Source organism: Gambusia affinis, linkage group LG05 (assembly GCF_019740435.1).
Source record: "Gambusia affinis linkage group LG05, SWU_Gaff_1.0, whole genome shotgun sequence".
Lineage (NCBI taxonomy): Eukaryota > Metazoa > Chordata > Actinopteri > Cyprinodontiformes > Poeciliidae > Gambusia > Gambusia affinis.
The window spans coordinates 16,001,332-16,145,510 of record NC_057872.1 but is presented as its reverse complement, the minus strand read 5'-3'; the positions used below and the strand labels follow the sequence as shown (position 1 = coordinate 16,145,510).

General features: G+C 37.6%; 7 protein-coding genes across 12 annotated transcripts; 6 read left to right on the top strand and 1 right to left on the bottom strand.

The window, feature by feature from the left end:
• The first annotated feature begins 53,491 nt into the window (after positions 1–53,491).
• On the top strand, positions 53,492–69,765 carry LOC122831501 (diacylglycerol O-acyltransferase 1-like). The gene is made up of 17 exons (XM_044117724.1): positions 53,492–54,314; positions 55,684–55,771; positions 56,449–56,489; positions 56,993–57,078; positions 60,108–60,160; positions 60,631–60,736; positions 63,615–63,743; positions 64,856–64,924; positions 65,020–65,123; positions 65,403–65,441; positions 65,680–65,721; positions 65,803–65,847; positions 66,001–66,113; positions 67,085–67,150; positions 67,380–67,467; positions 67,607–67,669; positions 68,878–69,765. The coding sequence occupies exons 1-17, from the start codon at positions 54,079–54,081 to the stop codon at positions 69,025–69,027; spliced, it is 1,518 nt and encodes a 505-aa protein (XP_043973659.1). The 5' UTR covers positions 53,492–54,078; the 3' UTR covers positions 69,028–69,765.
• Positions 69,766–73,970: 4,205 nt separating this feature from the next.
• Positions 73,971–79,636, top strand: gpr20 (G protein-coupled receptor 20). Its single transcript, XM_044117723.1, has 6 exons — positions 73,971–77,139; positions 77,384–77,650; positions 77,762–78,006; positions 78,164–78,248; positions 78,863–78,988; positions 79,158–79,636. The coding sequence occupies exons 1-6, from the start codon at positions 76,807–76,809 to the stop codon at positions 79,341–79,343; spliced, it is 1,242 nt and encodes a 413-aa protein (XP_043973658.1). The 5' UTR covers positions 73,971–76,806; the 3' UTR covers positions 79,344–79,636.
• Positions 79,637–81,482: 1,846 nt separating this feature from the next.
• On the top strand, positions 81,483–93,835 carry LOC122831499 (solute carrier family 45 member 4-like). Its single transcript, XM_044117722.1, has 13 exons — positions 81,483–81,638; positions 83,512–84,276; positions 85,239–85,427; positions 85,534–85,719; positions 87,409–88,076; positions 88,287–88,427; positions 88,553–88,801; positions 89,267–89,386; positions 89,529–89,628; positions 89,778–89,858; positions 90,304–90,434; positions 90,551–90,619; positions 90,729–93,835. Exons 2-13 carry the CDS (start codon positions 84,036–84,038, stop codon positions 90,900–90,902), a joined length of 2,349 nt encoding a protein of 782 aa, XP_043973657.1. The 5' UTR covers positions 81,483–81,638; positions 83,512–84,035; the 3' UTR covers positions 90,903–93,835.
• A 258-nt stretch (positions 93,836–94,093) lies between these two features.
• Positions 94,094–110,313, top strand: LOC122831498 (DENN domain-containing protein 3-like). Of its 3 annotated transcripts, none has more exons than XM_044117721.1 (28): positions 94,094–94,347; positions 96,379–96,464; positions 96,846–97,011; positions 97,198–97,290; positions 98,230–98,345; positions 98,602–98,726; positions 98,926–99,037; positions 99,340–99,459; positions 99,543–99,641; positions 100,129–100,248; positions 100,420–100,535; positions 100,623–100,778; positions 100,866–100,962; positions 101,085–101,188; positions 101,701–101,885; positions 102,519–102,678; positions 102,755–102,950; positions 103,046–103,214; positions 104,417–104,676; positions 104,757–104,927; positions 105,033–105,162; positions 105,379–105,489; positions 106,469–106,608; positions 107,908–108,068; positions 108,183–108,325; positions 108,939–109,057; positions 109,283–109,366; positions 109,800–110,313. In XM_044117721.1, the coding sequence occupies exons 2-28, from the start codon at positions 96,381–96,383 to the stop codon at positions 110,016–110,018; spliced, it is 3,756 nt and encodes a 1,251-aa protein (XP_043973656.1). In that variant the 5' UTR covers positions 94,094–94,347; positions 96,379–96,380; the 3' UTR covers positions 110,019–110,313. The 3 variants fall into 3 exon arrangements, with proteins under 3 accessions (XP_043973656.1, XP_043973655.1, XP_043973654.1); XM_044117720.1 differs by having other exon boundaries at positions 94,099–94,347; positions 108,189–108,325; positions 109,229–109,366; XM_044117719.1 differs by having other exon boundaries at positions 94,099–94,347; positions 109,229–109,366.
• A 113-nt stretch (positions 110,314–110,426) lies between these two features.
• tbrg4 (transforming growth factor beta regulator 4) lies at positions 110,427–117,716 on the top strand. Of its 2 annotated transcripts, none has more exons than XM_044117717.1 (11): positions 110,427–110,522; positions 111,222–111,712; positions 111,793–112,113; positions 112,614–112,788; positions 112,938–113,095; positions 113,200–113,310; positions 113,392–113,536; positions 114,933–115,175; positions 115,261–115,372; positions 115,469–115,583; positions 117,214–117,716. In XM_044117717.1, the coding sequence occupies exons 2-11, from the start codon at positions 111,290–111,292 to the stop codon at positions 117,313–117,315; spliced, it is 1,905 nt and encodes a 634-aa protein (XP_043973652.1). In that variant the 5' UTR covers positions 110,427–110,522; positions 111,222–111,289; the 3' UTR covers positions 117,316–117,716. The 2 variants fall into 2 exon arrangements, with proteins under 2 accessions (XP_043973652.1, XP_043973651.1); XM_044117716.1 differs by lacking the exon at positions 110,427–110,522 and adding an exon at positions 110,552–110,875.
• Positions 117,717–119,682: 1,966 nt separating this feature from the next.
• nacad (NAC alpha domain containing) lies at positions 119,683–132,877 on the top strand. 2 transcript variants are annotated; one of them, XM_044117715.1, is made up of 10 exons: positions 119,683–120,106; positions 122,594–122,877; positions 122,969–128,150; positions 128,304–128,552; positions 128,783–128,874; positions 129,445–129,513; positions 130,314–130,460; positions 130,543–130,677; positions 130,768–130,890; positions 131,172–132,877. In XM_044117715.1, exons 1-10 carry the CDS (start codon positions 120,022–120,024, stop codon positions 131,184–131,186), a joined length of 6,381 nt encoding a protein of 2,126 aa, XP_043973650.1. In that variant the 5' UTR covers positions 119,683–120,021; the 3' UTR covers positions 131,187–132,877. The 2 variants fall into 2 exon arrangements, 1 of the variants encoding a protein (XP_043973650.1); XR_006370705.1 differs by lacking the exons at positions 130,314–130,460; positions 130,543–130,677; positions 130,768–130,890; positions 131,172–132,877 and adding an exon at positions 129,746–130,302 and having other exon boundaries at positions 129,445–129,606.
• A 278-nt stretch (positions 132,878–133,155) lies between these two features.
• glipr2l (GLI pathogenesis-related 2, like) lies at positions 133,156–140,533 on the bottom strand. 2 transcript variants are annotated; one of them, XM_044117714.1, is made up of 7 exons: positions 140,180–140,533; positions 137,925–138,034; positions 137,635–137,757; positions 136,970–137,078; positions 134,884–134,987; positions 134,396–134,473; positions 133,156–133,832 (listed from the first exon to the last, which is right to left on the bottom strand). In XM_044117714.1, exons 3-7 carry the CDS (start codon positions 137,645–137,647, stop codon positions 133,666–133,668), a joined length of 471 nt encoding a protein of 156 aa, XP_043973649.1. In that variant the 5' UTR covers positions 137,648–137,757; positions 137,925–138,034; positions 140,180–140,533; the 3' UTR covers positions 133,156–133,665. The 2 variants fall into 2 exon arrangements, with proteins under 2 accessions (XP_043973649.1, XP_043973648.1); XM_044117713.1 differs by lacking the exon at positions 137,925–138,034 and having other exon boundaries at positions 140,180–140,478.
• Between the last annotated feature and the right edge of the window lie 3,646 nt (positions 140,534–144,179).

Here is a 144,179-nt window from a genome sequence, read left to right as displayed (position 1 = left end):
TGAATGCTTCTAAAAATTTTAGAAATATATTTTAAGGAACCCAACAGAAACTGAATCTCCACTAATTGTTCATATACATGTTAGCAAAATACTGCAGCAACAGCACACCTGCCTGCTGCAGAAAGTTAGAAAAGTAGCCTGTTAAAAAGTCCAAAAACAGTTTCTTCATAAGCTCTGAAACTCTTGATGTTCTTCATACTGTGTTTTGCAAAGATTATTGAAGCCAAATAATTATTGGCTTCAATAATTATTGAATTCAAATAATTATTGGCTTCAATAATTATTGAATTATTGAAGTCACTGTGATCAGATAATTGTGGCATCAGAGCCGATGCTTTATTATTATTGATTTGTTTTAATAAATCTACACTACCAAGGATGGTGATTAAAGCAATATCACTATATGAAACACTGTACAAGTACAAACAAAAATGAAGTATATATTTAATCCTATCTTGACGTTTACTACGGGGAACATGTTGACATGTCCAATCATTTAATTAAAGAAACTCAACATGTGTTCACAAACAGCAACATGTTACTGTATTCTTAATGGCAAATTTTACAGTAAAGTTTGTATTGATGGTTAATTTTGCTTTTATAAAGTATTGCACCAACTGTATGTACATGTTGAAATCATAACTAGATTAAAATCTGTATTAGGTTAATCCTGCAGCATCATAGCATCACAACACTTCCAAATGATTAGCCAGAGGTCTTTAAGACTGATCTAACTTTGAAGCAAGAAAAACAAAGAACCTATACAAACATCACAAACGCCCTCGCCAACATCATAATATCATAGAAATACGACTGATGTCGTGATGGGGTGGAAAATGATAAATTACAAGAATCAAAAACCCACCCTACTTTCCCTGATAAAACATGTCTTTGCTTTGTTTTGCTTTGACTTTTCTGTCCTTAAATTTTCGATCAGAGGCTTTCAGAAGAACTACCTCTTCAGGCAAAAGCCCACGTGGGTTTTAACATTTGCTTGATTATTTTTACTCTGAGGCAGCTCTGATCTTTAGCACTCCAATTCCAAAAAGAAAAAAAGAAAAATCTCTCCACAGTTTGAATGTGTCCTCTCTGACACTGTTCCTATTTGCTCTTTGTGTTTCTGGTCTTTTCCTTCTCTTATCGTCTTTGATCTGGAGCAATCAGTGAGTTGAAAGGTTAGAACATCCTGTGGACAAGACTCCACTGAAATCTCTAGTAGAAACATTAACATTGGTACAAACTAAAGAGAACAGCCGTGTGTGTGTGCGTGTGTGTGTGTATGCGTGTTCTCCCAGGTGACGGAGCATGGACGGCAGAGATACTCGTTTGATCCCTGGAACAAAGAGATAGGGGAGTGCAAAGGAGAGAACAGCAGAGGCAGACAGCTTAAAGGGAAAAGATGGAAAGGCAGCGAGGAAGAAGAGGAGTACGAGAGAAAGAAAGCTTAAGGGTGGAGGAGAGAGACGGGAAACTGAAAGAAATGGAGACACGGGGTTAGGAGGGATCAAGCCACACGAGAACAGAGCTTTGTTGAAGGGAGTTTGAACATCATGAGCGGCTTTGTCACACAGTGAGTGGGGAAGGAGAAATATGTCCAAAAACTGCTTGGTCCACTCCAACAGTAGCAGCAGGCCTGACTATTTTATGTTGCACGCTGCATGGAGGGAAATCCTATCAATTTTATGTCGAGCTGACATTTCGCATGATGAGCCTGAGGTTTCAACTGCAAGAAGAATCCATTCATTCATTTCCTGTACCATCGTAATAAAGCAAAACAAAAAGAAGAAGAAGAAAAAAAAACAGTTGACAACCTTTCACACATGCACTTATACTAAAGGGCAACTTAAAGTCCTCAATCAACTTAAGGTGCATGTCTTTGGGAGGAGGTCAGACAAACTGGAGAGAAAAAAACCCATCACAGACCTTTCAGCACTCCAAGAGGCATGTTGATCCACAATATGATTAACGATAGATTTACTAATGTTCCCAGCTATTTCTCCATTACCAGATATAGTACAAAACACATATGAAAGTTATTAGGAGGTGAAGAAAAGGGAGCATTAAACACACAGTGTAGGGATGTTTTAAATGACATAACAAAGCAATGCAGAGATAATAAAACAAACCAGTTTTTATTCAGTGAAATACTTCCTCATTTAAGCAATGTGACCAACTTGGTATAAGTCGCTCCAAAAGGCCTTTTTTCCAAGTCTCCCAACATTGCTTTGTGCACAAGAAGCAACAAAAGAAAATAAATTGTTTTGACATTATTGTAAACGGTGGCAAGATTTGAATCGGCAAACCTTATTGTAGTTGTACGACAAATTTAGATCGGTGTCTTCCTTACACATCAATAAGAAATCTCAAAAAGTATAAAAAATGTTTGATCAAATAAATAACTATGCAAGTGGATACATGCGGACACTGGCAATTGAAAGAGTAAACATGCAAGTAAGCGATGTCAGTCTGGGGAGATGTTATTGGCTCATGTTATAATGGCTTGCTTTTTTGGAGTTGGGGTGAAAGCTGTGCCTCAGCCTGCTAACTTTGACTTTTTTGCTAACAAACTTTGATGTTGTGTAGGAAAGTTTTTTTTAAAAATGACAAGAACTCATAGACCACAGAAATAATCTAAAGAAAATACCAAATCTTGGGAAAATACAGCACTCATGAATCTGTTGCACATTACAAACTACATGCAATTTCTTCTGTTTTAGATCAATCCAGAATTATTCTTCAGTAATCAGCTTTAGTACTTTCTCATGCTTACCTGACATACTTTGTTAAATAAACTTACTAAACGAGAGGTAATTTCTCCATCCGGAAACAGGCATGACCAGGTAAAATTAAACAAAAAGTTTAAACATTGAGCCAATTTGAGTGATCAATACTGAAATTCAACATTGGATTGAACTGGAGTTATATCCTACCAAAGAAATGTAATTTTTCACATTTCCTTCTATGTTTTCTAAGATGCTTTAAAAAAAGGCAAAAGCAGTCAAGGAGAAAACTGTCTTGAAAGAAATAAAGAAATGTGTCTTTTTATAATATAGATGAAAAAGCAACCCAATTTCCTGAACAACAAAAGTAACAAACTCAACATTTATTGCATTTATATCACACCATTATTGTTTTCTGCAGCTGTGCAAGTTAATCAATTATGTCGTGTGCACAGTGCGTTGATTTCTGTGCCGGAAAACAGCTTACGCCACCATCATGCAATATTTCTGATGTCGGGGGGGAAAAAAACTGCAAAGGAAATCATTTCACATCCAGTGCGGTCATCAAAGCTCCCGATCAGCAGGTACTGTGCTGAAGTGTTACAACATGCTGAAATTACTAAAAAGTGGCAGACAGATGAGAAGAAACAGGCAAAAGAGAAGAGCAAGCGGAAAACAGATGCCTGCACAGACATCAAGGGATATTTCAACTTTACAAATTAGTTAAACTGTCCATCTACAATGACTGAAAAATAGAGACGTAACTTGGCATAAAAGTGAAGTTGCACATTTAACGATGGTGTTCTCTGATCTTTTATCTCAAAATAAAAGAACATTATTTGCATCTCTGCAAAGTTCACTTCCAGTGCTACCCTTCAATCCCTTTCCTTCACCCATATCACAACTCAGTGTTAACCTGCACAGTGTTAAAATTTACATGCAATTAGTCAAAAACATTTCTTGACATATTAAAAAGAATATTTTTATTTGCTCCAAAGAGAAAACAATTTTTTTGTTTTATCTCATCCATTTAATCCGCTGAAGCCAGCTGTTAATATTTGCCTGTGAGCAATTGAGTTCACTTTAGTTGAGATTATATGACATTGTTAACTAAAAAAAACACACACACACTTCACTACTCACAAGGAGCAGGACGTAAAAAACACTGTTAAATGTTTTGACAAACAACGCTAATGCTACTGCTACTGCTACTGCTACTGCTAGTGCTACTGCTAGTGCTACTGCTAGTGCTAGTGCTAGTGCTACTGCTAGAGCTAGTGCTACTGCTAATGCTGTATAATTTTGTAATTCTCAATACATTTATGTTTGGCGCTTGTGAAAGAGCTCCAGTTTCTAACTCAAGTTGTTGACGGTAAGTGTAACCCAGGTTAACATAGCCCTCACTAAATATAAGCTAAAAATATAAAAATAAAAATAGCTATAAAATGCATAAAAAGGAAATAAATAAATAAACATTTCTCTACTCCCGTAGCCGAACCTGGCACTGGTCTATTGTCTGTTCTATTATCTGTAAACACATCGTGAGTGTTACATAAGCATCAGGATTAGAATATTTTTCTCAAATATGTTACAATGATGTGTTACAAAGAGTTAAAAATGCTTCATTCTCACCTTAAACATCTATACATGCTTATGGAGTTAATGCTAGTTAGCATAGTAAATAGCACACCACAAACCAACTCTGGTGCATTTCGCTTCAGACAGGCCTCAATTCAAACCAACTGCAGGAAAAATGCGTCTTTTTCAACTTCGCAGGCTGTCGCTGGGCATTATGGTAAAAATGAGTCCTTCAGTGTTGCTAATGCTACTACTGCATGTATTGATTAAACCAGAGTCGTACCTGGTCTGCTGTTTTCTGTTTAGCAATGCTCCTGTTAGCATGTTGTGGGTCAACAGCATCTCATCTCACTGAGCCTGCAGCACACACTTGTTGATGTTGTTCCAAAATTAGAAGCATCACATTGCAAAACCTGCATTGAATGAGCTGCTCTTTACATTGCAACTGGTATTATGTGCAATAGAAATGCCCCACACAGGACTTCCACGTTTGTTTTCTTCCTGATTCTGTGCCCCGCCCCCGTCATGTCTGTCCTCTGACAGCAACAATCATGGTATTGTTTACAAATCATAGTCAGCTTGCAAAAAGCACAACGTGAAAGCAAACCACACCAAACAAAATCGGCTTTTGGTTTGGACCAAACAACCAGACCAGCTGACTTTTCTGGTGTTAATTGTGCAAACAGTACTTCAAAAATATCTGGATGATTTCTTTCATATCTTTGTTATTTTTCTTATCATATTAAAAGAAAAAAGTGACAAACTGCCAGCATTTCAACACTACTTTTTCCCAAATAACTCTTGTTACTTTGTTCATGTGGCAGAATAGGAGGCAGTTCTGTAATTTGCTGCTTCTGTTTTCATCCCTCTTATTGCTGAACTAAACTGTGTTGATTCTAAGCTGCTACTTTTCCTCTCTCGCTCTGTCTTTCTGTCAGACAAGAGCAGTGGAGAGTGCTGAATAAGAGCTGGTAGTGTGGTGAGTCAGCCAGCAGCTTTACATTTACCACATGCCAACGGTAGCAGGACTGAAAAGGAACGCAGTGGGGGTGCTTTCCCTCCCTCTGTCTTCTTCTCAAGTCTGTAACTCTCATCCCATCCCTCCCACTTCCTCTTTGGCTACTTCTCCCCTCACTTTCCCTCCATCATTTCTTGCTTTCCATCCTCTCCTCCCTCTCATCACTCATTAGCCATCGTTTTCCATGGTTTCTCTATTTTAGCCCTCCCTCTCTTAACTCTCACTCCTTCTCCATCTCCCTCCCCTATGTTCTCTCTCTCTGTAGCCTCCCAGTGGTCTTGCTGAGGGGCATATGCTGTTGCAGGGAGAAGGGGATGTCAGCTTGGATTTCAACACTGTCACAACGGGGGGATCACACACATTCACACATGCAGACACACACACACACACAGGCAAGTACTGCTTGCAAACATAGGAAGCCAATGGTCAAAAAGATGCTGCTTTCCTGTCTCACACATGCACATTCATGCGCCATCAGATATGACTGTGAGCACTAATCAAACAGCAACTTGTAGGACGCGCGTGCACGCAAGCACACACACAACATGAAGACTCTCATCAGTGTGGAAAACAGAGCTTGTCTGCAAACTGCCTGACAGGCAGAAAATAGCTCTGTCAGAGAAGGTGTGAGAAGTGAGCAGAACAGTGCAGGACAGAACAGGAAATGAAGAGGGAGAAGAAGGGAAAGTGAGGAATGAAAGGAGAAGCAATATGTGCATCTGGACTGCATAAACCTTCTAAGGCTTCTATCATTAGAGCTACAGGCGTTTCCCTATTGTTGTTCCTCTACTGCAGGAGCTGTGACTGTTCTTACATGGTATTTCTGACTCCTGATCAGATCAACAAACCATGAATGATATAAGGTAAAGTTATTGGCTCTGTCAGAAGCATTTGCTGATTGTTCACCTGGTGCTCATCCAATTAAAAATTCATTATTTCTGCTTACTTTATCCAACATGGAACAAAATGCAAAGAATTGGTGCAACTTTGTCTGCTTATGCTGACACACAGCATAAGCAGAATATCACTTTGTTTTAAAACCTCTATACAGAAAGAGCACAAACTTTCTGAACATAATCCTAAGGTAATTAGAGCTAGCAATGTTCATTCTTCAAAAATCCTTTAGAGAGGCAACTATATAGACAGAACTGTTTAGTGCAGGGGTGTCAAAGTCAAATGGACGGAGGGCCAAATAAAAAATTTAGCTACAAGCCGAGGGCCGGACTGATCGAATGTTCATTGAGATTTTTTTAAATGACGCATTTGGTCTAGTGCAGCGGACCGGCCCAAGCCTTCGTAAATTTCCTGCGGGGGGCGCGTTGTGAGGATCGAACGGGGCATCTCGCATTTTTTCAGACGGGGTGCCGGCTTGCTGCGGGCCGGTTCTAATAATAAATCAAGATCATCCCAGGGGCCGTAGAAAATCTTCTCGCGGGCCGGATGTGGCCCGCGGGCCTTGACTCTGACATATGTGGTTTAGTGCATTGATATGATCCAAAAGCTGAAAACTTGGATCAGTTTAGATCAGGTACATCCCCCACATATTTCCACTTGAATATCTAAGACACTCAGAAGCAAAAAATACTTGATTCAGGTAAGCTGGCACTTTTGAGCTTTTAATTTCACCTTACTATTCAAATAATGGTGTGTGCCAACTAGTGCTGCTGACCTTTGCGGTTTGCACCTGCAAGCTTAGTTTAGATGTATCATCATATGCAAATTACTAGGACACTTTTACAACTACTTTAGTAATTACCCATCCATCCATGGTTTACTCCTGCTTGTCCTTGGGGCGGCTCAGTGTTCATTGGACAAGAGGGAGGCATGGACAGGTCGCCAGTCCACCACAGGGCAACATAAAGACACACAGGGACACTACTCATACTTGAGGGCAATTTAGAGTAATCAGGAAACCTAATAGTCAATTTTTGGACTGTGGGAGGAAGTCAGAGCACTCAGAGTGAACCCATGCAACAACAAACGTCATCCAGAAACACCAGATGATTTCCAAGTCTACGACCTTCTTGCTCCCAGGCAATAATTGTGCCTTGCAATCCCAAATTTAACAGTGTACTTAAAATTAAAATATTCAGCTAAATACAATGAGTCCATCAGAAGACAATAGGATTGCCCATTGTCTCTATTTAGCCACACTCAATTTATTCTTCATTGATCAAAGCCGAATTGTGCTACATCTACATGAGAGACATTTCTGAAACTATCAGTGAAACAGTAGCTAGTTTAACATAAAAACATGGTAATAATTTCCCTATTGAAAATAGCAGAAATGTAAATAAATAACCTGATTCAACGCACACACACATCCCCGCCAAAACATACGCAGCACTCAAATATGCTGTAATTTCCAGTGTAATAGTCAGAAATCCTATGCTAGAAGCCCTGTATGACGAAATGATAATGAAATATGAACATCATTTCCCTGAGAGACCCACCTGTTCGCATCGATGGATAAGTGAGAGGTTGGTCTCCATTTTCATGTATTTATTTTAATGGATGGAAAAAAAAGTTCCTATGCGACTTAAAGGAAGTCATGCCCCATTTGACAGTGATGAGCTGTTTTCCATCCTATGTAATTTTGCCAAAAGTTCATCTCCCGACACTACTGGTACATTGTAAAAACATTACAAACATCACCAAATAAGTGCATGGAAGAACTTGTGTCACTTTTTCCATGATTGCAGTAGAGAAGAAATCGGTTCTTAGGAACTTGCTTCTGCCTTGTGTGTCAGGAAAAAAAGCCTCATAACTTTGGGAAAGTTAGTATCTAAGAAATGTATTTATAGTCATGTTAATATTTGAAATCAGACTCAGAGTGTTTCCAATGTATAGTGGATTCACCAGCTTCTTAACAGTCACATGATTCTTCTTGTGAATGCAAACAAACAAAATGTTTTATTCTTTTCAGTGATTCTTATTTCAAAAACATCAACTGTAGGCTGAAAACATCGAGAAAACAGGCTCGAAGAGATGATCTAAGGAGCGTGCTGCGGTGGCGTAGGGGATAGTGTGACCCACGCTTGGAGGCCTTGAGTCCTCGTCGCTGGTTCGATTCCTGGACCTGTCGACATTTACCGCATGTCTTCCCCCTCTCCTTTCCTGTCAGCCTACTTTCAAATAAGGGACACTAGAGTCCACAAAAGACCCCCTGGAGGGGATTTAAAAAAACAAAAAAGAGATGATCTAAGTAACCAGTTATACTTTACGGTTTCCACGGAGTGCAGATTTTGCTATGAAAACAAACAGTCTCCTAACAAACTGTCATTTCTTTTCATGTCCATCTTTTTCTGCTTGACTTCTTTGTTTTCTCTCCACCCCATTCAGTTGTGCACCCTCCATCCCACTCCCTCGGTCTCCTGATTCGGTATCCATGACCTTAGCTCAGTACAACATGGTCACACTGGCCTGACCACAATCCTATTACTGACACCCTTCATGTGTAACATTACTGTGCTTGCGTGGGAGTGTGTGTATGTGCCTGTAAACAGACATGCGTGACATTGCCCTTTTCACAGCAACAACAAAATTAGGGCTGGCGCATAGAAGGCAGACTTGCAGGGACACACACCAGGGCACAAATGCATGCACAAAACACAACGATGGATTCTCCTAGTGAGAAAACACCCAGCAGAACACACACACTAACCCACACGGAGTCACTTTGTAGAACTATTTCATCCTTATTATTGCTGTTGCCTCTCTACGGTTATTAATCCCCCACATCAGGGGTCTTTGAAACATTTCCGTCTGGGAACCAAGCTCATTAAAACTGCACTCATGTGGGCACCGACCAGAAAAAAAGCCTTCTGAAACAATCTGTGACTTGATGCGTAGTTAAAGGCAGCAGAAAAGTTTTGAAACTTTTGTTTTTCCACCTCGAACCAAACGCACAAAATCTCAACACACAACACAGTTCAACCTCCCTCTTCTTCTGTTAACTTCTTGTCGCTTATAGTATATTTGATTAAGGTATTTTGGGCATACCTTCCATAGCACAATCAAGTGACTATATAAGGTTCAGTTGCTATAAAAATAATGTATATGTCAAACATAATTTAAAGGAAATTTGATTTCATGATTTAATGCTCTAAAATTAGACCTCTGTCTCTTTAAGAAGCTCCTGCTCTTTTTGACAGGCCACTACCTTCACGTCATCATAACAATACTCTTCCATTATGTTGTTTACAATGATTCTTAGGAGCGTTTTACTGGTTCGAATGATAAGCTCAGCAGACCCATCAGTTCCATCAGATGTTTGGTAGTTGCTGCTGCCACTAGTCTGCAGGAGTCAAGAGGTGAATGGGTGGGCGAGGAGTGCTTGTGAGAGGCGGAAGCTTGTCTGTGGACTTCGGCTCCAGAGCAGCTTAGTGGAAATAGCCGGTGCTTTGCATGAGCAAGTGATTAGTCTCCCCTGAATGGCTGCTGTGGGAGATTTAAGGATTTCTAAAATATGCATGAAATAATCAAAGTAAGGCTCTAGGTATGTTTTGGATGAGGGAATAATGTTATGACATAAAGTTCAAAAAATGTTTTTCTATAATAAAAAAAATCCCAATAAATTACAGCAAAGTTTGTAGCTGTATTAGGAAAATATTTGAAAAGGTTTCCCAGCCTATGAAGGTTTCTGTATAATACCGAGGTCTGAGATACTTATGTTTTCCTTTATCTGAATAACTTTGCATTTAAATAGCAAGAAAATAGTGCTAAACTCCGCTTAAAGTGTTCCAGTATACAAATGAAGTGAGTACACCTCTGTGCAATGTCGCTGAAATGTCATCAATTGCATCACATGCTGTAATTGCATAATTTCCCAGTTGACAATAAACAAAAACAAAAACTCAAAAAGTTCAGTTGAACAAAAGCCAGTAGTGCATCTTGTCCCTGACACAAACATTAAATATATATACAATAGATATGTATATGTATATACAGCTCTGGAAAAAATGAAGAGACCATTTAAAATGATCAGTTTCTCAGATTTTACTTTCTGTCGGTATATCTTTGAGTCAAATGAACATTTTTCTTTTATTCTATAAACTGCTGACAGCATTTCTCTGAAATTCCAAAAGGAGAAATTGTCAGAACAATACAAATGATGCAGTGCTTTTATACCTCAAACAATGCAATGAAAACAAATTCATCCTCATCTGGGCTTTTCTAAATTGCTTAAAAGCATATTATCCTTTGTATGTAAAATTCAAAGTATTTATTTGTTTATATACTTATAAACACTTTAATTATTCTGGTATTTAGTAATAGAACTGAGCTAAATCAGGAAAGGTGTAGTTTGACGCCAGACAGTGAGAAAAACAGAGTATGTATTTTTTCACAATATAAATGACTGTAAATATCTGGTTTCACCTGCATGCTGCATGACTAGAATCCATTCTCGTAGCTCCTACGACATTTTATTGAGGGAGGCAGACAGATACAAAAATAAAGCAAAGAGAGTCCAAATATGGAAGAAGATATCTCCAGAAATGTTAGTAAGTTAGCCTAGAAATGTGCAAGTCTTCAAAAATAACTGTGAATATCAAAATAACGCAAAGTCAATTTCAGAAAAATTTTATTTATTGGACTGAGTTTTTGCTATGGGATTTTGCAAGGCCATATCCTGTGAAATGAGAATAATTTTACACGTTTGTGTTGTCTAATGTCAACTGTATGGATCGCAAGCAAAAGAAAAGTATTGATTTTCTTTCTTTATATGAAATCTACAATTTTCCAAAGTATGGAGTCTAATTAAATTCTACACAACACACTAAATGCCCTTTATGACGTGAGATAACAGATGATAATACATATTACAAGCCATCAGTACTAATCAAGGTTGACTTTAACAGGAAAAACGCTGCAATAGATGTTGCTTCAGGCCTAACACGAGTGCACAATTTAGGTTGTAGGATGGAATGGGCAGCAATAATAACCTAAATAAATTGGGTTATACTGTAAGAGTTTAAGAGGATCACTAACATTTTTGAAAGAGCAATCCTTGAAATGATTGTAAATAAATGTTCAACATTCCCCAAAGTCCAAACAGTGAGATAATATGAATTCAGTGCAACTGCAGTCAAATTCAACAAGGTTGGTTGGTTAAAAACGTTAACCTGAATGATTAATGGTCTTGTTATTTTAGGTTCCCCACCCCCTCCTAGAGAGTGGTATATGAGAAGGTGGAAAGGGAAAAAGGAGCAGAAAATCGAAAAAGACAGAAAATGAGGGAAGTGTGAAACAATTTCAAAGCCAACAAGACAAAAAGTGGAATGCATAAAAATGGATGAGAACAAAGCAAACCTGGAGGCAGCTCTGTGATTCTGAGTTCTGGTTTCTCAATTCAGAGGTACATTAGATGCACCATCTGAGAAAATTGTAGACACTGAACCAGTGAACCAGTGATGAGGAGGGTAAATTATTTTCTCACTTTGAGCTTCTGACACCTCTCCGTATGTTTTTCAGTCTTTTCTTTCTAAGTCGCTAATAAGCCCATAAATTGACATCAAAACTAATCCTAGTAAGCGCGACCCATATTTGGAGGCCTTGAGTCCTCGACGCGGCCGGCGCGGGTTTGACTCCCGGACCTGGCGACATTTGCCGCATCTCTTCTTCCCCCGTCCTGTCAGCCTACCTTTGTATAAGGGACACTAGAGCCCACAAAAGACCCCCTGGAGGGAAAAAAAAAACAACAACTACCGGTATATATTTTTATAGAAAAAAACAAACTAACTAATCATAGTTGAAGTTTGAACTCTTTTTATGACCTGCTCCATGGTAACAGTATAAACACTAATAATGCCTAAATATCATATATGCAGCAGCTTGCATGTGACTATCCCACTGTTTTTCTCTTCAAAAATAAAAAGAACACAGCTGTTACATGATAAGGCTAATGAGCGATGGGCTTTTCCCATGTATTTCTTTAGCTGTCCAGAGAGGTAACAGATACCATTCATAACTTATGTAAAATCAAGCAAAATGTTAAAAAATGTCTCAAGACAAAATGTATTTTGTCTTTATTCCTCTAGAAATCACAACAATTTTAATATTACTAATGTTTATGTTTTGTTCTGTTGCAATTGTTGTTGCAAAAAATGTTCATTCACTATCTCCTGCTTAATCCAGGACCTGGCAGCCTAAGGAGAGAAGTCTAGTCTTCTCTCTCCCCAGCCACCAGATCCTCCAGGAAAATCCCAAGGTGTTCCCAGGCCAGCAGACTCTCTCCGGTCTGTACTGGGCCTTCCTCTGGGTCTCCTCCCACACTGGGAAGTGTCCTGAACATCTGACCAGGGATTTATCGTCCTAACAAGACACCTGAGCCAACTGAGTTGGCTCCTTCGAATGTGGAGGAACAAGAACTTCACTCCCAGGTAAATGTCAAAAGTAACACTTAATTACTCAGAAACTTAACAATAAGCAATAAATGGACCTCAGTAATTTATTCCTTCCTTTTTTGTGTTTTGTATTGCGAAAAACGTAATGTTTTTCGTTGGCAAAGCATCAAAATTGGATTTGAACATAATTGAGTAGTTTTCAATTGGTTCTCCCTTAGTTTTTGTCAGTAAAATATGCTCAGTTGTTTTACAACAGCAGCCTTTGAATTTTAGCCGCAGTCATAACACAGTTAAGTTCGTATTTACTTACCGTCTGTGTGAGTGGATACAGATTTGCATGTTTGTGTTTTTTGAATTATGCTTTACTGTCAGCATTTTAGCGTCATGCAGTTTGGAAACGCTCACACAATGTTGCCAGACTCCAACGCAGTCCTTTTAACTAGTGTAACAGAGATTCCCACGGCTATAGGTTTGTTAAAATGCTATTTTCTGTCACCATGTTTATCCTGGAAAATTGGAGCGACTCAAAAAACGTTCAAAAGTCGTAATTCATCTGTGCTAAAACAGCATCTGTTTGTTCTGTTTGCATGATATGATATGGCATTTTCATGGTTTGCTGAGCACAAATTTCCTTGTAATTGGTTTATTTTGCTTCTAGCGAGTGCAGTGACCCTTGTTGTTGGTGACTGTATGTACACGCAAGTGAGCAGATGCATGTATTGTTAAAGCAACAAGTAACTGTAACTTTAGTAATTTGTAATTTTTTTAATGATCTCACAGTATTTATGTTGAATTTTTGTTCTTACTGTATGTTGATATTTGTCCTGTTTTTATGTATGGCATATTTCTATCTTGGTGTGAATTTACTTGTTTTGATTGCTTGTCAGTTTGCTGCATTTGCCCAAAACTTTCCTCATTGTAGGACAATAAAGGAATAATATTCTACTCTATTCTAATACCACCTCATTGTTAAAAAAAAGTCTAACATTTATTGCAAAATGTTTGATATTCATACCATATTTCTGGCAGCTGTAGAATTTTACCATATAATCACGGATCTTGCCATATTTACAAGGTAAAAGTCTGGCAACCACTGGAATATTTTACCGTATTTTACTATTAATTAGAAACTTTTCTTTTTTTTTAACCTTTTTTTTTTTACAGTGCACTACATTTATGAAATGAATACGTCTTGTATTTTTATAACATTACCTCTACTGAGTTTATTCTATTTTGGTAATGTTTATCAAAACTAAAACCATTGCAAAACAACTGTTAATTATTTATTCTGCTGTCCTAAGATGAAATCAGTGGTTTATATGCAGCTTGCTTTTACATCAACATCTTGTGTAATTAAAATTACGTTAATGCATTTTGTGCAATAAATGCAGAGTAATTATACACTGCAGGGAATTAGAAACAAAAAGCTTCTCATGAAGTTTGTACTTAAACTGATGCTTCAAACATTTATGCGAGTAATGTTTCTGTGAAAGAGTGGAACCATTAGCACATTAGCGCTGTACACAACAGATGCTCAGAGAGGCATCAAAAGAGGAGACAAATGTACAGTACAAGGAAGAGCGTAGAACTGGATTCACTTTTTGCTGAACTGAAATCAGCAAAAAGTGTAGCAAGAAAGAACTTTGCTTCTGCTTAAGTGCAGAACTGAGAATCAAAATAAAACTCTTGCCTTTTGTCCTTAGACATAATTCATATGAACCATTTAATGCATCAGGTTGACGCCTTGAAACTGTCCTGTCATATTAACAGCTCTCAAGAGATACGTTTTTCTTTCCCAGAGTGCATTACTGCTGAAAGCTGCTTGATTGGAGAATTAAAAAGACAAATTTTAACACTGAAAAACTAGTCATGTGGACGTCAGAAGAAAAAAAAAATCAAGAAAGAACAAAATGATACAACAGGATGAAATTAAGTAAGAGTACAAGAGTGGAATTAGAATGAAATGCCTAGTTACAACTCATCCATGCAACAAGGATAATCACTCTTCTGGTTAGAATTATTATTTTTTTCTCTTCACAGTAGTATAGATGCTGTAAGACTGTTTCCCATCAGCTGTGTTTCTTAATGTTTTGATTGAAAACAATGTGCTTTGCGGTTTTAAATGTGATGAAAAGAAGGGCTGTTTGTACATCAAGTTATGTGTTGCTTCAGACTAGCTCCCATTTTTGATAGTGTATGTATGCTGGGATCGATAATATGGAATTCACAGTGTTCTGCTAAATCGTGAACCGGTACTATACTTTTACATGACACCTTTTTTTTTTTTAAAAAAAGGGTTTTCTTAATAAAAGATTAACTGACCATGTTTGACCACACTGGAAATGGGCAGACACGTCCAAGTGCATAACAATGAGAAGTTGTCTCTCAGATTGCTTTTTCAATTGGTATTTCAGTGGAGCAAGTTCAGTTTGAATCGGAGGCAACAACTATTGTGTCATGTGTGGCAAAATGAAGCATACACAGGTGTGATATTGAGTTGACGTCACAAGTTGACGGCACTGAAAATGTGCAATGCCAGTGCATCAAACCCAACTTTCTAGGGAATCCTTAGAGGGAGAGAGGAAGTGTGAACCAAAAAGTTTGCTGTAAATCAAAAGGTGTGATGCAAGAAGAAGGATGGATCTGTAATATTATTATTTTTTTTTTTTTTTAAGTTAAAACCTCTATCTCACACTATGACCCTAATAAACACATGATACACACAAGTATATGCACACAAGTGCATATAGGAATCCTAGACTGCTTGCACACACATCCACACATACAGATTGTGATGAAAGTGTTACCTCAGCATTTTCCAGCTAAATGTACTCATTAGCCTAGTTGCACATGGCTGCCTGGGAAAACAACAAAGTCAGCTCGAGAAAGCAGAGAGCATTCATCTAAGAGGCTGTCAGAGAAGGAGACGGAGAGCAGAGGTCTCAAACAGCACAACCAGAAAATGGTGGCAGCATTATATATGTTCAAAGGATTTTTTTTTTTTTACTTTAGATGGCACTATTTAAATTCTTACCCTATTTTTCTATCTTTTCTATCTTTTCTTATATGCCATAACAGATGTGTCAGTCTAAATTAGCACTGCTACGGGTGCTAACAAGCTTTATCTTCCATATTTTAAAGCGCTGCTTATTGTCTTCAAAGTACACCTCATTAAGAACAGGACCTGAACCAACTGGGCATGCTCTGTGCTATGTTCCTAAGGCAGCTAGCAACACTCAACAAATCATAGTCCCACTTTTGACTTGGAGTGCATTCATTTAAAGTAGACCAGGATAAGCTATGATGGCAAGAAACTTATTTCATTGTTGAGGAGTAAAATATATACAGTGCCTTGTGAGAAATGTAGCTTTTTTGCATTTTGTCATATATTTATTGAGAATTTATGCAATAGATAAAGAATCTGCAACCTGTGGCCCTGGAGCAAAATGTTCTGTCTGGTCAGATAGCAACAGAGCAACTTTTTTTCTTTTGGTCACAGAATAGGTTTATACTGTAAAATCTCCAACTGTTGCTAGAAGCTTGACCTTATCAGATTTAATGTCGTAACTGGTTGTAGAACCTGCTGAGCATCTAGGGTCAGTATTTGAATACTCGCTCCATATGAAAGTATCCTGCTACTTGTGCCTGACGTCGTGAGAAACTCTTGACTTGAAATGAACAGATCACCAAACACGAACAGAGATACACACGTGGAAAGAATGGAGCAAAGAAAAGAAAGAGGTATGCTCTGTGTGCAAAGCATTTTACTTACAAACCTTTCACATTTTCTTTCCTCTCCTAACAGTGACAGTGCAGGAACACTAAACCTTCTAGTACTACTGTAAATTAGATCCCTGGAGACTTCTTGATCTTTGATGTCTAAACTACAGACAGGGTTGAGAAGGCCAACACGGGTGTTTTCTTATCCCATAAGAATAGGAAGGTGGCAGGGAATTTAGGGGAGGTCTTTTTCTTGGCAAATGTTGAAGCGATCATTAAAATGCACAACTCTTACAGAATAATTGGACAACTGGAGGAGTTCTCTTAGGTTTTCACACTCTGATCTGCATTGTTAAACATATTATTGCTAAACAATATTGGAGGAGAGAGAGAGAGAGAGAAAAAAAGACATGAGTGATGCTGCACAAGCCCATGTTCTTTCAATGTAATGTCTCAATGCATGCGACTTGCTATGAAATTATACAGATTTTGTTTGGTACACATTTAATGTTAAAACAGGGGTAATTTTCAAAATTGACCTTTTGAACTTTATGTCATGTTATAATGTCACTCCTCCATCAAACACATAACCATTGTGCTGCTTTGACTCGTTCATGCATCTCTGAGAAATCATTTTAATTACTCATAGTAGTCATTCCTGGGTCCCTACATGCCTCCTCATACAATGCGCCGCCTTTTTATGCAAAGCTGGTGGAACTGCATGTCTGCTGAGCTTATCATAAAAACTACAACGCTCCTAAAAATGTTTGTAAATGGAATCGATGGAGGGTATGGAGAAGCAGTGTCGTTATGATGTGCTAATAAGAGTGTTGGAAACAAGTGGAGGTTCTTAAAGAGACAGAGGCCAATTTCATATATAGCTATAATGCTGAATCAAATTTCTTATAACCCTCTCATGGATGAAATTATAATACTTTATGTCAGGATTTTTTTTCCCCCAAGTGTTTTTGATTTTCTTAAGGTATATAAAAAATGTGGGACTGGATATTCCTGAGTTGATTTTTTGTCTGTCTGCCATATTGCAGTTTACAAAAGTTTTGTTGCACTTGCAGTGGATGCCCAGTGGTTGATAGTGTGTATTGTATGATGCACTAGTGTCCACTTCAGTGGTCTGTGTATTTTGACCACATAAAAATTTACAAGAAACACAAGAAAATGGCATCTTGACACCTGCCCACTTCAGAGACCGCTATGCATGAAAGGGTTAAGTTGTTTCTGATGTATGCAGAAATTTCCATAACAACTGAATGCAAAATAGCTACTTGACTGTGTTCTGAAATGGCACTATGTGCCTTGAAAATACATAATAGTTCTCCTTTAAGCAATTAACTATAACACTATTACCACTTACAGGCAGAGCAAATTTAATCATTAAGTAAACTGTAAGTAGAGTGTAAGTAAAGCATAATTAAATGCCTGGGGCCCAAGATCCCGTTATGCTATCTAATGAACTTTATTTTGTTTTTTTGGGTGTGTGATGTTAAAAATGTGTGTAAAATATGTTTTTAAAAGTTCTATAGCCTGAAATCGCTCAATAGGGTAACAAATTCATCCTCATTCAAATCAGATCAACCAGTTATAGCGTTGGATAGATTCTTGCCCCAAATGTAAATGCAATGTAATAAACTAAAAGTTGATGAGTTCTGATAAAAGAAAAGTGGGAAGTTTTTAAATCAGGGACTCCGACAAGAATGTAGGCTATGACTGTTGACGGATTGTGGTGGAGAAAAAAAACACAGTGAGCCACTGCAGTAAAAAGCAACTAATTATAGTTAGTATTAATATATTCCATTTACCTAAGTAGATGAAACATAAGCACTGAAATAAAGTCGGATCCATCTAAATGATGTTAGAACTCCAAACCAATTACATTTGCTACCTATTCAAAGACAAGGCTACCTTCTGATATCCATATTAATCAAATATGTCAACATTTTATACCTGCAAACATTATTGGAATATGGTTGTTTAGAACAACCAGATCCTTAAGAATCTTTTTCTGAATTTGGACATGGACAACAGACAGCTTTTTTTTTGGCAACTTGATCTATGACAATAATATCAGAGAGGGTATTAAAATACTTAGAATTATCAAGTATAGAATGGCATCTTTTGTTCTTAAAATAGAATTTAACAAAATAAAAATACAGTTTCTGGTTGAAGTGTTTTTCTTCTTCAGTTCTGTAACAGCTTTGTAGTATAGCGGTGGTGCATTCGGAGTCATTATTCTTGATTTAGTTTAGACACTAGCCTCGTGTCCTTGTAGATGCAAGACAATGAATTACAAATAATTATTAACTAGTTGAAGACTTTAAATCTAGGCTAGATTTAAAGTCTTCTAAAGGCAAAACCTAAAACTTTTGCCTTTAGAAAGATTTATGTTTTGGAAAAACCAAAGACCCTTACTATGTGAACACTACAATGCTTCAGAAAGTGTGCCGCACTTAAATACTATTAATGCATTACACAAAGTCGCTGTTGTAACCATTCCCTCTCTTTCACTGTCAGTGATTTGGGATTTAAAGATGGATGCGCTTACTTCATGCAGGAGAATTATATTTATTTATTTTACAATTAAGAAGAACATTGTCACTGCTGAGACCCAGTGGTGGCACGATAATTGAGGAGTTCAATTTATTCATTCTCATTACCCCTTAATGTGCTGTATATATAATCTTTGAGTGCTGAGCTGGAGACGCAAACAAGCTCACAGTAAAATGTTTTAATTGGCCTGTTCTATTTCCATTTCAATAAGAGGTCCCCTCCTCTCTCCTCTTCCCTCTGCTTTTGTCCCCTCCACTTCTCTCAAGCTGTCCTGTCTGATATGTGACACTTTGGCTCCCTCTCCTCTTCCTGTTAGTGGATCGGCTCAATCCATAATTTGGAGCTGAGTGCGAAGACATGAGTGTGTGTGAGTGTGGGTTTTTGTGTGACTGGATGGAGCAGGACTAAACTAACACAGGAAGTTGAAGGAGGAAGAGATGGCAAGATGAAAGGAGAGACATGAAAGGAGGTTGGAGAAAGAGGGAGAAGTTTGGATTTTATGAATACTACAACAGAAGCTCTGAAAACTGAGCCCACTTCTTACCAGAGACTGACACCATCAAAACTGCAATTCAATGAGAATGGCTAAAATAATCATCAGTAGAAAACAACAGTTATGAAATTGATGTTTCACAATTCATTTACTTACCATTAACAAGTAAATCAAATAAGCAGTTTTCACCATCAATTTGTCAATATTGCTTTTGCTAAGGCCTTGAGGAAAAGGTTTTGGTTCAGTACGACGTGTTAATCTCTTTCATCACCATCGGTGATTTGAGTTTGTCAGTACACCTGTCAACAACGTCTGCAATTCATTACTCAGCTGTTGAAGTGTCTCTTTTTGTTTTTTTATTTAAAAAGTCTTTTTGTTGTAAATGGGCTAACTAAGGAATGAATGAGGAGCAAAAGCTAGAGAGGAAAACATAGTGAAATAGTAAAAGTATTATAAGCTAAATCTCCTGTCCTTCAGCATAGCTGATTGCTGTAGGAAGTGACAAAAGACGTTACGTTAAACTCCTGACTGACAGATACCGGCCAGTTTTTAATTTCTAGATATACAACAATTTTACAAATCCACAGTTTTAGAGAGACAAAAACTTTCTGCTGTGCACTTCTGGTGGGCTAAACACCTTTTACAATTTTTATGTTTATCTGTAATATAAAGATACAAAACAGCCTGATGTTGCAAGTTACTAGCCATTCAATTACTAGTAATTACTAGTATTCAATTGCTTTGTTAAGAAAAAATCAATCTTTCATGGTAGTTAATGGAAATGTGTCTCAAAACAAATGTTTACAACAAGGAACAAGAATCGGTGCATCCATTGATAAACACCGTGGGCTCGCGATGCTTTTATGGAAGCTAATTCAGCTAGCTAATAGCTGACTTTAACCTTGTCAGGCTTCAAAATGGCAGAGAAGACAGTATCCAGGCAGAAGTATTTTTAACAGGATCTGTATGAATACAATTAGCTAGCCGTTAGTTTTCTGAAGGTCTTCCAACGCGGCATTAAGACTTTTAAGAAAATTTATAATATTACCTAAAGGTTCTAGTTTAAGTTCAATCTACTATCAAATAATGAATGAATTAATGAAATGTTTAACACACAATACTACATGTGCAACAAAATAGTTTTAAATCTAACCACAAAGATCCATTAAATCAGAAGTTTTAGAAAGAAGCCAGTAGCACTTGTGTGAAACTTGCTTTTTTTCTGTTTAGTCTTATGCTCTGCATTATACCAAGCAAAGCATATTTTTTTTAAACAAAGCTGAAGTCATTATAACAATCAAGATGTGGCTTTTCTTAATCAGATGTATTCATCTGATGCACATATAGTTGCCTACATCTCCTCTCTCAGCTATAGACTTGATTAGGACAAGATTTTGATTACATATCACAGCAAAAGCGTGCACACACACACGTGCACACACACACACATCAGTGCATGCACAATGATACATTCACTTCTTCAGGACTAATTAAAGGAACTGTGATGACAGGGCTTAAGATGTGATGTAAAGTTATACACAGAAGTCAGTTTCACATCCGCAGTGTATATTAGCAGGTTCTGCGAAAGGCAGAGCAGCGATCTGCCCACAACTTAGCTTGACGTATATGAAGAGATGTGGGATCACTGTGTTTGCTGGAAGAATGAGGAATCTAAATGAGAAGAAAGTTTTAATTGGCAGCTGATTTTTAAACTGTCGGATGAAAGTAAGAATTAACTGGGGTTGTTTAAGTGACGGTGATGCATGATTTTGTAAAGTCGACTGCGAAGAGAAGACTGAGACACGCTGGTATGAAAACTGAAAGACTAAGATGGTGTTTTGAGATTTCTTTTCATTATATGCAGGTTTTGATTCTCTTTTCCAACAAGGTATTTAATAATTACTGTGTTAATTGTATAATGACTACATTGAGGTCACCCTGCTAGACTGTGCACATGTGAAACGTGTTGCTGCAAATCTGTAATATTGTATATCTCCTTATATTATGCAATCATTTCTTCTCTACCAAATTTAAGTAAAGGCATTATGTATCTGACAGTGGTGTTGAATGCAGACTACAACACATTCTCTGCGAGAAAACTATGCCTCATTTTCACCACAATGCAGAGCGTTCTTACAACACCTAACTATATCTTTGGGTTTTTTCATACAGTGTGTTGTGGTGTGATTTGACTTAAATAATCATAGTTTTCTCTTCAATTTCTCTTTCTTTACTAAAAAAAGGTTATCATTTAAATAGTAGTGTTCCTTTGTTTACCTTTCCTTGCTGAGAGGATAAACAAAATCCCAAAGGCACCAGAAATGTTCAGGTTTATATCTCCTGTCACTCATTCCCAAATATTTTTTCTCCTTTAACTTGATTTGACTTTCTCCCCACACTTCTTGCAAATTGCATATGCAAATTCCTGGTACAGAACCTCAGAAAACTCAGGGGTAATTCTAACTGCGGTCAAGCAGCCCAGAGCGGGGGGCACGTAGCATCTGAAACGTTCCCTACATGTTTTGCTTCCAGCATCACTTGGCTCACCACGTATTCACTCTGAATAAATCAGTGGAAACAGTTGTGCACCAGACCCTGTGAGTTCTTGAGCTTAAGCCCAGTCCAAAGTAACCTTTGGCTGTAGAGCTTTTTTTTCCTCTGAGTTGTTTTGCTTCTAACCATCTTACTTACTCGTCTCAACATGACTCAGCTTCTTCAGACTGGCACAGATGAGGCATCAGATGGCACAAAGGCAAGTTGAAAGGCAAACGTTTCACATCTTTCAACCAAGAATAATTCCCACCAAAAAACTTTTAGTAGCCACAAGTCCAGCACAAATGTGAGGCATACTGTCCCTTCCCAAGTAACTTGAAATAGACTGATTTATTAAAAAATAATTAATTGCTTTCCTTTGGGGTCAAATGTTATCAGCCACTGTCACCTCAGTTGCCGAGCTTGCTATCAATGTAACAGAGACGAAGAGGAAAATGTACACTCAAAACTGGGAAATTGTTGATTTAAACATGTTTTCAAGTTATTTGTTTTATTATTGTTTTATATAACCAGTCTTAACTACTGGAAGATCAATACAACCAAGAAATAGATTAAGTGTTGAAAAGCAACAGATTATCAAAATATATGTATATCAACAGATGAGAAACAAAGTCAATGGTCACTATAGGTTTGGGAGTCCATATGATTAATCACAAATCAAGTAAACATTGAACAGCAAATATTATAAGGAGTGACTGGCTAAAAAAAAACAAATTACTTCCACAGAATATGAAAATTTTATCAGCATATTTCCCCTAAAATTTGACTGCACTGACTTTGAATTACACAAAGCATGATGGACCAAGATGCTTCTGTTGCTCTCTCCACTTCAGGAGTGACTTAAGAGTTTTACTCTCCATCCTAGATCCATCTCTGTGTGGTGACAGTAAACATCTTGTTAGACTCCCCAAAACTTCAACATCTTCTCAAGGTTTTTGCTTGTGTAACCTTTTTCAAACAAATGTTTTCCTCCCACTCAACATTCACTGGAATAAACCGTCAACTTCTTTAACAATGAGCTCTTTTGGTGTATCCTCAATGTCGGCCATGGTCTGCTGGACAACTCTTAAGTGATAGAGTCAGGCCAGTGGAGTCAAAACTTTCCAAAAGTCCAAAATATATGTGATATGTTCTAAACACTGAGAAACTCAGGTTTGGGTTTTCAGAATTAGATGTTTGCCGTGGTAATCTAGATGAACAGAAATCAATCTTTTGAAATTTTATAAAATATGTAACAGTTTTTACAATCAAGCACTGTAATAAATCAACCTTTGCACAGTAATCTGAGTTTTTTTACTCTTTTAGATGTGTCCCAGTAAAGTGTTTTAAAACTATTTGAGATGAGGATTTCTCCTCGCGAGTGGCTCTTTGACAACAGATCAAATATATAATGCTATACATATACGATCAATGCGTCCTGCCAGGCCATTCTGTGTTGCTGATCAAGCGTTTGGGTGATGATTGATCTGTGGCTGATTTCAGCAGACAGGTTGGTGGGAAGAAAAAACAAAGAAGACAAAATACTGGAAGGAAGCTGAGAGTTAGGATCCAGTTGGGGAAAGGAAAGAACGAGATAAGCAGCATGTGTGAGCCTCTAACCACCAGCTGACACTCTTCATCTGTTGTGTTGTGTCTACACGGCTGTTTCACCACCAGAGTGCTGTGGGTTTGTCTGAATGCAACAAAACAGCCAGAAAAACAGAGAAGGAAAGGAAGACAGAGTGAGATCTTCTTAGAAAGACTGAAGCATCCGCTTTCTGTCTCGCTTTCTCTTTCTTCATTTCTCTTTGTAATATCATTTCCTCACTGGTCTTGCTTTTATGGCTCTGCCCAACCAATTCAATCACACAAACACACAGAGAGACACGCTGTTCTCCACTCAGAAGCTGAGTTGGGAGTTGGGAGCAAAAGGCAGGAGACAGACAAGATAAAAGCCGCTTCCTGATTCTTCAGCTCTCAGCTTCTCTGCTGTCAGGCACAAGACAGCCAGTCAAGATGGAGAATTTCCTGCTAGATGTATCCCTGCACAGCTGCTGTCGCTAACAGGCAGACAGGCAGAGAAAGAGAAGAAGAACAAGAAGAAGAAGAAGAAGAAGAAGAAGACAGATGGACCGATTCAGCAGCAAACTGTGAGGAGGAGTAAGGATAGAGGCAGATAAAAGATGATTTTACAGTGATACTGCAGAACCTCACTTTCTGAGCTACTTTTTAGATCAATAACGAAATATACTGCAAACATACGATCAAATGTCCTAGGGGAGGTGGAGAGTTTGTTTCTGATTCAGCTGGCTGGAGGTGTGCTGTAAATAAACGCAAAATCTCAAATTCAGAACTGACACATTTTAACATGTGCTTCAGCCAAGACAGGAAGTTTAAACACCTAGCCTCAAGCTTGTTGTCTTGCAGTGTCTTTGTTTTTTTGAGTAGGCGAAAACTGCCTTTAGTTCTCCAAACAGATATACATTTACAGTCATACTTGTCAAGTCTCTCATTTTGGCTGTGAAACTGCCGTATTTTACCCCCGTTTCCCGTCGTCCTCCTGTATCACTATTTTCCCACCCAGGCTGCTTCAGGTGCTGACAGCAGGAACAAACCAGGGGTTGTGCCAAAAAGTGATTGTTTGAGATCGGACGCTCTCCCATGAAGGAGCGCATCGCGGGAGCGAACTCAGCCTGATTCAGTGTCTTGTCTTTTCTCTGTCGTTTACTTCTTTTAGACAAATTTTGTGAACACCAATAGCATGTATGTTTTGTGCCCAAGGTCACAACAAAGGTTTGTCTCGTTTCCCAAATGACTGTTTTGTTTTGTGTGTTTAATTTTCTTATGTGTCACTAAGTGTTCATGAGTCCATCACAAATCAAATTCAAAAATCTAATTTTATTTGTATGGCACATTTCCGCAGCAAGGCATTTCAAAGTGCTTTGCATCATAACAAACACAAAAACACAAAGTCATGCAACATAGAATCAACAATCAAAACATTGCATTAAGTCAAGTGCCATCATTAAATTTGTAATTGATAACGTTTCAAATACAACTCTAAACAGGTGGTTTTTTAGTCGTGATTTAAAGGAAGTCAGTGTTTCAGATGTTTTACAGTTTACTGGAAGTTTGTTCCAGATTTGTGGAATGCTGATTGGTTCTGGTTCTGGGGATGCAGAGCAGACCTACACCCAGAGTTTGGGCCTGATCACTAGTTTCTAGCTATATGAAACTGAAGCTGTATGTGTTTTCTGACTCTTGATCATTTCTCTTCAGGTCATCTTTAAACAAATAATTTAATCAAAACTTGAACTCAACCCGAAATTCAGGCTCAGTCAGCTATAGATGTAAACCTTATCATCCATCACAGCCTGAAGAACTGATTTGTTTTTTCTGTGTCCAAATGAGCAACAGATTAGGTTTCTCTTCCAATCAGCAAATGTATAATATTACCGCTCACTGACCTTCTAAGAGTCACATGATCGGATTTGCTGGATATGGACGCCACTTGGTGTTCCTTATAATATGAAATCATCACCCTCCAGGTAACTTTCGGCTTTGTTCTTCCTTGACCTTTCTGACTTTTTTTCTTATATAGTTCTCAATTGAATATAGAACTGAAAAAATAAATCCCCCAAATTATATGTACCCTTTATATTTTAACACTGACTACTTTGGTAATTAATTGGATAAAATGTTTTGATACACTTGGCTTATTATTTTAGATTAAATTAACTGATGGGAAAAGATGTGGACCTGCTCAAAAACTAAAACCAGGAATGAACAAAATGTCTGGATTGCTTTTAACTGTATCAGTCAGACACTGTATATATATCTCCTGTAAAAATACAACTTTACCGTCTTTCAAAATACAGTTTGTCTATTCACACACTCTCTGAGTCCAAGCTGTTAAACATGAAGAATTTTGTTCCATAAGTCACAAAATAGCCTTTTTTCCTAACATACTCTTGGTCTTTCTGTCTTGCGTGCCTCTGTATTTCATGACCCTCTAACCATGGGCAGTTCCTGTATGCCTCTAGGATGTGGGCCCATGTTATCTCTGTGTTTGTGCGAAATGTGAGTGTGTGTGAATCTATTCCATTCCCACAGGGACTGGTGTGCAAGTTTGGCCGTCTCTGCCTGCCATTGTTATGCCAGCTTTGTGCCTTTGAGCAGCTGTGAATGTGTGTTTCTGCCCACGAAAATGCCCATGTGTGTGTCTGTATGTGACCATGCATGTGTGTAGGCGTGTGCGATGCAGTGTACTATGTGCATTTGCGGGCAGTGATTGTGTGTCTCTTCTCCTCGCCAAGACCCAGCTTCTCTCGGTGCCTCTCCATTGTGTCCAGCACTGTGTTCAGTGGCCCTGGGCATTTGGCCACAGCTGAGAACAATGCAGAATAGACAATAGTCAGACAATGGCAGGGATACTCTGTGGTGCAATGGGATCAGGCACCTACCTTGTAGTTAAGCATTAGGCGTCTGAGTGCACATGACCATTCTTTCCTCACATGCCATGTCTCTAAACCATAATTATCATGCTGTCTTTTACTGCTATGACGCTCATCAGGTGAATGTCTGTGTGGAGGGCTAACACTGTAGGATGAGTCTCGTGCTGTGTGCCCTCGCTTCTCGTCCAATGACCCCGTCGCCCAGCAGAAGCCAACAGGCAGTCTGACATCCTGTGTCGAAAATCTATTAGTCATTCCTTCTCAGGCGTTCCATTCATCTTGCTGTCTATCTGTGCCATCAGTGGTTTTGGTTCGGATCCAAATCAATCCTGGACTGACACTGACCTGAATCATTCATCTCTCCCCACTGTCTCTTTCTATCTTTATGTGTCTCTAACAGTAGGAGTATGTAGCCAGCTGCCAGCTAGCATCAGTCATCTTGTCAGGGCCTGGCTCGGAGGTGACTGTTGGCTTTGAGGGCAAGACTTTCTCTTCAGCCCTGTCCCTAAGCAGCCTTGATGCTCTGCTGGCATTTAGCTGCACTGCCACCAGATTTTTGATGCCAAATTCTAGGCTGTGCATGCAGAAGTAGTTCAACATGTTGAATTTGAGAAAAGTCGTTCCTCGTTTCTCCAATAAGGACATTTGTGATTATTTAGCAAATAGGGAAATTGTTGACTTTGGCTTTTCTTAGTGTATTTTTTTTCATTTTAGTGTAAAAAGAAACCAACTCGGGTCACTTCACTTACCCAGTGCTGGGTTAAATATTGAAGTGGGAGAACCATTACCTCCTCAGAGACAAAACAGACAATTCCTCCATGGACTTGATTTTTAAATTAAAAGCAAAAATCACTTTAATTTCAAAAGAGTACTGCCAAAGTGATTTAACTTTTCAATAATTTTCTCATGAAGATGCTTTATCCTATGAAGCTTTATCCTCAGGTTGCCCCTGAGGACCCATAAACGGCAGATCAAAAGTGTGTAAGCATCATTAAATTTGCAAAAAGAAAAAAAAAACAATTATGATTTTATGTAAAGTCTGATTTAATAAAACACTGTTTCAGTTTAAGTAGTTATTTGCTTGTTTTCTTGCTCAGACCTTACTTGTTTAAAGAAACCTCCTCTGTCTTTAATAGTCACATGGCATCTGTGATAACTCATTTGTTTTTGTTTTTTTATTTTTTTTACTTTTGCACTCAATTGCAACTCCTGCAATTTGTCTGAACCTTAAAACTAAGTCCTACTTGTCTTTTGCTTTTGATGCCTGGTAACATTAATGTATTGTAAAAGGTAAATTAGGTGACAAATACTGGACATTAAGAAAAACAGCATCTGAGCATGTCATTAATATATAATATTCTCTACAGCAGTTTTTAAGAAAATCATAGCAAAAATAAACTTGAAGTTGCTTCCAGATGGTTGGCCTGTTGTTGAAACTTGTAACAATATGGGTAGATAGATTTTTTAAATTTGTTTTTCATCCTGGATACACAGTTTCGTGAAGCTGAAGTTTGGTGATCAGCATTATTCACCAACATCAATGTCTCATACTAGGACCTCTGGTTGATGTTTTTCTATCCATTTGCATTACTTATTTAGTTTATTTGAGTTGAGATTTTCTTTGTGAAGTTACCAGAATATAAATGCCCAGAATTAACTATTATTTTTAATTCAAAAGGCACAAACAGAGATTTTTGAAGAATTGTTCTTCATTAAAGTCTTCCATCACTTGACTTAACCTCTGCAATATTTACACTTTGTCAGCATAAAAGTCTACAGAGTTAAACAAATCTAATCTTTTTGTAAAAGCTGAAAGTTGGTATTTTCTATCTTCCATTTTTTCTGATAATCTAATTTTTCCTCCTCAATCTTCTCCTGCAGCAGAAGCAGCCAGTTCCCTCTGGAGAGAGGAGTTGTTAAAACTATGAGGAAAAAAAACTTGCCTCCTCCTCTCAGGCTATCCCTGTTTTGTATCTGCCCTTTACTCTGCATTATTTAATTCCATTTAGAAATATATTTTATTTCTTACTTCCAGGATCTAAATAAAGTCAAACATAAAATATTTTCATTTTCGGTGGGATGAGAAAATGTAGAACTATTCAACTTTTTTAGATGTTTCTCTCCAAAACCCAATGTGTCTCCTTTCAATTTAATTGGCCCTATTAATAAACCACTCTTCTGCAAAAGTAATTTAAATGGAGAGATAAAGGTTAGAGCAAAAAAATTAAAAATAAAAATACAGTCAAAAACATAGAAAAAATGGCATAGGCAGCAACAAACTAAAATTAGGATGTGAATTACCGCAGCTGATTCCCAAAGTCTGCACCGAAGATTGACTTCCTAGATGCAGACTGACAACATCGTCTTCATCAGAGCAGCTGAGAATGGAAAGAAGGAAGGAATTTGCATTTGAGCAGGAGGAGGATCAGTGTGTTCTTCAGATGGAGGTGATGGAGCAAAACAGATGCAACACCAGAAAAACAACAAATTGCAAAACACAGAAGAAAACAAGATGGGAAGAAAACACAATGTTTACAAGTCTGTTTGGGTGTTTTTGAGAAATCGACAAGTTGGAAAACAATATTCACATTCACATTTATGTATTATTAATTTAGATAACAGCAGCAGTGATTTTTGCAGGGGTTTTTTTCAACAACGTAGAAGTATTTTAGCCCCTAATCTTAATCCAGGCCCACCTTTAATTACTATTTAAGTTATAACTTTAGAAAAAGACACAGAAGGTGTTAAAACAGGTAATTTAGAATGGTCCGAGTCCTTTGGTTCACAATGCTGCATGGGCACAAACAGCTCATTATTACCTCCAATATGAGCTGTGATCTAAAGTGTGGGCTAACTCCATACTCAACGCATTAGGCTACATGCATATATGTAAATCTCAGCCACCTGGTTATTGTAGTCATCAACAGCTTTTGGCCTTGGCAGAGTGTGTAGAGTTCATTTAAATTGGTTAGTTTCCCAATCTGTGTCCCATTACTAGAGTTTCTCCTTGGTAGATACCTTTCTGATTGAATTTTGAACTCCAAGCAATCTACACTAACCTCAGTGATCTGAAGCTGTAAAGGAGAAAATCCTTGGCAGCTTATGAAAAGCTTTCCTAGCGGAGTATAGGCTCACATGGCTTTACTTGAAGGTCCATGCTTTTGAAATAAGTTGTCCAACAGTCCTGGTGAGGGATAGTGTTATGTGCACTGAAATAAAAACAGTGTACCGTATTTATGTGGTAAAATTTTGGCAACCACAGCTGCCAGTACTTTACCATAAATTAAAGACGTTTTTTTTTTTTTTACAGTGTGCACCTGGCCATGTAATTTTAGGATTTTTTTTTTTTTTTTTTTTTATTAATATGACATTTATGGTTTTGAAACAAAGACAGAAAAAAACATTATGTATTAGCTAGGTCTGTGCGAATGAAATGAATTATCCTCAAAAGTAGCATCTCTGAGCTTTAGTCACAGTTAAAAGCATGTTCAAAATGAAAGAAGGCTTCAGCTGGCTGTTTAACAAGCACAGTAGTTCATGGTAGAAGATGGAAAATTCTGTAATGTGACAATGTAAAAGAAAGCAAAAAGTAAATCAAAATCCATAAAAGTACAATTCTGGGGAAAATTTTTGTATGGAATAAGCACTATACACACAGTACAATCGCTAATTTGCTTGTTAAAAAATGGTCAAAAGGTTTCTATTTGTGAGACAGAAACAGAGTGTAATTATGCCATGCAGAGGTGTTGACTCCGCTGAGATTTGCAGCAACATGGCATCTAATTAGCAGTGTCCTCGCCCAAATGAGGCTGGTTCCCACAGCCTAAGCGGCCGTGATGAAACAACAAAGAGAACGGGAAACTCTTCTTGTCCTCTCCAGATACCTCTTGGATGATGTCCCCGCACACAAAAAGACATCACATCATGACCGGAGCTCGAGCTCTTTTAATTCTCCCTCTTGTCGTCCCACTCTGTGACCGAGCCATTCTCGCTTTCCTGAGTTTTCTCTCTTGTTCCCTTCATGTGCATTTTTCTGTTCTGCTCCTCTTTTTCAACAAACACTAGCCCTCCTTCCTTGCGTTCTCACTCCTCTCACCCGCTCTGCATGCCAGGCTTCACATTAAAAGCTGATGATTGGTGCCTAACTGTTCAGCAGGCAGTATTTTATCTTGCTTTGTGTGTGAGAGACCAAAATAATCAGCATGAATATGGAAGAAACCTTGCTTCTATGCTAATATCCAGCACAGTAATATCCATATCAGTCAAACTAACTTGGCTTAATTTGACTTACACATGAACGGATGGCAACGCTTAACTCCAACGTCTCCTTGGCTTATAGTCACATCCCAGACGCTGACTTTGACTTATAAATACACAAACTTGTCAAGGTTGTTGGCTCAGTGCTGGCACTGATTCATGCGCAAAAAGCAACAATTTACTTCCTTTCGCCTTTCAAATTTTCCAAGCAGCTATCTCTTTTAACAAATGTAAACACATTTCACCTTTGTTTGACTCTTATTATCTGTGTTGACCACCCAAGGTTGTTGGCTGTTTTAAGAAGTTTCACCAGCAAGGTCTCCAACTCTAATTTAAAAGTTAAGCTGAAATAAATTAGCTTCCTGTCCTTGGGCTCAAAAATACTCATTGGAATTTTATATCAGGAATCGTGAGACAATATTTAAGCTTTTTATTGTGCCATAAATCCCACAAACCACATTTATGCCTACAGCGTTGGGAATGCGTTTAGGAATCAGGATAAAGATTTTTGGAGATACGTTAAATTTCCCATTAAAGATATAAACGTCGTCATTTTTTTCTTTACAAAGTGCATTGCAGCTATGTATTTAGCTCTTTCCCAGGCTGACCTTTTTTGATAAAAAGAACAAAAAAATAATCAAGAAACTTAACACCTGTGTTCTTGAGAATTAGATTTAGCCTATGGATCTATTTTTACAGATAGGGATGTCACTTACACCGGGAACAATGTTAAACCTACTCTAATTTCTACTTCAAAACGTTGCAGAAAAGCAAATGAAATGTAGATATTAGACACAGCTAGAATTGGAAATTACAGCATAAAAAACAAGTAATGAAAATCTCTGGTAAGGTGTGCTGTGGTGATGACACTTTAAATCTGCTTCCTGCAGTGTGACATACAAGCCTGAGATTAGCAGCTATAAATGGCATGTTTCAGTAAATTGCTTCCAGTGTGCTCAGGCTTTACCTCAACGAATGCTTCTTTTAGCGGCCGCCTCACAAGCTGTGTTTCGGTTCAATAATTTAGGTTCAGATGACAAACAGGCTGAAAGAACGGAAAAGTATCCGCCATGTCGGGTCTTCACCTCTCCATGCTCTGAGTAAGCATATCTTGGTACTGCGGCACGAGGAGAAATCCCTGTGGCTCTGTGGATTAAGCTTTGTGACACGATGTGAATCCTCACAATCTTTGTCACATTGTCCTTTTTTCTCGTTGCTTAGTGAAATGAATTAAGCCACAAAGCCTTGATGAGGCAGAAAATCGAGAAAAAAGTGCAGAAGGGCTGTAACAGATTGAGGGAGGCAGGGGGAGGGTGGGAAGACATATTTCGCTCCCAAAGATTGATAAAAGAGATATTTTTGTAACTACAGGCTTATTCAATGAGCAGTCCCTGATCTCACTGGGGATGTACACGCTGGCTTCAAAACAATTAGCTGGAGAATAAGAGCGGTTTAAAAGACAGCGAAATGAGGAGATCTTAATACAGCTCTTGGTATTTCCCATTGGAGGACTCATTTTTACAGCCATTTCCTGCCTTTTCTACTCTAATACTGATAGCTAATCTCAAGCTCCTGTAGGGAGAAGAAAAAGAAGTGGAGAGATGAAAAGAAGAGGAGACCAGCAAAGACGGGAAAATAGTGAGAAGCAAAAAAAAAAAATTGTTAGGGCCAAATGTGTGGTCTGAGATGCTGTTACCAAGACAAAGTGAAACATAATCCTTCAAAAGGAGAATTTGGAAAACCAAGGTTGGAAATGGATGTCATGGATTTTGAGCAGATGTTCCTGCATTGTACTTATCATTAATAAGTCTGTACCTGCATTGGGGATGTTTGATCAACAATTACTTATTGTAACTGTTTATGACCTATGCATAGTTTATCTACTTGATTGGGTGTCACCTGGTCTACATGGTATCAGAATAACAATCTCCATAATTCATCAAAATATCTAATTGCAAACAGAAATAAAGATATACTAGATATTTCTGTATGAATTGGCAGGAGCAAGAGACAAAATGACAAAACATAGGAATGAAATGGAGGAAAAATTGGGCAAAATGGAAAACTGACCTGGAGTCCACATAAACAGTGGAAAGTCAGCTCAAGTTATTCTTTATTTATGTCTTCATAGAAGCTACACCTGGCCCAGCATTTCTGTTTAGCTGTGACACCGTCCTGGAGTCCATTGTCTGACCTATTGCTGCCGACTAAATTTATGTGCTGTGTTTTATCCTACAAGTAGCTCAGGCCTTGAATGCTTAGCTGTGTTTCTCTTCTAGATAATTGCACTAAAGGAGCTTATGCTGCTACATCAGCAGTGATTATTTGTGGTCTTCTCACATGTACCAAAAGTTTAGATTTTTCTTGACTTGAGGGTGTAACTTGTTACTGAATGCTAGCTGGAGCATGACGCAGACTACTAAATAAGCTTAAAAGCAATAAACAGTGCAGTACAACCATGACTAATGCTATTATTGTGCTTAAGGAAATATTATGTAGGGCCTTGCAAATAAAAGGATACATGGCTTTCATTACTTTGCAGATCTCTGTTTTGTAGCAACAACAAGTGAAAGTCTTTTGTCAAGGCAAAGCAAGTTTATTTGAAAACAACAAGCAAAAAAGAACTATGACCTAATTAGAAACAGAAATAATTGGTGATGGCAAAATAAAGAAATTGATGAAAAGTTAAATGAGCGATGTTCCAGTTATTATTGATCAAATTCAGCTTTTGAGTAAATCTAGTTTTACCTTTGCTTTAAAGGAACTCAGTGTTTCAGCAGTTCTGCAGTTTGTATTTTTTTGGAAGTTTGTTCCAGATTAGAGGAGCATAAAAACTGAATGCTTCTTCTCCATGTCTGGTTCTTGCTCTGTGGATGCAGAATAAACATGGACCAGAGAACAAGAGTGGCCAGGAAGGTTGATATAACAACAACAGATCTGTAATGTATTGTTGTGCTAAGTCATTGAGTGATTTATAATAAAATAAAATAAAAATGTTTTAAGTCTGTTCTCTGAGCTAGAGGGTGCCAGCGTAAAGATTTTAGAGCTGATGTAATGTGCTCTGTTAACATAGTTTTAGTGAAAAAGCGAGCAACAGCATTGGGGTTAGCTGCAACTATCTGACTTTGCAGGTGCACCTGTAGAGTTGTTCTCCAGATTATGCAAAAGTGCCGACCTCTAAAACTGGTCCAACAACAGTATTATAATGCAAACATTACAAAACATCTCACTTCTGATGAGTGTGTACTACTACAGCTTTAGAGGTTAGATGGTGCTCTGTTATGTCTTTTACCTGTTTTGAATATTTATAAATTAATTCCTTCAAGTTTCTGATTAATTTATTATCAATATATTTTAGATTGAGAGTATACACACGTACAGCGCTTCCCTGCAGTCCAGCAGACCATATCATCGAACAACTCCCACTTTCACCTCCTACTTACAGCATGATGAATGGTGCTCTCCTTGGAGAGTAAATAACAAAGTCATCTAACCTCAAAGATACAGTCACTGTCATTTCTTGGAGAACAGGTCAAAGGTTACTACAGAAGAGAGAAAAATTGCTATTAGGCACTTTCCGGTGAAAATAAGAAGCGGAAAATAAATGCGATTTAAAATAACACAGAACAAGATATGCTGTTTTTCCTAACACTTTAGATGTTGAGAAGTATAAAAAAATATCTTTACAACATCTTTCAAAGTGAAAGTAGAAGTTGTTGGCATTGACCAGTGTAAGATTTTCACTCTTTGGCACATTTTTGTATGAGTTAAAACAACAAAGTACTTTTATTTCAGCGCATGAAAATTTGTAGCTATGTTTTCCCAATCGTATTGCTTTTACTTAAAGCAGAAAATGTTTTTCTATATTATTAACTTCTTGTTTCTTCAGCTCTGAGGATTCTCTGAGCTGAAGAGGTTAATGCATGTATTTATTACTTTGATTTTGATACACAAACTCAGAAAATATAGAATAAATAATGGCAAAGTTTCCTATGGCTCAAAACAAAAACCAAGAAAACTTGGTTGTGGTTGTGCAAGTCCTCTGATAATCTCACTGCAAAATGTTTAAAATGTAGAAACTGAATCATTACAGTTTTGAAACAGGAAATAGTTTTAAAGTCTTTGTATAAATTGACATGAAAAACATGCATAGTTTGCTCAAATAGTTTTTACGATGTAATTGGCTGTTGGCAGCTTAAAACTGATTCATTCTGCAAGTATTTATTTCTGTAGCTGCTGTTTTCTGAAGTCCGTTGCCTGAAGGTTGTGGAGTTGCCTGCAATAGAAACACACTGGGCCTGAAGAGATTCGAATGCTCTCGAAACCAGAGTACCGCAGTTGTCAGCCACTTGTGAATTCAATATCTTCTCTGCTCGTGTATTCGGTTTTACTTCACAGTTTCAGTATTTCTTTGCATGTTAAGGTGTCTCCCTCACTGGAGACCAATTAAATGATAAAGCAATGCAGTCACAGGTTTATGTAAATACAAGCTGCAAGAGGCTTGTATTGATAAATGGCAGAGAGTTACAAAACGGTAAATAACTGCAGGGGGTATGCATTATTTCCTGTTTTTTTTAATTGATAAGGTTGCGGAGGAAAATGCTAAGTCTCAGGGTGAGGAAGGGAACCTTTCTCAGGGGTTGTTGCATTAAAGAAAAAAGAAGGAAACAAAATTAATAACAAACAGAAGGTAAATGAGGAAGAAACACTCTAACATGATGGTTCAACAGCTTGTTCATTTCTGGACATGAGTGAAAAATGGAGTCTGTTATTGTGGCAGTCAGCATCATTAAAGCTGCATTAAGCAATATTTTTTACATTAACAATGTATCAGATGGCTCCCTGAATCAACATTACTTTGCCCTTAGCTATATTTTCAGCTTGTGTTTTTGATTTGCCAAACCACAAGGACCAAAACATTGCTGGTTTGTGTAAAATCAAGCTCAACTGCTCTCAACACATACGCTCACATTAGTCATTCACATAGCAGATATACTCCAGACTCAGATAAGAAGTGACTCCTTAAGTAGGTTAAACATTTGGGAAGCCAAAGAGGCTGTAATAATTAAAGCTATAACTTAACACTGACACATCTGCCCAGGGAGGTGTGATTTAATTTTTATAAGGATTTGTCATGAAGGCTAGCAGAGATTAATACTGGAGTCAATGCAATTACTTTTTCCCTACAGATCACATTTTCAACATCTGTTGTTATCCGAAGGCTCAGTACTTTGCTATAATGTTAGTTATTTGAAATAGTGAGTGTGACGCTTTCAAGGAGGGCTACAAAATTGTTGGTGTAAAATTTTGAGGTTTCTGACACTCCGACAAGATTTTGACGGACCAGATGTAAATCTGCAGAAGTCTCCCAAATAAGACAATTTCTTACTCTGTGAAAAAAACAGAAAATAAAGATAAAGGGGGAGAGTATCATTTCTTTTCCAGGCACAGAGACATTTTATATTATAATCAAGTAATTGTATTACCTTAAGTTATAAAAATACTGTATGTATCAAACATGACATGTAGAAGAAATCTGACATCGTAATATGATGCTTTGAAATTGGCCTCTATCTCTTTAAGAACTTACTACTCTTTTAGACACTCCATCATCACAACAATGCTCTTCCATGATGCAGTTCACAGCCGTTCTCAGGAATGTTGGACTGAGAAGTAACTCATATGATGAACTCAACGGATGCACAGCCCCAACAGGTGTTTGCTAATTTCTGCTGCTGCTAGCCTGAAGGAGTTGATTGGGGAGTCGCAGGGACTATGTACACCCTGAACACACTCCCTCAAAAGTGACAAATGGTGGTGGCAGTTTTATGAACCTGACCTGCTTTAAAGAGAGAAGGAAGCTGGTCAGAACTGATGGAAAGATTGGTGAAGTTAAACACTGGAAGAAAACTTGTTAAAGGCTGGAAAAGTCTTGATGCTTTGGTGGGGGATAAGCTCCCAGACGGAAATGGCTCTGGAGATGCATAACCCCTGACAATACTTAAATATTGCTCTTTACAAAAGAGTATGAAATGTTTTTTGTGCTACACATTTGTACAAAGCATACCGCAAAAGATTTGCAGCAGGTCAGTGATTCTACAAAGTATAGACTCACCGAGGACTGAATTATTTGTTCGCGTGGTGCGTCCCAGAACCATGATCCATATGGTTGGCTCATTTGCGCATGTGCGAAAATGAATACTTACTTCTCTTTTCTTTTTGTGCTTCATTGTAAGTGTAAAAATAGCATATGATTTTCAAAGATCGGCAAAAATAAAAACAGTTTAATTGTATTTGGTAAGACTTCTTTGACTTCTTTTCCTGAAAAAAAGAAAAGAAATTAATAAATAATGTGCTTGTGTAAACAATCAAACACAAGAAAAGATGGAGTAATTTGTATTTCCTATGAACACATGGGGTATAGTCTTGTCCAGGCTGGTAACACCTATAGTTAATTTCATAAAGATGTGTGTGTATTCTAAAAATAAAGGTCTTCCTTTAGGCACATTAACAGAATAAGTGCTTTAAAGTCCAATAAGTCAAATATACTTTCTACTGAATTTTAATCTTCAAACTAAATTATGAAAATTGCTATTCATTATTTTTTATGGCAGGTAATATTTTAATTAATATCACAAATAAAATATGTTACACGTTGTAAAGCTACATTACACAAATGATCTAGAAGTATTTCTTGCACTGCACGGTTAAATGAGCCGATGGTACGGCTCATGCTTTGGGGATAGGTTGTACAGCCACACTTGCCACATTGTTTAGGCTTTTATTTATAAAAATTTTTAAAACGTTGCATCAGTTTTCCTCCACTTTACAAATATGAGCTACTTTTTATGAGTCTGTACAAATGTTAAGCTAAAAGAGAACGCCAACTAAATCCTAAAGTGAAACCATTAGAGCTGCATTTCAGAAGAGTAGAGCAATGGGAACTGTAAATGAAGTCTGAAGTCTTCTGAGGTGAACAACATGGTTTATTCAGTGGTGGAACATTTTAAAGTTTGCTTACTACATACAGCTTGACAGGGGCTGACAAGCCCCACTGACACGTGGCCTGAGTGGCTGCCAAAACACAGAGCAAAAACTGATGAGCAGGGATTAGGAGGGACAAAGATAAGAAGAGACTGCTCTCAAAAATATTAAAGCGCACTGTACCTCTAAAATGTCTCCTTGAAAATTGTTGCTGCGTTAAGATCTAGAGAAAATGTGTACAATAAACCTTTAAAGCAGCTCCAGAGACTGTGGAGGTCTTTAAGCTACATGCTTCTGGCTTGTTTTGATGGCACGCTGACATGTATTATGCACATTCCCAGAAACTGCCCGGGAGGGCCTGAGGAATGAGAAACCACTTTTTAAAATTTTAGTTTCTAGAGTGACAACTTGCAAAAACTGCACTTTATTATAAAGAAATGCACTACTATGAACTAGACATCTAGAAGAAAGTCAAATATTTCATCAGTTAAAGTTTGGAAATGCCACTTTTTCCATAACATGAATCAACGCATGTAGTAGTCAAAGATAATGTAATTAAAGGAAGCAAGGAAGAAGAGCAAACAACATAATATTAGACGTGTACCTACTGGGGAAGATAATTATTTTACAATTAAATATCTTGTAATATATTTCCTTTGCTAGTTTCACAAATAGTCAGTGAGTCATTTTTTAATTATTGAAGCAGATGAACAGTCTTTTAAGTTGTTGAAAGATGTTAAGGTGTCTGGAAACTATATTGGTGAAATATGTTATTAACCTTTCTTTCTCGATTAGTGCCCTCTACTCCCATGGTGATATAAAACATGCTTGATTGTGGCTGGTCAGAGTGATTTTTCCAACATTTTCCAGCTTGTGAGCAGCTTCAGCCTCTACACTTCTTGAGTTGTTCATCTGAAGATGACAGTTTAGGCCAGATGGTTGAAACTTCGGCACATTATCTGTTGCTACAAGAATCTAAACAAATCAAATCTAATTCTGAAAGGTTTACAACACGCTCCGTGAATGGTTTTAAAATGCTTTTTCCTGAGTGCTTTTAAAACTTTGTGGACTGTGAAGAAAAACAGAATCAATTTTAAATAATGTCTACCAAATTTGCCAGGACAAATGAAATATAAAAAAAACAAAAACAATCCAGGTAGATTCATGTCAGAAGCTAATTCAAGGCAACAAAAAAATCACATGTATAATTTTGAACATGTTTGCGTTAGAGAAAATCGAAGAAAAAAAAAATCTCCAATAAAGTAAGACTTAAAATAACATTGCATTCATGTTCATGATGTATGTAAACCTCTGCCTGGAGCTGCATGTGAGACCCATTTAGTTGACAAAGATAAGTGAATACACAGCATTTATTCACCAAATTACAGCTAAGAGATACAGAAGCAATTCAGAGTTTAATATCTCGCCCAAGGACTTTTCTGCATGTGAAATTAAGACAATCCAGCAACCTTCTGCTAAAAGGACAAATCCATCTCCGAAGCTGGCCGCTCACAGGTCAAGTCCATCACATGATTGTGAGGTTCAAACTGCTGGAGGTTTTCCAGTGCCCTATAATATAATATATATATAAAGAAGGGTGCATATGGAAGAATTACACAGGCATTGATTTTGCCCAGGGCATCACCTGTGGCATTCCCAGAGTGGCAGAGAAAAGGAGAGAAGAGGAATCAGGTTGAAGGGGATTTCTCTTATACAGAACAGGCATTTAGGTAAAAGATGAGAATGAAAATGGCCAACTTAAGAAATATGAATTCATTAAATCTAATGTCACAGCAGAAAGATTTTCTGCCGAAATCTATACCACAGATTCATATGTGCATTTTTTTGAAGCGGTGCTTTAGACTTCCATTGTTTGCAGCCCGTTAACAAATCCTACCAAAGCAGGATTTGCTTTGTTATCGTTAAACAACTTGATGCATTCTCTTTAAAATTTGAACAATCACATCAAAGGTAGCAAACACACTGTAAATTATCCAGCTTTGTGGTGAAAACATGTTTTAAACTAAGGTTGAGTCAAGGTTGAGGTCAGGGTTAGTGAAATGGAAGCTGTAGTTAGGCTAAATTAGGTCTCAAGGGAATGGACGCACTGTGAGTCAGCAAAATGTCCTCTCCAAGTCAGGGATGGACAATTCTGCTTGTGTGTGTGAGTGTACTTTTTTGATAGCATTTTGGGACCTTTTCTGGTACAATGACTGACCTTGTGTGAACCAGTATTCCTCAAGAGGACTGAATTGCAATCCTAATGAGACAAAACATCATTTCTGGGATCCTGGTCAAGGTTAGAGGGTAAGATGTGATTTGACATTGGACTGGGGTTTGCTTTAGGCAAGATCTGGTTGGGTTTAGAGTTTGTGTTAGGATGTCGACAGTGAACGGAAGTCAATACAATGGCCTAATAAGAATGGCTGTGCAAGTTTGGGTCTGTGTGTGTGTGTGTGTGTGTCTGTCTCACTAAGGAGGAAACTCAGGCAGACACTTGCCACCACCATTTCAGCACCCAGCAGTAAAGTATCGATCTCTTATCTCAGCAGTTCTCTTTTCCATCTCTTTCATCAGTCTTCCTGTTGCTGTTGTTTATCACTCTTCATCATGCATTGCACTCCTCTGCCACTTTGTTGTCTCTATCTTGTTTAACTGAATGCCTTCATTTTTAGCATAGCTGTATAAATAATATTTACATTTTCCTCACCTCCAAGAGGCCTTATTTGTATTTTTCTCGTCTATAAATAATATTTTGCCATTTATTTTATCTCTTACTTCCACTCATCATACAGTTGTTCTCCCGATCCTCCCTTCTTCTTCTGATTCTTGCTGATGTTAACCGTGTTGAGCTCTGTCTTGAGGTTGGAGTGACACAAGTGGACAGCAAGCTTTAAAGAGCTCAATACCGCCACCTGTAGGTGGTAAAGCAAACAGTTTTATCCCCAAAGCTTGACACTTAATGAAATCAAGCCTTGATGATTCATGGATTTTTACCTTAGTTCTCTAGTGGGCCGTAAATCATTTTAGGATATCCTCATAAACCTGGTAGGGACTCAGCCATGTGCAGACAGAGCTGTATGTCACTAGGACATTTTTTTGGGGGGTGTAAATGTTCTAAATTTGATTTCCATTTTAAACATCTTGTTAAACATCAAGTTATAATTGTATCATGTCGTTTTCCTTTAAAGTGTCTCGTAGAATAGTACACATATGTTAGGCCACAAAATCTGAGTAGAAATTTCTGTACCATCTGTTAAAGCGGTCTGACTCCTTGGAGCTTCTTGTTGTGAGATAATAGCAATAAAGAGACGGCAGACAGGAAAGGGTTTGAGATCCCTGGACATCATTGTAGGACTGCAATTGCTGTCAATTCTTCTTCGCAATAAAATTCTACCTCCAACACTTTGCTCTTACTATTCCATTGATGATTTGATGGTATGGTGAGGGTCCCTGTCCTGCCAAATGTTTGATCTGCACCCCGGTCTTACTCTTTTGTAGCATCTGACATGATTGCATAATATTCAGCACCTTCCATCTGTCCATCAGCTTTCATTAGTTCTCCTGTCCTTTCGTGGTCATGGTTGTTACTGTATACAAAAAAGTAAAAAGTTTAAGGTATTTGTGTTTACCAACACACAAATTTGGAGCATTTAAAACAGATCTCTGTGGAGAACAAATAATTCTGTGTTTTCCTCTTTTTCTTCTAGCTAGAAATGACATGTTAGGAAACACCCTCAAAGCTAAGGCTAAAGGACATGACACAGTAGGGAAGGCTCTCTTCAGGGCGTAGCTTAGATAGAGGCTAACAAAGAGAATTATAAACTGTTGTTTGATGCCATTTTGCTCTGTTAGCCCATAAGGATAACATGAACAAATGGACCAGCTGTATTTTAGTCTTATTAAATGGAAATCCTACATTCAACTCACTGACTCTTCTTCAACCTCATACATCAAGAACCTAATGGAGAAACGATAATTTTCAACGCTTCGAATCCTCTCTCGTAGGATTTCACTGAGTAAAACTGAAACTGCAAACCCTGAAGATGCTGTAGACAGAGGAGTTATCTCACATCTGTATCTGACATCTTTTAAGTTAATGTTCAGATAATTAAAAAAAATTGTTTCTCTGGCTAAATTCTGCACACATCCAGTTATATCACCTGTTTTAGGGATTTACTTCCCTAATTTCCTTTTATCTTCCTTTTCTTGTATTTTTTTTTAGGAAAAAAACTTTATTCAAAACTGGAATAAAGTTTTGACTTTATTCCAGTCAAAACTGAAATAAAAACATTAACATTTTCACAAATCTTTACACCAGAGGTACATGCCCTTATTATTAATTTCTATTTTAGAGGGGGAATCTAATATCCTTTTGCAGTAAACAACTGTACCTGTGTCACTTTAGCAAACCTCATTACTCTCAACACCCACAGGGAAATGAAGTGTGCTGCTATTTGTTTTCCAAACTCAATTTATTTGATTGAGGTTTCTTACAGCTTTTATAATGCAGCAGGAAATGTTGTTCTTGTAAACATTGGATTTCTTTGAATTGTAACACATTCTAACACCCAGCCACATAACACCTTTCTTCTCTGTTCATATTGAATACAAAAATCCCAGCAACATGAAAGGTACAGAGACACAAATGAAGAAACATTTTCGCATAATTTCTGCAGATTTGAAGCAGCAATGATGCACAAAATCGTCTGATCTTTAATAAGGATGCCATACAACACAGTACCTTCTATGTTCCTCTACTTCAAAAAGATGGAACACACTACAGCACGCATGCACATACAAAATTTAGACACTTGTAGCCAAAGATCCACATTTGAACATAAACAGGTAAACAAACACACACACACACACACACACGCACGCACGCACACACACACGCACACACGCCAACATAACATGCACACACTCAGGCTGGCAGCAGAAGAAAGCTCAAGTCCCTGCATGTGTGTGTCCATGTGTCTGTTTGTATTGTGTCTGTGCTTGTGTGAAAACTAAAAAGAAGCGACTTCTTGGACAAATCCAGTCTAAATAATCATCATATCCCGGCTGTCCAGATACCAACACTGTGTCCCATGTGGCTTCATTACTGTTGCTGCTAATTAAGCTGCTCCAAATAAACATAGTCTTCTGCCTTCATTACCACAAACACGGCAGAATCATCACATGCTTAAACCGGATGTAGGTCTTGATGCTGTTATGAGGAAATATGTAAATACAATATAAGATGTTAACATGAAAATAAAACCTTATTAAGATGATCTATTAACATAACATCCTCAGGTGTTTACATTTTAACATCATCTTACATCTCAGTAAAATGTTATTAAAGTGTACATTCATTTATTATTGTCCATTAGAAACATGACTCTATTTATCATCGTTATGATTTCTAAAGATATTTCCTTTAAAGAAACAAATATGCTTGAATTCTTTTCAAAGACAAATACATGCTCATCTGATTTCAATTGTAACCAGTTTTGATCGCCAATACATTGTTTTTGATAATTTCCCTTCCACCCAAATGTAGTTGGGGTTTTTTTTACAAGAACATTTACACCAGACAAATTGAATGTTGAATGTATCAACATTTTTCTCAATTTAAATATCTTCAAATAAATCAAAGAAAATTACTCCAAACTGAAGTTAGGGGTAAAAACAAAAACATTTATCCTTGGCTCTGGCTGCTTTATGGTGAAATTACATTCTTTCTACCACCAGACTGTGGTTCAAATGGTACAACATTCAGAAGTTCAAAAGTCATTGGCACTATGCTTTCCAACACTTCACTTTTTGTGAATGCTTTGGTATTAAAGCATCTGACATTCATTTGCACATAGCAATACTATAACACTAAAGGAATACTTTATAAAGACTGATAGGTTCAAGATTATCTTGCTTTTTAAGTTTTTTTCCGTATCCATTTTCTTCATGTGTGGACTAATTTGTTATGATCTATTTTAAAGTACGGATCACTTGGGTGGTTTCATCTGATGTAGATTTCTAAGATATGAATACATATCCTTTTTCTCACCTATTTTAGCCTTTGATTGTATTATTATTATTACTTTTTCAAGCCAAAACAGCTTTTCAACCATATTCAGACAGAATCAGCTTTATTGGCCAATATCCCAACATCGATTAATGAACACTAATAAGGATTTCTTTTTACTTTGGTTTTGAAGCATAAATGAATATAAATTATTATCATCAATTATTAATGTATAAACTTTAGAAGAAATAAAATTAGAAAAAAAAAAAGAACTATACATACATGCATTTTCTGCCATTTTTACTATGAATTAAGAAATAATGAAAAAGAAGGATTGTTGTGACTTTTTGACAGTAGAATAGTGAACTACTCAGGCTGGAAGATGTTCACTGTGTTCATCAGAAAGAGCCTACGAGACGTCACTGTCTTTCACTGTGGTGGCTGTTTTATTGCAAATAACACTTTATGGCGCCAACCTAAAGGTAAAAATTGAGACGGTTTGTGTCCAAGATGTGTGGGATCCGGAGAGATGTTAGCTGCCCTCAGACCTGTATGACTCCTAGATGGAGGGAAGGTCTGCCCTGATGATCATCTCTGCGAATCTAAATGTTTGTTGCAGTATGGTCCTGTTTTGTGGAGGAGTCAAACCGCACAGGACAGGCTAAATAATGGCTGTGAAGAAGATGACCAACAGCTCCTTTCCCATGTCTATTTACTGGTAATATAGTACAAAATGAAACAAAGATGCATATCAGGTCATTTTTAAACATCACTTACCAAGATTAGCATCACATTAGAAAGAAGAAGAGGCTGAGGCACTGAAACCACCCAGCTCATACGACTCCCCTTTACTGGAAGATAAAGCTGCTCTACATGCCCATTTATTCAGCCCATGGCTACTAACTCTCTGTATGGATAACAGGGGAGTCACAAGATATCCACCCTGTTGACACCATCTGTGAAGAATACTGAAGGGTAATTTGATTTATTACCAACCAGCAACAGGGCAGACAACAACTAAAGATCTAGATTAATTGTTTGAGTCTGCAGTGAAAATCGAGTAATTAGAGAGGAGCTGAGTCTGGAGAAATCATTGAATTCTGGTGAGTTATATCAGAATAGTTCAAGCAAAACGCGCCATTCCTTACGAATGAGATAAACATTAAATGCTGTGTGTGTATGACACCAAGTAATTGTTCATATGCTTACTGCATTCTAATTCTACATCTGCACAACAGTTTGCAAGTGTGTAAAAATAATGAGCAGGAGATAAAATGTAATTGTATGCTGGGAATCTCTGCGCCTCAATATACGGCTCCAAAACAGTGCAGCAAAACAAAAGCATCTGATTATGAAGTTGTTGAAAACAGGAACACAATGTAAACAACAGCAAGCTGCCTGATTGAACTAGTACATTTTTCTTTGAGCTAAACAAAAGTGATGCAATATGCATATGATGACATTTGAATCTAAAATCCCTGATATGAGCAAAAACTAGTTGGGATTTTTGCTTTCACTGATCGTGAGCCTGATAAGGTCACCGGATGAGCTGCATTAGTTGAAAGCTTTGATAAAATGCTTCATGACATGGTCACTGAAGAGCACTTTTCCTCTTTTATTACAACTCTCTGAAATTCAAACCTTCTCCATTTCCAGTTTACCCTTGGACATCCTCTGAGGTAAAACTGGGTTAATATCCTCTTTTGGTAATGTCACACCGGACCACTAACATTTATGGATAAAGGAAAAGAAAGTGTCTCTTGAAAGGTTAAAGTATAAATAACACAGTTACTATACCATTTGCAACACTATTAAAGGAAGAACATAATGTCACAAGTAGGCACAACTTTCTAAGGCTGCAATAAAATATTTGTGATACTTTTTGGTTAGAATGCAGCAGGATTGTAGTTCCAAAGTCATCAACTATCTGTCTTTTGTGCCAATAAAATATTAACTATTGAGTTTAACAATAAGTCTCACTTCAAATGACTAAATGCGCTGAATATTTATCCAGTTTTCTTTTCCATAACTATAAATCAATCAATCAATCAATCAAATTTTATTTGTATAGCACATTTCAGCAGCAAGGCATTTCAAAGTGCTTTACAACATATCAAACACAGAAACACAATGCAACATAGAATCAACAATCAAAACACAACATTAAGTCAAGTGCTATCAATAAATTTGTAATTGATTACGTTTCAAATACAACTCTAAACAAGTGGGTTTTTAGTCGACATTTAAAAGAAGTCAGAGTTTCAGCTGTTTTACAGTTATCTGGAAGTTTGTTCCAGATTTGTGGTGCATAGATGCTGAATGCCGCTTCTCCTCGTTTGGTTCTGGTTCTGGGGACGCAGAGCAGAACCAGAACCAGAAGACCTGAGAGTTCTGGAAGGTTGATACAACAGCAGCAGATCTTTAATGTATTGAGGTGCTAAACCATTCAGTGATTTATAAACTAACAACAGTATTTTAAAGTCTATTCTTTGAGCTACAGGGAGCCAGTGGAGGGACTTTAAAACTGGTGTTATGTGCTCTATCTTCCTGCGTTTAGTGAGAAATCAAAACTCAAAGTATTTTTGCAAAAACTCCTTTTAGCATTTTGCAATCTGCACTCAGGTTGAACATGTTTAATGTCTTCCAACCTGTAGACTGTTTTCAATACAGCTGTAGAAGTGAATGTCTGAGGTTTTAAAAAGGGGAAACCTCCTTCAAAATGCATGTGTTTGTTAGAAAATCATGTAGGCTGTTGTAAAGTTTCCTAAATGTTTCACGACTGCATGAGCTCAGCTAAAGCAAATGTTATCCCAAAACCAAACAATAATGCTTTCACTTCACATTGCATGTAAGGTTTAATGTCCCCTCCAGGAAGACCAGATCCAATAAAAGTATTTATTTTGGGTGGGGAGAGCAATTTCACTTATTTCACAGAGGAGAAAACACAGTCGCCTAAAAATGAAACAGATAAAATGCTTCTCTGTTCAGTCAGTCAGTTCAGTTCATCCAAAATGATTTCTTTTTACATCACACTCGTATAGGGGATGACATTTCCCCAGGCTAGCTGTTAAACATGCTCTGCTTCATCTACACGCACAGATACTATGGATGTTTCTAAAACAAACTGTCTCATCCCTCACTTTCTGTGCTACTCCCACTAATGCTGCATGTAGTTCAAATAAAACTATTTTGGGATGCGCGAAACCTGCTGCTTCTCTTCTAAGCATGTAACAGAAGAGAGAAGCTGCCCTGACTGTAACCTTTAACGTGACGTAAACAGACTGGAATTCTGGCTGGATATTTTGCCTTATTCTTCAGTGACATACAGGCTGAATGACAGCGAGAGAACTGTCTGTGTTACAGAGTGAAGGTGGCATGTGAAAGGTTGTGATTCATACTCAAGTTGACAACATTGTCAACATGATGCATGTGTCTACAATCACAGGTATTTAAGATCAAACACATCATGACTGTGGGCATTGGAGTTATAGTGGCTCACCCTGAAGCCAAAAATACTCTAATAAACAACAAGAAGACTACAGACCCATTAAATAAATTAGAATATTTTTGAAAACTTCATTTCAGTTACTCAATTCACTAAGTGAAACATGTTGTATAAAATATCACAGACACTGAGGTTTACTAGGTTTGTTTCTCTTAAATATGATTATTTTCTGCTTACAGCGGATGAAAACGTGCCATTTAAGAGTAAAGTATTTTTACACAGAAACGTTGGATTGATGAAAAGTAGGTTTAATACTGGTTTAAAGGCTATTTTTAAAATATACTTTGAATCAGGCAAAGATAAGTTTTTCAACCACAGGTTTGCTTTTTGTTACTAATGTTTGTTATATTTTAGTTTTCATGACTCAGAGCTAAAATGTTGTTTAGACAAAAAGAATAAGGTATTCATTTGCTGATGACACAAGTACTTTTAGCTGATGCGACATAAAAAACAAACAAAAATCTGTTATTCAGCAAACTTCATTTGATGTGTTTTCTTTTCCACTGTCATTACATGCATGTTAAGCACAAGGGATTGCTGCAAAGTCAACAACGGTGACATGTGACCGTCCTCTGTTGCCACGTGCTCACCCAGGAGGAGTGAATGCTGTAAGTCAATGAATCAATGCAGTCTGCTGGGTCTCCTTACATGGAGAATTCTTTAGCCAATGTAGCTGATAAACTGAACTTGATTGCATTGTTTGAGTATTAGAATCATTTAGAATGTACATACAATTGGTTTGAATTGACTTGCCTCGAGAGGACAAGTTGTGAATTGGTCCTATTTAATTTAATGACGACATGGACCAGCCTTCGCTTCCCATGTGTGTCATTGAGCCTTGCTTGACTCGCCACTGTTCTTTAGCTAACAGCTTTGTCTTGGTTGTTATAGAAAGAGGGAATGGATCGTTTGATCCTAAAAAAACAGGCTTAAGGTGATAAATCATAAAATATGGCAGATTCCTTTGTTAGAATTTCCCACCAGTTATGAAGCTTGTCAATGCACTGACCTGATCACTTGTCACTGTAGCTTTCCATTTAGTTTCTTTGACCAAAAATTTCGAGTTTGACTGTCAATATTGATAATTCTGCTTCTAATTACAATTGAGATGATGTCGACAAAGCTAGAGTTTGATTTTTGCAGTTATTCATTTACTTTACAAGCAGTGCGCAACAATGTCAGTACAACATTTCAAGAGATTATGTACTCGGTAGTTTCTGAACCATATCTTCCCTGATGTTGCAAGGTCAACAAGAACACCTGTGAGGCAAAAAATCAGTAATAAATATTTGTTTGCAAAAGTAGCTAGAAGTATGGATTTACTCCAGATCAAAATCAAAATACACAATTCTTTGCTTTCTGGGGTCTCTAGATAACATAACAACTCAAAAATACATATTTTATGAAATTATCAATTCATGTGCAGATGAAATGCACTTGCTGATCAGAGTGAAAGAGTACTCGCTCTTTCACTATATATATATTTATATATAGATATATATCTATGTATATCTATATCTATATATACAGTACAGACCAAAAGTTTGGACATACCTTCTCATTGAATTCAATTAGAAAGTGTGTCCAAACTTTTGGTCTGTACTGTATATAGATATAGATCTAGATAGATAGATAGATAGATAGATAGATAGATAGATAGATAGATAGATAGATAGATAGATAGATAGATAGATAGATAGATAGATAGATAGATAGATAGATAGATAGATAGATAGATAGATAGATAGATAGATAGATAGATAGATAGATAGATAGATAGATAGATAGATAGATAGATAGATAGATAGATAGATAGATAGATAGATAGATAGATAGATAGATAGATAGATGATAGATAGATAGATAGATAGATAGATAGATAGATAGATAGATAGATAGATAGATAGATAGATAGATAGATAGATAGATAGATAGATAGATAGATAGATAGATAGATAGATAGATAGATAGATAGATAGATAGATAGATAGATAGATAGATAGATAGATAGATATTTTGGCCTTATGTGTAGTTTTGTTGTTTTTAATGCTATTTTTAATGTTATACTTGGGAATTTGTGGCACTTCCAGCATACATGTTGGTTATTAAGTCAGTGGAATAAATGTAAAGAATTTTTTGGTAAACAATAGGAGATCTGCTCACATCATGCCACAACAAGATAGATACATATTAGAGAACACAACAAAATGCTGACAGCGCACTAAATAAATCTTCAGCGTCTCGATCGAGTTGTAAGAAGATGTGGCATTTTTCGCCGACATGCAAGCAGATTTATTCCCAGGTAAGTCAAAGAGAAAAGTCTGGAATCAGCCACTCAAATCGCTTTCGCTGATTTTAGCTCTCCTCCTCTCCTTCTTTCCCTCCCTCCAAATCATGGAGATGGATGTACGTGTTGATCTGGAGTCCTTGGCTGAGCTGCAGAAGTGCTGACGTGGTGCCAAGCACCTCAGCAGCATGGTGATGCCTCTATCTATCTTACATACACATATATACTGTACACTTCATGCTCACAGGTGTATGTTTCAATTGGCACTTGCCAAAAACAAAAAACAAAAAAACTGTGCCGTCATGTATTAATGAACAAACACGGAGAAAAGTGCACACTTGCGTGCCTTGGGTTCAGATTTATGTGCATATACTTCCAAATGCACAACAGGCAGCGGAGCATGCAGAAGCACATCCAGGGGCACATGTTAACCACAGACACCAAGTGCACTTCTTCTTCATTCCTCCTTCTACCTGGTGACACCTTTATCTCTCCAACTGGTCTTCTATATCATCAGCATCAGTCTCTGTTGTCACACGCATAAACACACTTGGGTCAGCTGAGTGATGCTGAGCTGCGAGATTCTCCTCTGCCTACGTTAGAGTCAGTCATCTATCCTTCCATGGCTTCATTACAACCAGCAAGGGCAAACACACATCTCTCGCTCGCTGTGCCTCTCCAGATGGAGGCAGGAAAAAAGATGGAGATATACGGCATGCTGAAAGTGGAATCCTTCTCTCTTCAGATCCACCTATCTTCTTCTTTCTCTCATTGCTCCCTCCTGGCTCTGTATCATGTTTCTTTTTCTCTTATCAGCCAGTATATTCTTTTTTCAACTGGAATGTTACTCCTCTTCTGCCATCTATCTTTTAGCAACTGTAAGAATTTAGAATTATTTGTTACTTTCCAGCTTAAAGTGGTAACTCATCAGTGTGCCTAAGAGTAAGCGCATAGGGGATCTTAATGCTTTTCCCTCAAAGATACATTAAAAAAACCTACCGTACTCATTTCCTTCTGGATTCAATTGACATGCAGGTAATATTGTAAGACTTCAATTTGTTGACAATTTCATGATGACATTCAGTTGACATGGAAAGTATCTGTAAGTGCTATATAAAATGTAACATGAGCTTTTATTGTGCAACATCCACTGTAAGGTTTTTAACTGTAAAATGTTCAATTGTTGCATAAGGTGAGTTCTTAGATAAAATCTGTATAAATAAATAAAAAACATGTTAGCAAAAGTGTAAGTAAAATTGATTATTTGAAAAAAAGGGAAAATGGCAGCTTTTTAATGTATAAGAAGAGTATAAAAACATTGAAAAACATTGACAGAAATATTAATAAGAAATTTGTTGTGCATTTTATTTTCCTATTGCAGCATTGGCAGACTTTATAAAGCCTCAATTTTAGAGTCCCTACAGAAACGATGAATAATGCATGAATAAAACCTCTTATTCTCTAAATTTTAAATGGCTTGCTGTTATCAAAATAACTTGATCCATGTAGCACTCAAAGGCTTGCACGCAACACAATGTCTTCTGGGTATTGCAGAAGAAAAACGGCACAAGTTCAGCAGACCCTTATTACAAATCTTTTATTTTTAATTTCTTCATTACTTAATAAGTTGTCTTTTAACCGTAACTTAAAACAATAATGTTAAAAAAACAACAACATGTAATTCATTAATAAATTATGTTAAACAAATAGAGTAGCTTACTTCCTAAATTATCTGAGCTTAATTACTAAAATGGGAAATAAAACAACTGACTTACTTGCAGAAAGCTAAAAAGAAGATTTAAGCTTTGGACTCCCTCTACTGGCTTGCAAGGTGGCCTGACAAGAGAGACACTGAGACATCCCCTCATTTGCTGCACACTATATAGGACACAAAAAAGGAAGGGTAGAAGGACAAAAGGAAGGAAGGTAGGATACAAGACTAAAAGGACAAAAGTGAGAAAGAAACAAGGACAGAAGGAAGGAAATAGAGACAGGGGAAAGAGGGGCTTTACATCCCATTCCCTTTAGAGAGAATGATAGAGAAAGAAAATAATATCTTTTCTTTCTCTAATTGTTTTTCTTCCATACATATCAAGAAATGGAAAATCTTGAAATTAAATTCAATACTTTGAGGCTGTGCAGGAACCCTGCCAACTAAGAGTTTTGAGTTAACACACTTGACCAAAAGTTTGTTACTGACTCTTCTTCAAGGTCTCTTATCCAAACAACTGCAGACAGGCTCATTACTCTAAAAGACAACCTTATAGACAGTAAGAACTGATAAAGTTTGATCAATACTATTGATCACTTCTCACCTTAGTATGGATAAGCATGCACAACCATGATGGACAGAGAGGGCATTCACATTAAACAAAAGATTTTCAACAACCTTTCACACAAAACTTGTAAAAAGACTAAAAGGGACAACTACCTTTCCCAAAGTTTCAATAAAAACATGCTCAAAATTTCACCAATTTTCTATGGCAAAAGTCATTTAAAGCTAACACTTGAGAAAATGGTTCAACTATGGTTAAAATAGGTCATATTTAATGTAGTTTGGTAGACATTTGGACCAGCGGTGAGTATGTATGAATTGATTAGCAAGAAATATACCTAGCATGGGCATAAGAGATGACATCATGAGTGCAACTAGAGGTTGTGAAAACATGTCAGAAGACTGAGGAAAAACCACAAGACACAGAGGCAGCATCAGACAGAGACCAGCACTTTACAGAGTTTGTTGGGGAAAGTGTTTCTAGTTTCCATTAGACAAAGTAGTCAAATTGTGCAATTCCTTGACACCATACGCTATGTGTTACCACACTGTGTTGTAACCAGCAAGACCAAAATCATTGGTAGCTGCACGATACAACCGCCTCATGTCTTGGAAATGCATATTGTAACACCATCATAAGATTTTAAATGATTGTCATGTTGTTAGATGCTTCTGCAACGTCCTACGTCACAACTGCAAGACTGGAAATACCAAAACTTATGGTGCTAGTTCTATTCAGGAATGCATACTTTAGTGCAGACCTTTGGGAAGTGGGAGAGAAACACTTACAAGAGTCCAGCTTCATTTGAAAAAAAAAAACAAAACAAAAAACAATAAATATATATAGTTGTATATAAATAATTCAGTATAGTTCTCAGTATTAATAGAAGAGGACAAAAGCAACCCTGTTTCTTTTTAGTACAGAAATTGACTCAGGATCATATCTCTGTGCAGTTGCCTATACACTCAGCACTATATAATATAATTCTCAGTATCCAATTGTATCAAACCAATTTTCATGTTAGGCCATGTGAAGATCATGAATGTGCTCAAAAGATCAGTTGTGGCAGAATTTATTCAAAAACTACCCAACTGTTAAACAAACTGTTAAAACTTGGCTTTCTCTGCGTTCAATAAGTATTTCTTAAAATTACAGAATATTAAACATCTTTTTGATGTAATTTGGCACTATGCAAAGAAGAACTAATGTTATTTGACTGATAAAGTAATATTTAAGCACAGAAATATTATCTTAATATTCTTGGCCGCCATAATCACTTATGGCGGCCAGATTTGGCCCCTGGGCCTTTTGTTTGACACATCCTTCACTACTCTTCTTTTTGATTTTAAAATGCTTTAAAGATGATTTCTACTCTGTTGTGTAGAGATTCAAAAAGGATTTTTGTAGACAATATATTTGTAGGTTTTATTATTATTATTATTATTATTATTATTATTATTATTATTATTATTATTATTATTATTATTATTATTATTATTATTATTATCATCATCATCATCATCACAAAGAATCTAATTACAGGTAAAGTTCTACATGTGACCACAAAAAGAAAGGATGCTTGTATATCTAAAGGTTTTTATGTTATTTTTCTTAAATACTTGGAGATCATTTGATAAGAAATATGTCAAATAGTCACCAGTTACATACAAAACAGTGCGATTTTCTGACAGCAAAAACAAATAAGATAGTTTCAAACAGGAAGTGATGTCCATGTGGCGTAGGAAGTAAAACAGGCAAAAGCAGCAGATCGACAACACGGTTGTTTCATTGTTGGGCTTGCAAGCCGCCTCGACGCTCTTTCTTTTATTTCATGACATTTTTAACATAGACGTAAGATAATGAACAGATAACTTTATCTTACACGTTCAATATGTTGTTTATTCAAGACTCCTAAAGTAACTGGCATTCCGTGATCTAAATAGCATTCCCTAGCTTTTTTCCATCATGTTTGTTTGTTTCATCGCTGAAACTTGTCTCCACTTGCTATTTATGAATTGAGTGACAGCCCCGGGATAGGACTCACCTGTTGGTTACAGTTTTCACCAGTCAAACGGGTTCATATTGGTTTCACCTAAGTAACCATACTTGTGTGGCTTCATGAATCCACTCCCACTTCAAAGTCAACTCTGGAAATCTGAGCCCTGGGTGGATTGTGTTTTTTTTTTCCCCCGTAGTTCACTTCCTCCTTTAATACTCAAGCACTGCAGGCTGAATGTTACTGTATCAACAAGCGCGGTATGTCCCCGAGCAATGAGTCGAAACAGGGGGAGTAGTACACAGTAAAAGTTTCACTAGTTTTAATTCGGGTCATTATGAGTGACTTGAATGTAAATGGGGCTCTGACTCGCAGAAGAAGGGCGACTCTTATAGAAGGGCGAGCTGCGACGGAGCCGGCGGTGAACGGGGATTCTGCAACGGGGACGGCGAGTTTAGTGGACGGGGACTTCGGCCTCCACGATGGACAGAGGATACGGGGGTGTTCCCTGAAGCGGTCCGCTGCAAAGAGCGAGAAAAAGAATCGCAGGGGTGAAGTTGGTGACCGACTGAGGTGAGAGAGACCACCGTAGAAAGAGCTGGACGTTTTTAGGCGTTTGTTTTTAACCCTTAAAAACAATGCAATAGGTGCTTCTGCAGAAATAAGTTTGCTTCATAATTGTTGGAAGTAACCTCAAAAGCTATGGTTGTCCAGCAGAAGTGAGAATAGGTGGGCCTGGGTGGTCTGATTGACTTAAACACGCCCTGTTAACTCTCTCTTGACGTGCACTTATTATATTCATTCAATGATACTTTGTCGTAAAGCTCCTATGAGGTTTATTTTGTATAAGAAACTAACAAAAATCCACACAAATCGCATAACAAAAAGTAAACCTGCCTGTCTACAGCAACTTTGTTTCTGTCAGAGCTCATTAGATGTGAACTAATTCCGTCACACCAGACCACGTGACATAACACTGTTTTCAAAAACAACTTGACTAAATCCTTACCTTTATACTGCTTTACAATTTGCTAAATGGTGAATTGATGAACTCTTCTTATTAATCTTGTTAATTGTATTTAGCTACCACTCCCAGACAGAAGTTGTCTTTGGATTGTGTCATCCATTGTGCAACATTAATGTGTTTTGTGAGTGACCGGTCTTGTTTAGCACCTACTGTTGTAAGATAACCAGGATGTGGTTTGACGTGGTAAAGCTAAAGTCAGGAATCCCTTGTCTGAAATTGAATTAGGTCATATTTTACTTTGAAATATGACCATATAATTCTTAATTATGCACATTATAGAGGTATAAATCTGCAACCTTTAGATGTGTCTCTGCTTCAACACGAGTCAAATAAGGACATCATTATTAGCACAATGGAGAACTTGACTACACACTGAGGAGGGAATTGACCGATTGATTCTGGTGTGTTGGACAAAATCTGCATGCTAATAGTTCCAGAAGTGATAGGTACACAAAACAGTTTTTCAATATTGTCATGCTTCCTTCGTGTTATTATTTTCCTATTTATTTTTTTTAATGCAGATGTTTGTAAATTGATGATATAGTTTATGCAGTGATTAATGCTGACTTTTGTAATACTCAGTCTGTAAAATATGTTTTTAATTCCATAATGTGACAGTAAACTAACTAATTGTACACTTTTCATTATGTTATTTATTAGAATCAGGTTTGTAGCAAAAGACTTATGCAGCGCAGTATTTTTAAATTATTACATGTTGCCTGTGGTTCTTGTTGGGTTCATTATTATGCTCTCTACCAAATATAACTGCACATCTGAGTATGCAGGGTAATGAGACACAAATGTCTCTTCTTCTCTTTAGTAATCAAACTTTGAAACACATTTTAATTTTACTCTAGAGTCAAATGGATTTAAATTGCTCTTCTGCTCATCATCTTATTTGTCTGGTTGCTGTAGCTGTCACAAGGCACAGGAGTCTCTTTTGAGTTCTGCCAGCGGTTATAGGAACTACAGAGGAATAATCAACTGGTGTGTGGTGATGCTGGTAAGTTGTTGTTGTTTTTTTCGTCTTCCCTCAAGTACTTTGACACATGCTACCTTTAATATATTTCATGGATACTGCTACCACTTTTTACTGCTTATGAAATTATTGTGTCAGCTCATACATCCATTTTAGCTGCTAACATTTTCTAAATTTATAACCACTGAGTTTTCAGTTGGTATTAAAAATAACTTTTCAAACAGCTGACGGTCAGCTGTTGTCTCAGATCTCAAAATTATCAGCTTCACTTTACTGAAGAATGTGAACTTGTATTTCTACCCAATCAGTTTTTAATAATTTCCTCAATAGTCAGATGATATAACAGTTGTTTCCATTGACATTTAAATTATACCTGAGTCTGTTTTTTTTTGTAAAATCTGCTTTTATATTAGCTTTTAATAGGACTACATAGATAAGATGAAATTATTACAATAGGTAACATCAACAACGTAAAAATGTTCTTTCTTCTTTATGAGTTGTAGTGCTAAGAAAAACAAATGATACTGAACTAGCCACAGTGGAATGAGTAAGTCAGACCAGAAACCCAGTTTCAGGAAGGAAAAGCCTCACAGGTTTTGCTCTGTATTTGTAATCTGTATTACTGCGAAACAATTTAAAACTGTGACGATGTTTTCTTTTGTTTGTTGTTTTTTTTTCTGCTGTTTTGTGTTTTGCTACAGGTCCTGAGTAATGCTCGTCTCTTTTTAGAAAACATTTTAAAGTGAGTATGTTTAAACAACTATAAAATAACTTTTAAAGTTGTTTAAGAGTTATTGAAACAACTTTTTTGTTGGATTTTTATCCAATGGAACGAGGATTTTTATGTGACTATGGTCTCATAAATTTCATGTGAACAACTACTTGTTATATACTGGCTTTTATGCATCTTTAAATGTTTTTGTTGCTCTTTAAACAAGATTCTTTTCATCTTGGAAGTACAGATATATTTATTATAATATTTAAAACAATTGAGAGTCAGTTTTGGGCCGTGAAACTTTACCTGTTAACTCATTAACAAAACTCACTGGAGCTCTGAATTCGCCGTTGCTATCAGAAGTGGAATCATTTGGTGTTTTTAAAGTCAGTGCTTCAAAATGTCAGTACAGGAATTATTTAAAGTACTTAATTATTTAAAGCTCTCAATTTTAATCATTTAAATAATGTATGTTCTTCACAGCAGTGGAGACATTGTTATTTCAAACATTTCTTTGCATATTCTTCCAGGTATGGTATTCTTGTAGACCCCATTCAAGTGATTTCCTTGTTTCTGAATGACCCCTACAACTGGCCTGCAGCGTGCTTGTTGATTGGTAGGTAAAAATTCAATATTATTGTTTACCAAGCAACTTCAAATAGTAATGCATTTTCTCTGGTAATCATTTTGTGCATTTAATATTGTTGAAAGATCGTGTTTAAAAACAAAGGATAGTTTCTGGCAGGTTCACAAAATATGCAAAATGCATTTTCTAAGTATGTCACTGTTTGATAACTAAATTAAGACTCATGTATCTGTGCAGGGAAACGAGCGCTGGATGCTGGTCTTGTATTTCAAAATTTTGTATGTGAGGCTTAAGTCACCAAACAGGTGGCTTGAAAGGAGTAGTGTGTTGAATATCTGATATTATGAAGATGAAAATCTTCTGAGGGATTTCCTACAGAAAGATTTGTTGTGTTTTTACACCCTCTTTGAAATGACTTTTAGTCGTAGACACAGTCTCTGAAGTCTCTGCAGGATTTGGTGAACTCTTTCAGGTCACCATAGCTGAGAAAGGGTTCATCACACAGGTCTGTTGATCAAGTGGATGATGAATGCATGAGTTAACCTCAACAGCAATAGGTGAAGTATGATTCTTCACCAAACCAAAGAAGAGAGAGACTTCTGCTAGAGCAACACAGCAAAGTCTTTTTTTAATGCAAAATTACATGTCTGAGCTTTTGTTGACTATGGTAATTCGAGACAAAGAGAGTTGATGATTCAAACATTCAGGAGTAAAAGGAGGAATTTAACACTAGATTTACTGCATTGCAGTTTATCAATTAGTTTTAGTGACCAATAGTCCTTACATGTAATTAGATAAAACAAAATCCATTTTTCAAAAATTCTGCTGGTAATAATACTCATGTTTTTTATTTATGTAGGCCACTGACACATTTCTTACCCAACTGGACATGAACAGTTTTGTACTTAAAGAAAAAAAACAAAACAACAAGTAGTTCTGCAGACTGAGGTATGAAGAACCACAGTTATGGTTGGAGGAGGCACCTTATAAGATCACTATTATTCCTTAATGCAGTCAGGTGATTTTGGATTCCTAAGCATGGGAACTTTGCTGCATACCCTCCCTCTTCTCTGTCTTACAATTGTAAGAGCCACTGGCATTACAAAGTTCTATGAAAAGATCTATCTTTCTTTAATAATGACTTTTTATTCTTGCTGTCTTTTAAATCTGTGTATGTGTCGCCAATGACATCATTTCAACAACCTTATAAACTGAGTTTTGAAGGAAAGTGATTAGCAGTGAATGAAAAGCAAACATGCACAGCTTGTAGTGTTACCTAAGACACGGGAGGCACATAAGCTTTTAAGATAAAGCAAAACAGACTGGAAAAGAAAAGAAAAAAACTTGAGTATAGCAAATCTAACTAATGTAGCTAAGGGACCAAGAAGGACATTTAAGAGTCTGTTGCAGGTTTGTTGTATTGATTACTAATTTATAAAATTGGAAAAATGATTCTGTTAAACGTCCAAGACAAATTACTAGTCTTTTGTAATGATTCAGTGGTTCAACTACTGAATAAACTATGGGTGCAAAAATAATCAAACAAATTTAGACTTTACATGTAGCATGCATTATGTTTTGGGACCACAATGAGATGATTTAAACGTCTTTAAAACATATTGTATCCAAAGCATTTTTTTTAAATTCCTTTCTTCTCCAAGTAGTGCAGTGAGTTCATTCTTATGTAGAACTTGCCTTGTTTGCAGCAGCACACAGGTGCATGCTGTGCACTGCTGCAGTTTCTTCCATATTTATCCTTATGTTACATTGCAGTGAAGGTCTGCAGCAGTGCAGCTCGCAGTGTCTCTAGTGGGACAATCACCTGCCCTATATACTTACACTGGTACTCTCCTACAGAGAAGGGGGGGAGGGAGCTGGGTGGTGAGCAACAGAGACAGGAAAGAGAGGTAAGAGTGGAGTAAGGGAAGTGTTTAATGGAAGATTAAATTAAGTGAGCGAAGATGTATGGAGGGCTGTGAAAAAGGAAAAGGGGTAGGAGATGGAAAAAGAAGAGGTAAAATTCTGCATCAAGACAGGGAAAGAGCTTGAAGAGAAGGGAAAATAGATGGAGTTAAGGCAAATGACTGCAGAGACGGCGGGTAAAGAGACAGGTGAGAATTGGAGTTTCTTAACAGTGGCATGGACAGGAGCAGAGCTCATTCCCCCACAGGGACACAGAGAGTCACTGCAGAAGCTTACACACACATTTTAACTCTCAAATGATGGTGCCTGCCAGCAAAATGGATAAAGTTTGCCAGACCAGCCTTAAAAAGTTTTACATGTAAGGAAGTGGCTTATTAGGGGGGATCAGCTTTTTTCATTGCTCTGCAAATGTGCTGCTCTGAAAATGCCACATCCAACAGGTTTTACATGTCGGCGCTAGACAAGTTACTACAGTTACAGACTTAAGTGTTTCACTTCAATTTTAGGTATCCGACAGTAATTTGTGTTGTGTGGTGTTGTATTAATATAAGGCTTTTAGGCCTTAAATTAATGGTAATACTACAGATTGGTCTGTTTAATTATAATGGTGTAGAAATGAACTGAGAGAGATAAATCACTAATTGCAAATAATTGTGTGAAAATTTATCATGTACCAAAACAATTATGGCTGCTTTCTGTGTTGGTTTGCAAAAAACAAAACACACAAAAAAAGTAGCTTATTTCCCTCTGCTAATGTGCAAAACTGAGTGCCTTTGCTCTCTGGGTTTTAAGCATAAAGGTGTAAATAGTAATGAAGTGGGTCTTCGACCTTTGACGCTTATTTTAGTCTGTGTCTGTTAGAAAACTGCATGATGAATCCTTGATGCACAGGGATTTAAACAGCCATCCATCACTCCCTGCTGGTTAAAATGATAGTCTTCGTCCCTAACAACAGTGTCTTTTTTTGTGAATTTGGTTTAGTTTTTCAGGATTTGAATCACTCTTTTAAAGAAAATGTCCAGTACAATGTGTTAAAGAAACAGTTCCAGACATTAAAAAAGCAAAACAACTTCTGTTTATTTTAAACCAACGTACTAAGTGGGTCTTCACTGCATTGTTTTCTCAATGTGTTTCAGTGTCCAATGTGTTTATTCTTGTGGCTCTCTACACTGAAAGGCAGCTGTCGAAGGTGAGCAGAGAAACGCTATACACTTCTGAACATTACAGTTTTGTTTATTTTAATTGAAATAGGAAAGTCAGAGCTTTTCTATTCTGGAGACAAAATATTAAGACAAGCTGGCTGACTATCTGATCTCCCTAGTTGCATCTGCACATGTTAAATGGCAAACTGTAAAAACAAAAAAATTTTCACCATCTGCATTCAGTTCGCTTTCTTGGTTGAGTTAGGCTCCGTCTGTTTGGTATTATTGTGGAATATTTTCAGTTTTTCACTCTCAAAAAACTAAGTAGGCCAACATTTTTACAAATGTTAGCAGTTCAAAGGTTTAAAATATAAATTTTTACCTCCCAATATCAAGGCTGTGACAAAAAGTTTAAAGCAGTTTTTTAAGTAGCAGTGCTTAGAAATTTGGCAATAATTTGGCCATTTTAAGATTTGATGTAAAAGTGCTTAAATTTCTCTTTTTCTTCTTTTACCAGGGTTCATTTAGTGAATTTGCTGGATTTCTGGTCCACTGCATTAATTTATCAATCTTGCTAACATTTCCTGCTGCCGTGGTGCTGTGGGTTCCCTCTATGACATCAGGTAAATGTTTCTTACTACTATCTAACAAAGACAAATCATCTGAAACAAAACCAAATTGTTATCCAGTTTTTTAGATAGGTAAACAAAACTATATTCTATCCCAACAAAGAACTGCTGAACATTGATGGTCTGTTAAAAGGTATTTCCCAGAACAAGTCATAATTGAAGTCGGTCAGCAGCAGTAATGAACCAGTTGGTCATACCTGGATTGTGTCCAGTTGGCTGTAAAGACAAGAGCAGGTCAAGAGGAGATGGAGGAAAGGAAATGAAATGAAAAGAGAGAACAGATGAGAAGAGAACACGAGAGTTGCCAAAGGGGGCGTGGCTTGTAGCGTAAGGTCATCCAAGGGTCTCTTTATTATGTCTTAATCAGGCAGCTTGACATCAAAAATGGCAGTTTTCCATAAATCATGCAAGCTTGTCCCGTTTCCTCAAAATGTAGCAACATTACGGCCAAAGATTTATTTTTTAAGGGCATTGGACCACAGGACATTAGGGGTGCACTGATTGCAGTTTTCTGGCTGATCTGCGATTAATGATATTTAAAAAGCCTGACCTGCCAATTCCCAAATGTAGCAAGAAAGTCACTGGGTTGGTAACAGTGGGGCGACTATTGTTGACTTCAAATGTGCAGACGTGACCTGGTGGGTGGGTCTGTCAGTCAAAAGCAAAGAATGACAGTGGCTGATTTTTAGACCTTTGCCAAGGTTGATGAAATCAGTGCAAAAGATCAGCTTCACATGCAAATGTCGGTCGATCTCCTAAAAAAAGTCTTTGTCCCAGTGGGCGTTTGAAAACTGTTATGTAGTGACTTGTTTTTCCTGGATGTTGCAATATATTTTATATATGCTTGCAGAGTACAACTGTGAAAGTATTCTACTAAAGGCAAAATTGTGAAACTTGAAAAGATAAATATTTCACAGGGATTTGCGCAGTTGGATTTTTCTTCATCCCAAATCTGTAACCAATTAGACACAAATTAGAGTATGCAGTTCTGTTAGTGTTGCATTAGTGCAAAGTTTAGTTTTCCAGATTTTGCCATTACTCTTGCAACTTTACCTGAGTCAACAAACATGCTTTAAACTAAGTCTCTTTGTAAATGCCGTTTATATTTGGTCCCCCGGTAAATCACTGGTTTAAGACTTTGGGTGGCATTCTCTTCTGTTTTTCCTCTCATCTGTTCTCTCCCTGGGAGGTGAAGGAGCGAGGGAGTCGCTCCATCTGTCTGTAAGCTCCCATCTCTGCTGCTGCTGTGCACACAGGAAGGGCAGTGGCAGAGGGCAGGTGTGTGTGCAGATATTTGTATGTGTGTTCAGTGTATACCTTGTTTTAATGTCACATTTTGGGTGAATTTAACTCTATTAACTTCGGGTTCAATTTGATCCCATTTATTTTGTCTTTAAATGCTTGACTTTTTTTTTTGCCCGATGTTGAAGGACTTTTTGTGATTTCTTGGGAGAACTAGATAAACATAATGATCTGTTTTCAATGTCTACAGATATTGTCTTCATTAGTGTTCCTTGCAAAGACATTAACCACATTTTGTTTTGAAAATAAGAAATGATAAAATTGTAACACATTTTTTGGGATTGTTTAAAAAAAAAAAAAAGACTGGTACTGTGAGAACCACTGATGGTTTGCATGACATTATTCTCACAATAACTCTAAAAGGCCAAACCCGAGGTTCTTCTCACAAGGATACAAGAAGATTTTATGGTAGCAGGGGGACTAATATGAGCACCCCTGACTTAAAATATTAAATAGAATGAAAAATTTTGAGGATACCCACTTCTCAGTGTTTACATCATGACACAACATTATAATAGTTGCACAGATGAGAACAAAACCAAATACTGTTTATAAGTCAACCTGAATTTAAAAGATTTACTAAAACTAAGTGATAATCGGACACAATAATATTTATGAATTTATTAAAGAGTTCATGTTTATTAAGAGTGTGTGACTGGTAATTTAGTTCATGAGATATTGTTTAAAACAGGTCTTTCACTAAACACTACTCAAATAAGATGTTAAAAAAAGCACTTTTTGTTGTTTTTTTTACATGTAATGATGAAGTAGGTTTGATTATTGTTCTTATTAGTCTCATGAAACACGTGTATACTTGTATGTATTATTTGAGGCTTTGCTCTGAAAAGAAAAACAGAATTGGAAACCTCTCTGGTGATTTCTCTTGATTTGAGTGGGCGACTGAGAGACAAACTACTGGCTCCTCTGGGATGTTTTCCCATTCGAGCTTTGCCCCCGCTGTGTGTTCATGATCACAATCTACAGTTGCTGATTTGGACACGGTCTGACTGTTTAGAGGCCACACTGAGCCGGAGAGCCAGATGGTTAATGGATAAGATCTGCTGTGGTTTGATGCCAGGTGTAGTGCAGACCTCCTCTTCGCACCGTTGGCACAACAGGAGCGATTTTATTTGTGCTTTTCTGGTGGCATATGAGCATCTGTTTGTTCTGTGACCAGCACTGTCTCATTTTACAAAACGTATGGTGGCTATTGATAAAGCTCAAGTATAAAAACTACTCGGCTAGTGTTTGTGTGCTCTAAAATAACTGCAAATGTCTGTTTATCTACTTTGAAATCGGTTTTGCCCTAATAATCAGTACACTCAAATTACAATCATAGTAAACATGTTTTCTGGCTCCTTTATTTTTTTATTCTATCTTCATTCTCCAATGTTTTTTCCAGCTTTTGCTGATTTTTTTTTAAATTGTTATTTTTTTGCCTATGTCCTCCTGACTCCCTTTATCATTTTCTTACCAAGCCATGATTAAGCATATGAATGTTCATGCTGCAACTTTTTTGGGAAGGTTACTTTGGTGTCTCACACTACTCTTTCTCTCCCCTTCCTGTCAGTTGGTGGTGCGATTGCACTCGGTATTTACACAATCCTCTTCCTGAAGCTGTATTCGTATAAGGATGTGAACTTGTGGTGCAGGCAGCTGAGCACCGCCAAGGCCAAGAAACTGTCCAGGTCACTGTCTTGTAAGTCGTCCATGTACATGCATGCTGTGCATTTTGTAGAGTCCTCAAAGGTTAGGCATATAATATTGTATCGATCATATAAGTTATATTTCAGCCTCTTCTCAAATGTATTTTTGTATTGTAGCTCACAATGTTGCAGTGACATCTACTGGTAAATTGTGTAACCAAAATTACACTGATATTTGTCTTAGTTACTCAGTTTACCACATTATATTGATTAATTACACAGAGCCTGATGTTTTTAAATGTTTTTTTTATGTTATGAGGACTTTTACAATTACAGCAAATGAAAACATGACATTTATTATTAGAATATTATATCAAACCATGTGTCTTGTCTTTATGCTGCAATTGTGAAGTAATTTCCCTTTTGGGATGAATAAAGTACTTCTATTCTATTCTAAAAAAGTAATAATATAGAAATTTGGGTTTAATGAAAAATGTGTTCAATACCTGCTTAAAGATTCTTTTCAAAAGGTGTAGAAGCACCTTTTGAATTAGAAGATCTGACAAACTTCATCGAAATGCATATTCTAATTTTTGAAAATGAAATAAAAAAAGTGTAATATCTTGAAAATACCCCATTATAAGTGCAAAGTGTAATCATATCATCAACAACATCAACATTATTAATGCAAAGAGCCATTTTTTCCCTTCTAAAAATAAATTTCACATAAATCCACAATTTATACTTGACTCTTTTATTATAAATCTATAGATGGTATGGGCTTAGAATATAACAGCTGTTTTTTCATAGCATGTATTGTGAGGAAGATGAAATGAGGCTGGTTTGCTATTTCTATATTTACTTAAAATTAAACAAAATAAGCAGCTGCTAAAAACTATTTAAAAGCAAATTTTACACCTGCAGGACATAAATGGATAGCAATCATCATCTTTTGACATTAGGAAACCATTGTTGAAGTTCCCCATAAAAAAATGCATAAAAACCTACAAAAGAATATTTAAAACTGTCTTTTCTCTTTGTCTCTTAGTTAAACTGTTACTCATTTCTATTCCCTTTTTTTTTCTCAACTATTATAAACCACATGGGCTCTTGAGCTAAAGATTGCAGACCCCTGACCTGAACTCTGTCTGATTGTCTGATACAGGTCCTTCATCACAGCAGTTTAAAGGGGGTGAACAGAAAGTGTGTTACCCTGGCAACCTTACATTCAAAAGTAATGAAATGCATTGCACTCCAAACTATTTCAGTAATGTTTGTGTGGAATTCTTCTCTTTGTCACGTTTTCTGACCTCTCCACCAAATTTGCAGATATGTACTACTTTGTCCTTGCTCCGACTTTGTGTTATGAGCTCAACTTCCCTCGATCTCCTAAAATTCGCATTCAGTTCTTGCTGAGGAGGCTGTTTGAGATGGTGAGGAAATATTTATATATATATATATATATGATGAGCATCTGTCCAGTGTATTAGACAAGCTATATATATATATATATATAGATATATATATATATATATATCTATATATATATAGATATATATATATAGATATATATATATATATATATATATATATATATATATATACGTATATAGATATATAGAGAGGTAATTTAAGTTTTATTTTCTGTTATTGTTGTTTAAAATAATCTGTTTTTCACAAATTGGCACTAACTAAAATTTTTCTCTCTTCAGCTGTTTTTCATCCAGCTGTTAGTTTTTCTCACCCAACAGGTACAGTCTGATATATATTACTGTTTTTTTGTTTTTTCTTTACTCAGAATTAAATTACAATCAAAAGTTGCATTTTTAAAAGTGTAATATTATGTACTAGGATCTGATTGGGTTTATTTGCTATATATATATATATATATATTTTAATTAATTAAAATTCTGCTAAATATGAAACATTTTATATTTTCAATGTACCACAGATCTGAAAAATTAATTGAAACCTTTTTCTGTGTGTCAGTGGATGGTCCCCATCATTCAAAGCTCAATGAAGCCTCTTGAAGTAAGAAAACTAAATCATTGATTTTAACTCTCACTTTTGCTCACACTGCAAATTTTTAAGTGTGCTTTGAATCTCCACCAGGACATGGATCTGTCCCTGATGACTGAGAGACTTTTACGATTAGCTGTAAGTAAAGTAATTCCAGAAATAAATTAAGGTGGTAAAATGTTGGGTTTTGTAAATCTCAAATATTTGCAAGATTCACAATAGTCCATAAATTTTAGCATGTATGCTATTATTTCTATGTTTGCTCATGTGAGCATTTACTTTGTCTTTCAGGTCCCTAATCACTTGTTATGGTTGATGTTTTTCTACTGGTTCTTCCACTCATCTATGAATTTCACAGCCGAGCTGCTGCGCTTTGGAGACAGACAGTTTTACAATGACTGGTGGTAGGTTTATTCGTGTCTGTATATTGTTACTGAATTTTATTGGTGCATGCAAGCTGTGTGTCATGGACTGGGAGGATTTGTCCTGGTCTGACTCGCTGTCAGTGCTGCACTCTGGGCTTTCCCTGTTACTGGGAAAGAATTTGTTATCTAAATGTAAAAATTAAGAGATTAATATCAATTGATGTTGAAGATGGATAAAATGATTTTCATCCGTAGGTCTGTCACAGTAATCAATAAATCAATTAATCGCATCTAAATTTAATACAAACTCAATAATTTTCATTGGCATTTTTCTTTTTTTCTCATTTTCTTCCAGAAACTAGGTGATAAAAGTCTTCATTTGGTGCTTTGGTCTCATCTGGCCCTTTTTTGAAGGACATGTTGTACAAAGACTTCAAGATTTATTTTATTTGTCGTTTTGTTTATTTATTTGGGGTATTTAAAATGTCTTCCAGTTCCAGTATTAAATATTCATTAGAATTTAAAGTTTATTGATCTTTTAGAATGTGTTCTTGCATTATTATTTTGCCATTAGCATTATATTATTTTAAAATGATCTCAAAACAACAATATTTTTGGGCGTCCTGTGGTGGCATAGGGGATAGCGCGACTCACTCTCCCAGGCCTTGAGTCCTCGACGCGGGCGTCGCGGGTTCGATTCCCGACATTCACCGCATGTCTTCCTCCCTCTCCTTCCCCCTTTCCTGTCAATCTACTTTCATATAAGGGACACTAGAGCCCACAGAAAGACTCTTTGGAGGGAAAGAAAAAAAAACCAAAAAATTATCATATATCGCAGTAACTTCTGGAAGCTTGTTCCCTGTCAAACTTTACAACTGATCAGTTCTGTTAAAAAGTATTTAATCTTTCACTTATTCACAGTATGGATTTTCTTTTATTGCTCAGGTTTGATTCACCATTTCTAAAACCTGTTTTAGGAGATTTTAATGCTTAATTTTTTTCCCCTTCAGGAATTCTGAGTCAGTGACTTATTTCTGGCAAAACTGGAACATTCCTGTACACAAGTGGTGTCTACGGTAAATCATCTACACATCCAAATATATTCTTACTAATATACATTTAATCCTTGGATAGATCTAACAATGAAAAAAGGAGAAATGCATTTTTTTCCTAATGTTTAAAGGCAATTTATCAAATAATTAAAGGTATTTTGTTTTAGGACTGTTTCACTTTGTAAAAGGGAATGAGTGTGTTAAAATTCAGTTGCAACAGACTAAAAGTAAACTGTATCTGTTCCTCAATTAGTCATTTCTACAAGCCTCTGCTGAGAAAAGGATTTAGTAAAATGGTCAGCCAGTCAGCTGTCTTCTTCCTGTCAGCGTTCTTCCATGAGGTAAGACAATCAGTCTACATGCCTCCTTCTACTTATGCAGAATATCACGTAGCACAAACAAATACAACTGCAGCATAGATGTGGTGCACATGTTCCACTGTTGTTATGTTTTTGTTTGCTCCCTCGGTTCTTGCCTTAGTATCTGGTCAGTGTCCCTCTCAGGATGTTCAGACTCTGGGCTTTCACAGGCATGATGGCACAGGTGAGAAACCAAATATAATTTACAATATAACAGTAGCCTAAACTGATTGAATCAAATATATATATTTTTATTTTTTTGTAGAACTTCCAGATTGTTATGTTTCATTTACAAATGAACACTTATTTTTAAATGATTAAACAAAGATGAATATTCTTAATCCAATGGCAGTACTGTATTGATTTATTTAAACAAGTTAATTATAATCATTTTGACTGATGGAGGAGCTTTGGTGTGATTCACTCAAAGCAGAAGCATAATTTCCTTTATTCACAAGGTGGCACAATTTGCTCCATTATTCCATCTTTCTCACTTTCTTTTACATCATGAAAGAACAATAATAATAATCATTTATCAAGTGATATCTGGAATAGAATATTTGATGTTTGTCGTCCCCAAACACTAAGTATAGATGACTTTGTGCCACACTACTAAATAAATATAAATGTTAGCAGCCTATTTTACAGGCTATTAAAAATTTAGTACATTGTTTTAAGTCTTATTGTCACTTATAATTGCAACAAATAAAACAAATTCATTGTGAAAATTGTGTCCTATTGACTTGTGTAATAATTATTATTCATTGAGTTTGAGATTTTATTATACTTGAAGATCAAGATAAAAGTATTTCTGATTGATGGGACCCAAAATCAAAAAGATTCTCCTTGGAATAATAACACAGCACTTTTTAGCAAATGTTGGACTTCAGTTAAAGTCTGTTTCTGTTTTGGGCTTAAAGCGTCAGGTGAATGGTCAGTATTTAAGTATTACCAGTGTACTTTTGGGTTTCTTCTTTTCTTTTTTGTTTTTACAATGCCAGAAACTGTAGTGCTACATTTAAAAGCAAATAGTAATTTCAAGTTGTGACTGCTGAGAATATATTGTCAAAGAAAAAATTATGGAAAGCAGAAATGAAGCAGTAATTTACATAAAGATGAGAAAGCTGAATTAATCTGCTCTGACCTGTGACTGTGATCTAGCAGTATCCTGAACAGTTTATTGAATAACATCTTTCCCAACCTGACTAGATCCAAATGCCTTGACAGAACCAAGGGATTTTTTTTGTAATTTGATCATTGGGTCCTTTAAGTCGCCTTATTCAGTTGTACTTAGCCTTACAATGCAGACTACTGAAGGGAAAAAAAACCCCATAAAACTTTAATTGTTGGTCAGTAAAACAAAATGACCATTTATCCCTTTAAACTTCTCAGCTTCCATTAGCATGGCTTGTTGGCCGCTTCCTGCGAGGTAACTACGGCAACGCTGCAGTGTGGATGTCCATCATCATTGGCCAGCCATTTGCTGTATTGATGTACGTCCACGACTACTACGTGATGAACTACAGCAATGGAGCAGAATAATACACACACAAGCCAGTGTAGGTCAGACCTTGTTTTTTCATGATCTCCTCCCTCTGACTCTCCTGGATGAACAAACACATAAACGGTACTAATACACAGCAATGAACTGATATCACAGTCTACATCTCAGGATAATCTCAGCAGATTTTTTTTTTTTTTATGATTTTGTCATGTTTACGTAAAACCTCTTGTAAATTTTACAGATGACAAAAAAATGTTATGATATTAAAGGAATCATGAAGTAACACTCTAACTATAGCAGGGCCATAGAAAAACTGCTAACTGCAGCTTTATACTCAGGTGATCGGTACTTTAGTGTCTTATGTACGAGTAGGGGCTGAAACCTCTAGTGAATGCAGAACTTGTATTTCAGTCCAGGAAGATAGAGTTTTGTTAATTTTTTTTGTGACGTTAATTTGATTCTCTGGCTTTGTAATTACTGAGGAAAATGTATTTCTATCTATCCATCCATTGTGAGGAGGAATGATTGTATGGGGGAGGATTCTGTTGTCTTTTTGCTTTAGGATTTTTTTTCACCAGTTGTTGTAAAATCAACAGTACTGCAAGTGCTCTTGATTGTGAGATTTGCATTATTATTTTCACCTAAAGTGCCATCTGAAAACATGTCTAGTTTATTCAAAATCATTCATCTTTGTGGACTATTGCCAAGTGTCATATGTTTAAACAATGTCGTATGGAATAAATCTGTAAAGAAACTGGAGAGAACATTTTATTTTAAATTGTTGTATTTTTATCCACTTAGTGGTTATGTAATGTAACTTGTAAGGAACAGATTTGACCATTTGTATAGTTACTGAACTGTAAGTATATTTTTTATTACTTTTCTTTTTTCAATGGAAATGCAAAAGCACGGATGAAAGTGAAGGTGTGCTATGGGTTTTGAATTTCCAGACAAAACAGTTGTAAAAGTTCTACACAGCTTCTTACAGACAAAACAGGAAAATACTTCCTGTTTGTTTTTTTGTTTTTTTAGAGAGATTAAACACCCGCTAGTGCAGTGTTCATCTTTCTGAGCCAAACAATTAGGAAATCACCAGGACTCTAAAGCTTGATTGCATGCCATGAAAGCAGTTCAAGTATTTTGTTAAACTGCATTGGACCTTGGATTCATCAAGAAGTTGTGTTTTTATTAGAAGCTGCAAAAGGAGCTGCAATAGAATGGTTTAAATCAAAGTATATCAGTATTACTGAATGTTGTAGCCAAAGTACAGACCCAAATTCAAATGAGAATCTGTTGAAAGACTTGAAAATAGCCGTTCTTATACATTTCCCTCCCAGTCAGACAGAGCTTTAAATATTTAGCAAAGAAATGATGGTCAGAAGCTGGTAAAAGTATTAGATTCATACTCCTAGAGACTAACAATTGTAATACTCTGCAAGGAAAGGTTTTTGTATATTTTACTGACTTGGGTATTTAACTAAAGAAATACATGCAGCACATTCGGTTTAAAACAAAATAAATGTAAAATTTTACTATTTAAAATTTTACTTTGTGTTTCTAATGAAGCACATTGTCCCAAAGTGACAAAATGTGAAATGTTATTTATGATGGGATAATATTTACAGCTACTGAGTGAGTCAAATAAAAGAAAACCTCACTATCTTTAGATGAAATAGCTGCCAGTTCACAAGTTTGATATAAGTAAGACATTCTCTGTGATTTGGCAGCTTATAGGTTTAAATATAAACAGTGACAAACAATTTCATCTCCCTGTGTTGGAGGGCCACAAAATCAGGTTCCATTCTGCTGCTGGTTTAGTCATTCAGAGGGCTGAAGACAGAGCTGCAAACCTGCACTTTGTCAGGTTGACAGAGAATTAAACAGCAACTCTGTGAGAAGCCACAAAGTGTCATCAGACATTTCTGTGCTTTATGTAATGTTAAACAGTCGTTAATAAGGATCAGTTCACCGATGCAAAAGACATGACTTTGGATGATGCACATGGCACAGACTGGTTTCTTGTTAAATCTGAATGCTGATATGGTAGATATAAATGAAAAAATCTCATCTCCACTGGGAAAGCCACTCTTCTCTCTTATTCTTTCCACTCATTCTAGTAAAAAACACAAACATCTGAGGTAAATGTCCATCTTTAAATATCTGTATTAAGGCATATAAGCAGGCATGTTTCCCTATCTTTGTTCTGTGTCTGTTCCTGTCTTTCTTTTTGTCCCCATCCTGGCTAACAGGTTGATCCATGGATCTTCTTCAGACATCTGTTATTCCGGATCTTTCCCAGAAACGCTGACAGGTTATGAGTAATGATGATCCTCTTGCCAGGAAACCAGGAGACACAAATCCGTCTCATTTCTCAAGATGGATGGATCATAGGTTCAGGGATTATTTACGGTGGCAATGTGTGAATATATATATATATATATATATATATATATATATATATATATATATATATATATATATATATATATATATATATTATAGAGAATGAAATATATATATATATATATATATATATATATATATATATGAACATAAAACATCTTGCAAACCAGTTGTTTCACTTGCATTTCAGATTTAAATACCTTACATTTCTTTTTATGCTAAAATCAATCCAATATTAAATTCTATACTAAGGTTTTTTTTTTTTTGCTTTTTTTTTTTTTTTTTACATTATAGCAAACTGTCTCTGTAGTCTTATTGGGAAGCAGTCACTTCAGCTGGGCCAGCACTTATTTCAACAAACTTGAGTGACTTGCTTGTTAAGGGCTAGGTTTAAGCATTTATGGAAAACATTGCATTGAATGTGAATCTTTTTATTGTAGTCGTCAGCTATAGTCACAACAGACTAGAAATAAAATGTGTTAAAAGGCTTTAAAATAAATGTGACCTTTACTGCAGTTGAATAATATCAGAAAAAGGTCACCACTGTTCTCTACCAGTGAGCCTTCATTAAAATCCTCATCATTGTGTGTAGTGGAGTGACGAACACTGGTCCTCATCCAACCTCATTTCCACAGTTACAGATTAAAAGTTTTAATTATTACTCTGACTGTAGGCATGGACACATTCACAAAAGTTGGCAGTTTCTTATGAAAACACATTTCTTTCTAGCTTGGCATACACTGTGTGTTTTCTTAGTTATACAGGACTTGTCAGGTGTAAGCTCTTACATTTCTCATAAAAATACTTAAATCCTTTTTAATGTACAAGAACTGCCATTGATTCCAATAAATGTGGCACCACAGATTCTGCCTACACTGCATTTTTTTGCCCTATCCAGTAAGATATTTGTAGTTTTATTAGAGTCAGCTCTTACTACTTCAACGAAAGATCAACTTACCAGAGATTGCAATAAACACACCAAGAGCGTTATATAATTTTAGCCCTGCTCTCTAAAAAAGTTCTTGTCTAAAACTGCACGAATTGTTGCTCTGTTATTTCTTTGTTGTTTTTGACTCAAATTACAAGTGTCTTTTATACAATACCTAAACTATATTCCCTACAAAAATGAATCATACTTAATTGGAAATACCACAAAGGCAAAAGAAAGAAAAAAGACGCTGTCGATTGTGAACAAATTTTTTTTGACTTTCATCTTTGTGTGTTTTCAGTCTGCTTTTTTTAAAACTATGACATAATTTATTGTTCTCTGTAAAGCTATGCTTCAACAACGGTTACTTTTACATTGTGTGGGTGTGTGTGTGCGTGCGTGTGTGTGTGTGTGTGCATTGTGAACATGTCTATCCAGAACATAAACACTTCAGAGACTTCCTGTCTCAGCACCAAACAGAGGGCTGCTTCAGAATTTGAGGAAGAAAAATGGGAAGGCAGGGACACTGAGAGAGACCAGAGACTAAAAATGATGCTTAAACAAGAGGGAACAGAGGAAAAGCAGAAAATAGCAGTAAAATGAGTGAGACTCAAATCAAGAATCGAAGACAGAAGCATATTGGGAATTTTTATTTGCTAAGAAGTGATACAGTAAGAGATGACCATGTAAGAAAATAGAAATTATATTTCTTTATGCTTCATTTTTATGGGGAGATACTTTTTATTGCCTCCTTGCAGAATGAGTCAAAATCCTGATAAGTTGTTTGACTTGATGTCAAATTCAGTCTGAAATCATTTGAGACATGATTGGTGTTGAACTGAGAATGATGCTTCCTTGGACATTGAGGAAGGATTTTTGGCTTTCGAGGAAAGGACAACTTTATTAGGACAAAGTTTTGAAGAGCCCATAGGTAGTCCGTTCGTTTTTAACCCCCTCCCCCCACGGTAAGTTAACATCAACATGGACGATCTCATTAAGGTATGAAAGTTGTTTTGTGGTTTTTAACAGGAAATTCATCTAGTCACAAGTTGGATGTTAAATGTAAATCACAGCAAGAAAATGTTCATTTTACCTGAAAGCATCTTGTTGAAGTAATAATCGGAATACATTAGATCAGCTTGAGATTTCTGTGCCACCATCTCACCCTTTGTTTGTCTTTCTCTCTGTATTTTTCTGTCTCTCAGGCAGTAAGTACTATCATCCAAACAGGACTCCCAGACTGCTGGGATTTATTTGGACAATGTTGTTTTCAATCTGCCTCTAGGCCTTTTGTTTTCCTCTCAGTATCATTTGGCAATTGCCTACAATTAAGAATGCAGTATGTGCAGTATAGCCTGGTCTATGTAGTTCGAATCAAATTTTTGTTCCACCCAGGTTCAAAATTACTAACACAAACTCTAAAATGTTCATAGACCACCAGTTGTATTTGCAAATGCTAACAATAACAAATAATTAAACTTCAGCATTTTTATGTGGTCTAGCTACTATCACAAACTCAGTAAAATTAGATAAATTACCATTTCTGGTTTCATAGATCTTTTATTTATCTGTTTTTGTGTTTTCACAACTGTATTCAATTCTCAAAATGGGCAATTATTTGTCATTTATTCAGAATTTCCTGTGTTTCACCAATCTTCTTTGAAAGGCTTAAATAATGGAGAGCTGCAAACCTTTTCTTTGCTTGTCACTCATCTCTGTAAAGCCTTTGTTTTTCGCAGCTCTTTGCCATTTCTCTGTGTCCCAGGACCTCCTTCCTAAGGTACTCAATTCAGCTGGAAAGTCAAATTGTTTTTCAGACTACCAGGCTCCTATGGGAACACTCAGTCCTTTAGAAATAAGTTCATACCCTTTCCTGATTTGTGCCTTCCCACAATGTCATTGTGAAGGGTGGAGCGGTACCCTGATCTTTTTATTGGGTATTTTTGCAACATGTCTGTGCTTTTCTATAAAGGATCCAGTTAATTATGTTTCTCAGGTTATACATGTGACAGATTGTAGAGCAGACAAAATGTATCTGAAGAGTAAATTGTTATATAAATATATAATTGTATAGATAAAGTTACTACGTACTTACACCATAGCTCATCTACAGCAACTTGAATGAATACTCAAGCCCCTCAAACTTTTTAATATTTCTTGACTAAACAACCACAAAGTTCAATATTTTATTATTTGATATTTTGTGGTAAGCCAGCATAAAGTATTTCCAAATTGTGTGGACTGTATGGCGAGACTGATTTATTTTTTTTCACCTATTCTTCCTTACAAAATAGCTAATGCCAAGTAAGTTTGGAAGAAGAGCGGCTGTGAACATCAATGTTCAAGTCCACAGATATTAAACTGGATTTAGATCTGAACTCATGAATATGCTTTGATCTAAACTACTTTATCATTCATAACTCTATTTTGAAGAGAGACATTCCTATAGTATGATGCTGGCACAACAATGTTCTTCAGCGTCATTTTAAAGAAGGTCCATCTTCCTCATGATAACTGTCACCCCAACATGTCTTTAGCAAACTGCAAGCAGGACTTCTTCCAGCTTTCTTTCGACGATGCTCCTCTTCTCGACATTTATTAGATAAAGGCCAGACTTCAGAAGATGTTGCTGTAAGAGTCCCATTTATTTCCTTCATTGGTGCTAATGCACTGTGGCTGGGCTCGTTTTCGTCCTGATAATGAATCACATTATTCATGGCTCGCCCTCAGTTAAGCATATTATTCTCAGTAGTCTGAGTAAACCATTTTGATATTTTGCTGATTATTGTGTAATGAGAATACAAAAGCTAATCAGACTCTGCCCTCTCTTTGATTCGCACGAGCAATTAAACCGCATTAGTCATGCAGGAACACGTGACATGCTGGCCTCCTAGGGTTTTGTTATACTTAGAGAAATTAGAATTAATATAAAATGTGTTCATTTTTTCATGTCATGGCAGATTTTCTGTTAGAATGTCTTTCTATTTGAAATTGATGACTAGAATTTCAGGGATTTTATCATCAAACCGTGAAACCACTAAATGTGTTTATGTTGCATGTTGACATTAGCTGTCCCTTTTGTCTTGCTTTAAATAAGCCACCATTATTATTGTTGGATGTTTTATTCTGTACTCTGACTTTATAAAATATTGTCTGTGACACAAATGGAATCACGGCATAAAAAACAAGTTGAAAAGACATTTTATATTGATAGTAAAATTGTTCTGGAAGTTGCACAAGCCACATCAGTGACTCTTTCCACTGAATTATTGCAAACTAACAGCTTAGCTGATCAAATTATATCGCACAAACCAGGAAGCTATAAATACCCTATCAACACAAAAACAATTTCTACTCAATTGCATTTAGTTTATCTCAGCTGTGAGAACCATTTACCATCTTTCCTCAAGGAAAATAAACACACAGAGTCCAACTTGAGATTCACAGCTTTTACAGAATTACAGAGCTAGGTGTTTCTGAGTCACTGTAAGTGAGATAAAAACTACACAAATTTAATAATCAGGGTTTTAAAAAAAAAAAATTGAGTTAAAGAATCTACTGTTTGTCTTTCTGATGAGAAAATGGAAATGCTTATGCCAATGGCCCATGAGAGACTATTTCTACTGGCAGTAAATGGTATATTTATTTTATAAATAGCTGCACCAAATAGCTCAGATATTGGTTTTAAAGTGGTTCTGTCAGTGCGGTTGTGCCAACAACAACAAGCATTCTGAGGTCAAACAGAGAGAGGACATGTCAAGGCAGAGGAATGTAGAAAAAGCTATTCCTGCTCTAATGCGCATCTTCAGACACTGAATTCAAAATCACAGTGGCTTGCAAACGTATTCATAACGCTTGATTTTTTTAAAATTCTCATTTTTCACATTAAAACTTGTTAAATTTGGTTTCTACACGACAGATACAAATTGTGAAGTCGAAGGAAAACCAATTATAATAATGTGATTTTACAGATAAAAAAATTGAGAAGAGCGCTGTATATTTGTGTTCAGCCTTACTGAGCCAATCAGAAGCAGAATCACCTACAATTGCAAGCCTTATGGGGGTTTAACTCTGCCAGCTTTGCACATTAAGAGACAGATTTATTTTTGTATTTTTTGCAATTTAGCCATAATTAAGTAATGCTGGATACAGAGCAAGTGTGAACCTAAACTTTTAAGATTTCTTGTTGAATTTAGAATCAAAACAAGCACATTTAATCATAATAAAATATATTTGTGTTTGCAAAGTGACTAAATGTGAAAAAGTACAAAGGCTGTGAATGCTGTAGGGAACAGTTTCATTGAAAGAGCAGCAATTTCAGGATAAAAAATTTGCTTAATTACTTTTGTTGAAAGTGTTTGAAGTTTTTACTGTCATGCTTGAAGATGAGGGGAAAAAGTAACACCACAATGGTGAGTAACAACTGAGACTTTGGGTCCACTGCTTAGAGGAATATTAGAAAATGATTAAAATTTTATAAAAAGACATGCATGTTTATATTTTAATGTATGTTTTAATGTGTGTTCTTCTCTCTTACAGTGGCACTTTTTGTTTGAGTTGCCAGTACCTCCATCATCAACTTAACCCTGTCTTTACGCAGTTAATGTGGGTCACCACCAACATGATGAACTACAATAATACTGAATCCTGCCTTTCTATCAACACCTCATTTTCCACCCTGCCTATTACAAACACACCAGCTAACAGGAGTGGCATGGGAGCATATCTTGAAAGACTGGCCCATTTAGACGAAGGACTGTACAATGATTTCTACGGCCTCTGGATTGCACTGATGGTCATAAACTCTGTCATATTCCTGGTAGGTTTTCACAAAGCTTCTTAACTGGCTTGTTTTCATAACGTTCATGAAATCCTCCTTATTTCCACTGCTTCGCAAAAGCGTGCACACCTTGAACTTTTCCATATTTTGCCACATTTGTATTCACTTTACATTGATGTGCAATATAAAATGCCTTTAAAATAAACTGAGTTTGCACTTACATATACTGAAAAAGTTCCAGGGTGTTTTGCAAGGCACTGTATCTCCTCTGTTGTTTTTCCAGGTGGGCATGGTGCTCAACACGGTTGCACTTTACGTTTTCTGTTACCGTACGAAACAGAAGACCACCTCAGTGATCTACACCATCAACCTGGCAGTGACGGACCTCTTGGTGAATCTATCACTGCCAACCCGCATCTCGCTCTACTACATCGGTGGAGCTTGCCTCACCTGCTCCTACATGCACATATTCAGCTACTTTGTAAACATGTACTGCAGCATCTTATTTTTAACCTGCATATGTGTCGACCGTTACCTTGCCATTGTGCAGGTGAGTTATTACCAATCATTTGTCTCAGTAGGTTTTGTAAACATCGGTGCTCCAATCTGGATATCTTAAACCTAGATGTTTTAAATGTCTTGCTTTCCCGTGTCTTTACAGGTTGAAGCTTCACGTCGTTGGAGGAACTCCAGCGTAGCCAAGCTGGTCTGCATTACCGTCTGGCTGTTTGCCATCGTGGTCACATACACCTTTCTCTCCACTGCATTCCAGCACACAGGCTGCTGCATCTCAAAGCTGCTTTTCCTCACAATCACTGAGTTCTTTTTACCCCTCATCGTCATTGTGGTTTTCACTCTTCGCATTATGTGGGCCCTGACAGACCGTCGTCTCATGCAGCAAAGCAGGTAAAAGGCAAGCAAAGGAATAGAGAAAATCAGCACTAATTGCTACCAGTTGATACGCATTAACCAAAACAAGTGAAAAATATCAGAGAATTAATTTACTTCTGAAGCTTGATTGTATCGACTTCAGCTTATCACATTTCAGATTATGTTTCTAAAGGAAGCGGAGGAGAAGAGCCGTCCAGCTGCTGACTACTGTGCTGATCATCTTCACAGTCTGCTTCACTCCCTTCCACATCAGACAAGTGAGTAACATATACATCCACCCATCCATCTGCCCATCCATCTAACATCCATCCATTTATTCATTCATTGCCATACACTCATTCTGCTATAGATATAATGTCACTTTGACAATTTAGCATCAGAATCATTTTTACAGACCATGTCCAACTCTCTGTTTGACAACAGAGTCAAAATCTTATCCTCTTTCCAAGTTTAATTAGCTGAACTTAAAAACAATCACAAACAACTGGTTATTATTTTCTTAGATTTATTAGTGAACAACTCAAAAAAGCATCAAATTGAGAATTATCTCACTGACTGGTCTGGCGAGTCGAGTTAATTTAGCCAATTCTAACAAAACCGGAAGCATGTTTAGTTAAGACAATAAGAGAAATCTGTATTTCTACGGACACCTCCAATTCAACACTACTTACACACCCACTGTAATATGGACAAACAGTATGTCTCTTTAAATTAAATGTGAAATAGTGGCAAGATAAGGGTTCATAAATACGTTGGAATCTTAAAGTTGGCAACAAAAATGTGTCTGTCTCTGCAACAGGTTGCCTGTGCTTAAAACATGACAGCTTGTGACCAGAGCTGACTGGATTTTTCTTTTTTTCTTTTATTGTAGGTTTTACTGCATTTCTACCCTGACATGCCCCATCAAGTGATCGTGTACCACTTAACCGTCACTCTAAGTAGCTTGAACAGCTGTATGGATCCAGTTGTCTACTGCTTTGTAACAAATAATTTTAAGGTGAGTCTCAAGGTCCTGTCTAGCCACTCTTCCTCATTACCATATCCACCTTGAAAACTGTGCTCTCTGCCACACGTCTATCCTTCCTTCAAATCATGATTTGTTTACCCATCGGTCAATCATTCACTTTGTTAGTCACTAAATTATTTACCACTTTTACTATCCCCAGGCTACAATGAAACATATTTTCCGTCGTGCCGAGCCAGAGCAGACCAGTGGTGACATTGTCAGCATGCAGCACAGCTCCAAGGCCTCTGGGGGAACAGTTAGTGCCATCACCAATAACAGGATCATGATGACCAGGATTCCCAGCATACGACTGAGAGACATTTTGAATAACAATCATACTCCATGAAACTGTGCTAGCAAGAAGTGCTTGGGTTTACATTCAACAGAAATAAATTGTTTCTTAAAATACCTTATCATTAAAAAATGCTTTCCCGTGTAATAACCGTGAATCTTCAGCTCAGCACTTATAGTCAAGATATAAGTTTTTAACATGAGCTCTGCAGCAAAAAGAAATATAGGTGGGTGTGACCAATTATGGGCAATGAGAAGAGACAGATTTTGTTTGCAACCAACTATCATCATGCAAAGCCATCATCATCACTCTGTTTTCATCTGGTGATGTTGCTTCTCAGAAGACTAATAAAGGACCTTTGTATCATTGCTTGAATGAGTTAAAGGATATACAATGAAGTCTCATTGAAGTTTCTTCAGATATAATGAAACGTATTGACATCAATGCATTTAAAAATAAAAAAGTATTTGCCTTGTTGGCTAATGCTTTTACCAATGCTTCCAAAGTAAGTTATTTTTGAAACTCTACTCTTGCCCTTACATAGCTGTTTAGAGAGTAATTGTAAAATGAAAATGTCCCTCAATCTTGAATAAAATTGATAGTTTAGCAATAAATTTAGTACATCTGTAACAATTTAATCTGTTATGCAATTTAATCTGCATAACAGATTAAATTGACATCTGTTATGCAACTGATTTTAAAAATAGTAAAGCTGACATAAAAAAACTGCACTTGTGAAAATGGTGATGAATGCACTCTTTTATGTACCGATCATTAATTTTTAGAGTCCTTAGATTGTCTTCTTAGAGTTAAGAAATATTGGTGCATACGGAAATATGAAGGACATTCTGCATGGTTTCATAAAACAATTAAATTTAGCAGATTATTTAAACATATTATAGAATAATGTGTGCTATTTTAATCACATTATTTGCCACTTTCTAAGTTTCACCAGTTCAATTTCATATTAACACAAATAGTAACTCAGTCAGGCACATGGCAGAAACTCAAAGTATTTAACTATCTAGACGTGAAGACTGTTGTTCAAGTAGAACATCAGATTTTGGGCAAGAGGCAGCTAATTGACTTTGTATGTGACATGGTAGTTGGTGCCGGATGACATGGTCTTAGTACTTAAAAAACTTCTGATCTGCTGGAAAAAGATCCAAAAAAGAGAAAATGTACAGTGTGCTATACAGTGTGCTTCAGATGTGTGGATGAAAAAACCTTGATGACATCAGAAGTCAGATGAGTACCATACATTTCAATCTACATCTTTTTATGAAATGCCATCTCAACACATCAAACCGAAGCAGAAGGGCTTCACTGGCAGAAGATCACACCAGGTTTTCACTCTTGTCAGTTAAGAACAGGAAACTGAGGATGAAATTCACACAGGCTCAGCAAAATCAGATAAAATTAGATTGCAAAAGTATTGCCTGGTTGAATGAGTCTTGATTTCAGCTGCAACATTCAGATGGTAGGGGCAGAATTTGAAATACACATCATGAATGCATCAATCTAACCTGCCCTTTATCAACATTTCAGTGGTGTGTGGTGTAATGATGTGCACAATTTTGTTGTTGTTGTTGAACATACACTCATTATAACCAGAGTGGAGCCTGGTTATAAAATCTTATAACCAGGGATCTCTAAGTAGCTTGAATACCTACTTAGAGAGTACAGCACCTTAAAAAGGATGGACATTTGTGTCATGGATGTGCACCCCAAAAATCTACTGCAACTGTGTTTTGCTGTCATTTCAATATATTTAACCTGTAAATTATTGATGGGGAAAAGGGATGTGTGAGTGTCTTTCCTCAGCCTGTTATTTTGCGGCAAAGGTAACAGAATAGATACAAAAATATTGGCGAAATAAAGTATCATGTTGACAGGGTCACATATTTGTAACAGAGAAACTTGTTAAACTAAATTTCTGCAAAAAATAAAAAATAAAAAAAAATTAAAAATTAAAAAATCCACAAAAATAAAAGTATTATTCAAAATAGACTCCACTCCATATCGGTATACTTTTACATGGTCAAACTCAAACATATTTTGTTATGAATGAGCAATTCAAAGATTAAAACATATCGTAAGTAATTTAATAGTTTGCTTATTTATAATATCTTGACGTCACGGTCAACACCGTTGTCCACACCCCCTCTTTGTTACTGTGGAAACCAATAAAATAGATGAGTGGAGCGCGTGTATCAGATAGTCACTGAATTAGCTGGAGAAGCTTAGCCGTAACACTAGCTCCATTTTGACGTTTTTATGGGCACGTTTGCGGAAAGAAATTCAAAATGCTGCAATAGTTCTATGCTGTAAAAAAGAAGAAATTCCCAGGTATGTCCTATCTTTTTGTGGTTTCACAGGAAAGAGTCTTTTGGTGTTAGGTCGTTAAACGCTTGCAGTCGAGATATATTTTAGCCAGCTTAGCTCGCCAAGGTAACGTTAGCAAGCCAAGGTAGGGTTAACGTCAGCGTCCCTACGGGGAGGTCTTTCTACCTGTTTTCATGTCAGCACCGCAAAGAGTAAAAAGAAAACCTCTATAAACTCGTTGTGTGTACTTGGGGTGAGAGGCAGGAGGGAAAAGTAAAGTTTGCTAAGGCTTTTTTACCCCAGGAAAACAAGTCTTGACAAGTTTATCAAGCGCTCCTGCCAAAGACATTCCCTTTGAAAGGAAACTTTTTGTAAAATTTTTTTTTTTTTTTTTTTTTTTTTTTTTTTTACCTGACTGAGCTCTCTATAAGATGTGTATGTTATATTTACGGACTCGAGTTTTGTTTCTACACGCAGCAAAATAACTATTGGAATGTCGCACATCTATAGTGGAAAATTTTAAACATTGACACACAGTGAAAGGGAATGATTAAAGTGTGAAAGTCAGCAGAAACATTCGGGTGTGAAATATATACACTGTATCCGCCACAAAAGGATATAAATGCTTTATGATCACTTTCCTCAAAGCTAAACTTGCACTGCCCTTTCAGGTACGTTGTAGCATTGATTTAAATCTGTCAATTTAAACAGTGAACACTTGCGCAACGGACCGTGTACTAATACGGTTTTTTTTGTTTCTTAATCTTGTACTTCATATGTCAGTTTCATGTTTTGACACCTATTGTTTGAGGTTACAGCCTGTAGAAAGACAATCTCAAGTTTATGCATGGGAAAAAATGCTTGAACCTTTGGCTATACCCATCTCTTTCCCAAAATTGATTTGCATCATATTTTATGTCATGTATTTTAGAGCAGGGCTACATTTTTCTGAACCTCGGAGGAGTTCTTGTTTCCGATTATGGAAGCCAAAAGTACAAAAATACTTTGCGCACATAGATGCTTTCAGGGACAGTGACTTCCAAAAGTATTCACACCCTTAGAACATTACTACATTTTGCAACTACGCACTTAAATGTATTTTCTTCTCTATTAGCTTTGGTAGTCTAGAAATATAGTTTTTTGTGCGTTCTTCTGTACAAGAAAACTTAAGAGCAGTCGTATTAGAAGGAAGTCTTGCTACAGATTTTGAATTGGATTTTGATTTTGACTCTCTGGGTCATTCTAACACAAATATATCTAAATAATTGTACCTTTGGTTGTATGGTTAGCATAATTTTTCTGATGAAAGGTGAACTTCCCCCACGGTTTCAAGTTTTATGCAGCCTTTAACAAGAGTTCTCTCAGTATTGTCCTGTATCTCGTTTCGTCCATCTTCCCATTAACTCTGACTACCTCCTGTGTTCCTGCTGAAGAAACTGTAGGGATGTTGTCCTCACTGTTGTTTGCAGCTCTGATTTGCTATGACAGTTTTGCATATAGAACATGGCTGTATTAGTGAGAATAAAATCAGAACTATGTTTACTACCTGTGTGACTTCTGGAAGTGATCTTGCAGGATTTAATGTAGGGCATCGAATTAGAAAAACCGTGCATTCTACATTTCTCAAATGTTTCATTGTAAAAACATTTTTCTTTTGCTTCAGTGATGTACTATATTGTATTGGTACATCACAAAGAAATCCACTAAAATATAATGAAAGATATCATTGCTACAGGAAAAAATGTGAATATGTTCAGAAATACAAAGGTTTTTGCAAGGACCTGCATTTAAAAGATCAGCACTCACCTACTATAGTGTAAAAGCCATGTGTTTACAGATTATCGCCTGTGTTACATATTAACCCTTGTTACTGGTTCAACTGACTTGTTTTTTCCAGACGTCTGCTATTTCCTGTCCAGCTGGATCTGCAGAAAGTTGGAGACCCTTCAATTCTTTACCTGGTTTTCTACAAGCAAAACAACTGGAAATAATAAGAATACAACTTCTTTCCAAGTTTTTATTTTATTTATTTATTTATTTATTTTTTTTACATTATTATTATTACTACTTTTTTTTCTTTGCAAATTACCTTTAGGGCCTCCATCACTTTGCAGTTGGGCTTAAGAACCATCTTTGCTTATTTTATATCATTGTAATGGCTACATGTCTAATCACTATTCATGGCATATTTATCCCATTACAATGATGATTCATTTCTTTTAACTCAGTATTTCTTAATGCCACACGTGTAATTTTTATAAAAATAAACTATTCCTACTCAAAAACTGAGCAAGAGTAGGGCTATGGACATGTGTATTTTTGGTATTATCATTTAAAATTTCTTTTGGATTCCTCTAATAGAGTGGAGTTGTCTTGGGATTTAAAGGAAGTTGTGAAAGAAACTAACCACAAACATTTCAAATGAAGTCAGACCAAATTGAAATGGGAGGAGAAGATGAGGAACATAAGGCCCTGGACCTTCCTGATGACAGAAAGCCCAACAGAGTCATGAAAGATAATAAAAGTGAGGATGAAGAGGAGGAGGGAAAAGCAGCTCAGATTCCCCGATATCGCTGGGTCATGCATTCTGCTGTGATGTTTGGACGAGAGTTTTGCTACGCCATGGAAACCGCTCTGGTGACGCCAGTTCTTCTACAGATAGGTAAGCAATACTGTCTTTCTGAAAGTCACACTCCTGTCTTGCCGTATTACTTAAGTGAGTATGTATTATGAAGTTGAGAAGAAAAATGTTTAATTTACCCATAGAACCTGTACTCATGTAGTTTTGCCACTGAACTGGTTTGAAAGATGCAAAGCACACACGGTACTTTTCTGACAAGTTTCCTACAAGTCCAATCTTGCAGTGGGTGAAGTTATTAGACTCGCTCTGCTTAGGTAGCTTAGTACAGCTGCTTCAGTATAATGTTGGTGTGATTATTTTAAACTTGCGTTGACAAAGCTATCTCCTTTTCTTTGGAGGTCTTTCAGTGACATAATTGTGACCAAATTTCTCTAACATGTCAGGACATTAAACCAATTTGGCCCACAGTTGGCCATGATGGTGGTGTTTGTTCATTTTCTTTATTGGAGTGATTGGCTTTGAATGTTTTGAGTTTTACATAAGTCTTCATGATTAACAGTTCTCAGGAGATAGTGGAAAAATATTATGCAGTTTGTTGTCATTGGATTAGACTGGATGTTTCCGTCTGTCTCCCAAGCTGCACCTCTGTGTTATGTAATAGTAGTACCCACTGAGGGGCTTTAGCATGGTGTTAGATGTCAACTTTGCCAGCATAGCAGAAATGAAACAAAGGCAGTTTCCCCTGCCCAGGTATGCCAAGAATTTGTAACACAGCACATTTCAGGTTCACCATGTTCTACTCTTCTGGTGTATTAAACTTATTGTGTTTTTGTGCTTTTGTTTTCTAAGACATTTAGAATGCAGAATCTAAATGTAATGCTTTAACACTTTAAAGTGTCCAAAGAAGATGAACATATGTCTTAAGGTTTCACATTAGATCTTTTCAACAGATAAAATTTAAGCCTTATATTTCTACTGTAAAGTCTTATTTTGGGCATAATTTGAACTGTTTTATTTGAGTGACTTCACTTTGTGATTTCTAGGTCTTCCTGAGCAATATTACAGTTTAACCTGGTTTCTCAGTCCCATTCTGGGTCTTCTGTTCACCCCACTGATTGGCTCAGCCAGTGACCGCTGCACTCTGCGATGGGGCCGGAGGAGACCATTCATTCTGGCTCTTTGCACAGGAGTGCTAATTGGTGTGGCACTATTTTTAAACGGATCATTGATTGGTAAGACAGAGTCTCAGACGAAGTCACCCCTCTGCAAGGATTACAGTTATTACAGGTTAATCCACTTTATATATATATATATATTTTTTTTTTTTGTTTGTTTCAGGCCTTTCTATTGGTGACTGCCCAAACACCAAGCGGCAGCCAATTGGTATCGTTCTTACTGTTGTTGGTGTTGTGGTGCTGGACTTCTGCGCTGATGCCTCTGAGGGACCAATCAGGGCTTACCTTCTTGACGTTGCTGATGCTGATGAGCAAGACATTGCTCTGAATATACATGGCCTGTCTGCTGGTAAGGCATTCCTCACACGTTTACATTTAACTTTTTTTGGTATTATTGGTGAACTTTTAAAATTGCATAAAAGAAACATAAACACCTACTATGTAGAATTTGTCTGGTTTATAGTCAGATTAACTTCAAGTACTACTACTATTTATAGTACTTTTTTTAAAACAAAATATTTAATCTTTCTGGAAATTGAAGGGAAAAATAGTTCCCTTAGTTGGTGAGCCATAAATAACTGAACAAAAAGTGGTGGTCATTTTGTGCAGAAATTGCATGAACGCACTTCAAACTGCCAAACCTTGCCTTTTTATAAATGGCTTTATTCAAAAAAAGTGCTTAGTATGGATTGCGAAGGGCCAAGAGAACCAGAAGTTGCAGGCCGCTGGTCTTTCTCATAAAATTGAAAAGAAATACAATACAGACCAAAAGTTTGGACACAACTGTGTGTCTAAACATTTGGTCTGTATTGTACATGGAAGTTAATGAATTTTTACATGATGATGTTAAAAAAATTCTAGGGGTCTGAATTACAGCTGAAATGATAAACCAGATTAACCATGACGAACCATCCATCCATCCATTTTCTAACACCCTTGTCCCTAGTGGGGTCAGGAGGGGTGATGGTGCCTATCTCCAGCTAACGTTCCAGGCGAGAGACAGAGTACACCTTGGAAATGTCGCCAGTCTGTCACAGGGCAACACAGAGACAGAGGGGACAGACAACCATGCACACCCACGCCCACACACAGACACACACACAGTCACACCTCGAGAAAAACTTGACTGTCATTAACCTGACAGTCATGTTTTTAGACTATGGGAGGAAGCCGGAGTACCCGGAGAGAACCCACGCATGCACAGGGAGAACATGCAAACTCCATGCAGAAAGACCCTGGTCCGGAAATTGAACCCAGGACCTTCTTTCTGCAAGGCAACTATGCTACCAACTGCGCCACAGTGTAGCCCCCGTGATGAACCAATTACTGAAATAATTAACCAGTTTAGTAATTATTAATTGGAGAATATAGACACAAAAAGGGCCATTTGCCGAAAGAACACCACACTCAGTAATGAAGATATAACACCTTTGTCTGAAAATGTGTTCTACCGAAAACTGCTCAAGGTTTAAATTCTGGAAAATAAATAAGTAAAAATATTTTTTTAAAATCAACTAAACACCTGTTGTTATCAATTATTAATGGGTTAATACAAAAATTTGTCACAGATTAGCCCAACTTTGTATTGATAAGTCAAGAGACCAGAGCTTTTCACTTGTTGATGTATTTGTGCAGCTGCAGATGTCTTTTGATACAAATGACCAAATGCTAACTAAAGGAATTGATGGGTTCTAGGCAATAAAATGCTTATTTTTTTATTTGAAAATAAATTATTTGTTTATTAGCATTTTTTAATGTTTCTAATATAAAAGAGCCTATATTAGAAAGCTTGTCTATAATCGATAATTCTATCGATTATATTGTCAGAATAATTGATAGAATAACCAATTACTAAAATGGTCATTAGTTGCAGCCTTAGTTTGAATGATTTTGCAAGGCCAAGAGTTTTGAATATTAGGATTATGTAGAATATTTAATTTCTTTCTAATGTAATATGTCAGCATGAACAAATCTGAGTGTGAATTTAAGTCACGTTTTCATTTCAGGAGTCTTTACTGTGCTTTTTCTGGTTTTCCAGGACTTGGCGGAGCGGTTGGCTACATGTTGGGAGGCCTTGACTGGACCGGCACCGCTCTGGGTAGAGCATTCAGGTCACAGGAACAGGTCCTGTTCCTGTTTGCTGGGGTTATCTTTATTATTTCTGTAACACTGCATATGCTCAGTATCCCTGAGAGGACTTTTTCTTCAGCCAACCAACTGAAAGATGGAAAAGACGATGAGTCCACCAGTCAGTTGTCTGTAAAACTGCCTGGCAGCACACGACCTTGTCTCATTGCAGTTGCAGAGGAAGATGCTGTTGCACCACCCTCTTGCCAAGAAGAGAAAGAAATGCATCCCAAGGAAGCAGAAATGGATTTTCTAGCTGTGGACAGAGTTCGGAGTAAAAGTGATTCTGTCCTTGCCATGCCAGATGCTACAATCGAGTTAGACTCTGACCTTCACCTAGACAGGCAGATTTTCTTGCCTGAAGTGCCTTTATTACCAGAAGATCTGGACAATGCCTTTAAGCCATCAGACACTGGTATGGAGTTGTCATCTCCTACTAATGACCCCGCCTCTCACACTAATGGAGGAGAGTTTGTAGAGCCTACGAATACAGATGTGCCTCAAATAAAGGATCCAACAAATGGCCACCTTTCTGTCCCTCAGGCCAGTTCTGCCTCAGAGAATTCACACGTACGATGGGTAAGATCATCCACTGTGAACACTAATGTTATTTCTTTTGCCTTAAAATTAGTTTGAGAACATAGCTAATCTTGTAAATTGTCTGTATGCACTTAACTTTAGTATGTACGACTCTGCCTAGACAGAAACTTACGTGCTTGCGAAGTGTAGAAACCTGTGACATTTGTTTAGATTTTTAATTGGTATCTCTGCATCTCTCTCTTCTTTTAGCATGAGCTAACTGCTAACGGCAACAGTGCTGGTTTGCCTTCCTCTCAAGCCTTGAATACAGGTAAAGGCCACACCTCTACCAAACCAGGGACCCGCACTGGCAACTCATCACGGCAACATCCAGCAACCTTCTACAGACAGGTAGGCTTATTTTATTTATTTTCTCCGTTTTATTTAATTTATTCTTACATAGTGACAGTTATTGCAATATCTAATTTCCCTTTGGGAATAATCATAATTGACACTAGTTCTTTCTTCATCTTCAGCCCTCCTTTACATTTTCATACTATGGTCGAGTGGCATTACAACGCTATAGACTGAGACGCACAAGACTCACAGGCCCTCGGCCAATCACCACCTCCTGTAGTCTGACTGATCTGCGAGGCATCCGGGGACCTGTGCACAGAAGAAAGAGGCAGCTGTCTGCAAGTAGCCTTTCATCTGATGGCTCCAGCAGTGTTGGGGAAATGGAGAGGGGTACAACTGTGAAGCTTCTTTGGCTATCCATGTTCAAGGTGAACTAAACTTAATACTGTTGTACTTTAGTACAGGATTACCTATACAAAATTTGTGGGAAATTTGTGGTTGTACATTAAAGGAGCCTGTCTTGTGGATAAGTCAGTGTTTAAAAGGGGTCTGGAAAGGTATGGAATTGAGATTAGTATGCTCAAAGTCTGAAAAGGAAATAAGAGCTCACAGATCGTTCGTTCATTCATTCATCTATTCTTGCATTTATACATTCTTTGATGTATTTAGTCACTGGCTTTCCACCATCTATTTGGCTTTCCATTCCGTTATCTCTGATTAATACAGGGCTTGAATTTAAAGCCTGATCATCAGTAATGCTTTACATTGATTTACACTAAAGTTTTGTTTTGAAATCTTTAAAAATTGGCATTAAAATTTGAGCTCACAAAATGTAAAAACTCTGATTTAAGCTTTAGGCTAACTGTCGCTCTTTTTATTTCCCTGTTCTGCAGATGCCAAAGCAGCTCTGGAGACTGTGTGTATGTCACCTCCTTACATGGTTCTCCATTATAGCTGAAGCTGTGTTTTACACTGACTTCATGGGTCAGGTCATTTTTCATGGAAATCCTAAGGTAAATGCATACATATGTCTTTTTGTTCTATTAAATAGAATATTGAAATTGTGCATCATATATTATTATTATTCATTTATGTTCCATTCAACCTATCCAGTCTCTTTGTCTTGCATTAAAGCCTGTGCTCTGCTTTTGTCAGGCTCCAGGCAATTCCACAGAGCTACAAGACTATCACAGAGGAGTACAGATGGGGTGCTGGGGGTTGGTGGTGTATGCTGCTACTGCTGCTGTCTGCTCTGGTAAAACACCAACCCTGTTTTTCATCCTGAGAGTACTTAACACTGAGCAAGCTACCAAATTACACAAAAAAAAGTTGCAGATAATAGTTAAGCTTCCTTTTTTGTCCCTTCAATGTGTTGAATAACCAAAATCCTCTCCCCTGTTCCAGCTATTCTTCAGAAGTCTTTGGATAAATTTGATCTGAGTATTAGGGTCATCTATGTTGTGGGAACTTTGGGATTCACAATAGGTAAGTCAAATGGGCTGCAGCGTAGTTTCATATGATGCTTCAAACTTGTATTTGTGTTCATTCAAAATCCTTCAATTTTTTGCTAAAGTTCTGAGCGGGACTATAGAGTATCCACTTTTTTAAGTACATTATGTCAAGATTGCAGCAACAATTACAGATAAATTATTGCACTTATTAGTAACAGTTACTTAGCATAACCTTTATCAGATTCCACTGTTGAGTGGGAACTAGACATTGATTGGGTCGGGTTTGACAATGATTTTTTGTTTTTTGATGATTGAGTGATCTAATAGCATCTCAAAGAGAATGGGACACATAAAATAATCATGTTGACATTCTCACTGATTTTGTATTAAACCCATTTGTAAAGTCTTCCTAAATTTTGTTGCATTACATTATTATTAGGAACTGACATCTTTGTTACATTGAGTTTTTCTTTCTTTAGGAACTGCAATTATGGCAATATTCCCTAATGTCTACGTTGCCATGGTGATGATCAGTACCATGGGAATCATCTCCATGAGTATATCATACTGTCCCTACGCTTTACTTGGACAGTACCATGAAATCAAAGAAGTAAGATTGGAAACGAGTTCACCACACATTGTTTTGATTCTACATTTTAAAATGTAACAACTTTAGATAAATATTGACCTTTTTTTTTTTTTTTCCTTCTTCTTCTTCTTTCTCAGTACATTAACCATAGTCCAGCCAATACTCGAAGAGGCTTTGGTATAGACTGTGCTATTCTAACCTGCCAGGCATGTACAGTTTTTACTTTCACTTAAAAATGATCAGAATTTAAAATAAAGATTTTGCACTTATAGTTCTTAACCTGTGATGATGTGTTTTGTTTTATTTTATTTCCAGGTCTACATCAGTCAAATTTTGGTTGCATCGGCTCTTGGATCTGTAGTTGAGGCTGTCGATAGTGTACGTGTCATTCCAGTTGTTGCCTCCGGGGGCTCCTTCCTTGGATTCCTCACCGCTTGTTTCCTAGTAATTTATCCTGACACAGAGCCCAGTAGTTCTGTAGATTATTAGGACTCTGATGCTCTACCTGGAGAGGAGGGTCAGATTAGTAAAAGGACCAGTGACTAGAGACTAGCTCTGCTCAACCTCAAAGATCAAACCAGAGAAGACTCTGTTGCCTAAGGGTAGAAAAGAACTGCCATGATGGATTGACTCAACAACCAAAAACTGCATCATGTGTAAATTATACCAAACCTTACTGATGTGCAAATGTGATGGGCTGTACCATGTGGAGCAGCAAAGAAACACAAAGAAGGAAAACATAACTGAAGTATGATATTCCATCTAGTAAAAATGTAGGATTGGTAGATTTGGATTACTAATGTAATCTAAATGTGAAGTGGAGGAAATAATATAGAAACAATGCCTGCTTGTGCTGCTCTGTTTGTGGAGTTGTTACCTCAACCCTAAAAAAAAATAATGTTTAGCCAGTAAGTCAGAACAACGAAGACCAAGCTTGAGCTGCTGGTCCAACTGTTGACATTTATTTAGTACAGACTACTGGAAGCACAAAGCACTTTGATTTTTTTTTAACAGTGCTGCCACTTGGCTGGTGCCAAATATCACCAATGTCACATTTTACTCTGCTGCTGCTTCTAAACTGCCAAATGGACAATCATAATGCTGTAGAAGGGATACTTGGTGCAACCCTGCATATTTTCAGATTAAATACAGATGTATTTATTTATTCCACCTTTTGGTGGACTTCATGGACATTTCACTGCCATTTTACAAAAGCCAAAAAATGTCAAAAGGTACAAACCTCTTGAGTTTATTCTAGTTGCATAGGTGTTATACGATCAAACATAGGCTTTTTCTTTACTTACACTAGTTAATAAATGTGTCCATAATGGTTCATTTTAGCAACATATTTGAGCCCCCAGAGAGTTATTTCCATTTTGTGAATCAATTTTTTGATGATTAAAAGTTTATCTCTCAGGGTGTTTTGTAAAAACAACTGACTGCTGGGCTATTTTGAAAACAGTTTGGATAGAAAAGCACATTTTTTATGCTGAGTTCAAATCTGTTAGCCGTATTCTTGAAGATGAACGGGAAGAATTGGAGACCAGTAGGATTTATTGTAGTTGTATCTTTGTGCATTTCCTAGAAAGCAAACTGACCTTTACCCTGTTGTGCATGCTTATATCAGCTGATCACTGTAAATCTGTCCCCTGCTAGAGAGCTACACCAGGGAATGTATTGCTCCAGAATAATGAGCAAGGAAGTTAAAAAAAGAAATGCATGATTATACAGAAGGCATGTTTGGTATTTGGGGTAGACGAAGTTCCCAAAGTGCATTTAATAGTTGTGGAGTTACAGCAGAACGTCATTAAATGTGGTGTGAATTCAGAAAGCAGATTTTTAAAGCCTGATGTAGTGTTTGGGTCATTTATACTGTAACATCACATGGTGCATTATGCCCAATCATCCGTGCTGAATGAAAGTGAGGATCACTTTGCATGGCTCATCTGCAAAATCTAAAGTATTATGATTGCTCAGCTCAGGAGAAACATCAGACCTGATTTCCTGTCTTGTGACATGAAAGGATTGTCTGTTTTTCTGTTATCTTCTGTTGAAGGAGTTTACTGTGCTCCCTAAATGTACAATCTTTGTCTTGTTTTCAGGCAGTGTCAGCATTTTAAAGGAAATATCAGAAATGCAAAGATAAAACTGAGAATTTTTTTTTGTAATTTGAAACAAGTAGCATATACCTGTTTTCAAATGCTTCCCCCCCCCCCCCCCCTCTCAATAGGCTTAAATCTAATAGTAATGAACAATTCAAAACACTTTTTTTCTACTTGGGTTATATCACACCTTTTTCAAAAATAAAAAATCCTTAGCTTATCGATAACGTATAGAAACTTGGACTTAAATTTTCTTTAATGTGAGAAAATGGAACAATGTTTTTAATGCTTTCAGTTTAGTTCAATTATCGATTTTTCCAAAGATTGTTTTCATATTATCTTAGAACTCCCATATTAGTGCAAAACTACTTGCATTGTATATTGTAACTGTTATTTTTTTAGATGGTTTTGTTTTGTTTTTTTGTTGTTTTTTTATTTAACAATTGAGCACATTGTGTGTTCTCTTAAGACTGATTTTTGGTACAGAATTTTGTAAATGGTCCTGTTAATTGGAGATAAATATTCAACATCTGTCATCACACGTGAATCCAACAGTGGTCCAGTTAATTCTTCAGTTTCTGTTGTTACACAAGAATCTGAGATGGGAAAAAATATGGGGGAAAATAAATATTTTACAATTTCCAAGAAATGTCTTTTATGGCACACTCTGCATTTCTGTCTCCATAAATTAAAGCTGTACCAAATCTTTTTTTTTATTATTTACAATTGCAAAAAATTTCAACAGCTACATGGTGGTGTATGGTCAAAGGTTTTCAGACTTGACCATACACTATTCATTCTGTGCATGAATGTCACACTTTTTTTTTATTTTTTAAATTTCATATTTTTATAGTGCAAATGATTGAATTTAGTTTTAAATGTAAGAATTGGATGCAAAATTTGATTTGTAGTGGATTTTCTTTCATCTTGTTAGGTCAAAATTATGCATGCAAACTCAAACATGTTAAACGTCCCTTAGCCAGTCACAGAGAAACTTAGTAATTTTCTGTAGCCATAAATGAGAAACTAGTCTTAATTCTGACCAAACTTTTCACGTCTCTGGTTTTTACCTGCATGTTTTCAGAATATGTTGTTTTGAGAACATCTATAACATAAATCTTTTGAACCAAAATCTTGACAAATGCATTGGTTATCGTCCAAAATGTTGTCCATGAAAGTTTCTAACTGTTCATCAGAAACTTTTAGACCAAAAACTGATTTAATATCAAGAAAATGTGTAAAATGAGCATTTCTTTGTGGCTTGTTTGTATGTCAGAAAGACATGTAGTGTATATACTGAAAATGAAATGCTTTGCTTGATTTGCCGTGTGTTCACATTTTATTCATTTAACAGAAATTGACCAATTCAAACGTGTTTGATAAACTGTCGCCATCTACAGGCCACATCCAGACAGTACAGCCAGCTGTTTTGTTAAATCTTCAACACGGGGTTCTTGTGTAAAACTGTAAAATGATTTATAACGTGAAACGTCACATAGATACTATATTTTGCAGCATTAACGTAATATGTATTATTTTAGATATAAGTGGGGGGGTTTTTGTACTAATTTACAGACTGTAGGATTTTCTGCAGCTTCAGTTTAGCGAAAGGCATAGTCTGCTTTAAATATACCGCGCCATAAATCGTCACTCACCTCACTTGACTGATTGACATGCATGTTTGCGCTTTCTCGGGGGAACAGGAAGCAGGCTGTAAGGAACTGAGCGGAGCTTCTCATGCAGGAGTTCATCGCGGCTCGGAGTTGCTCTGGAGGTGCCGTCAAGAATATGAGGAGAAAGAATTAAGAATCAGGAAAAAATCGTGGGAGACGGTAAGTAACACTGAAACTACATTAGCGAGGTAAGGTTCATGAGGAAACGCATTTAGAAATTGCCTTGCAAATAAGCATATACCTGATCACCTGTGCAGCAGCGTGACTGAGTCATGTGCAGCGACATCAATGAAAACCGTTTTGTTTTTTGTAAACTGACAAAGTAACTTTAAAAACAATAAACTCGACTCTTATCAACAGGACTTATCAATGCTACTTTTGTACACTGATTTTGCTCCTTTTTTATAGACAGTCTCCTATAGTGTTTCTTTACTATGGACTTCAATGGCCAACTTGGATGCAAAGATTTATGCGTTTCTGAGAGCTTTGATGTATTTTTTAAAATAGTATTATTAAAGGCACCTCCATTACTGACGAATTAAAAGTCTGATTCACTGCTACCATGAACAGAGAATCAAGATTGTTCAGACTGATCAAACACTGCATTATGCCTGGAAAGCAGAATAACGCAGTGCTTCCCAACCCTGGTCTTCAATTCACACCACCCTGCATGTTTTGGATGTTTTTCGTCATGAACACACCTGATTCAGTTATTTGCAATTCAACAGAAGCCTGTAAATAAGCTAGCAACTGAAATCAGGTTTGCTGAAGCAGTGAAATATCACAAACAAGCAGTGTAGTGTGATTTAATGAATAGGGTTGGGGGAATACTGAATAGTGTAGCCCATTACTGCTGCTGCAAAACATTACAATAGCACAGGGTTGCCAAAAGTCTGTCCTCGAGGGCCGGCATCCTGCATGTTTTAGTTCTCTCCCTGCTGATGGTAACATTTTCAGCATGTCAAGGAACCTTCTAATGAGCCATCTTTGGGTCCAGGTCAATTAAACCAGGGAGAGAACTAAAACATGCAGGATGCTGGGCCTCCAGGACCGACTGGTCATCACTGCCATAGCATGATCCTGTCACCACCATGTTTCAGTGTATGGATAATATTGGTGTGATAATGAATTCTGTTTCCTCCAAATGTAACGTCTGACATTCACACCAGAGAGTTTCTTCATCTTAGTCTCATCAGACCAGAGAATTTTGTTTCTCATGATGTGAAAGTCATTCAGATGCCTATTGGCAAACTCACATGGGGTGCTTTGTGACTTTTATTAAGGAGTGACTTTCATCAGGTCTGTCTTCCATGCAGGTCTGATAGGTGGATCGCTGCAGAGATACTCGTCCTTCTGGAAGGTACTCCTCTCTCCAAAGAGAAATGTTGGAGAGGAGTACTTTCTCATTAGTCTCATTATGCATTATGCTGATGTATAATATAATAGTATGTTTTTCAAGTCCTTAGTTTTACATGATCTAGCCATCAGCATCTTAGTTGTTTTAGAGATTGAAATGATTGAAATTGGACCAGGAGTGACATTTCAGAATAATTTTACAAGATGAAAAAGTTGCTGTTTTTGAAGGATAATTTAATAAACTTTTTGTAGCTCTATAAATTGTGCCTATAAATGATGCCCAGCTTTATATTTTGAGTTACTACAAACAAGTTTCAATCACAGTTACTGAAAACAGTAAACTCAGTAGACTACAGAAACGAGGACACCGCAGCACAATTTTTAATAAGTTGTATATTTTGCAGCAGTTGCATGTAGAACAAATACATTTTTCACACCATTTACTCTGTTGCTGTAAAATGAATTACATTTTCATTTAGGTTTGTCCTGGTCCAGAATAGGTTCTGGTTCTCAGAAAGTTCTAAATATAATAAGGTCCAAGAGGTCAATTCTACTCTGAGTTCTGGATTAATTCACTGATGGGAATGTAAAATCATGTGTTTTTACCACAGCCACAGTTGTCCCTATAATTAGCAAGAAAATGTTGGTTCCACACAGCATGATGTGTGACAAGTAATGATAAAAGAGTTTGTCACAGTTTGGGTTTTTTATAGCAACCAGTAAAAAATTATATTTTTATGCTCTTTTTGTTTATATGACTTAATTTTCTTTTAATATCACCCATTTCACATTTGATGCATTTGTCTCCTGGATTATAATCTTTTGTTTCCCCAGTGATGACTGACTGTTTGCCGCCTACTTTGCTGGAGGCCTGTGTGGTGGTTGGAGCGTCCAGTGAAAAACTTCAGGAAATCTACCAGGTTTCTGTGTCTAAATTTAGTTTGTTCAGCTGCCTTTTGCTGTGTCGCTAGCAAACTTGGGGTGACATCTTTCTTGTTTTGTTGAAATAGTGTTTAACTGTTGTTGCATGTTTATAACATTGGCAAAATTGGAAAAATATGTGAGTATGTTAATGACCGGTAACCAATTTTTACTGAATATAGAAAATATTTAATGGCTGAAACAACATAATGGATACAGGAAGACTTACTAAACAACTGCCACAGAATCAATCAGTTTAACATACAATCATGGAATCGATGGTCTAATAATTGATGGATAGATTGTGTAAAGAGTATATTTTATATTCTCAAGGCGTGCATAAAGGGTAATGCAGTATGTTTTTCCTCTGTCTTATTCAGGCTGGTAACGGCAGTGTAAGCTCAGAGTCTCTCCTGTTGGAGCCGGAGATTCTTCATGTTCTGGCTCCCCCCTTCCATAGCAGGTCAGCTGAGAATGAGACGTCAAAGTTGCATGGAAAACGACACCACTCGTTTCTCAGAAAGAAGAAAGAGCATTCTTCTTCAGGTAAAAAGAAAAACCAAAAAAATAAAAAACAACCAGTCAAGATTTGATGCATACACCGTAACACTGATCATTTCTACAGAATCATGCCTCCTACATTCTTCAGGTTCCTGATATTACTTTATTTTAATGGTATTGCTATTCTGTGGATTATTTCAAGTTTTATTTTACAAATTTACATCTTTCCAGATCAAAGTGCATCAGAGAGAAAAGAAGGAAGCGAAGATGTGGGTGTACCAAAAAATATCGACCTCATGGCATTGCCTCAGCTCTGTTTTCCTGGTGAAACATTTTTATTTTCTCTACTTGTACACAAACGCAGAACCGACACCCTGATTCTGAGGCAATCCTTCATCATGAATTATACTAACTATTGTAATGTCAATAAAGCACTTAGAGTAGCAATATTGGAGTAAATACTTGCATGTATTTTTCAAAACTGCAATGTGTGGTGATGACGTGACCTATGTTTAAGTCTGGGACAAAATTAATGTTGCTTAATTTAGCTCTATTTGAATGTACTTCAAACATAGAAATAGATTTCTTATAAAGAAAAAAAACGGAATTGCATTATGATTGCTAACTATTACAAAACCACTTGTAAATCAATAAAGCCGATTAATGGTAATGCATTGTCATATCCACATTTAGACAATTTCTGACATGTACTTGTAAATGTAAAAACGCATTAAGCATAAGCATATTTAATTAATCCATTGGTTTATTATTCGAATGGCCTGGCATAAAATACCAGATCTGAACTTTTAAATGTCTTTATCATTTCTACTGTTGAAGACAACTTTTGCTTTCAGTCAACAGTTGATTTACATAGTTCTGCTGGAGGAACTGGTGATTGTAATGTCTGTCCCACAGAGGAACTGAAATTGATTGTAGTTCTCTCTCACAGTGGTCTTTTATAGACTTTTTAAAGTTTTAGTTTGTATTTTAGAAGAGACTAAACAGAGCTGATCCATTCATGTGATTTATGGCTAAAACACCAGCAATTACGTCCAAAAATCTAATGAGTTCCTTGGAACTGTTTAAAGAACAAAAAGCAATTTCTGGAATTATAGGGGAAGAGTTTTGAATTCCAAATTCAGTTTTATATCTATATAATATCTTGTAGAAGTCTTCATCAATTAAAATCTGTGCTTTGAGTGAGGGGATCATATATGCAGACTGTAACATTAAGATGCTGTATGTTTTTGCTTTTATCACCAGGCGGTCTGCTGGTCACTGGGGAGGAGAAAAAAGAGCAGTTCCACTTCCTGGTTTTTACCGACGTCTTCGGCAACAAGACTCATGGAGTAGTGATGCGGTATTATCGATCAATTCTGGTAATAATACAACAAATGCTTATTTGTTGTATTATATCTCAAATAATACAACAGGAATTGTTATCATGCTAAATAAATATGGAAACAATGGGAATCTCTTAAAACAGTTTGCTTTGTTAAGTTGTTTTTTCACTATTATTGAGAAATCTTTTCTTTGAAACCATCAACATAATTTAAGATAATAATAATATAGAATTAAAACTGGGATCTGAAATGAAAACTAATAAATGTTTAATTTCTTCCATTTTCCATCTAGGAAGGGACGACTGGTTATCAGCGTGGAGCTGGATCTTTAAAGTTCTCCAAATGTTTCTCCGCTGTCGGTGTTTGTGTCATATCCAAGTATCCTTATTTCACTGCCCTCAAAGACTGCCTGTCATGGTGAGAAACTGACAAAACCTGAAGCATATGACATTGCTGAAATTATTTTTTGCGTAGGTATAACATATTTACCATATTTATGGCTTGTATAAACCAGTCTTAACATTATTTTATGACAAAATTGTACATATTTTTGATACAATCCCATTGTTTTACCTGTGTCTGTCATTGTCTCATATTTCTTTTCATTATTTGCCAGTCTTCTGTTTCAGCTGCGTTCATGTCGGTTATCAGAGATGGAGGAGAAACTGAATGAATTTGCAGTCAAGCTGAGCCTTGTGCCAATCCCACCTCCTGGGCAGCTTCATTTGGTATGTGGACCAGTTCTAACTGGACTACATCATCATCATAATAATTTTGCTAAACATGTTTTACCACATTCATTACTATATTCCAAATAAACATCCATGGTTTAACATGCCTTCATTTGAACGCTGAATGTTACATTTCTGGGCTTCAAGTTAGGAAAATCTAATAGATCCACACCTACAGAATGGAGTTTTCCTTAGAAATTTGTGAGTCTCATGCTAACATACTACCTGACACTGTGTAGAGGATAATTTTCTTTTAGCAGAAATAGTAAAACTGCAGGGTTTTGCTCCATTTTTTCCAGATGTTTACATTACGTCCTTTGACTATTGTGTTACCGTCCAGAGAGGACAAAAGCCTTCCAGCTATCGACTTGGACCTCCACCTGCCTTTCCTTTGCTTCCGACCGCAGCAACTACTGCTGGTATTTCACACTAATTTAGCATTTAAACGCAACAAGAAGAGGTTCAGATTAATGGTTACGTCTCTGTGTTTCTCTTTCTGTAGGTGCTTTCTTGTCTTCTGCAGGAGCAACGGGTGGTATTGTTTTCTGCTGACTTGGCAAGGCTGACTCTAATAGCAGAAAGCCTGTTAATTTTTTTGCAGGTCCGTTAACCCTGACATGCATCTGCTGATCTGTTAACTGAAAAACAATGTTTTTTTTAATTTTTTTTATTCTGGTTTGTGTTGGACTACCTTGTCTAATTCAAAATTCATGTTGATGATTATTATGGTAAACGATAATCAGTTTTAGAAATGCAGTGCGATATTGAGATGAAGAGATGGCCAGAAAGCAGTTGGAATCCTTATAATTGAAACATTCAAGTAAAATTTAATAAAATAAAACTTGTTCTATTAAACATTGTCTGTGCTCAGTAAATTCACATTGTTGGACTTTCAAAGAAGAATAAAATAAAGAAGGTCAAACTAATAATCCAGTGATCTGATCTGTTGTATTTTGCTGGTGAATTTTGAAAACGTATTATATTTAAAAATGTTGGTTATAAAACATAAAACTCTAAGGGATAATGAATTCTGTATTGCATCTTGTTAGGCTTGTGCTTTAATATGTAGTTGTTTTTATTTTCCCCAGCCTCTGACATGGCAACATCCTTATGTTCCTGTGCTGGCCAGAGGAATGCTGGACTTCCTGATGGCTCCGACTGCCTTTCTTATGGGATGCCATCTGAGCCATTATGCTGAAGTTGCTGCTGTAAGTTCATTACCTGCCAAAATGACATTTATACATGTAAAAGTAACACGAAAGTCTCAAACTTTATGTAAGACATTAAGAACAAAACAAAAGTTCAAATATTGCTGTCTTTAAATCATGTTTTATTTACTCTCTTTTCAATATGATTTTCTTATTTTTTTGATTGTTTAGGAAACTGATGATTTGATCTTAGTGAATATTGATGATGGGACCGTTTCGACTTCTTTGTCTGATGCTATTGATATCCCTGAAATTCCTCCAGCTGCTGCAGACTACTTCATACAGAGGTGCAAAGTGTGCTTTAGGATCAGTAATCAAAGCTCAGCTACACCATCTTTCACACACTGAATGAAGAGATGTTTCGCCTTTCATAGGAGTCGCTCATTGCAGATACATTTTGACTTGGACCAGTACCATAGCGCAAGCTGCATGGACATCAATGAGCAGCGTGCACATAGAAGAGCCTGGCAACACAAACTCAATCATGAGATCCAGAAGATTTCTCTGCAACTGCTGGTCAGCATATTCAGGTGTTATGAACACTTAGCTGCAGGTTGACCATTTTCTTAAACATCTTCTGTTTCGATATGCTAGAATATTCTGTGTGTTTCAATCAGGGATGTTTGCAGTCATCTGAACTATGAACATCGAGTGTTTCACAGTGAAGAGTTCCTGAAAACAAGAGAGCCAGATGAGCTGCTTTTTTACAAAGTGGTATTTCCCTCAATTTTCTGACTTTTGTTTATTTATAGTTGCAAAGGTTTGGTTAAAGGTTGACTAATATTATTTAAAACATCTAAAATATTGACCAATATATTGATATACCTGTGTTGCAGGTATTAGACACACACATCTTCCACTCCTTCTTGAGGGATCGGCTCAACAAAAAAATGGATTACTTTGCGCGAATGGAGCTCAGCACTCGGGCTGAGATGCAGAAGTACGTCATTGTATCAAGGCCTCAACATCCTTGTGAAATTTCTGCACTTTGCAAAACTATCGATCCTTCTGAAGCTGTTTCACATGTTGGAACATTACAACCTCAAAAATCTGTATTTTTGTAGGGAATTGTGGAATATAAATTGCATACTTACGAGTTTTATTTATTAAATACATAAAAATGTAACAGTGATTCCACTTCACAACTATGCACTGTCTTGTGTTGGCCTACCACAAAAAAAAATCAATAAAATAATGTGACCAAAGATGAAGACATTTGAAGGAAATTAAAATCTTTTTAGGGCACTGTATTGTACAGTGTTGAAAATAACTAGAAGTAGAAGCAAAAAATACAAACTCATATGTGTGATCCGTCTATGTAGCTGAGCGGAATCAATTCAAAACCTGAAAATGTGAAGATTTAACAAGGAAATTGCTTAGCATGTCAGGCTATTGCTTTGTAAAGTCATGGTCAGCCTGCTGACCTCGTTTCTTTTCCTGTGTGTGCTGCAGAAGGTCTGTTGTTGGGGTACCACGCAGACCAACCATGCAAGAAATCCTAACCCGGAGAAAGAGTTCTGTTGTTGGGAACAAGCTGAGTAAAAGACTGGGGATGAGTCTCCCTAACTTGGGGGGATACCAGGTTATCAGTTTTGAGAAAAACCCACTTCTCACAAGGGGCATCATGTCTGATTCAGGTGAGAGAAATAAAACTAATTGCCTGTAAGGCAGTACAAAGCATTATTTTTCCTTCAGTGGCACATTACAGTATATGAGCATTTCATTTGACTTTCTGATGTAACATTTGTGTGTTAAAATTGCGACTTTGATTTAAAGAATCTGTTAATCAGTCCCATATATAAGCTTTTAACTCGTGGCTCTTTTTTAGTTTCCTTAAATGAAATCATTGATTTAAGTCTTGTGCAGAGTGTCTTCGTACTAAAGTTATATTAACTTGGACATTTAAAAAAAATGTGATTTTGTTCATCATTCACCATTTTTAAGTTATTTTATTTTAGTTTATCATGCTTTATTAATTTGTAAATCTACTGTTTAACCATTAAAAGACCAACACGTTCCGTGCAAATGAGATCTGAAATCATAAAATTGCAGATATTTCATAGTTAAAGATAACATTCAAGTCAAAATAATAATAATCAGTGTTTTGCATTGATTTAAAAAAACAGTCACTGTATAGTCCTACATAGTTAAGACTTATATTAAGTACATTTATGAAACTGATGCTCACTCAATGTTTTGTTTTTCTTTCTTTTTTGCTTTTATGTTTAATTCCTCATCTCTTTCCACATTCTCTTCTGTTCTTCCTCCAGCGCTGAAAACTCCTCCCGACCCTGTAAAGGTTTTTAAACTCCCAGAGTTCCCAGTGTTTCTGTCTTCTCACTCTGTCCAAGCTTATTATAGTGAGCTCATCCAACTGCTGGGAAATGCTATTTTCTCTGTCCAAACCGAGAACTCTTCTCTGCTGGCCAGGTATTATGTCTTGATCTTAGATTTAAACATAAAACTTTAACCCACCAATATGACTCCTACTATTTTGTCTCTCCAGATTTTACTACTTGCGAGGTTTCATCAACACGCTATGTTCAAGGCGACTGGATGCTTTGAGTGATTTCCAGAGTCTCAACAAGACCGACACGGCAATCTTTCCCACGCATTTGGTCACATGGCTCGTGGACTCTCTGCATCAAGATGAGCTGCAGCAAGCCCAAAAGAGACCTGAGCTTAAGAGTCTTCTTTTCAAGGTCTGTCAGCAAACTCATAAATACAGTCTTTGGTCGCCGTTGCAGCTTGATGTCAGTGGGTGAATGAACCAAGTCATTTTGTTTGCCTTTGTTAGATAAAAACAGATAATGAGAAGCCGGCTGTACGGACAGATAATCGCATCAAGAAGTTTAAACTTCCTCAGACTCCCTTGGATCAGGACGAGTTTGTACGCTGCATTCAGGAATGTGGAGTGGTGAAGGATGTGGCAACAATAAGTCGCTTATTTGATGCACTCACTAATGGTAAAGGATAAAATACCAAGTATAATAAGCCTACAATGCACAAATCATAATAACCAGTAGTCAAATAAATTTTACATTCCTAGCTAGAAAAGGTCTTCAAGTAAATATTCATAAGAAGCATTTAAACAGCTAGTTTATTTTGTGTAAATCAGACTGTTTGCCAGATAGCTTACGTCCCAACAATGAGTCAAGAGGAGTCCTCTAGACCCAAGATTTCTTCTGTATAATTATTTAACTAGATGACTCAATTAATTAGGATATTAATAGAGAGTTACTGTAAATTTGTGTATCACCATCTGTTGTCAAAATCAAATCTACAGTGTCCTCAAAGACAAAATCAAAGGGACAGTTTTAATCCTAGTTGCTTTATGTCAACATCTTTTCTAAATTGAACCAAAGCCTTTTCCTGACCCTTTTGCAAGCATATTAAGCAGTGTTGCAATAATATTTATTGTATGAAATTCACAAATTCCTTATTGTTGTTCAGGAGTATTAGAGCTGTTTAAATCTTTCATAAAAGTAAATAGCACTTAGAACTAATCTATTAAGCTCTTTGATGCTTAACTGATTGAACAATCTGACTAGAGTTGTTTCAGCTGTCAGGAACATGGAGATCAAACTTACAGTTCCAGTGTCGCTAACTTTGTCAGCTGAGTGTGACGGTATATTGCTGTTGATGTCATGTTTATTTTGAGATCATAAAGACTCTACAACAGCTTATTTGTGGCTTGTCAATCCGTCTGTTCTGTTACTAAATGAAAGATGAGGCACAGTGCACATCTTCAAAGAAAAATGAGGATAACTGGCATGTCGGACAACACTGACAATGAGAGAGGATCAAGTGCATTTGTTGTCAGAGGTCATCAGTGCATGACATTTAATTCCCACCCATGACCCATTTTTTAAAGAGTCTTTGTATGTGGGACAAAGATTTATTTTCCTCTCTTAGTTCTGATGTAAAGGACATTCATGCACAGCTAGATGGACGAAAATACACCAAAACTGACGGCGGTTAACACTGAAGTCAATGTTTTGTTGCAAGAATGTGTTGTAAGAGCAAACAGAAAACAAGCTTTTGTGATATTAAAAGTGGAACAAGTTCAAATCTTCAAAATGTTAATACAAGTTTTTATCTATTTCATATTGTTTTGTTAAATTTAGTTATGATTCTACCCTGACAACAAACATTGTCTTTGTTGCAGAACAACATACAAAGGTGGACCCAAAGGTCTTTAGAACGTTTTACACCTTCTTGAAGGAGACAGAGGCCGAAGCGCAAAATGTCAACCTCCTCTCTGAGGTCGTCAGCCGCCTTGATGACGGCGAATGTGTTTACAAGTTGTCCTCGCGTGTCAAGACCTCGTACGGTGTCGGAAAAATTGCCATGACGCAGAAACGCTTGTTTCTGCTCACAGAGGGACAGCCGGGTTTCCTGGAAATTGTAAAGTTCAGAGACATACAGGTTAAACATATTTTATTCAAATGTCTCATTCTGAAAGTTTCTACTTTGCTGCTATTGTAAATCCTATCATCTCTTTTTAGGAGGTAAAGATGGCCTCCGCCCCCTTTCTTCTTGTCCGTATTCTCAGTCTTCGGATCAAGACTTTTAGCAGGCCTGAGCTATTTGAAGCAAACCTAAAGATGGAGACCGAACTCTGGAACCTCATCATCAAAGAGATGTGGGCTGGGCGCAAGATGGGTGACCAAGATAAGGTACAATACAACAAACAAAAAAACTCTAAACGTTGCCTTCTGTTTTCAGCAGATAAGATGTATTTACATTCTACTTTATTTACATCTTTTTTTGTCTTTTCTCAGGACCCGCAGTGCATGACTCAAGCTCTGACTAATGTCTTGTTGATGGATGCTGTTGTTGGCTGCCTGAACCCTCACAGATCCATCTCTGCAGCTTCGAAGCTGGTTTACTTTGATAAAATCTTACATGAAGGTTAGGTTCTCTTACCTACTTTCTCTACTTTCGGATGCAGTGACGTTGGTTAAAGACTTCTTTTTTTTTACAACTGTCACATGGTAGAAGTTTGCTCTAAACAATTGGATTACCTTTTAGATAAGTTTTTGTCAATTGTGCATTACTGTTTGATGTTATTGTACATTTATTGTGTATAAAGTAATGTATACATTTTCTTTTATTGTCTTTGACCAGTTCATACGGTAGTTCCTAGTTGTACTACCTCAGAGACTCTGAAGCATAAAATCAACCCATCTCTGGACTTAGCCGAACCTCAGACTGTATGTGTGCTGCTGTACACGCCAGGTATCTGATTGTTTAACTTTAAGAAATGTGCAACTATTTTTCTGAAATTTGCAACTTTATTTCCTGATGTGCTGGGCAATGGGCGTGCATTTGCCTCTACACATGTTTTTGACGTGTTCTGACTGAGCTCTTCGAGTGAACAAAGCTGGTCTGTACTGGAGCATTATATCTCAGATGCCATGTGAGAGGAAAAATGGAAATTCCCTCAAGTCACTTTTTCCCAACCCTGATCCTCAAGTTAGAGTCTTTTAAGGTCAGTCCTCAGGGGCCAGGAGACTGCATGTTTTATTTCTCTCCCTGGTTCAACACACATAAATGAAATGGTGGTTCGTCAGCCGGCCTCTGTAGAGCTTTGACATGCCGAGGAGGTAGCAACTCCCAGGGTGTTGAACCAGGGAGAGAACTAAAACATGCAGAATACCAGCCCTTGGGGACTGACTTTCAACAACCATGTTTTAGGTGTTCCCCTGCTTTTGCACACCTGATTTCAACTGATGGCTGAGCAGGCTTTTGCTAAATTTCAGTCATCTGAATCAGGTGTGTTAAAGCGGTACCTCTAATTCAGAGGAAGACACTGCTTTATGTAATCAAAGAAACTGAAATGTGATCTTCTAAACAGGTTTTATATTGAAGTGATTAGCTGTCTAAAAAGTTATCTAAGAAGAAAATTGTCATGTCCTTCACACTCCTAAAAGATTCCTTCTGGTTATAATGTGGCTGCAGTCTACTGTACATTAATTATGTTAATTATGAGAATTATGAGAATATTGAAGCATTTGTTAAATGTAGATAAATTTTTCATTTTCTAGATTCTTTCCCAGACACTTAAAAACTGGCATAAACTAATATAATGTAAGACAACATAAAAAGCCACATGACTAAAATGTATATTTTTTTAACAATCTGATGTTCTGTTCTATTTTAGAATCATGGACTGCTTTTTACTTTCAATTTGAATGGTTTTTTGTTACAATTTCAGGTCAGTTACAGGACAAGAAATCCCCTGTAGTGATGAACCCCAAGCTGTGGGTGGCACTGAGTGACGGCAGGGTGGTTGTATTTGATGCAGCTAGCTGGTCAATGCTGCAGGATTGCATTCAGACGGGAGAGTTACAAGTGGTGAGAGCAGACTGATGTCATACTGATACATGTGACTGAAGGTCTTAAAAATAATTAAAAGTAATGTTAAAGCTTATTAATAATATAATCCTGTGGGTGGGAATTTGAGTATTGCTTGAAACAAAGCTTGTGTAAAAGAAAATAAAACTTAGCATTTTTGTTGCTTTGTTAATTTACTAAGAACAAAATGTTTTAAGTTTATTTGCTAAGTTGCTTTTTCTGGGGAAAAATTAATGGACTTAGAAACTGAATAAGGAAATTAGTGTTAAGTCAATGTTTTTTTTTTTTATTGTAACAATGTTTCTTGGCTATAAATTTTATATTTATATAATATATTTATCTTTACAGTGTGACACATTGGTGCAGAAAATGCATTTGCAAACAGTATTTTTGTTGTGACCTTTAAAATCTTCTGCAAATACCAAAGAACATAATCTGCTATTGACTCTTGTTTGATGTTGTTCCTTGATCGGATGTGTGAAGTTTTAACAAGACATGTTGTCATTCAATAATTTAACATGGTGGCATCATTTGTGCATGGGAGAATAGTATACAGCCACAACAACCTGGCCTCTCCTTTCAGTGATGGAGGATGCTGTTATTTTTTTACTGGTGTTGTTTTGGGAAGTAAGCCAGTTTGGTTGCATTGGTCTCTGGCCTGACCAGGTCATCGCACAACTGTTCATCCCACAAGATGAACACTTCATGACCAAGTGTTTGTTAGCAGACTTGTACCATCACACAACCTTCACCAAAGACTGTTTAGTACGTATTTACAGACAGGATTTGACAAGTTTTCTGTGGGTGGAATTTATGTATTCAACTTTGCCACTCCACCCACAAATGCCTTTATGTTACAACTGTGGCACCGTTCTAGAGAAATAAACTGCATTTCTAATATATTAGCTACATGTGTTATTGCCAAGCATTGTTTCAGAATAAGTCTCACTCTCACACACATTTCCGTTGCTTTTCAATTAGGTTTCTATGAGTATAATATTACAGGATCTTAACCACTATGCCGGTTAGTTTATGTTGAATAAAAAATGTGGTGAAGTTATTTCCAGTTTTTGCACTTTGAATTTAGTTCTTAGAAGTTTTTTGATAATTTTTTTTTATTTTGTATGTGTGAGTAACTGTCCTAAACATTCATCGGCTTATGCCTCAACATTAACAGTATAATGGTGCGTCATAGATAAATAGTAACATTGTACACTAACATATTAAAGGCATTTCTTGTGTTTTTTACTCTGCTAGCACTTTTATGAGGATTTTCACATGATTTTATTCTCTGTGCAGACATGCATGATGGGGCTGGTTCATGATCAGGTCTGGATGGGTTCTCAGGACTCTGTTATTTACATCATCGACACCCACAGTATGTCCTGCAACAAACAGCTGACCGAACACCGACATGAAGTGACTGGCCTCTCTGTAGACACCACAGATCATAGCAAAGGGTGAAGATGTTGTTATTCTCGATGAATTAATATTTCTCAAATGGCAGGCTCTTCAAGTTGAATGTGGGTTCGTAACTAGTCACTTTTTCGTCTTTCTATTTTTCAATTTTCTAGGAGTAGGCAACTTGCTTACTCCTGCAGCTGTGACGGGACAATCCTGCAATGGGACTCGGCTACTCTGAAGGTGAAGCGCCAGTTCCACCTCAGCTGTGACCGTCTCTCCTCCATACGATTCTATGACGGCATCCTTTGGTGCTGTGAGTACACGCTGTTGATTCAGTCGGCCATTTCAATCTGATTTGGTGCATGTTTGTCAATGTGCCTGTGTAGGTACAGTGTCTTGCAAAAATATTCATACCAATTGAACTTTTTCATATCAACCCAAATTTTAACACATTTGTTGTGATTTTATGTTTATATAAAATGCTGTGGCACCTTTACAGCAAAGCCTAAATCTAGGCCAAAAAATTTTATATTCACAGATTCTCTCTTCAGTTCAACTGACCTATTTTTCAAAGAAAAATGCTCAACAAATTTCAGTCTCTAGATGTGCAAAGCTGGTATATCCTAAAGACTTCCAGCTGCAATTGCAATGAAAAGTCATTCTACTGACTATTAACTCAGAGAGTGAATATCAATTTGTCCCACACTAAACATATTCAAATGCAAGAATTGTTGAAATCTGCATATCACTTTTATTCTTTCTGTACAATTAAGTGCTACTCTGTTGTATAAGATTCTAATAAACTCAAATGAGATGGAGATAACTAGTCATCCATGTTTACAGTTTTCATCTTATCTGCTCATGACTAATCAACAAAATGACACTTAAGTATTTTCTCTTTAACTTGAGTGTTTTTGCATGTGCAGGTTGTGGTGACAGCATTGTGGAACTAAAAAAGTGTGGCACTCCACAGAGGAGGATAGAGCTTCCTGATGACTTGCGGTGCATGCCCAGTTACTTCAGCTGCTTTATTGTTGTTCCAGAGGTGACTTGAAAACTTGAATACAGCAGTCTCTTTTGCAAGTTTATGTTACATATTATCAGGTGGCATTGATTAACACTGAACCTTCAAAATAATTTGCTGCTCAAACTTTTAAAACTAAAATTTTCGAATGTTTTCCAAATCATAATAAAAACCAGCACATCTGTGTTGCAGCGCGGACAAGTTTGGACAGGTTGCTCTGACTCGGTGGAATTGTGTCTCTGGCAGACTGACAACCTCAAACAATCACCCAAAAGAATTTCTCTGCCAGGCACTTCAGGAGTCACGTGTATGATTCGAGTCAAAAACCAGGTGAGTTCTGAATACATGTCTGTTTACATGGCTTATTGGCTTATCTAATTAATATTTATTCACCAAATTGTAACTCCATCCATCCATCCAATTTCTAACACCCTTGTCCCTAATGTGGTCGGGAGGGTTGCGGGTGTCTATCTCCAGCTAACATTCCGGGTGAGAGGCGGGGTTCACCATGGACAGGTCGCCAGTCTGTCTCAGGGACAAACTATAACTCCTTTAGCGTTAATATTTAGTGTTAATAATCAGAAAATGTATTTTATTTTGATTTGTTTAGTCAAACTAAATGGGAAAACTAATCTGCCTTGTAATCATGACTTAAATTGACCCAGAGCCTGAAATTATTCCAGAGTGGCTCTGGCTGGGTATTGCTTTGTGACCCTTATTGGTGTGGACTTATTTAACGCTCTGCTTCATTTCATCTTCCCAGATCTGGGTTGGCTGCAGAGGATGGAGCAGAGTTGGAGGTCTTTGTGACGGTCAGCTGAAAAGCCTGGTGTTGGTGTTGGACTTAGACAGTCTCACAGTGACAAAAGAGCTACTGGCCCATTCGGACAGTATCCAGACTCTCTGTTCTGCTGAGGATCGCTATGTCCTGAGCGGCTCTGCACGTCGGGATGGCAAAATTGCCATCTGGCAGGTTGCATAAAAACAATTCAAGATACAAGACAAATTTCAGTGTGCAGAAATGTATGTCGGTGCAAAGATATGTTTTTATATTTTATTTCTTGGATTGTATTAGTTTATAACAGTAACTTCACTTTTTTAAAAAGGACAAATGCTTTGATTTAATCTTAATTAAATCATTTTAATTTGCTAATGACGCACAACATTTAAGTAAGATGATATGTGCGCCTCGTGATTTAATGTTTTAGTAGAGTACTAAAAGGTGATGTTTGTTTCTATGTAAGAATTTCCAATAAATGTTCTTTATTTTACTGTGATGTTTGTATAGAAATATCAGTTACATATTGTTTGTTTCCTTAGAGTACAATATTTTCTAATTTTGAATCGTATGTAAAAATAGTAGCCAATCATAGCCTCATCCGCTGGTCACATGACAGCGTCTCTGACGTCAATTCCCTGCGACGACTTGCTTGCCAGACATTACCTCACGCGAGTGGTTTTCTTCCCAAAATATCCATTATTTTAGGTAAGTTATCAGTGTGGATGTAATTATCGCATTCTTTAGATGCGGTCTGTGTTCAGGTTTTATAATTTCAATATGCTGGATGAGGAAATAGGACTGGCGTTGTTTCAGTGCGTCTCCTCATTTCCACACAAGGTCAGGTTCTGATGTTACATGATGAGAACATATTAAGTGTTAGCTTTGGTAAAAAAAAAAATAAATAGGAAGAAACGTTTTCGGATACAGTCACAGTGACATTGATACAGAATTCGATATAGTTTTTCCGTTGTGCGAGTCTCCGGTAAGTAAATGCAGGTTATACAACCAGCATTTCCTCCTTAGCAAGATCTTCATGTTTCAAGACTTCAGTCAAGATGGTGAGGATGTGTGACAGTTTTTGTGTTTGGCAGATTTGCATTCATTGTCAGATTAGAATTGCAAACTCATAACCGCAAAAATTCAATTTAAGTCTACTTCATCATTGCAAAGGTTGTTCATGTTAGTCACATTCTATCATTTGATACACCAAATGTTAAAACAGTAAAATGACTGGAAGTTAGTCAAGGATGTTATTTAGGTCTTAAACTATACCAATGAAACTGTTCAGGAGCACAAAGGGTTTATTGTAGATCACAATCGGTGGGGAAAGGCGTCTTGACAAGGTAACCTGCCTCAACACAACACTACTATCCAGATTTAACTCTACTGCTCTGCTTCTCACAGATCGACAGTGGAATGTGTGTTTTTGGATTGTGAGAACATTTCCTTTCCAGTCTCACCTCTCTGAGAGAATGGCCAACCGTCTGCTGGGCAGATGTGTCCACTTAATCTGCAAGTCTTCCTCTCAGGCTGCAGTGACTGCCACTGCTGCCCGCTTTCATCCACCCTTAGGTGGACCTGTAGAGGTACCGAGGGCTAGAAACTGGTTATGGGTCACTGAGAGATTGTTCTGCGAGCGGACAGCAACCAAAGATGAGCCATATCACAATGTTCTGGCTCGAACTCCGCTGGATGAGATGATAGAGAAAGTGTCGGCTCCAGAGGACGTTTTGTCTGCTTGGGAACGGTATGGAGGGAATGGTAATCAGGCGGCTGCCTCTCTGATGAAGTGGACTCAGCTGATGCTAAAGACGAAGGGGAAGTTTACAGGCGACCAAGATGAAGTGCTGACAGATTCCAGGCTGGTTGATATGATGAATACTCTATCAAAAGATGTAAGGGTTCCTCTATTACTTACTTCTCACGTAATTAGGTAGTAGTGCCTGCTTTAGGTCAAAATGTTCTTTTTCTCCAGGTGTCGTTGGTGTGGAATGGCAATCTGGTGAGTGTTTTGCGGACCCTCTGGATCATGAAGATTCCCCCTTCTCGTCCAGTACTGGGTTCTGTCCAAACAGAGGTTCTGTGGAGAGTCCGGAGGCTTTCCTACAAGCAACTGGGCTTCCTGATAGACTGGGGAGTGACAAGGAAAGCCTCACAAGATGTAGCGATAGTGAACTCTGCCTTAAAACAGCTGGAGCTGCGCTGGACGGAAATCGCCGATGCTAAAACTATCAGTGCTTTGATCGCCAAAGGAGAGCACATGGCACCTGCTTTGGTGGACAGATTTGAAGATAAGGTAGCAACTATTTTATTTACATGTAGAAATACTTCATAAGTGCATGCCTTTTAACTCAAATAGAATTGAAAGTACATTCTGGTAATTCAATTAAAGATATATCTTTATATGTATCTGATATATCTTTCTCAGTGAATTGGAACATTTAATAAAAAAAGTAAGATGATATTTGCATGAGGAAAACCGCACACTTGACATTAGTCCAGCGTGCTCTTGTTGGTAAACCTCCCCCTACTCAGTACTCGAATATGTTAATAGAAAGTTAAGTGGAAGGAAATGCGGCTGATAAAGGTTCAGTGGCATTTGATAAATATAATTTTATTATTATTGTGGTAATGTATTAAGATGCTGCTGTTATTAAGAACCACTGGCACCAATTATCTACCCAGCAGGCCTCCCATCATAAAATTGAATCCCACTGAATGTTGTTGCTGAAGATTCCCACTTATAAACCATTATAAGGACCTCTTTTTAAAAAAAGAACAAAAAATCTTTTGCAGGCATTAGAGCTCTCGGAGGGCTTTTCAGCTGAAGACATCAGGAAAGTCTGTGTAGCTTTGGCAGTTCAGAACCGCAGAAGCATCCCATTACTCAGGGCTGTGTCCTACCACCTCCTGCAGAAACCCTCATCTGAGTTCACCACTCCATTAATAATGGATCTGGCCTTCGCATACGGTAATATCTCTGAAAATAAAACGAAGATCCACTGAAACTGAAGCTGCTTCTGTTGGTTATAAAAAGACTAATTAAGTTGTATAGTTGAATGTGGATTTAACTTTGGAGGAGAATAAATATGACGGTAATTAATTTTTCATTCTTTCTAGGAAAGCTGAATTTCAACCATTCTCAGGTTTTTCAGCGAATAGCCAGCGAGTTGTTACCCAGAGTTCCTGAGCTCAGCTCCTCTGATGTCATGCGCTGTGCCAAGTCTCTGGGCTTCCTCAAGTGGCTCCACATTCCTCTCTTCGAAGCCTTTGCTGAGGTCAGTTGTGTGTTATCCAGGACTTTATCAATGACCTCAGATTAACTTATTTTTTCTTTTCTCCTCACCATCTGTCATGTTTTTTTTGTTTTTGTTTCCCCCAGCACTACACAGAGAAGAGTGAAAAGTATAGCACTCTCCAGCTCTGCAATCTGCTCATGACTTTTGCCAGGCTTGGCTTCCAGCCCAGCAAAGGAGAGGAGTTTTACAGAAAGGTATTAACGAGTTGAAGTGCTGCAGATCTGCTGACTGTGCCCAGTTGGTTCAACTTCTATGCGTTCTCTGCTTCTTGAAAGGCTCATGTTGTGCTGAAGGAGTCTCTTGCGAGTCTGGAGCCTTTCCTGCAGACGGATGTGGTGTGGTCCCTGTGTGTATTACAGCAGGCCAAGCCCGACTATCTCATCCCTATGACTCAAACAAGTCATGTTACCAACCTGCAAGGTAAACTGCTTACCTGGGTGGGAGATTTTTAACACCTTTTAGGGGATTGGAAATGCTGCAACCGTGGAGTTAAAAGCGAGCATCCAATTTTCCTACATGCATTCAGTCATCCTGCAGGATGTTAATTAAAGGTTTGAAAATAAATTTGAGTACATTGATTGTGAAAAGAACTTATTCAGCTTTCTATTCTGTTCTGTTTGTTCTCTGTCTGGGCAAATGCACAGTTGCATTAGCGCAATTAGGTTACCATGTATTGGAAAAGACATCAAGAATATTAAAGAATTGTTACCTTCTAGGCAGGAAAAGGGGCTAATCTATGAGCATTTTATCTACTTTGTAAAAATATCGTTTGATGAGGAGGAACAACAGCCACGAAAACACAATACGGTGGTGTGAAAAAATTCCTGAGTTCCTATTTTCTTTACGAGCATCCCGGTTCCTCGGACTGCGATGTTTCAGAACATCAAATCATTTTAGATGTTGGTCAAAGGCGACGCATGTAAACACAAAATGCAGTTTTTAAATGTAGGTGTTTATTATTAAGAGAAGGAAAAAACAAACAAACACAAAAAAACCTACATGATTTAATCCAAATGCAAACAATAATAAATGATAATCTGTTGAGGGGGCACATTGCATTATGTTAAGAGCTGCAGCTGTAACCTCCGTTCAGCACATGATAGGAAGTCAGATAAGGTAATATTGAAATCGGAGAAGTAGAAGCCAGCATCCAGAGAGGGAGATAAATTACTCTAAAGCTTCTTGAAACAGAACAGGAATTAAATTGGGAAACATTTGCAGCCAATTTTTCTAACAAGTCAAAGGATAATAATAACCTAATACTGTCAGACATATTTAATGGGTTATTTAGCTTACTGTAAAGTAAGTTTTTTTCAATACAAAACATGTAAAGAAATACACTTTTATCTTTTTTTTTTTTAATCAAACACCTTGAAAAATATAAAAACATCTGTCTGGTTTGTGCTGCTGTTAAACGACATAGAAATACTTACCTTCTGCTCCTGAATGTGACATGTTGCAAAAATAGATACTTTTTAAACGGTTGCATTCCTAAAGCTCATATTTCCACCCAAAAGGCTCTCACTGACACAAACTGTGCGTGTTAGTAAATCAGCTTGTTAAGTCACACCCAGAGAGGTTTGCGTCTGTCAGATCTGATCTAAGTCGCTGTGAAGTCTCAGTTTTTGGGAGGCCGAACGCCAAATTCCTCCTGTGCCTCACAAGATGGCAGCATAGCACTGTAACATTTCTGCTCCAACCATCACTTAAACATTTAAAAAAAATATTTCTTTTGCTAAAGCCTTCTTCAAAAGCTTTTTTTTTTTTTTTAAAGTCACTTATCAACCTTTGTCATTATGTTTTATCTTTTTTGTAGAGGGCAGCCCAGCTCGAGTGGAGAACTATAGACTGAAGCTGCTGCACATTGCTGCCACTCTCCTCTTGGAGCATCCCGGTTCCTCGGCCGCTGTCCCCGCTCTTAGTGTCCTGTCCGTCTCGGCTACCAACTCGCCCTTATCCAAACTGGAGAGCAGTCTGAGAGAGGCATTGCAGAGTTTGTTTGGTGGGAATACGGGGGCCCTTCGCACCAGTGTTGATACTGTGTATGGATGGACAATTGGTAAGAGGGGGGCCAATAAACATGTCCAATTGTAGAAATTACTACCCATACAAACTGTCTTTTTTAAACTTTTTTTTTAAATCAGATGGAGAGATTGTTGTGGATTGTGACAATAAACCAGTTGACATGACAAATCTAAAAGCCCCTCATCTACCAAGTGGTGGAGGAACCCAAGATTTACCTGCAGAGGCACGGCGGTGAGTCATGGAGGAGAATAACCGAATCACTGGAAGATGTCTCTTTACTTTTCTTTATCTGCCAGAAGTTATTGTTTTCCTTTTTTTTCTTTTCAGATTAGCTTTTTTGAGATGGGAATTTCCCAACTTTGGCTCCAAGAGCAGAGACCTTCTGGGGCGCTTTGTCATGATGAAGAGGCATCTCCAGTTAGCTGGTTTCATCCTAGTGGAGGTACGGCGAGGCTGTGGCAGTTTGTCTCCTCTAAAGCTGCTTGTGACAAGGATCAGTTGTGTTTTCCCTGTGAAAGCAGTATTTCATCATAAAGCAGCAAGGCAAACAGTTTTGCTGCAGCTGCACCTGACAGGTTGAGAAAATGCACACAATGGAGCTAGAGCTTTTACTAGAACTGCGTATCAGGTGGGCCCTTCTGCAGTCTGTGGTATAAATAGAGCTCCAGCCACAGATTTGCCTCATCTAGGCCAAGCTAAGCTCCGTCTCTTTCACATCTAGGACAATCTCCTTGCCTCCCCGGTTTGCCTCTGCCGTTTGCTGTTCTGCAAAATGTTTTAACTTGCGTGTATGAGAAATCAGGGTGTCAGCTATAGATCAGTTCAATTCAATGCAAATATGAGATTGAGCCTGGGGGAAGTATTTCCAACATGTTGCTTATTATCAAATGTATTGTAGATTACTAAAAAGATAATTATTTAGGCTGGCATGATTTTGACAGAATTTTTTTTTTTTTTTTTTGTCAGTTTTTTGCTCATTGAGGCTCTAGAATAAAAAAACCCCATAATTTACATAACTACTTGTCTGGATAGAAATACCACAGCTGAATTATAAATGCCAAGTCTCCTTTAATTTCCACAGCGTAACAGTCTGTGCTTTTTTGCTGTCTCTTGTTTCAAGGAAATAGGGTGGTAGCCTTTTAGCTGACAGAAAACGGCAATACATGAGGAGCAGCTCTATAGAGCTGAAGATCAGTCCAGAAACTTTTTCCTTTCAACTTTTCCCATAATAGCAACATTGCAGAAGTCTTAGAACATAATTTGATTAAAATCTTGGTTGGCATGGCTTGATTCAAGAGTTGCACAATATCAGGAAAACATATCATGCAAGATTTTGTGAGCTTTATCATCTGAGTCGATAAAATATACATATTGTGTCCGTGGAAGAAGCCAGAAAACTTCCAATTGGCAAATATTAGCTGCAAGCAAAGTCTGACTGCATGGTGCTTGGAATATGACATTAAACCAAATTTTGTATCCAAGCAGCCCTTTGTTACAGCAATATTGCAGTCATTAATATTGTGATTATGAGCTTAAATATATCGTGGTGCTCTACTTCACACTGGGTATCAAATATTCTGATAAGAGTTGCCAATTTGTGCAAGGAAAGCTCCAACTGACGCTTAATACCGTAATATTAATAAGTGAGAGTTTTAGCAGTTGTCTTAAAGCACTTTTAAAGGTTTAGTTGTAACATTCTGTTGAGAAAACCAAAGTATCTTCATGGACAAATGTACTCGCCGTTTATTTTAAGCCTGGTTGGCTTATGGAGGAACTCAGGAAGTTCAGTTAAAGGTTAAACTTGAGTAATAGTTGTGAAAGTTGAAAAATTCATGAAAAGGTTTGGCTGTTGTGCAAAACGTCCTGGGTATGACTGAACTTACATAAGACTTTCTGATGAGCAAATATCAAATAAAAAGTGTTGAAAAGCTGAGATAAAATCTACATTTGTTTAATCCCCGTTTCTTGTCTTGTTCCAAGAACTGCATCCTTTTACTTGTTGCCATGTGCTTAAAGTAAGACCAGGTCACACGCAGACTCGTTTTAAAACATTTGTTTATCCTCCTTTTAAGGTGCCATACTATGAGTGGTTGGACCTGAAGACCGAGTGGCAGAAACTGGCATACCTGAAGGATAAAATGGGGAAGGCCGTGGCCGAGGACATGGCCAAGTGATCAGAACGACTCTTCCAAAGCTCAGCTCCATCAGAGCTTTCCTAACCCAGAGGGACCCAAAGGGAATGCACGCTTCCACCCACGTTCACGCTGGGGTCGGAGCAGCATCACATATTTTCGCTCGCGTTCCCCTGGCAACATGTGGGGCTTTCCCTGTTTCCATGGTGACGACGAGTAAAGAGTTTAGGATGAGAGGAGAGAGATGTAACTAAAGACAACAGAGATATAATCTAAGCAAGAACTTTGTCCTTATATCTGAAAGGAGATTGTTGCAACCGGATCTCTGGAGTTAGGGGAAATATTTGGTCAAAGAATGCTTCTCATTTGGATGTAACGATCAGAATAACTTATATCTGTCCATGTGTGTCATCATCTGATGGAATAAATAGTTTATTACAATTCTTCCTGCTGTTTTTTTAACATCTGAAGGATTATAGATAAAATTAAACTGGGACGTACGCGGACAAATGGAGCTGAACCAGTCACAATCATATCCTTTTGCTAATTCAGTATCATTTTTGAATCCAAATCGCAATATGAATAAATATTTATTTTATAACATTTGAAAAATATATCTTCACAGGCAGCTTGATAATATTTCGAACAAGTGAAAACTTCCTTTATTGGTAAACTCTTAGTTATGTTTTTGCAAATGTGTCAGTAGATGTGCATGTCTGTGAGAGAGCACTGCATTGGAGAGCCCGCAAGGGCAAGAGATTCAGAGAGGAACTGTGCTGCCCTGAAACTGCTTACACAACCTCATGGACAGCAGCAGCTCACACATCAGACGCTGTGAGGCAAAGAAAGGAGCACGACCTACAAAACGGCCAAAGGATCAGGAAAGACCACGGCCGAGCCAAGTCTTGTGCAAATACTTTTTTTGTTTTAAATGAAGCTTAGTTTCTGCAAAATAAATTCTAAATGTTAAAAATACACATTCAATCTCACCTATAAGAGATGTCCAAAAAGAACTGCAAGACACAGACAACCTGAGGTGAATGCTAGAGGAAAACAAAACAAAAAAAAAAAAAAAAGAGTTTCAATTTAAATCTCCAGCTATTTTCTTGCAGGGCATGCGTGCAGCATGGAGGCTATTAGATCCCATCCAGAAAAGCGTCAGTCTCTTCTGCTGAACCAGCACTCAGGCCGTGGGAAGTTTTAGGTTGCCATGGAAACTACAATTGCAGCTCTTTTTGGCTTACTGCTGCTACCCCATCCTTCTCTTTACGTTTCATCACTCTCAACCTAGTTGTTTTTTTTCCAATGGAGAAAACCAAGTGGAGGTGTGTTGATAATTTACAGAGCTGTATCGAGACTAGATTTGATCTACACTGACGTATACTTGCTTTATATTATAATAATGGGTATGGATAATTAACTGCAATTTCTACATCATCTTTGAAGGACCTTATTCAAAACAACTGTCATAAGAGAAGAAAAAAGTTAACTTAAAGGAGAGGGGTGTGGACATGCAGCACAGGTCTGCATGGTTGGGTAGAGATCTCATAGCCTCCTTGAACCCTGTTTTAACACTACAATATTTTTGCTCCATTAATTTATCGATTTGTGCTCATGGTACGTTTTTTTTAACCTTGATATTGTTTCAGAAGGAACAAGTATTTAATGACAACATAAGCAAATCTCCTGACGTTCTGTTGTGGCTAATGGCTTTGTGGTGCATCTCCCAATATTATTCGTGGCCCCCACTTGGCAACCCCTTTAAGAAACTAAGTGGAGGCTCCCCTGCTTGGTCGATCATAAAAAGTTGTTCTCTGTTTAATTAGCACAAGAAATGGTAGCGCAAATGTAGCCCAATTACTGGATGTAGATTTTTGATGCTTTGATAAAAAAATTGTTTTTGTAATGCTGTTGGTTTCTTGGAGCAGCTTTTGTTTTACACTGCATGTAAATAAAAGTATTCAGACAAGAGCTAAAGATGAAGGGCACTATGCTGTAACAGCCCTCTGAGGACATGAACTGCCTCTTGTCTCCTTTTGGACATAATTAGAGCAAAAGGCACAGGATTTAATAAGGGGAATACTTCAGGGTTTCACATGCATCTTGTGGACAGTTTGTGTTTTTGGTTTCCATTTCTCCTCTTTAGTTGTGCTTTCCCTGAAACCCCCACCCTGTGTACCTCTTGTTTTTGCAGTACTGGTCCTTTCCTTCAAGCTTGGGGGCAGCACTGAGGAATTAGCACAAATCTGCTGACATCATCTTCAAAGATCCAGTCATGGCTTGGCTTGAAGCAAAAAAAAAAAAAAAGGGGGGGGGTGTGGGGGGAAGCAGGGAGGAGGGAGATACAGGAAGGATGGAGGGTGGGGGGAGCAGGGAGGAAAGCAGGAACTGGGCATCAGGAGAGAATACTGCAGCTACCTCTCAGATTCAACACACACACGCATATTCAGATAAGTGGCGTGAGGAGGCTTTAAAGCACACACCCACCACAGCAGCATCACTGTGCTGCACCACAGAAAGGACCTAGCACACACACACACCCTTTATCTTAGACTCTCAGTCTTTCGCTCTAGCTGTCTGCCTTGCTCCGTCTCACACACGTGCTGCAGGGAAGATTTGAGCACAGGACTGCACTCAGATCCCTCCCCTCCCTTTCTCTATTCTCCTTCCTCTCCTTCTTCACTCTCCCTGTTCACCTTGCCTGCTCCAGCTACATGGTATATTGTTGCGCCAGAGCCATCGAGAAGCATGCCGGGGGAGAGCACGCACAGATCTGTCCCCGACGACAAGCATCGGGACCTTGGCAACGAGGAGATGGGACTTCCAGGACCAGGTAGGAGCTCTGGGAGAGGGGAGAGGATACGGATGAGGTCATTAAGCTTGGGGATAAAACCACAGGCAGAGACTGGCATGAGACTGAGGAAGTAGCATAAAACAAATCAAGTTAAATGTTGAGTGTGCGGAGCAGAAAGTGTGGCAGATGAGAAGAAAGAGCTTGTAAGAGGGATGGAGAAGACTTATTTAAGGACTGGATTATCTCTGACATGTGCAGCTTAAGAAAGATCTTATTTAGATGGACGTTTGCCTCCTGACTAAACTGCATGTTGACCGTCTTTCCAACTCCAGGGTGTCAACATCCTCCCAACTTACCTCACTCCTTTTATCAAAAATATCAAATATATATTCCACTAAAATCTAGCTAAAGTCTTTCGAAACCTTTGTGTGATTGCCTTATTTCATCCATATTAGAGCCCCATTTCTAAAGCTCCCTTACTCACCCTCCTCCCTCTACCATCTCTTTACATTCAGTCGTCCATTGCTTCAGAGGCCTGTAAGAGTGAAGCAGTGCCCAGTAGTTCCTCCCTTCCCCCAGCCGTAACGGGAACATGACACAGCAGCACGACAGCGCACTCTGCAACACACAAACACCACCTCACACTGACAAGTTCTTGGACTATTTAACATTTTGAACTTGAAGCAAATGATGTGGTGCATATGATGGCTCACTGGGACAGTAACGGAAGCGTCCTGCCTGCTCGGTGGGTACATTTTAGCATTATTTCTTATTATGGATATACTTTATATAAATTCTTCTCCTGGTTACAGATTTTTTTTTTTCTCAACATCCGAAAGATCCACAAGATAAAGGAGCCTCAGATGTTTGTGGAATGTCTATATTTTATCTCAACCTCAGCAGCAGCTGAAATAGAGGCTCCCCTTGGGGGGCGGCGCTGCAGCCTATGTGACGCAGCTTCGGTGTGCTGCGGCCTGCTTTTCATATGGCAAATCTGGAACACAGTTTGCTGCATTCCTTCAGACCTGAAAAAATAATACGTAAAAAAAAAGTTGTAGTGTTTTATAAAGCAGAAAAACTCCTGATATTCTTCTTTCTAGTTCAAAACCAATGCTGCATTCTTTCTGCAATGTTAACGTTTGTTTCCTATAGTTTGACATTGCTTATCCATTTTACGCACAACTTATTATAATTACACATGCTGTGTGTAATTATATTAATTAATAATTAATTATAATAATAAATTTTTCATCCTTAGCTGTGTCAAATTAAGTTCTCACTTATCCACTTTTGAAATTTGTATTTGACAAATAAGTGAAAACTAACTGGCCAAAAAAAGTTACCACCTGGATTTAGCGAAGTAAATTGGTATAAACCTCTTTTAATTTGGTAATTACTGCATGAACAATTATCTTCCAGCTGGACAAACATTATTTAACCCCAACTAATGGAACGAGTAGCTTTTCATTTCTTAAACCACTGTCAAAGGATTCATCCCATGGTGGTGGTAAAGATATTAGTTTGTTTAAGAAGGATCAAATCATTGGCCTGTATCAACACGAGAAAACATCTGAGGGCCATCGTCTTCTAACTCAGCATTGGTAAGAAACCAGGCTGCAGAGCACATTAAAATGTTGCACTGGGTTTTCCTTTTTGCGCCTGCTGTAATGTGCACCTTTTTCACCAGTTCCCTTCTCTAGGGGATGACTCAGCACAAACACAAACACACATTTCGCATAGTAATGTGGCAACAATCAGGAAGAACTGCTAAGTGCTGATGTGTTCATCTGTCACAATCCCAGGGAGGGAAGGACGGCAGCATGGAATTGCTGAAATTAAAGACCAAGAAAACAATAGATGATGTTGTCTGAAGAACAGAGGTCGATTTGATTTGACATATGTGCTCCTGACAGAGAAAATCCCGTGTGTGTGTGTCTATAACTGATCAGAACCACTTGTATGTCATAACAGCCAATCAGGATGAGGATTGAGGTCACTGTTGCAATAGCACACTTAAGAGAGAAAATGAACACTCTCATGTTCATCAGAAAATTGGCTTTAATTTCTTGTTGTGTGTTGTTTCAGTGTAACACTTTCTCAGCAAAACCTCTTTCAAGATACACAGTAGCAAAACCAATTTGGTTCTTTATTTTAATTTTTCAATTTCAAAATTTATTCTGTTCATGAACATTCAGAAAATCTGCTCACTCAGTCGTCTCTGATCCAATTTGCTTCATCCACCCTGGCATTTCATCTCACTAGTTTTTGAATCCTGATGACACTTTAAGACATACCGATAATATCATTGACCTGGAAGGATAAGATTTATCTGAGAAGAACAATTAAACAACACTAACATCCATCTTTCATCAACACCAGGTCCTGTACGTTGTGTTTGTTTACATTTTTGGACTAAGTCCCTGATTTTCTCAGAACTTCCTAAAATTAGATTTTGATTCTTTCTAGTTAAAATTTTGTTTTCCCATTAATAACAATGTGTGTTTTCAAATTCTTTGTTTTTTTCAGGCATGGTAAGACATCCATCCACAGATTCCCCTCCAAGTGACAGTGGTTCCTCACCAAATGACAGTGGATCGAGTCCTTCTCCTAGCACTCCACAGAAACTTCTCCCAGGGTTGACCTCTCCATTTGGTCCACGAGTGTTTCATGTGAAACCTAGTTCCTCTGGGACTCCAAGGCCACAGCCTGAAGGGTCCGATAATCGCATCAACCCAGCCAGACTGTCAGGAAAACTGGGAGGTCATGGTCCATGTGGCCGCCACATCTCTGTTAAGATGGAAAGAATAAAGGTACAAGCTGTGTGTGTTTCTAATTTTACAGCATGGGTGCTGTGAGATACCTTTGTGACCTGTAGTTTTATATTTAATTTCTTATGAACAGGTCCTGACTGGATCTGAGGTGGAAAGTGACTATCCAGGGTCACAGACTATCGACACCAGAGTGGTGATGGGTGAAGAAACGCTACTCAAAACAACAGAAGTCATGAAAGGAAAAATCACCACTGAGCTCAAAGCTCAGGCCATCCCTTTGCCGTATCTCCCAAGTTTTCCATGTCCTCTGCTGCAGACTAAAGAAGTAAAACAGGAAACCAACAATGAGGAAATCCAATCACAAATTCCCCAAAATACAGAGAATCAGGAAACACAACATGTACAGGCCTCAGTTACAAACACTTTTCCCTCCTCTCCAAAACCAATCACAACTGATGACGAAGTAACAGGCAATGAGAAAGACAAAGAGACCCTCTCTGTAGATGAAGTGCCTTCACTCCCTTTTTCAGATCTGTCTTGTCCAGTTGCTCTGTCCTTCACTGAGCCAGCCTGTCCTGTTGACCCCCTACGAGTTGGCATTCCCTCATCTCTTGACCCAGAACTTTACTACACCGCTCCATCCACTCCGATCAAAATGGTCACCCGCTGTTCGCACCTTAAACATCATTCCTACCCTGGCTCTCCAGCATCCCCTCTTTCTCCTGGTTCTCCATCTGACAGTGAGGACCTCTGTTCCCCTCTCACTTCTCCATCTGGCTCTTACATTACAGCAGAGGGAGGCAGTTGGGCATCATCTTATACATCCTCCACCTCCCCATCCACTTCTCCTAACTTGCTCCTTGTGGAAGAAACGCAAGAGGCGCCTGCTTGCTTTGTGAGTTCATTGTCAGAAATTGGAGATGAGGTTGCAGAGGAGAAGGCTCGATCAGCCCCAGAACGAGAGGACGATAGGGCCGGAGACTTCAGCTTGTACCATCCTAGCGATTTTGTTATGAATTCACGGATAGGTATAGCAGACACAGCAATTCCTGAGGAAGATGAGACTCTAAAAGGGGAGGAGGTCACGATTTCCAGGGAAACTTGTCATCCGTGCTGGGTGACTGAGAGTGCACTCCCTGTAAGAAGCAGTAGCAGCAGCGACTCCCAGGATGATGAAGGGGAATCAGAAAGTTCATTTTACCCATTAGAGGAGCACACTGTTGACAGAACAGAGTACTCTAGGCACATGCAGACAGGCCTGAGACTAAATCTGGAGGGATATTTATCAGAAGAACATTATAGGCAGATGGAGGCCAATCCAGATATTTCCCCCACCACCTTGACCCCTGATACAGAGAACATGACTGTGGCATCCTCCAGCTTCAGCCCTGATTCACCGCTGCTCCCCACGGATGCCTTCTGCCCTGGAGCCTTTGATAGGCTTGGCCCAAGCTCCTTCATACTCTCGCAAGCTGCATGTTCTGGTGCTATACCAGATGATGAAAGGATGATACCTGCCTCCCTCATCTCATTTCCCCTTCACACTAGCCTAATCTTCAAGGCTGACTCAATGGAAATCACCCTCTTCCCCACAGAAGAAGAAAATGACATAGATGTCAATGACAGAAATGAAAGAAAAGATGTTGATGCATATGCAGCAGGAGAGGAGGAAGCAGATGTAGAGGATGATGATGAAGATGATGAAGAGGATCATGATGATTACAATTATAATGATCAGATCGCTGACTCCACACATGATAGTGAAGGGGAAGATAAAGTTGAGGATGCAAACACGCAACACGAGGAAGCTAAAGTAGAGGTAAAGGTTGTGGAGGAAGAGGAAGAAGATGAAGAAGAGGAGGAACTAGAAGAAGAAGATGACAATGTGTGTGATGGTAAAGCTATGGAAGATGAGGCTGAGGACAGCTCAGCTTCTTTCCTTCATTCACTTTCAGAAACATCAATCAATGAAGGGTTGGATGAATCTTTCTGCTTCCAAGATGATACAGATGACTCTTTAGATTTGGCCTCTTACAATGGAGAGGAAGATGAACGTTTATACAGCACTGAGAGGCACGCACAATCCCTAGAACTGTTGGATGGTTCAAATCCAGCTGAAATCCAACCAGAGGATGAACAGGGCTCTTTGAACACACAACTCTACATGGACACACAAGTGAATCAGTCTCAATCTAACCATCAGTCTAAAAGCTCTGTAGCCCACCAAAAAGGTAACGACGTAGAACCAACAACCCTGGAAGTGCCTATATGCCCTGAACACCAACCTGATCCTGATGTCAAATCTACCATTAAAACAGATGAAACTAAAACCTCAGATAAACCTGCAGATAACCAGCAACCAGTTCAAACTTCAGAACAACTTATCGAGAATGAAGGGAAAAGCCAGATAAGTGCTGGTGCTATTTTAAACCCTTTAGTGGAGCCACAAGAGAATCCCTGTTCTAATCTATTCACTACCTTTGCTGCAGTTCCTGCATCACCTGCTTCTGAAACTGATTACATCAATGTTTCTCATTCTACCAACTCTGTGGAGGAGAATACAAAAGATTTACCCGAGGAAAATCCTAAGATGAAAGTTGTTGCCTTGAAACTACCATGTGATCAAACTGAGCACACAAAAGAACCTGAAAAGGACTCTTTCAAATTGCTTATAAAGCCTCGTCATGGCCTTTCTGAAAGTCAAAGAACTGTTGGAGCAAGCAGAGTTGCACTGTCAAAGTCTTTCTGTGGTAAATATGAAGTGCCGGTAGAAGGGAGATCTGTGTGTAGGTCAGGTCCTAACAGCAACTCTGATACCAAGCTTGGCCGAAGTACTGAGTATACCCCTGCTGATTCTGAAAGTGTAGAGTCTAAATCAAGTGACTCTTCTCCACCACTGAATATTATTACTCCTACCAATGACTTGAATAAGGGTGTTGTTGTTCTGTCCTCCCCTAAAGATTCAAATTCCAATCCCAGTAATATCCCTGTTTCTACTTCCACAGAAATCATTTCAGAACTTGGTGACAACTTCACCCTGACACCTGAACACTGCCCGAGAGACTCTTCCCTGGAGAACCTAAGCGAGAACACTTTGGGTACAGATGACGGGGTACTAGGAGCTGTTGGATCCTTACACTCTCCCCTTGCAATATCTCCCAAAAGAGAAAATTCAGAAACAGACACAAGCAGAGATATCGTCCCTGAATCTGGGGCATGGTGTGATACCAGGGTGGGTTTGGGGCTCGGCCTGGGATTTGGGTCAGGGTCTGAGTTTGGTGTCTGGGGAGCAGGTGAATCACTGTCTTTGTCCCTGGGTAAGAGGTATGAATTAGAGGCAGAGAGTCTTCTAATGTGTGATACAGAAGGCCAAAGGACAGAGACGGCTTTGGTTTCTAATATGAGCAGCGAACTGTGTGAAAACTACGACAATGTTCTCAGTTCTATTCTGGATGAGGAAGATTACAACAGTCAGAGTGGAAAGAATGTCCAAATGTTGGAGAAAGAATTGGTTGAAGAGGGGATCTCTGAGTCCAACCTCACTCACTGGAAATCTATTGAAGAGATTTCAGAAGCAGGGGGAGGAGAGGACGGAAGTGCCAGGTTTCCAGAGGACATAAGTAATTTGAATCCAGACAATGATAACAATAACAAGGAAACACAAATGCAAGACAACTGGAAGAGTTCAACTGACTTTGAGTGCTTGAATGAAGGCATGTATGGGAGTCTGAATGCTCTGTCAGATGAAATGAGACACCAGAGCGTCAGTGTCATTATAAAAGACTCTGTGTCTAATATTCCTCTTGAAGAGGTGCCTCTTCAGACTTCTGACAGAACTCCTGAAGAACAAAAACCAACAGAGGATCACATAAACCAAGCACCAGACACAAAACAAACACTATTATTCAAAGATGGCATCTGTATGGCCTCGTCTGACACTAATGGAACTGCAAAACTCAAAAATCCTGATTCACCATGTAAAGCTGAGTCAAGATGTGATTCTACTACACAGTATCAGTCAGTCTCTCTAGGGAGTAATGCATTTTCTTTGCCAGAGGGATCGTTTGGGTCTTTCCCTGCAAAATGCACATCTAACATCGCCAGACTGAGAAGCACCTGTAAAGAAGGCACAGAGATGTCACAACATCAGCGACACAACCAAAAAAAAAGTGATGTCAGTGGTGAAATTACCAGAAGTACGAATGAACCAAAGACTAAAGATGCCTTTTTAGGAAAGCATGGTGTTGTTTGTAACTCAGGGGAGGAAGGGGTGGAGGTCAAACAAAAACAAAGGAGTGATGAAAGAAATAAGGTGGATGAACGTCAAAATAGCTCCTCTTCTGCACTGAATGACTCAGATCCCTTTGAGAGGCTCACACAAAAGGTTGGACCTTGCACAGATACCCAACCTGCCTCTACAAAAGGGAAGAGAAGGAAGCAGAATAGAAATAGGGCATCTCAGACGGGTGGTCTTAATGACTTTAGCCCTGAGTTTGTTGAAGAACCAAAGAAAGCTCCAGCTCTACCAAACATTTCAGGAGATGGATACTCAGACTGGGTTACACACATTACTAAAACTAAGACAGACTACAATGCTAACAACTTTTCATCCTCTGACTTTCAGCAGAGGACATCTGGACTAGACAAAGTTGAACCTGTTGCACAGATGGAGAGGCATAATCATGGCAGTCCTGATGAAAAAGTTTTAAGACAAGAACAAAGTAATTTAAACAGAGGTACACGAGATAACCTCAGTCCAATTATGGCAGTGAACCAAGATTTACAGCAGAAACAAGAAGTACTTGATAACAGACCATTAGCTGATAGTCAGACACAAATTACTGTGGACCTTAATGATAACAACATAGATACAGGTCCCAGCAAACCTCAGAAAAATATCTCATATGCTCAGGCTATGAGATGCCCCTCTTCCTCCCTACCTTGTGCCTCAACAGAGTCAATGGATAGCCTTTCTACACCTGTTCAGGAATCCCAACCTGTTCTTTCCACGCAACAAGAATCTTTACAGTCTATGACTCCTAAGTCTGCTGGTTCTGAAGTTTCCTCCAACAACAGTCCCCCAGAGGTCACTGATGTCTTTTCAACACCATCATCTAAAAGTGTCTCTTCATCCCAATTGCCCACTGTGATCCCAGTAGCCTTGTCCCAAGCTACCCAAGAATCTGGGAATCTAGATTCAGTATATGTTCCAGAAGCGTCATCCCATCAAAATTCAGAGTCTACTTTCAACACTCAGTCTCAGAAACAGATAAAGGAAGGTTGTACTTGGTTCCCCCAAGACATTTCCAGAGGTGAGTGAAGACACTAGAAACTTAAATTTTGTTGGACCTTTTTTTTTTTCAGAAAAGAGGGAAGCAAAATCGTCCTCTGGTCTGATGTGTATGAATTAGAAAATGTTCCAATGATTGTAGAATATGCATATTAATAAATTTGCTCCCTGTAAGGTGCTAGTGCGACTGAAGAAGAATCGGACAAAAAGCATCTTGGCGGACGGCTCCAGCGGGGTCACACGTCTAAGCCTAGGGAAGCTGAGGAAGACAGAAATGGATCAGTGAAAAATGAGTCTGATCCAGGAAATCTGCGAGAAATCCAACCCTTTTCTAATCGCCAACCAACCGGCAGACAGTCAGGCTGTTCAATCACTCATAACCTCAACATTTGTGAAGAGATCGATCTATCTGTTAAAAATAACAGTGAGTTTCTTTCTTATTTTTCCTATTTCTCAAGTGAGATGAAGAGATTGTCAGAATTCCCTTAGTTTTCTGCTGCACACCCAGACTTTCTGTCTGCTTTTGGTTTTGTTGTTGCTAATTTAGTTGAATGTTAAACAGCACAGATAAAGCAAAGAACTGGTTTCACTGGCATAATATATCTAGTATGCACCACTGTGACATAATATTTTTCCGGGACATGCTGCCTTTAGGTTCCACTGTGGCCTCCTGTAATGAATCTGAGAGTGAAGGTTCGATGCCTGATCTGGAAGAGCTAGAGCCTCTGAGACCATCAGAACCACCGGTAAGTCCATCTAAAGGCTTTATAAGCAAAAATAACTTCCCTGTTTGTTATTATGTTATAAAAATGGTTTTCCAAAGATATTTAAACAGGGAAGAGTGAGGTGGGGTTATGGACAATAACAAGAAATAGTTATTGGGGCACAATAACTAAGGGAGGAAACGGTAGCAGAAAGAAGAAGTTAAATCAAAGTTTGAAAAACCAACATATGATCAAATTATCTTAACATACAGTACAGACCAAAAGTTTGTGTCCAAACTTTTGGTCTGTACTGTATGTCACAGTATGCACTTACATTTTCCTGCTCTTGTCCTACAAATCTTAAGGTGTCGAAGTTTGACTTAGCTATGAAAGCTCAATATGGACTATTTTTGATCGCAAACTTGCAGTTTGCCAAGAGCTTCCTCTTCCCTGTAGCTGTTACTACATGGAAAAGTAACATTGGCTCAAAATAAAAACAATAGTTTTTCTTGCTGTATTAACAAATCCAACATTTTGTAACAAAACTAATTATCAAAACTCAAAAGCTTTACAAGATTTTTAAAAGTAAACATTACTGATTTTTTCTTTCAGTGTGTTTCTGCTGCAGATGATGGATTAAACAGACCAAAACAGAGCCGCAGTGAGAAGAAAGCACGCAAGGTCAGAGTGATGCTTGTGTAGATGTGTGTAAAGCTGTGATCAAATGTTTTAACAGTGATAAAAAAATGTTATTGCCTCGGTTTTCACATTATTTTAACAATATTGCACATTAGGATCAGATGCATAATAGTTAAGAGCTTACAAAGTTAATCTTAAACTTCATTTTGCCCTCACAAAAGTTATTTGTTCATTGTGATTGTGTCATGAAGACAAGTGAAGCAGGAAACTCTCAGCGTGCCACTTCTTAATATGTTCCCTCTCCTTTTAAAAGGTTCCCCAAATCTGTCAGACTTTATTGTTCACAGTCCTTTTTGGGCGACTCCAGATATTTTTAATTCTATTCTTGGAGCCACAAATTCCTTTGGTGAAAACGTGAGATTTTGTAATATATAGTAACATAGTTTTGGTAACATGTAACATGTGACATGTAACATTAATTTTACAATGTTGCTTTTTTGTGCCGATTGTCATTCATCACCACATTCATCAGGGTCATTTTTACACTATTGACTTTTAGGTGTGTATGGCATTGATCCAGCTCTTTAATAAAAGTTTTATGTTTCTTTCTAATAAATTTGTTTATTTTCAAGTCAAATTGCACAAGTTGCTGGTCAAGTGAAAAACTGGTCATCAAAGTCGTAGTTTTTAGATCATAAACACCTGCCAATTATACTGGGATGTATGCACTTTGAAGTATATGACGCAGCTGTTTTAGTTTTTATTTTTATTCAAGTTTAAGATGTAAGTTTAAATGAAACCAGTAGTTATTTAAGATTCTAACCCTGAAACTCTGTCTGCAGGCGATGTCTAAATTGGGTCTGAAACCAGTCCATGGTGTGACCAGAATAACTATCAGGAAGTCCAAGAGTATCTTGTTTGTCATCACCAGACCAGATGTTTTCAAAAGTCCGATGTCTGACATTTATATTGTATTTGGAGAAGCAAAGGTAAATCTTTTGCGTCTCGATCATAAAATCATGTTTGTATTTCCATCTTCTAACTATTCTCGTCAATTCTTCTTTCCTGCAGATTGAGGACTTATCTCAGCAGGCTCATAAAGCAGCAGCAGAGAAATTCAAGGTGCCTGTTTCCCCCTCTCCGTTAGCCCCACCTGTCCCACCAACTCTAACTATCAAGGAGGAGAGTGAAGAGGAGGAGGAAGAGGTAAATAAAATCAGTCTTGTCAAACTGGCAGGGACGTTGCACTGAATCTTGAATGCAACATTGCTGGCTTTGTTCCTTTCTGCACATCAGGTGGATGATGGAGGTCTGGAGCAGAGAGACATCGAACTGGTGATGGCTCAGGCCAATGTGTCACGAGCCAAGGCCATCCGCGCACTCAAACACAACAAGAACGACATTGTGAATGCTATCATGGTAAGGACAAAGCAGGGACGGACTGAGAGGGGGCGGGCAAAACAAAACAATGAGTCATAGCCAGAGAGTGGAGGGGGAAAGGGAGGAGGTTAATACGAGAAAACAGAACACAAATTAATTTAATCCCAGAGTTGCAGTTGAGAAACTGCTTTGTTGTTAAGTTCTATGTCCACTAGATGGCAGCAATGGCTAATGTTCAGTTCAATGACACATAGATTTCTTTCTTGATTTTCTTGTTTCTCTGCCTTGTTTCAATTTTTGTCCTTTATTTTTCCTCATAGGAGCTGACCATGTGAGTGGGCACTGAGGACAGTTTGATTCCCAGCTCCCTTGTTCCTGCCTATAAAGCCTAAATACTGCATACTCTTCTGTATCGCTGCTGCTGTATGTTGCATCCCCAGTCTGCTAAATAAAGTCTAAGACAAGTTCCAGTGTGGACTCTGACAAAATACTGAGGATGATTACTATGAAGGGACTAAAAACCGACCCACATTTAGGAAAAATTGTGAAAAATTGGTGCCTTGGAGTCAGTATTTTGTCACGTTTAAACAGCAAAACAATGTACTTTATGGGGTTTTTGTATGATGGACTAAGTATTGTGAAACTATAAAATGGAATGGAAAGGATATTTGGCTTAAAATGTCTTTCCAAGTCTAAACCTGAAAAGTGTGGTGTGCATATAGATTCGGGCCTCTGAGTTAATGCCTCTAACAGCTTAACCAGATAGTTTATCCATGTTTTGGTACTAATTCTTGCGATAGGTATTGATTTGAACATACTTCAATCTGAAGTCTAAACTTGGAGCTGGGTTCGACGTTGTGCCCAAGGAAACAGCGTTATAGTTAAGAAGTCAGAAATTCAACACAGCAGTGCCCACACAGATAGTTCACAGTACCATTTTAAGTAATCATTTTAAGTTTTACTTTCCGCAGGCAAACACCACTTTTAATTTGTTCAGTTTGGAGTTGAAGGCGCTAGATGTAAGATTAACTTTAGACCTACTCTTAGAAGTGGGTCTTGTATAAATATTTCCACCACAGGCTGGTGTGAGAAGTGGCCATATTGAAATCCGGCCACAAGGGGTAGCTGTGAATTTCTTACACTTTCTGACTTGGAGATCAGAATTATTGAGTTCCGGCCGCAAATGGAAAGCAACATTTCACCCGTCTGATGTGTCTTACCTCCTTTAACAGGTTTTCTTCCAGAACTGTCCTGTATTTAGCTTACATGGAAAACACTTCCACATTTTACAGTTGAGTTTGGTGAATGCAGTGTTGGTCTCCTTCCGAAACAGAATGATTTGTATGCAGGACCAAAAAAATTTTTATTTTGGTTTAATTTGTGCTGAGAGCCTTTATTTCTTGAGTCCCTTAAATGGCTTACAGGAAACTTTAAACTATACTACTTGTGACTTTATTTCAACTGCTAACTTGCCAGTCTTCCACAAAAGGTTTGTATAATAATGTCTCACAAAAGGTTCTGAGCAGTGCATCCCTACAGCTCCACATGGAAACTACCGTTTAGAGCATGTCTTGGTAGCTTTGCATTTTCCGTTTTTTACCACTTTTTCCATTCTTGTTACTCAAATGTTCAAATAATGTTTTATAATCTAACTCTTCTTAAACTTCACATTTTTCTGAATAACATGTCTGCTATGTTCCTAGACTTTTGTTATGATCTCTATTAATGTTCTCTAACAAATCTCTGAGTCCCTTGCAAAACAGTTTGAGTTATGCTGGCACTAAATCAGACAAAGGTAGACTAGATTTAAATTAGGTGACTCCTGCAGGCAATTTGTTTAACTACATTTTGTTAAGAGACGTCTGAGTAAAAGGGGTTGAATATAAATTTATGGCACACTTTTCAGATTTTAGTTTGAAGAAAGTTTCTAAAAGTTGATCTTTTCCCTTCTATTTCACTAATTTGTCATGAGTTCTGTTGGTCTATTACATAAAACTCCAATAAAATGCAAGGTTTGTGGACATTATTGCCTTCGTAAAGCACTGCATTTATTTTCTAATGCTATTTCAATGCAAGTTAAAGTCAATATGCTTGCTATATATATATATATATATATATATATATATATATATATATATATATATATATATATATATATATATATATATATATATATATATATATATATATATATATATATATCCATACATACAACCAAAACAGAATCTGAAAATATTAATAGAACATTTGTGTAGTCAAAAGCAAACTGACTAGACATGTTGAGTTATCACAAACTCACTGTGTTTTGTTATGACAATCTTTCAGTTTTATTGTAAAAAAAAAACAAGTTAGAATATGAAAAACAACACAAGCCCTGTCTTCTTTAACAAGAAGGGGCAATAAATAGGAACATTCCTAACATGTTCAGTCATCAGCATCAAATCCAGGTAACAAGTCAACATGTCGGTGACTATTTCTCTGTATCAACTCATTCTTACAAAAGGAGAGAAAAATACATAAAACGATACGTTAGTGTACAAATTTAGGAGAAAATGGTGCTTAGACAGCAAAAATCTACAGTTACAAAAATGTTAGGCAATGTGACCTTTACTCTGCCCTGTAAAGGTCTTTATAGGTGCAAAGGACTGAGTGTGTTTTATCTTTTAAAATTCTACAATATTGCAGTTTGGGTTTGTATCCAGCACAATGTGCCGTTGTATTCTCCAGAGCTCTGCAAGGGAGGTAGCTTTTCCCCTCTAGAGCTAAGCAAATGTTTTTGGGCCCTGAGTAAAGTCCAGGGGAATCAATATTTCTTCAGGAGCCAGTGTTAGATGGGAGGACATTATTCTCAAAGTGTCCCTGGTTCGTTATATTCCCTGCAGGGAAATATCTGGCCACAACAAAGGAAGAGCCATCCGACGCTGTGGCCTTTCCCACACCCAGCTTCTTGCTGCTCTTCCACACCATTGCAGTGAAATGACCTGAAGGTGACACAGAAGGTCAAACGAAAACACATGAACATGCAGCAAGAGGGAAAAACATTCTGTTTGAAAATTGCTGCAGCTGTGCACTCAGGCACTCAAGTTCCTCCAAACATTTATGAAAGGGGGAATTTTCTTTCCAGCATCACTCAGCCCTTAATCAGTCACGCTTCCCTTTTCCAGTTCTTATCCCAGGAATTGTAACATGAATCTTTGTGAATCACTGCAGTGGCTAAGAGTAATCCACTTTGTGTTCTTAAGTTACACTGACTGTGTTTGAAGATGCAGGAGCCCATGTGTCGGAATTAGTGCAGACTAGATGAGGCATGTGCGTCTGTCATCTATAAATATGACAGTGACTTTCCCCTCAGTTTCCCATTGGACGGACACCAAGTCACACACTGACATTAGCTCAAAAATAACAACCAGCCACCCGACGCCTGCGCAAGTGTGACAGTGAGAGAAAGCGAAAGTGACAGCACGTAAACACAAAACGACATCGCAGGCGAAGAAGCTGTTGACAAACTGAGATGAGACAAAACATTAGACAGTGTGAATCTCACCAGTGCCAGAGGAGAATCCAGGGTGGCTGAAGTTGTACTGCTTGACTTCTTCATACCAGCGATCTGCCACATCCTTCCCTGCATCAGCAATGAATTGAAAAAGGGCAACCAGATTAATAATGCGTCATTAAAATGCAATGGATGTCATTTGGAACAAATTCCTCTTGGTCTCATGGGGATTATATTGATACTTTTTTGTCAGTAATTACTGGGCTGTTGTATCAATATTTGTCCTGTGCTGACATGTTTCTGCAGTGAGTCATAGAGTCTGAAGTGGAGGGAAAATAGAGTCAAGCTATTCAGCTGCTCCAACTGGCAGTCAGTACAGAACATTTACTTTAGGTTCTACCTAGAGATCCTGCTGACATGTTTTTGTTTTTTAAACCAAGGGGAGAATAATCTAAGGCATAGATTTAACTTCCCCAGAAATGCTCCAAAGCTTAAACATATGTGCAATGTTATAAAAATTAGGTTCTATTTGTCTTTACCCGTTTGGTCATAAGAAGCCCATGCCAGGTTTTCTCCACAGCTCCCCCTGCTGGACTCCACACTGTGCTTCAAGATTCTTGTGCTAGCCAGACTTTCAGCATACCTAAAAAATGAGAATTTAGTCTTTTTTTTTTTTTTTTTGCACTTTTCCAAAAACGAAAAGACTGAAGTTCATTAAGCTTAGTAATAGAAAACATCATTTCCACAAATGTTTTGTGACAAAACATTTTGTGCCACAAAAAATATTTTTTTGAGGCAAAAAACCCAATACAAAAACACACAAATGACAGTCTTAAAGTTGCGAGAAATAAGGATGCATAGTTAATGGGTTATTGCTGCAATGTTTGGTAATAAATTTTGTTACAGTGGAACATGTGGTGTATAAAGACGTTTTGCAATTTTGATTCACGTTCTGTGCAATTTTTTTCTATGTCCCAAAAAAAATGTGTACCTTTTGTTTTTATATATATATTTTTGTTTTATTAACAGAGGTTTCTCATTGAGATCCGGGATCTCATTAACAAGAGAGACCTGTTTTAATCAAACGAAACAAATAAAAAAAACATCTCACAGATGTACACTATCGGCTATAGACGCATCAGATAAATACAAAGGTAATCCTGGATTGTTGCTTTACCTATATGACAATATCTTCCTACCCCAATGATATGACATGGAGTTGTGCAATATTATTGGTTTTGGATTGACAAAAAAGTCTCACAGCCTGATATCTAAAAAGCTATTGGGATGAGACTCTCAGGACAAACTTTGAGTTTGTCTCTCATACAAGAACACAGACTCCTCTGTGTTTCTGTGTGTGTGAGAGAAAGGACAGGTGTAGTTCAGCTGTTATGCACACACAGTCCGTCTTTGCAATTATGTTGGGGGCTTGATATTGATAATGAATGCCTCCTCTCACTGTAAACATCAGTATATTCCCTTTTGTCTTTGAATCTATACCAAACCTCTATGAATCAGCACTAACTTTATAAACCAAGTTTTTTTTTGTGCTATTTTTATGTTTGAGGGATAGGTTAATGGTTCTGTGACATTTAACTTTTCACACCATTCTGAGACACAATTGAAGATGTTGTCTATTGAGCTGAAGCAAAATCAGGAATTTATTTAATACAAAAAAATATTTATAGCGCTTTAATAGTGGGCACATCTAAATGAACTACTTGTCAGTTAATTTTTTTAATCAGGACATAGTTTAGAAAAGTGAATGAGAGAAGCTGCTTCAGGTATTAGCTATTATAAAAGACAGTTGAGGTAAGCAAAGACGAAAAGAGAACTAATGCAAATAAGGAGGAAAGTCCAGGTTACAAATGCGAGCCATTGAATGCTGGATTGGTGAACGAGTTCATGACCTACAGTTAAGAATAAAAAGCTGATCAGCAATTATAATAAAAGTTTGATTGCTGCAATTTCAATAACTCCACAAATTAAATAAGATTAAAAAAAACATTTTTTTTTTTAGATGGTTTGTCTTTGGAGAGGTACCGTCTCCTTCCCTATAAAACTGAATTATGGGCTTAAAAAATAAATAAAATTCAAATTTGACAGTGGCATGAATAATCTTGGGCTCATTAACCATATTACATCTTGAACATTTGAAAAAAAAAACAAAAAAAACACAAAAAAAAAAACACGATGACTGAACAGGATCTAGTTCATAGCTCATTTTGAACTTAATCCAGAATATTTAGGTGGTGAATTGTGAACATGATTTTTTTTTTCTTTTACATAAATGGCCTGTATTTGGACTGGTTCTTGTGAAAGAGGAATTTGCAAAACATTTCACTCAAAAGAATACATATTCCATATGTTTACTTGGTGCTACTGATTTAATAAAATTGACTGAAATGCAGTTTAATTCATTGTAATTTGAACATCTTAATGCAGCTACAGTTGAATTATCGATATCACTTGTAATCGGAAACACATACTGGATACATTAAGTTTGTATCTAATATGATTTTTGGCGATGAGTGATAAACATAAACCTTTTCTCTTTAGCTTTGTAATTTAATCTGTGTGTGTGTGTGTGTCTGGGTGTGTGTGTGTGTGTGTACTGTATCTCACCGAGCAGCATCTCTGCTCAGTTTGCTGCTCAGCTTTAGTGGAGGAGCCTGGTGCTTCTTCCTGTACTCGTTGTGGCATTGCAGTACCTCCTCAGCAAATTGTTTGGAGGCTGAGAGACGGAGACAGATCAGAGAGGGGAACGGTTACACGTCTGATGACTGCAGGAATATAACGATACAACAAGGAGACTCATGCATGACCTCAGAGCTGTGATGGTGAGACTGAATGACCTCACATAGTGAGTAAGAAAACGTCTGCTAGATCATCCCCCTCAACCCGCTGTCACCCCCTTCTCCACAAGGCTACTCAGTGCCTATCACTCACTGGCCCAATCTCCAGTGCTGACACAATAGGTACATTCAAATATTTACACAAACTAAAACAGAAGGACAGATTCTGCTATTGTTTTCTAGGAACCTAACAAGAATTAAAGTAATCAAAGTATGCCAAGTTAAGAGCAGAAAAACAGCTTTTACTGCTTGTTTGTTTTTTTTTTGTTTTGTTTTTACAGTTCACTATATTATTTGTATTATATTATGATGAAGCTTCAACACCAACAAACTATCGAGATAACACAAGTGATTTTTCTGTCTTGGAAAGCTGTAAATCAGTGAAAAAAAAAAAAAAAAAAAAAGTGTTACAACCGTCAGACTGCAGTCACTTACCGGATTTTCCCATGGTGCTGAATCACTCAGTCCTCTGTGAGATTAATAGTGCAAAGTGCAGTCAGCCTGTTTTGTGCCCGCTCTTCTGTCCAATTTGCTTTCGCTCTCCTCCTGGTGCTGGACCTGTAAAGCCGACCCTCTGAAACAGCTACCAATCCATTTGTTTGAAGCCTTTCTTGCCTCTCACACTTTCACAGTCTTCATGTTACAAAAAGTTTGTAGTTCCTGTTTAGATATTCCTCCTGTTGCAATGGTCATTGCACAACATTCGCTCTAAATCAGCATTTTACCTCACTCAGCATAACCTGGAACTCCTTCCTTCTAGCCAAGCAGTCCAGTATCTACATGTCACCAGCTGTCTTTACGGCCCAGAGGAGAACACACCCACCCCCTCTCATTTCTGCAAATGAAAAAGGAGCCCCTTCAGTCATTGATGACATCATCTTTACGAGACACGTTCCGTCTTTAAGCTTGTTTTTTCTACTTACGGGGGAGGGAGTGCCCTAGTCATGGCAGCTGTGGCCTGAACCACATGGCCATTCATTTAATTTCCACTGCAATGATGCAGCATTGTGCTGGATAGTATACAGTGGGAACAAAGAAGTAGTTTCCCTTCTGCTGCTCTGTTTTCAGGTTCTTTGCCATCTTTTTGCATTTTTAAGTAATCAACAATATTCTCAAATAAGAGAGACAACCTAATTTTGACTCTCTATAAGAAAAAGGTCTGTGACTGAGCTACTTGCTGACTGGATCTGACATTCAAGAAGAAAATGAGTCACTATCAATCATACTGCAGAGCAGGGTGAAGCTATTTGTTTTGTCTGTATGAGGTATGCTACCTTATGAGAATAAATGTCATTCCCAAGATCAACATAAATAAATGACAGTGACAAATCAGAACTAAATATGTCATTATTCAGGTAACATCTCATTACTCAGATCTGCTAAAACTGTCTTTATGCACATTTTGTAAACGCTAAGACTAATGTAAACAATCAATACTAAAATAATACACAACCTCTTAAATTTCAAGATGACTAAACTCTTATGTGAACCAAACACAGAGGAGCTGTAAACCCATGTTAGCAGTCAGTGGTTTTAACAACAACAACAACAACAACAACAAAAACAGCTTTAAACTTTTAACAGTCTAGGAAATTTTCAAACAACAATATCAAAAACAAATTGGTGGTTCACCCCAAGGATGAAACACTCGAGAACAAATTGTGCTGAACAGTTTGGAGCAAAGAATGCAGAGCACTAACACGTAAATGAAACGACAGCAGCACAAATGGGTGGAAGAAAACAAATCAGTTCATTTAAACAAGAATAATTGGTCAATCAGCATCCCAAGGACAAGAGACACTCTTCTTCACTTTAAAGAAAAGGAAAATTAACCCTTGTGGTGGGTGCAGGCCTGAATACTTTCCCACTAGTACAATAAAGAAGTTATTTGGTTACAATTCATATGACATAAAAGAGTAGGCTGAAAGATTTCCAAAAGCAACACTTCATGCCCAGATCTAAAAAAGTTAGACCTGGGAATGAAGGTTAAGCTGTTTATAAGGCTATATGCAGCTCACTGCATGTCTATTGTAAAACGCTGTTTGTGCGAGAGTCAGAGGCTGAAAAAGACACGGTTCCTCAGTTGGAACAACTCAGTTGGCATTGCAACTGACCCGTTACTGGAGGAAGTAAAATTCATGAAAGAGATTCGTTTCTTGTTGTGCATCTTCACACACCCGCATCACACCGGATGGCAAAAGCACGTCAGAAACCAAATCTTCAAAGGGTTACAAAGTCATTTCTAAGGTTTATGAAATCCAGTGATCCATAGTGAGAGCCATTATTCACACATAGAGAAAAAAATTAAACAGGGATGGACCATCACAGGAGAGCTAGCCTGCCAAAATTACCATGAGAGCACATTAACAACCCATCCTGGAGGTCACTCAAAGTCTCACTTGCCTGTACTAAGGTCATTATTCCAATACCAAGAAAGAGACTCGGCAAAATAGCATCTAAAGGATGGAAAAAACTAAACTAATTTTTTAAAATGATTAAGGAGAAAAAAAAATCTTGATGATCCTCAGGGATTATTATTAAGAGTTAAAAATTGGGAAGCTCCCTGTTACATCTGATGGTAATATCATTTTAAAACAATGACATAATTCAACAGTCAAACATCGTAGTGGTGTTGTGATGGTTTAGGGTTACCATGCTGCTTTACAGCCTGAAAACCTTGCAGTAATTTTTCGAGCAGAAAATTTGCTCAATAGGAAAAAGTCTTGGAAAAGAATGCTGAGCAATCAGTTTGGGACCGTAACACAAAGTGCTCTGAAAGAGGGAAACAATTTAAACTTTGGAGTGGTCCAATCAATGCATGGACTTAAATGTATTTAGCATGACAGCGGGAAGTTTAACAGGCTGCTAATGTTTAAGCTGCCCATAATGTGGCTGTTGAAATGGAGCAATTGAAGGCTCTTACCTTTTAACACAAGACCAAGTTAATGTACTTTTGTCATTTGAGTTTGACATATCTTACCTTCAGATATGTACAATTTCCGTGGCACTTTCTCACGACAATTTAAGATGAGTAAGATAACAGAACACTGAAATGCATTAAAAATGCAGTATTGGGCGCGATGTCATATTCAAGGAGTAATGTTCTTTGTAGGTGTTGCAGTAGTTTTCTCCAACTCCATTATTAGTAAACACGTGTTGGAAAAGATTAAACCAGGTTCGTCCCTGCTGTTCAGTGAGGCTCACTTAAATAAAAAAAAGAAATCAGATAAATCGCGGTTCTGCTTCTTCTTCCTCTTTATTATTGCTAATTGCAAACAACTTCAAGGTGCATAGCGCCACATACTGTACATAAGTGTGTTACACACTTTGCTTATAGACAGCTTTTTGATTTTCAGCTTTAGTTGTTCAAGAATGAAATCCTGTTGCTCAAGTGCAACATCCAGTGGTTTTAGAATGAACTGCAATACAATGTAGTATGAAGTCTGAGAGCAAACTAATGGCTTAACTAGTTTCACCTGTGCGTGAGTACAGAGACAGAGCAGCGAAGAGACGGGACAGGTGTGAAACGTATGTGGAGCAGAAGTTGGTGAACGTGACAAGGCAGAAACCCAGCCGTCATTTCTGTAGTTTACACAGATAGATCTATCCAGCAACAGACAATAATTTTGATGTGGAAGCTATATGAAAACCTTATTTAGATATAGATCAATTGTATATTTATTCTAGACTGATATAAAAGTGTTCTAAGCTTAGACTTAAAATTTGTAAGGTAAAAAAAAAAAAGCAACTGCGACAATGTTTTGTGTTGACACTGATGCTGAATTTGCAACAGAGTTTAGTGAAATAAAAATGCTTTGTTTATGCACTTGTGTGATTGTTACGGTTTCTTTGTTGCTTCTTAAGAAAATTTTGGGTTTGCTTGCCAAATTTTGTTGATCATGATTGATTTCTAAAAACTAAAAGGAAAAAATATCCAAGGAGGTGAGTACCTTTTATAGGCACTGTTGTAAAAACATCACAGAACAACTGAACATGTATTTTTATTCTTCTGATATGTAGCTGATATTTTTTACCAAGCTGTACTTTGTTTTCAATAGATAATCACAACTCATACTATTGTTCTCAAGTAAAACATAAAATGTGTCTTGGTATTTTGATCATGTGGCTTCAAAAATGTGAACCAGTACTGTGCAATATCACAAAGCCTGTGTATGCTGCTGCTGTCTTTATTTCCTTTTGGCAATTTTCTTGTCCTGGCAGCTGATGTAGGAGTTCACGCTGTGAATACAATAAGTCATAATCTCAGCGACAGCCTCAAAACTGAGTCATCCATTAAACTGCATGTAGATTTTCAGCGTAGGCATCAGGCTTAAAGTATAGTCCTCCTCCGATACAGTAAAACCAAATCATGGATAATTGATGTGTCAATCATTGTGTTAATTCATGCAAGCACCAGTCTGGGTGCAAACTAAGATCTAATTGTGTTACCCATATACATGCAAAGGCTAATATGGCTATGTTTTCTCCTCTGGATCGACAACTTTTGTTATTTACTGTGTCATCAGTGGAGTATAAACCTGACAGGTGTAATTGTTCGTCTTACCACAAGGTGGAGCTGTTAGCAAAGACTCCACTTTTAGAATACTGGTCTCTGTTAATGGCCTCTTGGTTTCATAATACGAGTGACACGATGGGATTCATGTCGAAAGTCAAGCCACTTGAATTCTCATTAGCCTGATATTGCTATCTTAACAAATTGATCTTGTCCTCGCCTCCCTCTACCATCTGCGTGGTGATGGGACCGGACAGCTGGAGGAAGACATTTACAGAGTGGTCTTCAGATACTCCAACTTCACAGCCATTCATCTTAATTCTTTCTAATTGCGGAAGCTGTGTATTTCAATGTGAAAGTGTGTGTGTTAGCATGTGGAGTTGGAGCAACTCTTGTGAAATTTATAGAGAGAGCCCCTTTTAGAGAGAAGGCACCGACATTGATCCATGCAGATATTACATCATTTATCTTTTCACATTGGCTATATCTGCTGTAGTTATTGCTTGGCTCTGCTCCCTGTCAGCTGTCACAGCATTCCTGCGCTTTTCGTCTCCTCCCAATCACTTTCCCCATGCCTCTCATCCCTCGCTCCCTCCTCCCTCCAATCAGTAATTTTCTTCTTTTTTTTTTCTCTCACCTGAAACTCTTCATAAAATTCTTCCTGAAGATGTCTTATGGAAAGCACTCAAAAACATTTCCTGGGCTAAAAATAATTTTCCATTCCTGCCACGACTGTAGTGGAAAGTGGATTTATTGCAACAGAAATGTGAAATAACTCTTACGCGTCCTGTAAGTGCACTTGGTTGCATCTAATTCGTCTTTAACGGTCCCAAGGGGGGTAGGTGAGGACCTTTTAATAACTCCTTCCATTCACCTCCATCCTCATGAGGAGGCCTCGTTGAGGGATTTGAAGTAAGAGAAAAAGAAAATGAGTGAGATGCACAATTTTTGGAGGGAGCTGTTGAAGCTCGTCCTCTCTCTCACTGGAGCTGCACTCAAGAATTTGACACATCAAGAAGCCTCTTATGGTGTCATTAGTGCAACTGTGCACCGAGGACAAATGATTCTGTGGGTTAAGAGGAGTTAATCACCTGCCAGTCAGAGCTCAACACGCCGCCTCTGCGGATGAGCCGCTATACAAATCTCATCATATTAACAGAGCCTCAATTAAGCAGACACAGGCTGGGAGGTGCACACAGAAACAAGAAAGTGACGGGGCGAGGAGAGCTGCGGCAGAAATGGGAGACAGAGACAGCAAGCGAAGCTGGACGACTCCTGTCTGACACTAAGAAGCAGAAATGTAATGTCTTAAAAGGCCATCGCAGTCAATAAACTTCCTAATGTGCTTAAAGCAATTACAGTGTCCGGAGAGGAGAAGAGTGCATGCAGGATATTAACCTCGGTAACCCGCTCTATCTGGTTCGTAATTAAATTATCCTCACATCCTTATTCTCCAACGGATACACATGCACACACCCCAAACCCCGCACTTATGCAACTAGGCATTTCTGTGTGGTCACAGGATCTTTTGAGCCGCAACTCTGTTGATGTCCCGCTTTACAAACGGAGACAAAAAAAAACCCTGAAGATTGTGGATAAGAAAAGCCACAACTTATTGTGGTTTCAAATCTGAAACCTTGTAAAAGGCTATTTCTTGAACATCTATATGTAATAGTACAAACACAAACTCCAATGCATTTTGTTGAGATTTCATGTAGTAGAGCAACGCAAAGTAGCACATATATGGCACAGTTGGTGGTGACGGAAAATCTGTTCAAGGGTGTAAAATACTGGGAACTGGGATGGAGGGTTGCTCCACAGCAGGACAACCCGAGTAGATTAATTTATATATGTGTCAGAACGGTCCAGTCAAAGCCCAGGCATAATCCCATTAAGAAGCTTGAGAAACTTTGCCAAAAACTGTGGGAAAGGGAATAAATGTCTGTCTAGATGTTAAACTTACCCTAAAAGCCTTCATTCAGAGAATGCTGGATGCAAATGCATGTCACATTTCCCTATTCTTATTTAGAACAGATTTCATACACCTTATAATTATGTTGATGTATCACAGAGCTCTTTCAGGGGTGTCTTAACAAGAAACATCTTAGACAGTATATGAATATTCCCAGCGAACATCCTTAAAATGAATTTTCAATTAACAATACACTTGTATTAAAAACATCAAGGAACAGATTAGTCTCAATGGCTGCATGGCATTTTTACCAATCTCCCTTTGTAGAGGTTGACAAATACTGTTTTCTTTGTTTTGTTTTTTTTTTTGTTTTTTTTTTGGGAATTCCTTAGCCTATATAATAATAGGTGTCCTTTAGGTTGGTTCCTTGTAACACAAACCTCATGCTAAAAGTAGAAAGAAAACCAGCACTTCAGCATCATTGGAGAGAGGGCACATAGTAATCTACTTTAACCAGGGTGGAGGGCAAGATGTTGAGAGTCAAAGAGCTTCAAT

Bases quoted from the DNA above. Each gene is read 5' to 3' on its own strand.
- nacad (XM_044117715.1), top strand. From the start codon at position 120,022: ATGCCGGGGGAGAGCACGCACAGATCTGTCCCCGACGACAAGCATCGG. The intron at 120,107-122,593 runs GTAGGAGCTCTG...TGTTTTTTTCAG, and splicing joins GATGGGACTTCCAGGACCAG to GCATGGTAAGACATCCATCC. The intron at 128,553-128,782 runs GTGAGTTTCTTT...TGCTGCCTTTAG, and splicing joins TCTATCTGTTAAAAATAACA to GTTCCACTGTGGCCTCCTGT.
- LOC122831498 (XM_044117719.1), top strand. From the start codon at position 96,381: ATGACTGACTGTTTGCCGCCTACTTTGCTGGAGGCCTGTGTGGTGGTT. The intron at 97,012-97,197 runs GTAAAAAGAAAA...ACATCTTTCCAG, and splicing joins GAAAGAGCATTCTTCTTCAG to ATCAAAGTGCATCAGAGAGA. The intron at 97,291-98,229 runs GTGAAACATTTT...TTTTATCACCAG, and splicing joins GCCTCAGCTCTGTTTTCCTG to GCGGTCTGCTGGTCACTGGG.
- gpr20 (XM_044117723.1), top strand. From the start codon at position 76,807: ATGCATGTTTATATTTTAATGTATGTTTTAATGTGTGTTCTTCTCTCT. The intron at 77,140-77,383 runs GTAGGTTTTCAC...TTGTTTTTCCAG, and splicing joins TAAACTCTGTCATATTCCTG to GTGGGCATGGTGCTCAACAC. The intron at 78,249-78,862 runs GTGAGTAACATA...CTTTTATTGTAG, and splicing joins CTCCCTTCCACATCAGACAA to GTTTTACTGCATTTCTACCC.
- glipr2l (XM_044117714.1), bottom strand. The intron at 134,988-136,969 runs GTGAGATACAGT...CTCATTTTTTAG, and splicing joins CTGAGCAGAGATGCTGCTCG to GTATGCTGAAAGTCTGGCTA. The intron at 133,833-134,395 runs GTGAGATTCACA...TGTCACCTTCAG, and splicing joins TGGATTCTCCTCTGGCACTG to GTCATTTCACTGCAATGGTG.
- LOC122831501 (XM_044117724.1), top strand. From the start codon at position 54,079: ATGAGTGACTTGAATGTAAATGGGGCTCTGACTCGCAGAAGAAGGGCG. The intron at 60,161-60,630 runs GTGAGCAGAGAA...TTCTTTTACCAG, and splicing joins CTGAAAGGCAGCTGTCGAAG to GGTTCATTTAGTGAATTTGC. The intron at 67,670-68,877 runs GTGAGAAACCAA...TAAACTTCTCAG, and splicing joins TCACAGGCATGATGGCACAG to CTTCCATTAGCATGGCTTGT.
- LOC122831499 (XM_044117722.1), top strand. From the start codon at position 84,036: ATGAAGTCAGACCAAATTGAAATGGGAGGAGAAGATGAGGAACATAAG. The intron at 88,077-88,286 runs GTAAGATCATCC...CTCTTCTTTTAG, and splicing joins AGAATTCACACGTACGATGG to CATGAGCTAACTGCTAACGG. The intron at 89,387-89,528 runs GTAAATGCATAC...TGCTTTTGTCAG, and splicing joins TTTTTCATGGAAATCCTAAG to GCTCCAGGCAATTCCACAGA.
- tbrg4 (XM_044117716.1), top strand. From the start codon at position 110,851: ATGTTTCAAGACTTCAGTCAAGATG. The intron at 115,176-115,260 runs GTAAGAGGGGGG...TTTTTAAATCAG, and splicing joins TGTGTATGGATGGACAATTG to ATGGAGAGATTGTTGTGGAT. The intron at 115,584-117,213 runs GTACGGCGAGGC...CCTCCTTTTAAG, and splicing joins CTGGTTTCATCCTAGTGGAG to GTGCCATACTATGAGTGGTT.